This window comes from Mustela nigripes, chromosome 10 (assembly GCF_022355385.1).
Source record: "Mustela nigripes isolate SB6536 chromosome 10, MUSNIG.SB6536, whole genome shotgun sequence".
In the NCBI taxonomy this organism is placed as follows: domain Eukaryota; kingdom Metazoa; phylum Chordata; class Mammalia; order Carnivora; family Mustelidae; genus Mustela; species Mustela nigripes.
This window is the reverse complement of record NC_081566.1, coordinates 15,892,221-16,036,399: the sequence shown is the minus strand read 5'-3', so window position 1 is coordinate 16,036,399 and position 144,179 is coordinate 15,892,221. Positions and strand designations below refer to the sequence as shown.

The 144,179-nt window shown below is 38.8% G+C and overlaps 4 protein-coding genes across 8 annotated transcripts in view; 2 read left to right on the top strand and 2 right to left on the bottom strand.

The window, feature by feature from the left end:
* Nucleotides 1–6,680, bottom strand: part of CEP350 (centrosomal protein 350) — a 132,430-nt gene extending 125,750 nt beyond the window's left edge. Inside the window, 5 exon segments of the mRNA XM_059412706.1 lie at nucleotides 2,092–2,251; nucleotides 3,492–3,603; nucleotides 5,409–5,455; nucleotides 6,609–6,635; nucleotides 6,638–6,680. Coding sequence (XP_059268689.1) covers nucleotides 2,092–2,251; nucleotides 3,492–3,603; nucleotides 5,409–5,455; nucleotides 6,609–6,635; nucleotides 6,638–6,680 — 389 coding nt within the window.
* Nucleotides 6,681–51,723: 45,043 nt separating this feature from the next.
* Nucleotides 51,724–93,636, bottom strand: TOR1AIP1 (torsin 1A interacting protein 1). Of its 2 annotated transcripts, XM_059412698.1 has the most exons (12): nucleotides 93,154–93,636; nucleotides 91,438–91,515; nucleotides 87,745–87,804; nucleotides 86,786–86,830; nucleotides 76,382–76,423; nucleotides 75,471–75,557; nucleotides 72,751–72,807; nucleotides 69,596–69,637; nucleotides 68,991–69,059; nucleotides 57,888–57,932; nucleotides 57,468–57,524; nucleotides 51,724–54,161 (listed from the first exon to the last, which is right to left on the bottom strand). In XM_059412698.1, the coding sequence occupies exons 1-12, from the start codon at nucleotides 93,626–93,628 to the stop codon at nucleotides 53,377–53,379; spliced, it is 1,842 nt and encodes a 613-aa protein (XP_059268681.1). In that variant the 5' UTR covers nucleotides 93,629–93,636; the 3' UTR covers nucleotides 51,724–53,376. The 2 variants fall into 2 exon arrangements, with proteins under 2 accessions (XP_059268681.1, XP_059268682.1); XM_059412699.1 differs by lacking the exon at nucleotides 57,888–57,932.
* Nucleotides 93,221–133,987, top strand: LOC132025429 (torsin-1A-interacting protein 2-like). Of its 4 annotated transcripts, none has more exons than XM_059412703.1 (5): nucleotides 93,221–93,310; nucleotides 121,934–122,112; nucleotides 124,383–124,862; nucleotides 127,397–127,498; nucleotides 130,226–133,987. In XM_059412703.1, the coding sequence occupies exons 2-5, from the start codon at nucleotides 122,079–122,081 to the stop codon at nucleotides 130,990–130,992; spliced, it is 1,383 nt and encodes a 460-aa protein (XP_059268686.1). In that variant the 5' UTR covers nucleotides 93,221–93,310; nucleotides 121,934–122,078; the 3' UTR covers nucleotides 130,993–133,987. The 4 variants fall into 4 exon arrangements, with proteins under 4 accessions (XP_059268686.1, XP_059268684.1, XP_059268685.1 ...); XM_059412701.1 differs by lacking the exon at nucleotides 93,221–93,310 and adding an exon at nucleotides 97,993–98,083; XM_059412702.1 differs by lacking the exon at nucleotides 93,221–93,310 and adding an exon at nucleotides 97,999–98,087.
* On the top strand, nucleotides 111,259–116,300 carry LOC132025430 (torsin-1A-interacting protein 2). The gene has a single exon (XM_059412704.1). The coding sequence runs from the start codon at nucleotides 111,760–111,762 to the stop codon at nucleotides 112,153–112,155; it is 396 nt and encodes a 131-aa protein (XP_059268687.1). The 5' UTR covers nucleotides 111,259–111,759; the 3' UTR covers nucleotides 112,156–116,300.
* Nucleotides 133,988–144,179: the final 10,192 nt, after the last annotated feature.

Below are 144,179 nucleotides of genomic sequence, written 5' to 3'. Positions count from 1 at the left end.
GTAAAAGCATAAAATTCTAAATACCACAATAATTCTTAAAGCCATAATTCTGTTATAGTTTAATATGATAATTATATCTATTGTGAATCTGTGAGTATGTGCATTTTTTAAGGAGAGAGTCTACAGTTTTCATCAAATTCTCATTGGAATCCATGACCCAAAAACCATTAGACCCTGATCTGAATGGTTGATTATTAAACAAGATAGGGGCTGAGAACTGACTCCTATAACTTCCACTAGAGATCAAGACTAAATTCAGTTATTTGCACTACCTTTACCAGACCATAATAATTCATAGTTAGAATGATTAAGGTATAAAATTAGCACATGTAAAGAAAAAAATAAAGCACAAAAAGGTAGTTTACATATCATGTCACAATCTTAAAAAGGGAAGGAGAATTGATCCTGAACCATCAAGAAAAAAGTAATTCCACAGTTTCTCATTAACTCATTCATTAAATATTTACTGAATCCATATAAGAGTGTTTATTACACAATTCTTTCAACTTTTCTCTAAGTCTGAAAATTTTCATAATAAGTATTAGGAAAAATAATTATGGAATACTTAATAAAAGACAGGCATTAAGCTAATGTTTTAAGATTAAGACAGATTTACAGCTTTACATAAGCTAATATAATGGAATCAAAATATAATGCAGCATGAAAATGCTTTAACAGAGGAAGTTATATAGTATTACAAGAGCATACAGGAAGGATTAAATAGGCTGTGGGAATGGAACAGGATAAAAACAAATCCAGCAATGCTTCATACAGGTGCTAACAATGAGTTTGAAGTAATAGAGTCAGCCAGATGAAGGATGTGCCCTTCACAGCTATCCTATAGGTATTTCTTTAAATCCTAAAAGATATATAGTTTACAAAATTTTAAATATCAAGTAGTATCCTTTACAAGAAGAATACCAGAATATGAACCAAGAGTAATTTATAGTTTCAATTCTGATGGTGATTATGTTTCTAGGCAAGTTGCTTAATATTTGTGTGGTTAAAGACTTCTAAACTCTGATTATTTTTCACATTTTTTTCTTTCTCCTTTTACTAAACTATAAACTTTTACCCAGATTAATTCCCTGGCCTTCTCTCTGTATCTTCACCATTTTTATCGCTTCAACACCAGTAAAAGTTTTCCAAAACTCCCAAATTCCCAGCCCTGACTTTTCCACACACATTCCTGCTCAAATTTTCAAATGCCTCCTGAATATTTTCACCTAAATATTTCAAAACTATATCATATCAAATACTGATATTATGAACTCGTGATTTACCTCCATCTCCCAAATTCTTTATCTCCAATTTAGAGTACAAATATATACCCAGTAGTATCTAGCACCATCATGATACTCGACTTACTTACTGACATTTTATAACACTAAAAATGTTAATAAATGAAGCAAAGAAATATAAGGTCCAGTGTTTATTACTTAATATTATTTGCTACACTGAGAGCATTACCACATATTTTATAACATTAGTAAAATGCTCCTCAAATATAAAGTTCTATCATTTTATCTACTGAAAATTCTAAATCATCAGCTAACAAAAATACACATCATTTGATAGTATCCATACTATCAAAATCCATACATCAATCCTGAACATCTGACAATAAGTTGCTGAGAGGAGCCACAAACAACAAAGTGAAACAATAAAACTCACATTCTCACTAGGAAAGAAATTTTAGGTAACTGATTAATGCTACCAAAACAAAAACAAAAAAAAAGAAGAAGAAAACTGAGCTATAAAAAGTCCATATGCACAACACCTAATCTGAGAAATTAAGAAAAAAAAAAAAATCTGTACTTCCAGAGACTGAATAATCTGTCTACAGGGAACATATATATTACAATGGTAGTAGCCTGAGCCACTACTTCTTCCCCCACAAATAGTCAATCTGTGAAAGAGTAGAAAGTTAGTATTTCAGAATATAAAACATTTTTGTTTTATCTTTTTGGAAAATGAAAAAGGTAGTAATGTTAGAGCCAGAGTGCTATGAAAAACTCAGAAAATAAACCATAATCCTTTTGTAAATATTACAGGCTAATCCTATTTAATAATTTGTTTTTAATCACTAACCTGTAAGAAACCAAAGGTTCACGAAACTCCACACGGTTATTTTTCTTTACGTTACTCTCCAAGGTGGTAACTCTGAGAGGACTCCGAGATTTCTCTTTTCGTGATTTAGAAGATTTAGAAGTTGGAGCATTAGCCCAAGAATCATCCAGGTATCTACCATCTGAAGAAAAAGAAAATGTGTAAGAACATACTACTGCCTCTGAATTTGACTAGTATTTGTGAAAATAACAGGTATCTATCATTTCTGGCATCTCTAGTTGGATATTCTGTAAGTAGATAGGAAACATTCAGGTTAAATTATTTACTCAATCTATAAAGAAAAAACTATTCTGAACAAACAATGAAAAACTCCACATACAAAATTATTTTTTGTTAAAGGCTGACACTCACTTAAAAAAAAGAATTATCAAGTAAAACCCACCAGATTCACAGGTTAAAAAAAAAATTAGTTTTACTTTAGTACTAACCTCTAGGTTTTAGACCACTAATTAAGGAACTACAAAATTACATACATGACAGGTAATCAAAGAAAGTATTTGCATTTTGTCAATTTATGACAGTATCTGTTAAATACTCCAATTATGATTTAAAACTCCCTAAAATATGTAAAATTCACGAAGTCAACAATCTCAAGGTTGACAGATCTGTGAATTTAAAGAAAGACATATATAATTTCAAACACTTAAAATCAAATTCTCATCACTAAAAACCAATGAAAAGTCACTGTCAAAGGTGTAGTAATGATAAAGTCCCTGTTGAAAATATGGTGAAGGGGCACCTGGTAGGCTCAGTCGTTGAGAGTGTGCCTTCAGCTCAGGTCATGACCCCACAGTCCTGGGACCGAGCCCCATATCGGGCTCCCTGCTCAGCGGGAAGCCTGCCTCTCCCTCTCTCACTGCCCCCCTTTGCCCCATTTGTGTTCCCTCTCTCACTGTCTCGCTCTTAGTCAAATAAATAAAATCTTAAAAAAAAAAAAAAAAAAGGAAGTAAGAAAGAAAGAAAAGATGGTGAAAACATGGGGCACTTGGGTGGTTCAGTCGGATAAGCATCCGAGTCTCGATTTCAGCTCAGGTCACGATCTCAGGGTTATGAGATCAAGGCCCATAATGGGCTCCATGCTTGAGATTCTCTCCCTCTGCCTCTGCCCCTCCCCCTGCTCATTCTCACGCTCTGAATAAACTTAAAAATCTTAAAAAAAGAAAGACGTGAAAACATCATCTACAGTCACTGAACATGAGGTTGCTTCATGACTACTCAGTACCAAAGACAAAAAAACTAAATGTTGATGAGATATCATCTCTGATTAAAGAGCTAGCAAATATGAGGGACTGTAAAAAGAAATTAAATTGAAACAAAATTAACATCTATATTTGTATCTTTGCAAGTAACTTTATACATACCTTTTCTACTTATTTTTCGGGTAGCACTTGCAGATTTCTTGGTATCCATGACAGAATCAAACACAGCTGTACTTGTAGGGGTTACTTCTAATTTGTTTTCAATGTGTCTCAGCTAAAGTTTAAACATCATCACAATAAAGAGGTTAATTCTGTAAATAAACCAGCTACCATTTATTTACATAGTTAATTTTTTATTTTTTACTTTTTTAAATGTAAACTCTATGCCCAATGTGGAGCTTGAACTCATGACCCTGAGATCAAGAGTTGCATGTTCTACTGACTGTGTCAGCCAGGCGCCCCAATTTACAGTTATTTAAATTCTATTGTCCAGTACTTTTCTCCAAAGTCAAAACAACTCAGGAATGCCTTTTTTCAATATTAATTTTTTTCATTACTTGCTACTTCACCTATAGTAAGAAGTGGTACAATACTGCCCAGATTTGGACAAGAAAATCAAAAAGATTCTGAAGAGTATTGAAAAGTTTCTATTTGTCTTTTTGACCTTTTTTTTTATTGCTGGGGTTTTTTTTTAAGCAAGCAGTACATTTTCTGACATTATAGGTCATATATCATTATGCTATATATCCTGTGCATTTTGCACACAAAAATTAGATAAGAATAATTCAGATGGATTAAAATTTACAACTGTTCGAACAGCTTATGTTATAGGCATAACAGTCTTATGCCTGTAAGTTTCACAATAAAGATAAAATTCGTAAGATAGAAAACTCAGGTTTCCATACACTTTATCATGTAAGTCAATTTAGGGTAAATCCACCAATGTTCTTACATTATTTAATAAAGCATTTTTCCCTAATTATATGCTTATAAAACTTGGAAAACAGAAAAGGCATAAAAAATAAAATTAAAATCATCAAAATCCCACCACATAGAGATAAACACTTTGTATAAAATTCTAATTTATCTTCTCTCAGATTTTTGTGGTACAATGTACTCAAAAAATGAAATAAATCTTCATAATCTGTATCAGGATTTTTCTCCCATTTATATTATAAGCCCCATTATCATCCTTAAAAATAATTTCTAAAAACACAATAGTTTTAGAAAATGAAAATTAACAATTCAGCTCCAAATTAGGTTAACTCTAAATTAAGCTGGGGATAAAAATTATTTCTACATTGTAGATACATAATGCTCATGTAGAAGAGAGAGAGAATATATATAATGTGCATTTGACCCTACATTATGACCAAATCTAGGTTATAGTACCTTTTCCAGATCCATTTTCATACCAGTTCAAAAGATTAGGAAGCAGAAAATACCATATTCATAACGTAAAGAAATAGTGACTCAAAGTCAGGTAGGAAAAAAAGAAAACAAGCAAGGAGATATTAGGAGAGTAATTTTTTTAGAGAGCAAATGAAAACGAAAAGAAAAAGGAAAGAATCTCCCCTCAAAGAGACTATGTATCACTTGCCAAATTTGGATTCCTAAACTCCAGACAAGACTGGACAGAACACAAATGACAACAGGTTGCCTATAGTCATTCTTCAGCTGTATTGAGAGAAAGCAGTCTGTCATTGCCACAAAAGAGGTCACTCCTAGTCCATTAAAGAAGCTGTTCCTTTCATTTCCTCTCTGACCCTGAGCTTTCTACACAGACATAACCCCACATTCCCAAATTCATTTTGTTTTAAATCTTCAATTCAATAAGCCAAATGAACAAATTTATTAAAGGAAAATAAATAGTACAAATCAAAAGTAGTGTCTTGATTATCCCTGTCCTATTTAATAGTCATCCTTAATGTTCATTTTGTAATAAACGGTACTTAACTTCTTACTAAATTCTTTATTTTCCTATGAAAAAGTACTATAGAAAAAAACTTAATCTATTCAATTTTAACAGGAAATCAATTTTAAACCAGAAAGAAATAAATGGAAACTCTAACTACTTACAGCAGCCTTAGTCTGAGAAAGTGCATCCCACGATGTGGTTATATCTGCTGGGAAACATTGATATTTACTGAATCAGAATCTCTAAAAGTAGTCCTCAAAATCTGCATTTCAGTAAGCTCCTAAATGCACTCAAAATTATGAGAACCATTTTATTAGGCAGAACTATTTCTCAGCAAATGCTTTATTATACTGAACCAAAACATGGTACTTGGGGCGCCTGGGTGGCTCAGTGGGTTGGGCCTCCGCCTTCGGCTCAGGTCATGATTTCAGGGTCCTAGGATCGAGCCCCGCATCGGGCTCTTTGCTCAGTGGGGAGCCTACTTCCCCTTTTCTCTCTGCCTGCCTCTCTGCCTACTTGTGATCTCTCTCTGTGTCAAATAAACAAATAATACCTTAAAAAAAATGGTACTTTTCCCATTCTATAAAGCCAAGCTTCCTAGTATATGGTTTAGAGTTGTATTAGACACTGATCCTATTAATTCTTAGGATGACATCCCCATTCACAGCCGCATCAGACAACTCCAACAACAGACAGTATCCTCAATTTACTCCAGTGACCTAAACACGAAATTTTGTATTGTAGTGTATTTCACAGTCATGATGTTTAAAAGATTAAAAACTACTCCAGACCTCAATCTACCAGTAGAAACAAAGGTAAAATCGAGTCTTTCAGATAAGAGCCCTTCAAATAGTACAAGGCCACCTAGTTCCCTTAAATCATCTTTCTCTAGGATAAACAATTTCATTCCCTCCAAATATTCCTCATGTGACATGATTTCCAGATCCCTCATAAACCCAATAATCTTCCTCCAGATATACTCTAGTTTGTCAATGCATCTCAAAATATATCATGTCCTAATTAAAGTAACCCTTGATGTATCATTAAAAAAAAAAAAAAACAGTTCAATTAGACTTTGCCTTTTCTTATCTGTGATTTTTCTTCTCTTATCTTTATAGTCTAAAACTGTATTAGAAGCTATATTACATTTGTTGACATTAATCAGAATTTCCAAGAAGCTGTGTAAAACTAATTCTATATATACTGATTCTTTTTAATGTCTCCCTTTATAAGTTTGCCACAGGACACCTCTGAAGATGAGGTACTTTGCATATTTAAAGCCAACTGAACCTAAAAAATTATCCACTTTATAAAGCAAAGGCAGGCATTAAGTTCTAAAGTTTAAAGAAAATAAATCATACCTTGAACAGTATCCTTGCTTTGAGAGTCCTTGGATTTGGTAAAGGCACCTCTTTTGATTTGCTGCTCCTCATCCTGCCAATTTACCTACAATCATATCATCAGCATTCATTAAACATCAATATTAGGATATTAGTAAAGAAAATACTCTCATTTATCTTAACTTTCATGAAAGTCAGAAAAAGATTTATCTAAATTATTGTCAACTCTACAAGTTATCTTTATGCCTTCCAGAGTTCCTTATAATCTACTAACTTTATTTTTCCTTGGAAAACTAAATCATTAAGAAGTCTATCATGACCTCACAAAACAAACTGAGGGTTGCTGGGGGGAGGGGGTTTGGGAGAAGGGGGTGGGATTATGGACATTGGGGAGGGTATGTGCTTTGGTGAGTGCTGTGAAGTGTGTAAACCTGGTGATTCACAGACCTGTACCCCTGGGGATAAAAATATATGTTTATAAAAAATAAAAAATTTAAAATAAATAAATAAATAAAAATTTTAAAAAAAAAAAAAAGAAGAAGAAGAAGTCTATCATGACCACCTCACACCAACTAGGATACCCAAAAACAAACAAAGAAACAAACAACAACAGAAAATAACAAATGTTGATGTGGAGAAACTGTAACTCTTGTGCACTGTTGGTGGGAAGGTAAAATGATACAGGTTCTATGGAAAACAGTATAGCAGTTCCTCAAAAAATTAAAAATAGAATTAACCACATGATTCAGCACAAAACAAATGAAAACAGGGTATCAGAGACATTTGTACATCCATGTTCACAGCAGCATTGTTCACAATAGTCAAAAAGTGAAAGTAACAAAACTGTCCATCAACAGATGAAAAGATACACATAAAATGTGGTACATACATACAATGGAACATTATTCAGCATTAAGTGGAAAATTCTGCCATATGCTATATATAATACAGGTGAACTTTGAGACATCAACCAACTGAGACAAGCCAGTTACAAAGCCGAATACTATATGATTCCACTTCTATAAGACACATAGAGTAGTCAAAATCATAGGGAAAAAAACAGTGGTTGCCAAGAGCTGGGGAAGGGGGGAAACAGGGAGCTACTGCTTAATGGGTATAGAATTCAGTTTTACAAGACAGAAAGTGATCCAAGACGGATGGTGATGATGGCTGCACAATGCTATAAATTTTTTTTATAATTTTTTATAAACATATAATGTATTCTTAGCCCCAGGGGTACAGGTCTGTGAATCACCAGGTTTACACACTTCACAGCACTCAGCATAGCACATACTCTCCCCAATGTCCATAACCCCACTACCCTCTCCCTACCCCCCTTCCCCCAGCCACCCTCAGTTTGTTTTGTAACATTAAGAGTCTATTATGGTTTGTCTCCCTCCCAATCCCATCTTGTTCCATTTATTCTTTTCCTACCCCTCAAACCCCACACATTGCATTTCCACTTCCTCCTATCAAGGAGATCATATGATAGTTGTCTTTCTCCAGCTGACTTATTTCGCTAAGCATAATACCCTCTAGTTCCATCCATGTCATTGCAAATGGCAAGATTTCATTTCTTTTGATGGCTCCATAGTATCCCACTGTGTATATATACCACATCTTCTTTATCTATTCATCTGTCGATGGACATCTAGGTTCTTTCCATACTTAGGCTATTGTGGACATTGCTGCTATAAACATTTGGGTGCCCTTCGGATCACTATGTTTGTATCTTTAGGGTAAATAACCAGTAGTGCAATTGCTGGGTCATAGGGTAGCTCTATTTTCAACTTTTTGAGGAACCTCCATACTGTTTTCCAGAGTGGTTGCACCAGCTTGTATTCCTACCAACAATGTAGGAGGGTTCCCCTTTCTCTGCATTCTTGCCAGCATCCGTCATTTCCTGACTGGTTAATTTTAGCCATTCTGACTGGTGTGAGGTGGTATCTCATTGTGGTTTTGAATGCTATAAATTATTTAATACCACTAAATTATACACTGAAAATGGTTAAGGTGGTACATTTTATGTTGTGTATTCTATCACAAAAAAATAAAAGAAAAAATTATATCATGACTCAAAGAGAAAGATCATCATCTGCTTAAGCTGACTAGACAGCTTGGTAATAGTCATTTTATCCTATGAATATAGAATTACTCTGTTATAAAACTCACAAAACACTGAAAGTTTGGAAAATACAGGCAAGGAAACTCATTCCTAGTCCCCAAATCTTAAAATGATCATTAAGCTATTTTGCATAGTCTCTTTTTCCTAATTTTCTTTTTTTTACTCTAATTTGAGTAAAGATTAAAAAAATTTTTATTTTTGTGTCCTACTGCTAGATGTTTGTGGTAGTTTTTAAATATATTCATAAATTCTATGATACTCCTTTATTGAAGTAGAGATTAATTTTTCTTCCATTAAATATAAGCTGGACTTAGGGATACACTTTTAACAAATCAAATGTCATAGAAGTGACAATATGTGACTTTTAAGTGTAGGTCACAAAAGGCATTGCTTGTTCTCTGGAGTTACACAGCAACAGATTACCAGTACAATATTCTGCCTTATTTTATCTATTACAAGTAACACTAAAATGAACATATTTGTATCTGTGAATTTTTGCTTATTTATCTAGAACAGGATCTACAAAGGGGATCTATAAAAAACAGGGGATCCTACAAACAGGATCTACAAAAAAACAAACTAAAGAATATGAAGAACATGCTGCTCTTGAGATCCAATGTTAAACTGTTTTCCAATTTATAATTTACAACTGTTCTTATTTACAATGAGCCTACTAGTTTTTCATTAACCTCTTTTAATATTGAGCATTATATCTATTCTATTTACTTTTACTCATTTAATAGGAAGAAAATGGTTGTTTTAATTTGAATTTAATAAATTGCTAGGATAGATCTGTTAGCCACAGATCTCTGCCATAGATCTCAATCTTAGTTCTTCATGTGTGAATTATCTTTTCATGTCTTTTGCCCACCTACCTACCAGGATCATCATGTTTTTCTTATCAATTTGATGAGTTCTTTACATTATGAATATATGATCTTTGTCACATTTGATAAAAATAATTTTCTTCAACCACGGTTTTCAAAGGCAGTTCAGTATGTTGTATATTAAAGAACCTAATTTAAATTTAAGGAAAAGATGGGATATCTGGGAGGCTCAGTCGATTAAGCCACTGACTCTTGCTTTTGGTGGGGCTCATGATCTCGGGGTCATGGAATCAAGCCCCATGTTAGGCTATGTGCTCAGCATGGAGTCTGCTTGAGACTCTCTCTTTCCCTCTCCCTCTGCTTCCCCTCATGCTTGTGCTCTCTCTCTCTCTAAGATAAAATCTTTTTTAAAGATTTAAAGAAAATTTAATTTAAAATTTAAAGAAAAATTTAAAGAAAATTTTAAAGAAATTTAAAGAAAAACCTACCTACTAAAGAAATTTAATTTAAATTTAATGAAATTTAAAGAAAAACCTACCTACTAAAATACAAGTTAAAAGAAAAAAAGTTATATATGTTTATAAAAAATAAAAAATTTTTTAAAAAAGAAAAAATTTAAAGAAATTTATTTTAAGGAAATTTTAAGAAAATTTAAAGAAATTTAAAGAAAAACCTACCTACTAAAATACAAACAAATAAAACTGAAGGCATAATTAATTTTTAGGGGAGTTAATTTCACCCACAGTAAATAATCATTTTAAAATTTCTTTTAGGGCACCTGGGGTGGCTCAGATGGTTAAGCAACTGCCTTCAGCTCAGGTCATGATCCTGGACTCCCGGATCAAGCCCTGAATTAAGTTCACTGCTTGCAGGGAGTCTCCACTCTCATGTTCTCTCTCTCTCATTCCCTCTCTCTCAAATAAATAAATAAAATCCTTAAAATAAAATAAAATTTCTTTTAAAAAAACTTTAAAAATGTTCTAAAAATAAAATATGTCATAAATTCTACAACATGTTTCTAAGAAATGTCAATCTAAGTTTTAGAAACAGATATGAATCATAGAAAAATTAAAATCACCATATATGCCAATAGTTTAAAATTTTTCCAACCATAAAAACTTCCATCAGTGATGCCCACATAGCTCAAAAAATTAACTCATTTTACTTTCCTTCTCATAAAGATAATTTTGGCCTAGTGAACTATCAAAATAACAAACATGAGTTATTCCATATTACTAAATAATTTGTCAACCATTTGGCAAAAGTTTTGAGCAAAACTCTCTTTGCTTTGAAACTAAAATAAATGCTAAAATATATAGTAATTCTCAATTTCCCAATGAAGAGAAACATACCAAAAATCACATATATGTCCATAATCTCTATATTCAGGGGCCAGTGCTGATAAGAAATGCATTTCTATCGATTTCAAAATAAAAACCTTCTTAATGGTTAATCATCATCAAATGCAAATGACTCAATTATCAGGAGTGTTTCATTTATGTAAAATTTCATCTTATAAATTATAGTATATTCACCATTTAATATGAGGATGAACGAATTAGAACTACATGCTACAAATATGTTAGATGAAGAATGCCAGAAACAAGTGTACATGCTGTATAATTCCATTTTATAAAGTATCAAACAGACAAAAGTAATCTATGGTGTTAGAATAGTGGTTACATACAGTTTGGGCAGGAGGGTGGTGACTAGAATTGGAGCAAGGAAGGGCCTTTGAGGTACTGATAATATTGTTTGTTGATATGGGTGCTGATTACATCAGTGTGTTCAGTTTAAGAGACTTCCATCAAGCTGTACATTTACATGCTTTTTCAATGTACATTATACATCAATTAAAAGTATTTTCCAATAACATGCCTGATTTAGGTTTATAATTATAATTCACTTCTGTAATGTGCCCAATCTCATGAATGTCGGTTTTACAATATCTTACCTTTCAAAATCCCAGGTTATCCTATACCTAAGAAGTATTATTAATAGAATCTATTAATCTAGGGTTCTTTAATATACAACATACTGAACTGCCTTTGTTAACAGTGATTGGAGAAAATTATTTTATCAAATGTGACAAAGGTCATATGTTCATAATGTAAAGAACTCGTCAAATTGGTAAGAAAAACATGATGATTGTGGTAGGTAGATGGGCAAAGGACACGAAAAGATAATTCAGACATGAGGAACAGAATAGAATAGAATTCTGTTATAAATAGAATCTATTTAAGTAGGACAGTTCTTTATGTTCTTTTTTAAAGATATTATTTATTTACTTGACAAACAAGAGATCACAAGTAGGCAGAGAGGCAGGCAGAGAGAGAGGAGAAAGCAGGCTCCCCCGCTGAGCAGAGAGCCCGATATGGGGCTCTATCTCAGGACCCTGAGATCATGACCTGAGCCAAAGGCAGAGGCTTTAACCCACTGAGCGACCCAAGTGCCCCCAGTTCTTTATATTTTTATCTTTATATAAGAATATATATGTAAAAATCACCATTTTCTCTAAAAATAGAAAAATTGAGGAAAAAGTACACCAAAAAAAATCTCCTCATTGAAAGAAGAATCTAATCTGTCAAAACTCTTACTATCTTTAAAGTATAAATCTCAATCTATAAAACGCCTTTTATAACCACTTTGAGATGACTAAATCAAACAGATTAAACTTATTCAAGATCGTTTACTGGGAAATAATGAAACTTACCTTCCCTGTTAAATGTTTTAAAAGGCAACATGACAACTTTATTCTATATCCATATGGGAATTTTGGATTTATTGGATATTTGTGCATTCTCTTTTGCCTAATCTCTCAAGAATTAAGAAAGGCAGACAAAAAACTACCATGACTACTTTTTGTCTCCTTCTCTTCATATTAAATTAATGTTTACATAGTTCAATAGGATTATTTAGTACATAAAGGTTCATGGTTATTATATTGTCATGTCGTTTTTATATTTCTTGAATAAAAAATGACAATCATTGTCTGTAGAGAACTATACTTTAGTATTCAATTCTATTTTGTATGCTATTAATAAAAAGCAAGTATTGCTTTATTCTATTATACCTGCAGTATCCGTTCATTCTAAGCTTTCTGGGATACTTTATTTTAGACATATCCTGTATACGGAAAATATAACTTTTTAATCCAGTGTAATAACCTTTGTTAAGACTAAGAATAGGGAGGGGCGCCTGGGTGGCTCAGTTGGTTAAGTGTCTGCCTTCAGCTCAGGTCATGATCCCACGGTCCAAGAATCAAATCCTGCATCCTAAATCAGGTTTCCTACTCAGCAGGGAGCCTGCTTCTCCCTCTGCCCCTCCCCCTGCTTGTGCTTGCTCACATGTGCTCTCTCTCTCTCTCAAATAAATAAATACTTAAGGGGAAAAAAAGACTAAGAATAGGGAGAATAAACTTGCATATCAATCACCTCATGCTAACATTTTTTTAAAAAGATGTATTTATTTATTTGACAGACAGAGATCACAAGTAGGCAGAGAGGCAGACAGAGAGAGGAGGAGGAAGCAGGCTCCCCGCTGAGAGGAGAGCCCAATGCAGGGCTCGATCCCAGGACCCTGAGATCATGACTGGAGCCAAAGGCAGAGGCTTTAACCCACTGAGCCACCCAGGCACCCCCATGCTAACATCTTTTGAGTACCTACTTGTGCAAAGTATCATGTATTATAGAAAAGAAGATGAAATGTCCCTGACTGACTCTCCAACCTCACAATCCAGTGTAAGCATTCTTAACCTAGGGATCCATGAGTGAAATTCAAGGAATTTACAAACTCTCTAAAATTACTGTATGTTATCACCTATGTACATTTTCCCAGAGAGAGATGTCATGGCCTTTACGACATTCTCAAAGAAGTCCAGTAATCAAGTAGGTGAGGTAAACATATACATAATATAACTGAGAAATACAATAATCTGGACAATACCATAAAACATGTACAATTATCACAAAAGGAAACATTGATTTATGGGGGAGATCTGTTAAAGCTTCTTGGGAGTATATCCTTAAAGACCCCATATTAATTAGGATACGTCTATTATATATTTGGTATGAAGAAAAAGAAGGGACAGAGACTATTTTGCATTAGGAGGCCTCAGCATACCATGTTCATAAAAGTTAAGTATTCTGTTATCTAGTAATAAGTCTGTGACAACCTTCCACTTCTACAATGGCAGAGAGCCATGGTTTTCTTATAAATGCTTCTGAGAGTTAGATCATCTCATTAAGGTGACATTTTAAAAGTTATTTTATTAACTGTATTAGAATAGCTAAAACCATACTGTCAATAACTATGACATTCACAAAAGGGTTAATAAACTTGCAATAGCATGTCAGATTGCTTTATTTTCTAAGACTTGTTATCTGTGAAAGTCCAAATTTAAACGATTGTCAATCATCCCCAAATTAGACTTTCTTCTTTACTGTGTTTTAAGATACTATAGTTAAGGCATACAAAAAAGGTGTAAGAAATAATAATATACATCTATGTACTCATCTCTTAGTTTAAGAAATAAACTACTAATAAATAAATAAATAAATAAATAAACTACTGAAATTTGGCTGAAGTCCCCTGTGTACCTCTACTCATCTCCATCTCCCCCCATCCAGAAGTAATAACCACTATCCCAAACTCAATGCTTATCATGTATATCCTCCTTGGACTCTGAACATTTTCCAAAACAAATGGCAATCCTTCCTATTCAGCACAAAACAAATTATCTCAAAGTATATCTTTAAAACACTATGTTGTATACCTGAAACTAATGTAACATTGTGTGGCAACTAAATATATACATATAATGTTCCCAAAAAGATTAAATGAAACTGTGTATGAATGTATTACAGATGTCAATCACTATGTCTGCCCAAATACAGCCCCCTCTCTGAAGAACAAGCACCCCCATTCCCATCCACAACTCTTCACTCCCCCTATCGCTGACTGAAGCACCGTGAAGAACTAACTCAAGAGTGGCCTATCCAGTCCCTGGCAAGAAGAGATCGAAGAATTCTAGAATGGAATGTTAAGCAACTGAGTCAATGAGCTGTGAGGAGTCAAGCTGAAAAACCATGATAAAAAGCAAGATGGAGATCAAAGAAAAACAAATGAGAGATCATGTAGATTCCCAAAAAAAGGGGAAAAGTAGCCTTGTTCTTAGCCATTTTGTAGTTCCCATAATACCACTACTTCATTTTCTGCTTCTGCATTCTTTGAGACCTCTCTGCAGTCTTACAACAAACTTCCTTTTATTTCTCTTTATTTAAGGGGAAAAGGGACAAAATCCTAAAAATAAAAAGAGGATTCCAAGAAGTCACTCATTTCAGCCTCTAACTCATATAGAGGAAATAAGTTAGGAGAAATACATGTGAAATATATTTCAAATATACTATAGAGGGGCACCTGGGTGGCTCAGTGGGTTAAAGCCTCTGCCTTCCGCTCAGGTCATGATCCCAGAGCCCTGGGATCGAGCCCCACACGGGGCTCTCTGCTCAGCGGGGAGCCTGCTTCCCCCTTCTCTCTGTCTGCCTCTCTGCCTACTTGTGATCTCTGTCTGTCAAATAAATAAATAAAATCTTAAAAAAAAAAAAAGACATAGCTAGAGTTCATTCCCTAAACATGGCAGAAATTTTCATTACCTCCCTATCTTCTTTTCCTAAATTTTCTTCTTTTCCTAAATTTTCTCCAGCAATAATAACCTTCAAGTCCAAATGTTAATGACATCTATCATAAATCTTTCCCCAACCGTTCCTTATCTGAATTACTACTTCATCTGTTTCCCCAATAGCATTAACTTTTTTTTTTAAAGATTTTATTTATTTGTTTGTCAGAGAGAAGAGCACAAGCAGAAGGCGCAGCAGGCAGAGGGAGAAGCAGGATCCCTACTGAGCAAGGAGCCGGATAGCCTGAGCCAAAGGCAGATGCTCAACCGACTGAGCCACCCAGAAGCCCTCCTTTTCCTTCCTTAGGGGTATTTTCCAGCCTGGCTTTTTAAACTATCTCTTCTGCTTCTGTGATTAAGTTTCTTGTTACTTCTGTTGATTTATCCCAGTCCCTCCCCTGTTTGTCCTTTCACTGGCAACCTTGCCTTTGATTCTTCTATTCTTTTCTGTTTAAGTTGAGATCATAACAGCTTTCAACATTGCCAATTGTTTTTCTGTTCATGGAAGGTCTGGGCTGATGGAAAGGTAAATAAGATGTAGTCCTTAAGGACCATACAAACTTGTGAAGAGACTGATACACATGTGATATTTGTAACTTTATAACTTTACCACATGGTCTACTATTTGTTTATGTGTGTCACAACATTGTGAGTGAGCATTAAGTGCTCAAGGAATGTTTATTGAATGAATGAATGAATGAATGAATGAATGCTGTGTGTGTGTGCGTGTGTGTGTGTATGTGTGTAATGATAAGGGCTCTAAAAAGGTAACAGAGTGTGCAACACCTGGGTGGCTTAGTTGGTTAGCCCCCTGCCTTCAGCTCAGGTCATGGGCCCTGGGATTGAGCCCAACATGGTGGGCGGTGGGGTAACCATGAACGCAGCTAATAGTTAATAATCATACCTACCATTTTCTGTGTTCCTTCTGTGTGGGCCAAGTACTGGTGTTTTCCACATCTTATTTTCAGTCTCCATCACAACCCACAATCCTCTCCCTTATTTGCCTTTTACTCCACCCCTTTACCTAAATCTCTGTTCAATGCAACTGGAAATCTTTATTCTTCTCTGTCCCCCTTCCCTTACATACTCTCGCCACAGGGTAGGAGAAAAGTGCAAAACGTACCACTACCCTACCATTTCCCCTATGCATTAAAACCCCTTATTTACCCTTTTCCCTCCTCCCATTTCTTCCCACTCCTTTTCTAGCAAAAAAAAAAAAAGCCTTTTGCTCTCTGTGACCCTAAGAACATACTGCACAGAGAAACTGCCCCCATCTGGACCTGGCTCCACTCTGGGGTTTCTCTTGTCCTCTTCTGCTCTTATCCTGGTGCTCTTTTTCTCAGTGGGGTGTGTGTAACAAAACAACCATGAGCTTTTGGGGACCTTTAACATTTCCTTTTTTGTTTATAAAAACACTAAACACTGAATTCCAGAGAACCAAAAATTCTCCCTCCCTACCAAGAGAGGGACATATCTTCTGCTCCATACCTTTTTCTGTTTTTCTTTTTCTTGCTAATGCTTTTAAAAACAAGTGAGTTTTTTTATATAAAGTTTTTAAAGTGTGAAAGAGAAGCATTTATATATCTATTTTACTGATGAAGAAACAGTATCAGAGAGACCATGGAAACAGTCCAAGGTCATTCAGCAACAAATCTGGAAATTAAATCTAGATCTCTCTCTCTCTCTCAAACCTCTGAAAGCCTCTAATAAGCATTCACATGATGCCTCTTTGAATATGTAAACTCAACCACTATTTCTAACATTATCCCCTGTCCTCTCACATAACTTCATTAGAAGGCACTTAGCTTTCTCACCTCAATTCTATCCTCTTCAGAACCTCTGTTCCATGGGGAGCCTGGGTGGCTCAGTGGGTTAAAGCCTCTGCCTTCGGCTCAGGTCAGATCCCAGGGTCCTGGGATTGAGCCCCACATCGGGCTCTCTGCTCAGCGGGGAGCCTGCTTCCCCCACTCTCTCTGCCTGCCTCTAGCTGCCTAATGTGATCTCTGTCTGTCAAATAAATAAAATCTTTAAAAAAAAAAAAAAAAAGAACCTCTGTTCCATTAACTTCAATGCACTTTAACTTCTTTAGAGAATGCTCATTTAAACTACATGTCTTGACTGTTATCAAACTCACAGAAAAGGACAGGGCTTCCTCACATTGGTCTACAGATGAAGCATTTTATTCCACCCTCCTTTCTAAACGGCAGGTAAGATGTTTCAGCAATCTCCTTGGTGTTGAACCAAACTGTTCTTCCACACTTATAAAAAACCTTTTCCTCAATCTGACCCATGCCATCCACTCATTTAACAAATATCTGCTGAGGGCCATGTATGCAGTAGGAATGAAAAGTACTAAGCAACTGGGATATAGCAGTGAAAAGGAACACGACCCCCATGCGAAAGAAATCTAAAGGGTTACTCAGAAGTAAATATTCCACAATAATATTGATATTCAACAAATATTACAAATGGGATGAAAATAATTAAGGGTAAAAAAGGAAAGTGCCCTGGAAGCATGTAACAGAAGGAAATTCATCTAATCTAGGAAATGGAGAGGAAGGTGTCATCAAATCTAAGACCTAAAGAATGAATACAGGTGGGCAAGAAAGAGCTTTCCAGGCAGTAGAAGCAGTATTTGGAATGGCCATGAGACAAAAAAGACACAACATGGCTTAAGAAACCAAAAGGCCCATGTGTCCGAAAGGAAAAATGTCAAGAGATAAAGCTGGAGAAGGAAAGGGACAAGATAATGTGGGATTTCCAACATGATTTGTTTTTAAAGGATTAATTATTGGGGCGCCTGGGTGGCTCAGTCGTTGGGTGTCTGCCTTCAGCTCAGGTCATGACCCCGGGGTCCTGGGATTGAGTCCTACATTGGGTGGGAAGCCTGCTTCTCTCCCTCCCACTTCCCCTGCTTGTGTTCCCTCTCTTGCTGTGTCTCTCTCTGTCAAATAAATAAAAATCTTTAAAAAAAGAAAAAAAAGATCAGATCAATTATTGCCTATACTCCTCTCTTATGACCATACTTACGATTAGTCAGTAAGAGAATCTATATCACTCCATTGCATTTTGTCTCCTTACTGTACTGCAAGCTTCTTAAATTTCAGAGAACTTAAGAATACATTTTGTTTTTTAAATTAGAGAGGGGGTGGAGGAGCAGGAGAGGGAGAAAGAGAATCCCAAGCAGGCTCATGCCCAGTGCAGATCTCAACACAAAGCTCTATCTCACAAAACCAAAACCATGACCTGAGTTGAAATCAAGAATCGGACACTTAACTGGCTGAATCACCCAGGCAGCCCAAAATTAAGAATACTTTTATTACTCGTTTAAGTGACTCAAGAGTTTCATTCTAGTGTCCATTTTACAGTGAGTTGAGTTTAACTGGCATCTTGTAGAGAAACAAGTTGTTTCATGCAAAAAAGCCAGAAGAATAAATGAACAATGCTGCTTTGTTCCGACTAAAGTCAAATCACAAGGACTAAAAAAAGAAACTATATTTGACATGGTTCTATTTACATTATATAAAGTATGAAACACTCAAAACAATAAAAAAAAAACTTCCTAAAGTTAGCTAAGGATGACTCTAACTCGTCAACAGAAAACAAATACAATTTCACTAAAGCTATAAAAATGATATAAAAAAATCTGGTTAGGATGAAACATAAAAAGCAGAAACACCTTATACCAAACAAGTATGCAACTTAAAAAAAAAAAACAAAAAACAAAAAAACTATTTATTTGCTAACAAACAAGGAGCCCAAACTTTGAAGTATCACCCAAATACCTCATAAGGGAAGCACAAAGGCTCAGGGAAAACTAACAGTCAAGAAATTTAAAAGAATTACATTTACCATTTAACTTCCCCACTTATCATGCAGGCTAAGAGTTTATAAAGGGGAAGAACTGGAAAAGAATACAAAAAGTAACTTTTAAAGGAAAGAAGCCATGCGAATACTTTATCTGTTTTAAGATCTCCCCATCTCCAAGTTCTTTCAAGAAATTTCAACAATCAGTTACATTTTCCCTTGGGTATATGTATGTCTAGCCTCTTCCTCTCACCAAGATTTTTCCTACCATCATGTATACTCAATCTTCTTTCTTAAAACTACACTAAAGTCCCACAACCCAGCACCCTCTCTTTTTCCTTTATAAACTTCTCAAAAAAGTTGACCGAATACACTCAGTCTCCATTTAGAAATATTTTTCACTCACTTTTCAAGCAATTCCAATGTTGCTGGCACCCCCATTTCTCCATAGCAGTTCTCAGTAAAGTCACCAAAGATCTCTTCATCTCTAAATCTAATGGGCATTTTCTTTTCTTTTCTTTACTTTTCTTTCAATGCAGGGCTTGAACTCATGACCATGAGATCAAGACTTGAGCGGAGATCGAAGGTCGGATGTTTAACCGACTGAGGCACCCAGGCACGCCTAAGCATTTTCAAATGAAAACTCATCTTGCTTGGCCTCTTGGCAGCATTCATCACAGTTAACGACTCCTGAAGCACTCATTTGTCTTAGCTTCCATACGCTATACTCTGCTTTTCCATCTTCTCTCTAGTTCTCTCTCTTAGTCACCTCTGCTAAAGCTAGTCCTTTTCTCTCAAATCTAGAGATTCAAACAGGATTGACCATGGGCCCTTTTCTAACACTATACTCTAGGTGACGTCACTATGCCCAAGGCTTCGAATACCATGTACATGCCAATGACTGCCAAACTCTAGCCGAGATCTTATCTCTGATATGCTAACTCACATATCAAACCTTATTCAGAAACCTCAAAAGCACATCTTACTCACCATCTCCAAAAGCCAACTTATGATTATTCCTAAAAAACAAGCTTGAGGTATTCTCTCAGTCCAGATGTAAAGCCAGAAATATCCATAAGAGGTGATTATAACTACATGAGCTCTAAGGTCCTTATTCTATAATCTATACCTTATTCTATAATTTATATTCTATAATCTATACCACCACTTCCAACCGTGGTCCAAGGATCTCTAAGGGTCCACCTTTCAAGGGAAGTCTATGAAACCAAAACTATTTCCATAATAATATTAAGACATTACTCCTCTTTTTCACTTTCATTCTGAGTATGTGTAGTGCAGGCTCCTGAAGGCTGCATGATATAAGTTATCAGAACAGATGGAATGCAGAAGGAGATAGGAGAACCCAGAGGTCTTCTATTAAGCTAGACATTAAAAAGATTTAGAAAATGTCCATCAATGTCACTCCTTTCACTAAATGTTTTTGTTTTGGAAAAATAGTTATTTTTCATTTTAAAAATGTTACCTGTTTATTTTAATATGGATTTATTTTAAATAAATTAATAAGTATATTTAAAACTTCCATATCATGCATCTTTTCCAACCACAACGCTAGGAAACTAGAAATCAAACACAAGAAAAAATCTGGAAAAAAAAATACAAATATATGGAGGTTAAATAACATGCTACTAAAAAAATTAATGGGTCAACCAAGAAATCAAAGAGGAAATCAAAAAAATACATAGAAACAAATGAAAATGAAAACAACCATCCAAAATCTCTGGGATGCAGCAAAAGATACTCTAAGAAGGAAGTTTATAGCAACACCAACCTACTGCAAGCAGCAGAAAATTTTCAAATAAACAACCTAAACTGACACAAAAAGAACAAGAAACAAATCAACAGAATGAAGGAAGGATAGAGCAGAAATAAATGAAATAGAAACTTAAAAAAAAAAAAAGTAAGATCAATAAAGCCAGGAGCAGGAGCTCTGGTTCTTTGAAAAGATCAACAAAACTAATAAACAGTTAGCCAGACTCATTAAGAAAAAAGAAGAGAGGACTCAAGTAAGAAATGAAATGAAATGAAACAGTAATGTCAACCAACCCTAGAATTATAAAGGATTATAAGAGAATATTATAAAAAATTATATGCCAACAGATCAGACAACCTGGAAGAAATGAATTCCTAGAATCTTATTAACTTCCTAAAACTGACCCAGGAAGAAACAAAAAATCTGAATAGATCGATTACCAGCAATAAAATTAAATCAGGAAAAAAAAAACACAAACAAAACAAAAACTAAACTGCCAACAAACAAAAGTCCAGGAACACATGGCTTCACAGGTGAATTCTAGCAAACATTTACAGAAGAGCTAACACCTATTCTTCTCAAACTATTCCAAAAAAATCGAAGAGAAAGGAAAGCCACCCTGATACCAAACCCAGATAAAGACACTACAAAAAAAGAGAACTACAGGAAAATATCTCTGAACACAGATGCAAAATCCTCAACAAAATATTGGCAAACTGAATCCAACAATACATTAAAAAAAATTTTTTTTTCACCACAAGCAGGATTTATTCCTGGGATGCAAGGGTGGTTCAATATTCACAAATAAAACCAATGAGATATTGCACATCAACAAGAGAAAGGATAAAAGCCATATGATTATTTCAAGAGACGCAGAAAAAGGATTTGACAAAAAATGGTGTTGGAGAAACTAGACAGCTACATGCAAAAGAATAAAGCTGAGCCATTCTCTTACACCACACACAAAAATAAAAACTCAAAATGGATTAAGGACCTAATCATGAGATGTGAAATCATGAAAATTCTAGAAGAGAGCACAAGCAGTAGCAACATTTTACTAGGTAGGTCTTCTGAGGCAAGAGAAACAAAAGCAAACACAAACTATTGGGACTACACCAAAATAAAAAGCTCCATGCAGCTAAGGAAACAACCATCAAAACTGAAAGATCCCTGAATGAGAGAAAATATATGCAAGTGACATATCCAAAAGAAAAGTTAGTATCCAAACTACAGAAAGAACTTATAAAACTCAACACATACACAAAAACAAATAACTGATTAAAAAATGGGCAGGACAAATAATATATTATATGTTAATTTCTTTTTAAATGGGCAGAAAAGGAGGGGTACCTGAGTGGCTTGGTCAGTTAAGCATCTGCCTGCAGCTCAGCTCATGATCCCAGGGTCCCAGCTGAGCAGGGAGCCTGCTTCTTCCACTCCTCCCCACTCATGCTCTATATTGCTTTCTCTGTATTTCTCCCTCTCTCTCAAATAAATAAATGAAATCTTTTAAAAAATAATAATAATAAATAAACTTTAAAAAATGGGGCAGAAGAGGGGACTCCTGGGTGACTCAGTCCATTGAGTGCCCAACTGTTATTTTCAGCTCAGCTCATGATCCCAGGGTTGTGAGATCGAGCCCCACATTGGGCTCATGCTGCATGTGGAGGCTGCTTAAGATTCTCGCTCTCCCTCTCCTTTTGCCCCCCAGCTTTGTCCCTCTCTAAAAGAAATTTATAATAAAACTAAAATAAAAAATGGGCAGAACACACAAACCAGACATTTCTACAAAGACAACACATAGATGGCCAAAGACACACATGAAAAGATGCTCAATATCTCTCACCATCAGGAGAATGCAAATCAAAACACAATGAGAGATCACCTCACACCTCTCAGAATGGTGAAAATCAACCATATGAGAAACAGATATAGAGGAAAAAGAACCCTCACTGTACTGTTGGCAGGAATGCAAACTGGTGCAGCCACTATGGAAAACAGTATAAAGAGTCCTCCAAAAATTAAAAATACAGCTACCGTATGATCCATCCAGTAATTCCACTATTGGGTATTTACCAAAGAATATAAAAAACAGTAATCTGAAAAGATACATGCACCCCTATGTTTATAGCAGCATTATTTACAATGACCAAAATATGGAAGCAGACCAAGTGTGTGTGTGTGTGTGTGTGTGTGTGAGAGAGAGAGAGAGAGATGGAATATTAGTCAGCCATGAAAAAAAAATCTCACTCTTTGCAACAACATGGATGTAATCTAAAGCATATAATGCTAAGTGAAATAAGTCAGAGAAAGGCAAAACCATACGCTATCACTCATATGTGGAATTTAAGAAACAAACGAACAGGGTAAAAAAGAGAAACAAAAAAACTGACTCTTAACAATGGCGAACAATGGGTGGGTGAAACAGGTGAAGGGGATGAAGAGTACACCGATCATGACGACCGTGACTCCCGGGCAGAACTGCTGACTCGCTGTATCGTACACTTGATGCTGATATAACACTGTATGTTAACTATACTGGAATTAAAATTTTTAAAAAACTAGTATGTTTAAAACTTCTAACATAGTAAATACCAATAGATATAACCCACGTAAACAAAACCCTTTGAAGCTTTCAATAAGTCAAGAGTATGAAATGGTCTGGACACCAGAAAGTTTGAGAAATGCTGATCTATACTTATGGTATACACACCAATAAGATCAAGATGACATTTTATGAAATAGCAAATTTTCAAATATCTTCTAGCAGCAAATTCTCTCTTTACATTTATTGACCAGGCTCTCATTCAGTTATATAGATTTGACTCTATTTATTGGGCTCCTACTATGTGTCTGGTCCTGGAGACAGAGATGAAAGAAATTACTTTGTTTTGGCTCTCCCAGAGAATGTTTACCATGCCTTTGCTACATTCAGTTCTCTCATCTCTATCAGATCCTATGTAACAACCACAGTTGCCTAAAAGAATGAGAAAAGACAACCCTGCAATAGTCATACTATCTCGTCTAAATACAAAATGGACAAATGTAGGGACCACGCTAGAAAAAAAGGAGAAAACATTCCAGCTCTAGGTCAGACCTATTACCTGTTCCAAGTAAATTCTCAGAATAACCAACACTCGCATAATATAGTATAATACACAAACACAAATGGCCTGAGAATTCCGCCTCACTTCTCCTTACATTTTAAATACAAAAACCAGGGGGACCTGGGTGGCTCAGTCATTAAGTGGCTGCCTTTGGCTTAGGTCATGATCCCGGGGTCCTGGGATCGAGCCCCCCATCGGCCTCCTTGCTCAGCAGGAAGCCTCCTTCTCCCTCTCCCACTCCCCCTGCTTGTGTTCCCTCTCACTTTCTGTCAAATAAATACAATCTTAAAAAAAAAAAATAAAATACAAAAACCCCCAACAACTACTTTTACAAATGCAAGGCTGAACTACTGTAATCAAAGAAATCCAGAAGAAAACTGTGTAACGTTTGGTCCCAGTTTGGCCTCTGGAACATAAGTGGCAGGTGAGGATCACAAAGAACATAATATTCCCTACTGACAGCCAATATATATACATTTTGGCTATATAGTCAGGTATAGCTCATTCTTCTATAGTGTCACCTATAGTCAGGTATAGCTCGAGCTATACCTGACAAGCTATACCTGACTATAGGTGACCCTAGTCTTTTACTTAAGTAACAACAATGAACAAGACCAGGAACAATGTTAAGGATGCGGGGGGAGTCCTAGAAATACCAGCCTATACTTTGCTTACCCACCATCTAGTTATCCTGAATGCTCACACTGCCAAATTAATTTCAAGGAATATATGTCTATAAAAGTGTCTCACAGTTCACAAGTCAGGATTACTTTTATGCCCTAAAGTGTAAAATTCATTTATAAAAAGATATATACATATATATCTATTATAACCCTATTAAAAAATATATTTCTTACTGTGAGGGTCCTAGTCAAAAGAGTTGGAGAGGTTCCCATGCCTTTTCAGTTCACAGAGCTCCCAGTGTCTCAATAAGTTTCTCATGGTGCCCCCAAGCACCAAAAAAATAGATAGCAGTTCCATTTATTAGATACATAACAATCAAATAAGGCTTTGTGTTCTAACAACTTAGCAACCGTTTGAAAAATACATATAAATTGAAAGGGATGTTTTATTACTATATAACCACAATGACTTATTAATGGGATGTGTACACCAGCTATACATTACACAGCTTCTCAAACCTTGAAATCACTTTGGACACTGCCACTTTCATTTACCATTCACACTGACTTTTGCACAGAACTTGCTTTTTATCACAGCAGCCCCCCAAGCGCAGCTTTTTGAAGACATCCTGTCATTCGAAGAAATGTAGCACAATCTCACAGTCAATGCCTCAAACTAATCGTTTGAGCAGTGTGTCCCACAGATGTCAAATATCACACAGATATCCCACAGCTGTCAAATATTACTGTGTTTCCCTCGAATATTTTTAAATATTCCACAGTACCTGTGTGAGTTCACTGCAGTGCTCCAAGGCACCTCATGGCATAGCTTGGGAATGCTGGGTTTAAGGAACACTGATCTAGCCTATGTACTTACTTTGCAAATGAAGAAATGACACTTTAGATCATAAAGCTAGTAGGAAATAAACACTTTTAAGTTTAACCTTCCGTCACCAAAAGATTTTGAAAGAGAATCTCACTGTGATATCATGTTGATGAAATCTACAGATCTCTGAAAACAAGTAAATTCGAAAATGTATTTATATGACTATATAATTGAAGAAACTGTTTCAATGTTTTCTTTTTTAGAAAAAGATGTTTCAAAAATTATAAAAGTGGGACTTTTAATAAACAATATAAAAGTGTCTAAAGTAAAAAAAGGAAAATCATCCACTCCTACAGGAATAACACAGCTAATTGTTAAACATCTATCCTTACAGACTCTTTCCTATGCACACAAAAAGTTGTAATAAAATCAAACTAAATTTCTTTGCCCATGTGTTTATTTCAAAATCATATTCCACAGTGTTATGCAATTATTTTTCTCACTCAATTTTTTTTTTTTTTTTTTAAAGAGAGACCTCTGTGTTTAAAGGGTTTTCCTGGGAAGCTGGTGATTTTTTTTTTTTTAAGATTTTATTTATTTATTTGACAGACAGAGATCACAAGTAGGCAGAGAGGCAGGCAGAGAGAGAGGAGGAAGCAGGCTCCCTGCTGAGCAGAGAGCCCGATGTGGGACTCAATCCCAGGACCCTGAGATCATGACCTGAGCCGAAGGCAGCGGCTTAACCCACTGAGACACCCAGGTGCCCCACTCACTCAATATTTTATCATGAATATTCTTCTATGTCAGTACCTAATAGTAATTGCAAACACTTAAACATGTATTGGTGCTTACTATGCTTACTTACACCTGAAATAGCAACTCATTTAATTCTCACAACAGCCTTGTCAGGTGAGAACTGTAATTATATCCACTTTATAGATGAGTTTAAGTAATTTGCTAATGGCTGTATCTAATAAGTGATACAACTGGGATCTGAACCCAGAAACTTAGTTGCACAGTCCCTGCACTCAATTAGAGGGTCAGCTGCTTCTCATGAAAAGAGCTACCCCTCAACCTGTTAATAAGTGCACAGTACTTCACAGCATAAATATACTATAATTTCAGCCATTCCCCTACCAGATGGGACATTTAGAAAACTTTTTATTTACAAATTCTACTGGCATTCACTTATAATAACATTAAAATGAACATTCTTATAGATTTGCTCTTGTTCTTTGTGTTTAAATTTCTGTAAGATAAATTCCAAAAAACGAAATGATGAAATGTGTGCCCTTTTAATTCTGATAAAGTAACTCCAAATTTCCTTCCACAATATTGTCCTAGTTGTACCAATTTATAGTCCCAGTAACAGAGGAGAGGGTTGAGGTCTCTCAATATTAATATAAATTAATATTTTTGATTCATGGAGAGGTCTACTTTGAGTTTTCACTCTGATGTAGAATGAATGGATTGCTCAGTTGGTCACAATCATGGTCTGATTTCATTATAACAATCTGACATTAAACAAGTGAAGACTTAGCAGTCTTCTACAGTGAATTCTTCAGTTATGAAACCACTTTGGGTGAGATATTTCCCCTATATAATACTGTTCACTTATGTGTAAAACATGGGAATTGGACTAGATGGCCTTTAAGACTTAAAACTCCCAATGCTGTAATTAAGAAGTGACTTCAAGTTATTAATAGCCTATAATTATAGTACTAATTAGGTCAGGGTCTTAAACCTTCTATTTTCTTTAAATTATAGTAACTATTGCCAGAACACCTAGACAAATCATTAAAATATCCAATAAAGTTTTCAGGGTCCACCTGTGGCTTTTTAATCACAGGCTTTCATTCCCTGCTACCTAGCCAACTGGAACATACCTCTGGAGTATATGCTTAATAAGAGTTGATGTGGTGCCTAGGAACATGACCTAGTGTTTCGTTTTGTTTTCTAAATACTATGCCAAGACCACTCTTTAGTCAATTTATTCAACTAATACTTACTGATTAGTTTGCTATATGCTAGCCACTGGGCACACAATGGTTAACAGAGGATCTCTGCCATCGTGGAACTTACAGATTAAATGAGGATGGCAAATAACCAACCAAAATAATCACTAGTAAATGTAAAGTTATACCTGTGATAATAATAAACAAAAATCTATTAGGGCAGAGAAAAAAATGCTATTCAATCTTTTGATTGTGTTTTGGACTATCTGTGACACTAGAAACTGTCTGAGATGGAAAGAAAATGTCAATAAAGAAAATTATTTCCCAACTTGTCCCCTGCTGCAAAAAAGAGCAATCACAAGTGTAGATGGCAAGTTAACTTTTTAAATCATCAGTTCTACAATAAAATCACCAAGATGCTACTACTCTTCAGTTATGCTACCATGTGGACCAAATACTGGTTTTTCATAACCAAGGGTATAAATGATTTTTATTTTAATTACCAAAAATGACAGAACTAAGAGTATCCAAACAAAATGAGAGACCACAGATCAACCACAATTTCTTAAGAACACCGTTCAAGCAAAAAGTACATATAGCCGTAAAGCCATCTACTATAATAATTCATGACTTGCTCATAATTAACAAAAAGTATTCAAAGTATTGTTTTTAAAGAACAACAATCATTAGCATAAAGGAGTTAGTGGCACGTCAAAAGGAGCAAAAATAGAATTTTTTTTTTAGATTTTAAAAATCCATGGTCCAGAAGTATCTCTATTAATATTCAATTTAAAAATAAAACTAATTTGGGGCGCCTAGGTGGCTCAGTGGGTTAAAGCCTCTGCTTTCGGCTCAGGTCATGATCCTGGGGTCCTGGGTCGAGCCCCACATCTGGCTCTCTGCTCAGCGGGGAGCCTGCTTCCTCCTCTCTCTCTGCCTACTTTTGATCTGTCTGTCAAATAAATAAATAAAATCTTTAGATAAATAAATAAATAAAACTAATTCTACAATGTTAACTAGAATTGTGTTGATCATTTCACAATACATATACACAGAACCATTACACTGTACACCTAAAAACTAATGTGTCAATTATACCTAAATAAAAATAAACAATTCTAGATCTGCAGAAATACATCATTCATGTAAATGAACTTCCTTGCATGTCAATTTCCACAACTGCAAAAGAAAATATTTGCCAAACCTACCTCGCACTGCTATAAAGACTAAATAAAATACCATATGTGGCGATACACCAAAAAATGTCAGTTAATTTAACCTGATGCTTCTTTTTTGCTGCCACTATAACACAGCAATTTAACAAATAAAATTGGTTAGGCAGGGATTCTACCTCCTTTCTTCTGTCCATGATATAAAAGAAGTGTTATAAAATGGGCAAAAGACTGGCAATCAAAAGCATTAAAAAAAATTCACAACTTCGTAATTCATAAACTGATTACCCCACAGGTTGACTGTTTAAGTAGTAACACTCTTACATAATAATCTGTCTCAGAGAATTAGAGAAATCATCTCCCATATGTATGAAATTGTTTAGTTATTAGACCTCACCATCATTACAAACACACATTACAAAACACACATTACCAAAACACATTACAAAGTCCTGCTACTATGAAAAAATGAGGTACATGTATTTATCCACACACACAAGGTACTTTAGCTTGATGTTTATCTTCTGATCAAGGCATCTTAAATTCAATGCAATGAGGCTTTAGTGCTTCACATCTACTTTATTACACTGTTCGCCAAATTTGCACACCACAACTAATTCATATTACACATCCATGGGTTTGAAGCAACTTCTACCATTGGTCTAACAACCAATCCCCCAACGTCACAATCTCATGTTATTAATAGCACAGCTTTATTTAAAAACAGTATTTTAAACTAAGAAATGTTTAAAGTGGAGAGCAGCTTTCAGGATCTTACCATTGCTTTTACAAATCGTTTCAAGCTGTTGCTAGGTTGGCCTAAGATAGCCTTTCCTTTAAAACCGTCAAATACAAGACAGGAGGAGGCATCGTTAACATGGCAACATAACCATTAACGACTTTTCCAAATTCAAAACAAGGATCACCATCAAAACAAAACAAAACAATCAAAACAATCAGGTGGAGTGCATGGATACTGACTACTACTCCTGACACCCTGTCCTTTATGAAGGATCTTTTCCTTTATGGAAGATTTGCTGCTACACTAAAACCACATTTAAAACCGTATGCCTATATGCAACTTCCTGAAAACTACAAATCCAGCGAAATTCCAAACCGTATTTGTGACATTAGCTAAATATTATTTACCATGTTGGTAAATACATTTTAAAAAGAAGGCGAGGAAAACACTGACAACTTTCAAAGCGTAAAGCTTTTTTAAATCCCCCACTAAATCATTTGTGAATAAATCGGTAGACTACATTGAGCAGCTGCTTGACTGGAGCACACCAAAGTTTGCCCTATACTTGAGAATGTTTATCCTCACCAAAAAGGAACAGAAACCAGTCATCCTTCCCACTGGAGCCACTTGCCCGGAATTTCCTAAAATATGCCTGATCCGCAAGTGAAGAAGGAGCACTTCTCCGGAGACCAAAGGCGAGAGGTACCTTAATCTTTCGCAGACGAGAGGAGGGGCGGGGAGCGGGGAGAGCCCGGGCTGGTTAAGGAAGGAAATCCATCTTCGGCAGACACCGGTGGGACCTGAAATCCAGGTCTCAGGACGGCCCTCCCCGCAAAGGCTCAGGACCTAGGGAGGTTCCCCGAGGGGGACGACAGGCTGGGCCAGGGCTCCCGGCGCCCCACCCTGCCTCTCTCGCCGCCACCGGGGACCCGGGACCGCGGACAGAGACAGCAGAGGCTAAGCGAGCGTCCGCGGTCCCAGCCACGTCCTCCCGCGGCTCACCTGAGAGAGTCGCCTCCGCCCTCGGCTCCCACGGTGCATCCCGCGGGGCCTGGCGGAGGGTGCAGTGATGCCGCGCCGACCGGCCCCAGGGCTGCCGGGCCTGGCCTCCCCGCTCCGGGGACGCACCGGGTGCCCGCCTCGCACCGGTTCCCGGGATCCGCCGGGCTGCAGAGAAGGAAGGAGAGGAGGAAAGGCTGCCTCCCCTCCCCCACAGCAAGCCTCCCCCTGAGCTGCGGCTCTCTGCAGTTCCCTCTGGCGCAGGTCCGGCCCCCGCTCCCCCGCCCGGGAGTCACTTCGGCAGCGGCGGCCCAGTCGCCATTACAGCCCAACAACTGACACGGAGGAGGAGCGGCGCCGGCGGCAGTGGCAGTGGCGGCCGCGCGAGGCAGGGCGGGAGCAGTCGGGGCGCCGGCAAACCTCGCGAGAACTGTCCCCAGACGATTCTACAGGAGTACAACCTTCGGTTAGGGCCATGTTGAGTGTGGCTAAAAGGCTGAGAGAGAGCTAAAACGAAGAAAGGTCACTCGGAAGCGCCATGTTTAGTGTGGCGCATGTGTGCCTTGCAGGACTCGGGAGGAGCCAGAGTAGATCCGCAGCAGAGACCTCCCCCCCACCCCCACCCCGCTGCTGCCCTCCTTCTTCCGACGCTAATTGGGCCTTCTGGCTTTGCAATTCGTACCCGGCCAGAAAAGAAAAAAAAAAAAAAAAAACAAGGTTGGGGTTGACCAGGGTGAACTCAGAAGTCGAAATTGCTGCTTCTCAGAGTTTACGATGTTTCACCAGTTGTCGTCCAAGGAAATCTTTACCCCAGTCAGTTTCAGAGTCCTCGCAGCTCTGCGGCTGCTGCAGTTACCCACGGCTGTCAACTGTGGCGGTTTCATTCGCGAGAGTTACAGTTCCGTTCAGCATGCAGTACCTAATGGCTAAAGATTCAGGAGCAAGTAAAACGGAGTTTCCTCCCGTTAGGTATAGGCATCGACAGAACGGTGCCTTGAGAGACGCTCTGTGATCAACATATCTTTATCCTCTTCCCCCAGTCTCCGCATGGTGAATTCTATCGTGTGTCGGGACTTAGCTTAAATGACCTGCCTTCTGCAAATATTGCCACCCTCCGCTAGGTGCTCACTTCTCACCGGCTCTCTGCCCATCACTTTCCTCCACCTCCTGAACAACTCCGATAGCTGTTTATCCAGAGGCAGTTTCTCATCTTAAAGTATCATGAAGACCCTTCCGTCTCTCTGTACTCCAGTAGGGCCTAAGTCAGTAACTAGGACACCTAGGTGCTCGATAACTGCCTGGTGAGTGGATCTCATCAGTAGAAGCAGGAGGCAGTCCTAGCTCTGCCTGAGTAGGACGTAAGTGGATGTGAAAAATCCTGCACATATGTAAAATGTGTACTGTGACTCTAGGTAGCTGTGCTGGAGGAAAGAACAGGAAATGTGGGTATCCCAAAGGTGCGGGTGCTAGCAAGAAAACAACATAAGGAAAGAGTTATTTTGTTGTTTTCCCATCCATTCTGTGTAAAGCGGTGGGATAGATGATTTTCATATGTTATTTCGCTGAATTTATACAACCACCCTATTAAGTATTATAAAACTTTTTTCAGAGGAGGAAGTGGATTGAGAAAAGCTAAGCAACTTGCCCGAAATTATACCATCGGTAAAGGGCAACTATGAGATTTGAGGTTTTCCTTACTCTGAAGCCTATTTATACTTCTCCACCCCCATGCTGCTTCCTGGGAAACAGAGAAAACACCAAAAGTTCCTGTCACTTTGCGGAGAGCAATGTTATCTTCCTATCAGCCTGTGCACAATTTCCACCTCTTGTCTCTTGTGCTGATCCCTGCCTCTCCTTTGCCTCCCAAACACCTCAAACACAGCCATATTTCTCCTTTGTGAGGTGCCATTACTTAATTGTGTATACCCTACACATTAGCTCTTGAAGCATTTAACCATATTTTACTGTAATGAATATTAAATTGCTATTTTTTTTAAAGATTTTATTTATTTATTTGACAGAGAGAGCACAGCAGGGGTGCAGCAGGCAGAGGGAGAGGGAGAAGGAGGCTAATAGAGCAAGGAGCCGGATATGCGGCTTGAAAACCGGGACTCCGGGATCATGACCTGAGCTGAACACAGATGCTAACCACTGAACAACCCAGGCACCCCCTACACAGCAGTTTTTGAGTGAGATCCTAAGACAAACTGAATAGCAGCAAGTAAATTATGAAACAGACATCCAAGTGGCAAGTTTGCAAAGAAGTACTATGTCACCAGTTATGCAATTCTTGGCCCCTCTCTCAAGACCCTTCAGCCTGGTCAGTGATATGAAAGGCTTGAGAGATTGTAGACTCACTCAATTTGAGGGGAGGATTTGGGGGAGAATAGGCAGAGGGGGTGCAGAGTTTCTTTACCTCAAACTAATGAGAAGGGCTTTGAGGAGACATGCAAAGCTTGATGTATGCACCAGAATCTGGAAGCCAGAGAAACCAGAGGTTGGATTCAGCTTGAAAAAGGTATAAGAACCTCAGCAGCCAAGTAGAGAATGGTACCCACCGAATTAATTATTCCTGCTCCAAAAGAGGAGGCAGATAACTGAACCTGAAGTCAGAACCCATGTAAATAGTGCCCTACTGTTTGAGTTAAGAAAAGGCAGAGAGATCTACACTATTTGCCTGTACATGTATAAGTTATCTCTACATAAATGGAGAGGACATTGCTAATATTGGCTGTGTGGAAGGAAACTGATGACGGTGAGTAAGAGAGAGATTTATCAGTTGTACTCTTTAATACTTTAAGAATTTTGAACAAGGTGAAAATACTAACCACTTAAAATTAGGAATTTAAGGGGCGCCTGGGTGGCTCAGAGGGTTGGGCCTCTGCCTTTGGCTCAGGTCATGGTCTCAGGGTCCTGGGATCAAGCCCCACATCAGGCTCTCTGCTCAGCGGGGAGCCTGTTTCCCCTTCTCTGTCTAGTTGTGATCTCTTTCTCGGTGTCAAATAAAATCTTAAAAAAAATTTTTTTTAAATAAAGATTAGGTATTTTCCTTAAAAAAAAAAAAAAGAAGAAGAAGAAGAAGTTAAAATTGAAGGAATCTTCCTAGAAGGGTGGCCTGCCAGGGTGAGTGGAACCCAGAGAAAGAAGAGTATTTGCCTGGGGACCCAAGATGAAGGGACATTGGGAGTGGCCAGCTGGAGGAGGGGCAATCACAGGAGCATCAATAACAACATTCCGCAGGCAAGCCTGGAAGGATCCGAAATGGGGAAAGGGAGAGAAGGAGGAGATTTAGAAAGCCCTAAGGAAACTGGTATAGCCACTGTGAAAGAGAGTAACGAATGAAAAATAGAATGATCATGTGATCTAGTAATTCTACTTCTGGGTATTTACTCAAAGAATACAAAAAAACTAATTTGAAAAGACATGTGCACCCCTACGTTTATTGCAGAATTACATACAGGAGCCAAAATATGGAAGCAGCCCCAGTGGGATCTGCCTATCCAATTCGTATCCACATCTTCTTATCCACTGATATATGGACAAGAAGATGTGATTTACGTACAGTGCAGTATTACTCAGCCATAAAAAAAGAATGAAATCTTGTCATTTGCAACAACATGGATGGATCTAGAGAGTTTAGTGCTAAGTGAAAAAAGGCAGAGAAAGACAAATACCATATGATTTCACTCATTGTGGAATTTAAAAAACAAAACAAACAAACAAAGAGGAAAAAAAGAGAGACAAACCCTCAGCTATAGAGAGCGAATAGATGGTTACCAGAGGGGAGGTGGGTAAGGGGAATGGGTGAAATAGGTGAAGGGAATTAAGAGTACATTTATCATGATGAGCACCGAGAAATGTATGGAATTTTTTTTTAATATTTTATTTATTTACTTGAGAGAGAGACAGTGAGAGAGAACATGAACGAGGAGAAGGTCAGAGAGAGAAGCAGACTCCCCATGGAGCTGGGAGTCCGATGCGGGACTCGATCCCGGGACTCCAGGATCATGACCTGAGCCGAAGGCAGTCGTCCAACCAACTGAGCCACCCAGGCGCCCCAAATGTATGGAATTTTTGAATCACTATATTGTACACCTGAAACTAATATGACACCATGTTAACTATACTGGGTTTGAAATAAAACAAAAATTTAAAAAAATATATAAAAATACTACCACCAAAAAAAATAATAATAACAATAATAATAATAAATAAAAAGCAGTAAGGCAACATGGTCCACCTGTGTAACATCGAATAAAAAAACTTAGCAAATGCACAAAATAATTGAAGATCAGTAGCAACAGTTCAGAAAAGTTCAGTGATTTAAAAAAAAAACAAACTATAACACCTGGCTGATTCAGTTAGTGGAGCAAGTGATTCTTGATCTCAGGGTTGTAAGTTCAAGCCCCATGTCAGGATAGAGATTTCTTAAAAATTAAATCTTTAAAAAAGAAAAACCTAAAAACCAATTTTTAAAAATGGCAACCATTTGCCACAACATGGATAAAACTTGGGGACCTTATGGTAAGTGAAGCAAATCAGACAGAGAAAGACAAAAATATACACATATATCAAATCTTTAAGCTGTACCCCTAAAACTAATACAATGTTTATATCAGTTATATCTCAATAAAAAATAATTCTTAAGAAATTTAAATGGTAAGATGTTCTAATCACTAGCAATCTGAGAGAGACAAAATATAACCACAATGAGCAACCATCTCCCACCAGATTGGCAAAATTAAAAGGTCTGATAATACCACATGTTGGCAGTGACATAAAGCAATGGGAATTTTTATGCACTTTTGAGAGCTGTGTAAATTGGTATAATGATTTGGGAAAACAGTTTGCAGTGAAGTTGAAGATGTGCCTATGACCCAACAATTTCACTGAAAGTGGTCCACATTCTCAAACTCATCGTTACTGGCCCACAATAAAATGAAGAGCTTGTCCAAGTATTTAAATCAAAAGTGTCATTAAGCACTCTTCAGGTGAGCTGACACTTTTTTTGAGATAAGGTTTTGTTGATGAAAAGAGTTGGTATACTGATTTATATTCTGACCCACACTTCTTATCCCAGCTCAGATTTGTATTAAGTAGGTAACTAACATAAATAAACAGGTGCACAAGGAGACGAATACAAGAATTTTTATGGAAGCATTGTTTATAATAGAAAAAATAAAAAATAATATGCCTGTCAATAAGAGAATGGGTAAGCAAGCAGAGGAAAATTAAACGCTGAAACAGCAAATACAATGAAAATAAGTTAAAGAATAAATCTCACAAATAGAGTTTTTAAAAAGGAAATTACAGGGCCACCTGTAATTAATACCTCAGTCGATTAAACACCTGCCTTTGGCTCAGGTCATGATCCCTTACTCGGGCTCCTTTCGGAGCGGGAAGTCTGCTTCTGCCTCTCCCCCTACTACCTCCTTCTCTCGCTTGCTCACTCTCTCAAATTAATAAATTAAAAACAAACATTAAAAAAATTAAAAATTAAAAGCAAATTACAAAAGGAGATACACAGTATGAAACCTCTTCCAGAAATATTAAAAACACGTGCAAGTATTGGTAAATGCTATTTAGGAATCCACAGAAATGTAGCAAAATATTTTTAAATGCCCAAGAATAAAAAAGAGTAAATTCAGAGGTATAATTATGTCTGAGGTAGCAGAAGGAGAATTAATATGTGGAATAGGTGAACATGAGACACTTAAACAGTATGGTAACGTTTTATTTCTCAGGCGAGGTGTGGATGTTTGTATTGTTATCCTTTTTAGCTTTTGTATAGCTAAAATATTAAATATTATATTTTAAACATAAAAATCGGGTGCCTGGATGGCTCAGTTCGTTAAGCGGCTGCCTTCAGCTCAGGTCATGATCCCAGGGTCCTGGGATCGAGCCCCACATCAGGCTCCCTGCTCAGCAGAGAGCCTGCTTCTCCCTCTCCCTCTGTTACGCTCCCTGCTTGTGCTCTCTGTCTCTGTCTCTCTCTGTCAAATAAATAAATAAAATCTTTAAAAATAATAATAATAATAAATAAATGAGAGTTTTCAAATGTAGGGAATAAGAACAGCCAAAATGGAAGAATAAAAGATATATATAAGACATAACTATATCATGTATTTTATATATTTTAATATATAACATAAATATAAATATATCATACATTATATATTTTATCATATACCATGAATGTACACTTTAAAATATTAATATTAATATTAAAAATATTAAAAAGTTAAACTTTAAAAATCTTAAAATTCTCATTCCAAATAACCTATGAATAAATTAACATTGTTTTTACATAAACCAGTTGCTGAGAATGAAAACCTTGGGATAAAACAGAAAAGAAACTTTCATATTTGAGTAGCAGAGCTTTGTTAATCCAACCTACATGTCTCTGTGTCTCTCTCTTTACACACACACACATGCACACACTGGTTATGTCATTCACTTTTATTTTCACATTTTTTTTATTTTTATTTTTTTTAAAGATTTATTTATTTATTTGACAAACAGAGATCACAAGTAGGCAGAGAGGCAGACAGAGAGAGAGGAGGAAGCAGGCTCCCTGCTGGGCAGAAAGCCCGATGTGGGGCTCGATCCCAGGACCCTGGGATCATGACCTGAGCTGAAAGCAGAGGCTTTAACCCACTGAGACACCCAGGCGCCCCTTCACATTTGTTTTAGGCAGGAGGGACACTACACTTTACAATGACCAATAACATCGGAAGCCAGTCAGAATGGACCAGGGTTAGAGACTTTCCTTTCTGGCCGGAATAAATGCCTTCGTTGTTAGATCTTGGAAGTGATTTTGTTGAGAAAGAGCAGCTATTTAGCAATTGCTGCAGAACTATTTTTTTTAAGTTTTTATTTAAATTCCAGTTAGTTAACCTACATTGTAATATTAGTTGCAGGTGTACAGTTTAGTGAGCAAAGGCTTATTATGTACAACAGCCGGTGCTTATCACAGGTGCCCTTCTTAATCCCCATCAGCTGTTTCACCCATCTCCCCATTCACCTCTTCCCCTGGTAACCATGGGTTTGTTCTCTATAGTTAAGACCCTATTTCTTGGCTTGCCTCTCTCTCTGTTTGCCCCTATGATCATTGGTTTTGTTTCTTCAATTCTACATATGTGTGAAATCATATGTTATTTGTCTTTCTCTGACTTTATTTCACTCAGCATAGTACTTTCTAGCTCCATCCATGTTGCAAATGGCAAGATTTCATTCTTTTGTTATGGCTGAGTAATATTTCATTATTTATCTATACCGCATCTTCTTTATCCATTCATCATTTGATGGACATGTGGGCTCTTTCCATAATTTGGCCATTGTAGATGCTGCTGCTATAAACTTCAGGTGCGTGTATCCCTTCGAATTGGTATATTTTGTATTCTTAAGGTAAATACCTAGTAGTGCAATTACTGGATCATAGGGTAGTCCTATTCCAACTTTTTGAGGAACCTCCACACTGTTTTCCACAATGGCTACTCCAGTTTGCATTCCCACCAACAATGCAGAAGGACTCCCCTTTCTCCACATCCTCGCCAACACCTGTTGTTTCTTGTGTGGTTGATTTTAGCCATTCTGACAGGTGGGGGCTGGTATCTCATCACACATTCGATTTGTATTTCCTTAATGATGAGTGATGATGAGTATCGTTTTATGTGTCTGTTGGCCATCTGGATGTCTTCTTTGGAAAAATGTCTATTCATGTCTTCTGACCATTTTTTAATTGGGTTAGTTGTTTTTTGAGTGTTGAGTTTTATAAGCTCTTTATATATTTTGGATACTAACCCTTTATCAGATATGTCGTTTAGTGCAGAACTATTTTAATATTTAAACAACCAAACCAGTGCAGACTAAATGTCACCTAAGAATTAGTTATGATATGATTACAAGATTTGCAGTGGGCTTTGACCCACTGGGTTAATCAGCCTTATAGCCCTAAATGAAAAACACAGCAAAAATTTGCTGGTGGTAAGAACACACCAGACCATCTTAGCAGAGTCTATATTTTACTGGACAAACCTGTAGGTATAAGTGTATGCTTAACAGCATATATTTCTCATGCTTGATACCGTTCAGTCTGTCCTGAGACCATGACTCAGCTCAGCAAAATTTTCCTGAGATTTTGAGATTCTGTGAGAGGGCACATGATGAAGCCTCATTGCTGCCAGAAATACGTAATGTGGAATGTACCTGAAAGTTCTTTGAGGATCCAATCTTTCGTAGTCATAGATAATATGACATAGATAGCAAATAGTGTTTGAAAAAGAGGAACTTGGGATTTGAGCTCATTTGTGACTCGGAATCTCATTCTTCAGTAAAAAGTTACCTGACCATTGCAAAATGCCACAGCTTGAAAGAAAAGAAATTCCAACAAAATGAGGTCTAGTAAAACTAAAACAGAGCCCTTTACTCCACACTTTACTTACAACCTCCTAAATAAATATCAAAACAGATTGGTTCTGCTTTACTTCTAGGTAAAAGGTTTACCCTTATCTGGGAAAGTCAAGACACCACTCTTAAGAAAGAGATTAGAGAGATTCTCAATGAATTTAGCAGCAAACAACCCTAAGTAAGCACAAACTAATATTTAGATGGTCTGGGAATTTGTTTTCTAACATTAAAAATTATCTTAAAACTCTACACCAGGGGTGACTGAGTGTGTCAGTTGGGTAAGCATCTATTCTTGATTTTGGCTCAGGTTATGATCTCAGGGTTCTGAGATCAAGCCTCACTTGGGCTCTGTTCTGAGTCTGGAGCCTGCTTAAGATTCTCTCTCCCCACAAAAAAAAAATTTTTTTAAATTAAAAAAAGAAGATTCCCTTTCTCTCTGCCTCTCCCTCCCATTCCTGTGAGCATCCATTCTTTCTCTCTCTCTCAAAAAAAAAAAAAAAAAACCCACTCGAAATAATCTATAAATACAACTAATATTGACTTTACACAAACTAGTTGTTGAGAATGAAATCTTTGTGGTAGAATACCGCAGGGCTTATAAGGGCTTGAATCTTTCATATTGAGTAGCAGGGCGTTGTTGATCCAACCTAGATCTGATTCCACATCCTCTATTCACACTGACTTGTCCTGTGATTCTAGAACAAGGAATTTAACCTGGATGGATCTAATAATGTAAGTAGGGATTCTGATTTTAGGGTACATATATTTCTCTTGAAGTATAGGACATGGCTTGCAGATGTACTGGGACTGTAGGACAGACAGTTAAATCCTCATGAGGAACTATACTTTCTCCCACCCTGTTTTTGAGTTATTCATTCATACTGGTTGGTAAAGGTCGCTAGAATTTGGGAAGTACATCCTGTATTGTGTCAAGTTAACATGGAAAAGATAAACATGTCCTTCACAAACGGCATGCCCCTTCTTCATGATCGCAAGTAAAACAAACTTGTTTTAAAAACCCAGACTGGGGTGCCTGGGTGGCTCAGTTGGTTAAGCATCCCAACTGTAACTTCAGCTGGGGTCATGATGTCGGGGTCCTGGGATAGAGCCTGCATTGGGTTCTGCGCTCACGGGGGAGTCTGCTTGAGATTCTCCCTCTGTCCCTCCCCCTGCTTGTGTGTGCTCTCTCCCTCTCTTTCTCTTTAAAATTAAAAACAAAACAAAACAAAAAAACCAAACTCTTACCTATAGAGAAGAAACTGGGGGTTACCAGAGGGAAGGTGGGCGGGGAATAAGTGAAATAGGTGAAAGGAATTAAGAGCACACTTACTTTGATGTGAGCATTGAATAACTATATTGGACATCAACTGTATACTGCTCAATAAGTATATTGTACACCTGAATCTAATTTAACAGCATGAAATTTTAAAAATAAAAAATAATATAAATAAATAAAGCCTGTTTAACAGAATGCTGTGCCTTTAGTTCTAACAGTTATTGAAAAACGGAACGGATAGACGGACAAATTCATTCTACCAAGCTGGTGCAACCACTCTGAAAAACAGCATGGAGGTTCCTCAAAAAGTTGAAAATAGAGCTACCTTACGACCCAGCAATTGCACTGCTGGGTATTTACCCTAAAGATACAAAGGTAGTGATCCGAAGGGGCATGTGCACCAGAATGTTTATAGCAGCAATGTCCACAATAGCCAAACTATGGAAAGAACCCAGATGTCCATCAACAGATGAATGGATAAAGAAGATGTGGTATATATACACAATGGAATACTATGCAGCCATCAAAAGAAATGAAATCTTGCCATTTGCGATGACGTGGATGGAACTAGAGGGTATTATCCTTAGCGAAATAAGTCAATCGGAGAAAGACAACTATCATATGATCTCCCTGATAGGAGGAAGTGGAGATGCAACGTGTGGGGTTTGAGGGGTAGGAAAAGAATAAATGGAACAAGATGGGCTCAGGAGGGAGAAAAACCATAAGAGACTTTTAATGTCACAAAATAAACTGAGGTGGGCTGGGGGTAAGGGGGTAGGGAGAGGGTGGTGGGTTTATGGACATTGGGAAGGGATGTGCTATGGTGAGTGCTGTGAAGTGTGTAAACCTGGTGATTCACAGACCTATACCCCTGGGGCTAATAATGCATTATAAGTTTATTAAAAAAAATTAAAAATTTAAAAATTAAAAAAAAATTCATTCTACCAATGAAGTAGACTAGGAGAACTAGGTAAAGATTTAAGAAAGAACAAAGCCTACTTCTTAAATATCTGGTTATTCAGTTCAGAGTAGCTTTTGGGGTATTGAATTATCTGGAAAATTTCTTCAAATCCACACTTCCCTTTTGATGGTTAATCTTTCCCTTACATTGAGCACTGAAATGCTGGGGGGAATAGAGCCAAGCAATGGGGTTAGTGAGTTTCTTCCTTTTTCCATTTCTGATAAGGTCAAAAGCAAAGTAGGATTTAGAACAAATCCGATGCTGATTTTTTTTATATACAGGCTTTAAATAATAGATTAATTTATTATAGTAATTGTGAGACATTGGAATCAGTGGTACATCCCAAAACACATTTTTTAATAAAAGTGTTGTTGACTGTAAAAATGCTACTTGCTTAAGTGATGTCTGCAGTCTAACTTTTTTTTTTAATTAACATATAATGTATTATTATCCCCAGGGGTACAGGTCTGTGAATCACCAGGTTTACACACTTCACAGCACTCACCATGCAGTCTAACTTTTATGTAAATAAAAATCAAAATAATTCTAGACATATTCTCTCATATTTACATACAAGTATATAATAGTACATAAAAATAATAGACTCTGGTGTTGGGGAGTAGGTCTGGATTAAGTGAGGCTGACTTTTTTTTTTTTTTTAAGGTTTTATTATTTGACAGACAGAGATCACAAGTAGGCAGAGAGGCAGGCAGAGAGAGAGGAAGGGAAGCAGGCTCCCTGCTGAGCAGAGTCTGATGCGGGGCTCCATCCCAGGACTCTGAGATCATGACCTGAGCTGAAGGCAGAGGCTTTAATCCACTGAGCCACCCATGTATCCCGTGAGGCTAACTTTTGATCATTATGTTACTATGATTTGCTTTCATCTTCTTAGGATTCCTCAATAAGATTTGTGAATGAGACAACCAATATGTCTAAATCTAAGTCCCAAGTCTTTCCTATTTCCCCCAAATTAAGTTTTATGGTTGTTAAGAACAAGAGTACTTCCGAAACGGGTGATTTTGAAAAATTTTAAGCTTTAAAAATTCTATTTTCCTATTTTTACCTCCATGCACCTTCAAAGACTAGTCTCATTTAATGTTGAGTGCCTAATACTAAAAAGATTTTAGTATTTTCCCTGTTGGCATTTTTTTTAAATAGCTTAGCTAAAAGGCATGGTAATCCCTTTACAGTACAAAGTCCCCCCCTTTTTCTCAAAACACTCTTAAAGAGAAGACTTTTTAGAGCATCTCTCCGTTTCGATGCTGTTTTATGGACCAATAATACAAATGAAACATGCAGTGGAACATTGCAGAGCAAGACAGCTGCAATTAAAAAAAAAAAAAGTGCTGAAGAATGTAAGTCAGACTAAGGTTACATGTAACCAACCCAGGTTATATTTTGCAAGGGATGAACCACCCTATTTACAGGCTGTGGAAAGTTTTAAACTCTTGACAGATTTTCTGTGGCCCTTCCAAAAATAGAAAAAGGCAGCTGGGTGCCCAGTGTGGAAGAAGACCCACAGGTTATAATGGGACTTATCAGCCAGTAAAAAACCCTTCTGGAATCCCAGGATTGGGTGCTCCCCACCTGTTGAAACAAGAAATAAAAGCATGTGAGCATTTGGTTACAAACCCTACTGCCCGAACAAAATGTTATAAGGGGGCAAAAGCAGCTGGAGCTGCCAGACAGAAAAATTGACAGGCAGGAGTGCGAGCGCTGGGGAAGAGAGAGCTGGTTTTGGAAATACAAGGGATCACGTAGATTAAGCATGAATGGAAAACTTTATGGAAACATATATGCTGTTCTAACACAGGCCGATAATTATTTTACACATATAAGTGGTTATAACTAAAACACATGCATTTTTAAAAAGATTTTAATTATCTATTTGACAGACAGAGATCACAAGCAGGCAGAGAGGCAGGCAGAGAGAGAGGAGGAAGCAGGCTCCCTGCTGAGCAGAGAGCCCTGATTCGGGGCTGGATCCCAGACCCTGGGATCATGACTTGAACCAAAGGCAGAGGCTTTAACCCACTGAGCTACCCAGGTGCCTCATATGCATTTTATATAACTAATTTTATACAGCATATATAAATATAAATATAAATATAAATATAAATATAAATATAAATAACTCCTGTACAACATTTGGTAACCTTAGTTATTCGCACACATTGTCTTGCTTAATTCTCACCAAAACCTGTGGAGTATCACCACAATCGCTCTCTCACAGATGGAGAACCTGAAGCCAGAAGCCATGATGTGGCTTACTTTTGGTCGCTGGCCGAAAAGTGGAGGAACTACATGTGAAACCTCCATCTTCTGAGTCCGGAAGGTGTCCCGTTCCAGTACACAGTGAGGCTACTTTAAGAATTTGGAACCTCTTTAGAAAAAAAGTACTGGAAGTGATCCCTGGGTGGCTCAGTTGGTTAAGTGTTTGCTTTTGGCTCAGGGCATGTTGGCAAGGTCCTGGGATCGAGTCCCACGTTGGGCTCTTGCTCAGCGGGGAGCCTGCTTCTTCTCCTGACTGTGCCCTGCCCCTCCATGATTTTTTCTGTTTGTCCAACTCTCTGGTAACCTTTTAACCATACCACACAGGTGGTAAAAGTAAGTATGTATATATCTGTGGATGTTTATATGCACCTCTCTGCCCTAAATTAGCCTGATCGCCCATCAGTAACCTTAATCTTGAGCTCAGGCCAAAATGAAGGAGAAATTGATGAATTCTCCATTTTGAAATGTATTCGAGTTCACACGCAGTTAATATTACCAAACTTTATTTTTGCCCTGTGATGAGTTTACTTTTAGCACAAGCATTTGATATTAGTATATATAAATATAACAATCTATATTAGTGAATTTATTAAAAAAGGGTTTTTTGGTTATTTGTTTATGTATTTTAGAGAGAGAGCACAAGCGGGAAGGGCAGAGGGCAGAAGAGCCTGACATGGGCCTTGATCTCACAACCCTAAGATCATGACTTGAGCCAAAACCAAGAGATAGTTGCCTAACCAACTGAAACACCAGGCACCCCTGTGTTTGTGATTTTTGTCAGAAGTAGTAATACCAACTCCAAAAAGTTTGTGTTCATGAAGCAGACTATAAAAAATCTAAAGAGTTTAGAGATTAGGACCAAAGTCAAAGTAACATTCTTGAAGGGATGACAAACAAGAACCATCCTCTCCCCTCATAATTTGTTCCCATAGAAATTTCCCACAGAATTTTCAGGAACAGCTCTGAGTTGAGTGGGAGTAAAAAGTGAGAATAATCCCTTAACTTTTCCTGTTCATGTCCACCTTACCAAAAATAATGTAAAACACACACACACACACACAGAATAACCATTAGGACATTGGACACTAACTGACATAATTTCATAATTTCACATAATTTCTATATGAGATACCTAACATAGGTTCTACTAAGTAACCTAAACTTAATGTGGATAATTTTTTGAATCTGGGATAATTTATTTTTGAATCACCTCTTAAATTTCTCCCATGAAAAGCAACCATGACTTCCAACAAAAGCATTTTCATTTAACTGTTTACAGAAGATAATATCAGTTTTAAAAGTACATTTAATACACATTTACACCAATAAATGTCTCTTGGATCTGGAAAGCTGACCTAGTGATATGAACAGAAAAGTAGATTAGATTCCTGAAATAAATTTCTGGTTCCATCACCAACTCATTGTACATACTTAAGTAAGTTATTTAATCTCTTGGTATCTTAGTTTCTCCACCTATAAAATGGGGGTAATAATATTTGCTATTAGATAATGTCAGCAAAGCACTTGGAAAACCTCAGATGAAAGGCACCACAAGTATTTCACTATCTTAAGCATGACCTCATACTGTCTGAAAAATGGACTTTACCAGGCTTGCTGATTATCCCAGCACTTTAATCCTAAACTTCTCCTATTCAGCTGCTTTCTGGCTTTACACATTTCTAATTATATTCTTCACGTATTTCGACTTCATTGTGCTGTTTGTATTTTTTTTTTAAGACTTTTTAAAAATTTTACTTATTTGACAGAGAGATCACAAGTAGGCAGAGCAGCAGGCAGACAGAGAGGGGGGAAGCAGGCTCCCTGCTGAGCAGAGAGCCAGACTTAGGACTGAATCCAGGACCCTGAGACCATGGCCTGAGCCCAAGTCAGAGGCTCAACCCACTGAGCCACCCAGGCACCCTGATGTTTGCATTGCTTTGAGGAGAGTTGATGCTTTGAAGAAACCATGAGACCATGCTTAATTTGGTTGATTTGGGATTTGTTTGTTTGTTTTAACTCCTATGATTATGTTTAAGATTTTTTTTTTAATTTTTTATTTTTTATAAACATATATTTTTATCCCCAGGGGTACAGGTCTGTGAATCACCAGGTTTACATGCTTCACAGCACTCACCAAAGCACATACCCTCCCCAATGTCCATAACCCCACCCCCTTCTCCCAACCCCCCTCCCCCCAGCAACCCTCAGTTTGTTTTGTGAGATTAAGAGTCACTTATGGTTTGTCTGATTATGTTTAAGATTTGAAACAAATATAGAGCATTGAACAACTTTCTAATTATGGGAGATAACTATAACTATGTGACTTACATTGACCTTATTCTACCATCCCACTTGTTTGTGTTATTTAAAGGTAATTTTTAGGACGTGCATATATATTTATATTCCTCCCTGAACACTTCTTGAAAGATTTAAGGCAGATGTGGAGACTGCTGTAAATTTTGATGTTTCTGCCACTTTCCTAGAGGAATGAGGTAACATAATATAAAGGCAAAAGTCTAGTTGCTTGAACTAAATCTGAGCTTAACCTATAGTCCAATCATCTAATATACATAGTTCTCCGGGAAAAATGGCAAAGGTCAATAGTTACTTCAAGAACAACCACATGACTCAAAATGTAGCGCTGCTGACTCAGTAACAATTAGTACTTAGAGGTGAAGTCAGAGATAGAAAGTTGGCTGCATTTCCTGAACAGAAAAACACTTGGTCTCCTCTGTGTCTGTCATCTTGCATGTCCAAGGCTAAGACAAATATTTCAAAAGAGCGAAACTTTGGTCTTTGGAACCTACCAGCGAGTGACAGAAGATCTAATTCTTTGGGACAATTTCCAATGAGAAAGATTTCATTTCAAACCTGCCCACGAAGATGTTTTATTTCAAAAAGCGAGTATTATGCTACACAACCACATTTGAATCATCTGTTTTACAATGGACAGAGAATGAACTGCCTGAGATAAAGACTGTTTCAGAGAAGCCATCAAACTAAATACTTTGGGCTTTACAGTGTTTTCAGATATTAGAACCTTTGCAAATTTGTAGCACTGGCATTGGGAAAGATCTTAAATATCTAGTTCCATGTACATTCAGGTTAGGAAATCAGAACCCTAGCCTGCTTTTGTTATTAGAAAGGTATTCTAACAGAGCTTCAAACCTGCCAGTTTTTCTCTCTCTAGAGAGGTGTAAATTTCACCAGTTAATGAAGTGAGTCTGTAAGTCAGGCAGTACATTTCCCTAACTTATATCCATTTTATGTTTATGGTTTGTAAGATATGGTTTAACATTTCACTTAAAAAGCAGAGATTATGGGGGTACCCGGCTGGCTCAGTCAGTAGAGCATGTGACTCTTGATCTCCGGGTTGCAGTTTTGAACCCTATGTTGGTTAATTTTTAAGATTACTTAAAAATAATTTTTAGGGGCGCCTGGGTGGCTCAGTGGGTTAAGCCGCTGCCTTCGGCTCAGGTCATGATCTCAGGGTCCTGGGATCGAGCCCCGCATCGGGCTCTCTGCTCAGCAGGGAGCCTGCTTCCCTCTCTCTCTCTCTCTGCCTGCCTCTCCATCTACTTGTGATTTCTCTCTGTAAAATAAATAAATAAAATATTTGAAAAAAAAATTTTAAAGTAGATATTATCATGGGATAGAATGTAGTTTGATGGTTAAGAATGCAGGTTCTGAAGTCAGATGGGCTGAGTTCAAATTCTGTCTACAATAGGTAGGCATGTCTTTGTGTCTGTTTTCTCATCTATAACAAGGAGATAGTATATACTTCAAAAGACTTTGAAAACTAAATGAGATACCATATATATGGTGCTGTCATGGTGCTTGGCACAAAATATTAGCTGTCATTCACTCCATCTATACACTAAGTTTAGAGTGTGGCACAGGTTGGGGTCTCTGAGAAGGAGACTCAGACAGAATTTAGTGTGCTGTATGTTTACTAGGGAATGCCCTTGGTATGAACACCTATGGAAAGGAGGCGAAGGAAGCAGGACCGGATTGAGGGGGGCGTCACACTATAATACAGGTCGCATAACCTCAGCTAACTCCATGGGAAAACTCTGGAGTGAAGATTACACTGTGTTGGGCTTAGAAGCTTGAGCCTTTATACTCACTTTTCAGCAATTCAAAGAGGTGCCATTTTGCATCAAGACGGTGAGGACAAAGACAGAGGCGGTGTGGTATGTAGGGACAGCTAACACCTAGGTTACATACAGCTATTTCAAAAAGGACCCACTGTGAGTCCACACTGCAGGCCTTGAGTTCCAGAAGCAGGATGCTGGCCTAAGCAAGTATGAGTCAAATTCTTCCTACGCAAAATTCTTTAGACTCCTAGTTTGAGCAATATTGGATTCCACAAAGCTGGACAAGGAGGAAATAAAGACAGGGGTTTAAAGGAGAGCCACAAATAAGAACCTTCAAAATGGAAAAATATTCCAATCTGTATAGAGCCTGAATAGATTGGGGAGAAATACCGTATTTGGGGGTTTTAGAGACTATGTGCACCGTGGTTGACAAGAGATGTTTTAAAGCCAGACTGCCTAAACTCAAGATTGTCTAAATTCACATTTCTGCTTCACCACTTTTTTCATGGGTATTCTTGAGTGTCATTTACTGTTCTGTGCTTCAGCTTCCTGTCTATTAAATTGGGGTAACTACAACCTCATGGAGCTATCATGAGACTTGAACCTGTTAATACATGTGAAACACTTGAAACAGTGTTTGCAGCTTTAATAAACACTTAGCAAGTAGTTGACAAAAAATAAGAAAGGGTAACAGACAACTTGATACATATTCAAATATGAAGACCTTTATGTAGATCTTTTCCATCTATCTGGTAGATGAAATGAGAGAAGTCCACTTAAACTATGAGAGATTGAAAGATTTTTTAAAAAAATTGTCCACCAAGAATACCTACTGAGTGAATGTTCTCTGTAAAGGGCTCTATAGCATGGAGAAGATTCTCAAGTTTAGCCCAAGAATGGTACTCTCTAAAATTGGGTTTGGCGGGGAGAAACTTAAAAAAATCAAATTTGAATCAGGTACACAGTCTCCCACCACACTTGCCCAAGACAGAGTCTGAAAATTAAAGAAAGCTCAGTGTTCTTATGAGGGACTTATAACAAATTAATAGTAGCCATTGCATATTAAGATAGCACCTGAAGTTTTGATAACTGTTCTTTTTTCTGCATTAAAAAAAAAAACAACACAGAAGCAATAGGAAGAAACCAGCACACTTTTGTAGCAGAGCCACATAAATAACTTGCTTAGGTCAAATTCATCTAGACAGAGCCACGATCAAGACACAGATTTTAAAATTTAATAGTGTTTCCATCACCTTTTATTTCATTTTTTAAAATCTTTTTTTTTTAAATTTTATTTATTTATTTGACAGACAGAGATCACAGGTAGGCAGAGAGGCAAGCAGAGGGGGAAGCAGGCTCCCTGCTGAGCAGAGAGCCCGATGTGGGGCTCAATCCCAGGACCCTGGGATCATGACCTGAGCCGAAGGCAGAAGCTTTAACCCACCGAGCCACCCAGGTGCCCTTTTATTTCATTTTTTAAAGTGAAAATGAAATGAAATAACCAGCATCATGTCATATAAAGGTCTTCATAGATTTGAAGATGTTTTTTATTGTGCCTTAACCCTATCTGCCCACTTGGTGGCCTGACTTCAGGAGATGCCATTCCCCATTCCCACCTCGTTCCCTGTTAAAGGAGTGAGCTAGGCAGCTATGTTTCATTATATATATATTTGGGGGATCATCCATACACTGGATTGAGTCAATCAAGTTCACCCTCTTGATGTAGTTAAATCACAAAGGCGAGGTTACTAAGGGAAAGCAAGCCGGAAGTAGAGAGGCAGAGGAAATGGCAGCTGAGCTGTCCGTCAACAGTCCCCTCATTACCAGTCTCTGAAGTCTTGGAGGCTGCAGTGCATTCTTACAACACCCTCCTCTTCTCTTCTGGTTAGACAGGGTATTTTACAATCAAACAATTCCTGACGAAATATGTGTCTATCTCTACTTCAAACTGCTACAAGTCAACAAAGACATGCAGAGGTAAGAGTTTAGTTTGCCACTGTGTGCTCAGTATTTGGGGGAAAGAAGATACAGGGGCGAAATTAATTGAAGAGGTATTTTTAGTAGTAGAGCACTTTGAAAAGTCCTCTATGAGGTATTTTCTCTAACATTCAATTAACCATACTTTGTCATTTCTACCTAAATATTTTTTCTTATCCTTCTTCACTCCACACCTATAGCCATCCCTTATTTGGACTGTACTTCCCTCTTAGGCAATATAAGATGTAACAAGAACTTGCTTTTTAAAGGAAACTCAAATTTTGAATCTCAGCATAAAGACCTCATGGCCTTCCAGTTTTGTCTCTTACCATTCACCTTCCCCTTGGAGACCCCTCACTAATAATCCTTGATTCCACCAGAAAAGAACCAGTATCCCATGGCATCGGTCCTCTTCCTTAAATTACTGATAGCACTACTGAAATGAGGCTGGAGTAGTTGTATAGCTTTACTTTTTTTTTTTTTTTTAAGATTTTATTTATTTGACACAGAGAGAGAAGAGGCAGAGAGCAAGCACAAGCAGGGGAAGCAGCAAGTAAGGAGAAGCAGGCTCCCCGCTGAGCAAGGAAGCCTGATGCCAGGCTCTATCCCAGGACCCTGGGATCATGACCTGAGCAGAAGGCAGACACTTAACCCACTGGGCCACCCAGGTGCCCCGTGAAATAGTTCTACAGCTTTAGAAAAAGGCTCAGGAATAACAGAAAAAGAGCAGGTGAAGTACTAAGATACGACTTAGCCTACTTCAGTTAATTAGGTAGGATGTGCAATTTTTATTCAACAAATATCTGAGCAGTCTGCCTAAAAAACTGAGCCCGAAGAACAAACAAATAAGAATTAGCAAAGCAGGGGCGCCTGGGTGGCTCAGTGGTTAAGTCTCTGCCTTCGGCTCAGGTCATGATCTCAGGGTCCTGGGATCAAGTCCCGCATCGGGCTCTCTGCTCAGCAGGGAGCCTGCTTCCTCCTCTCTCTCTCTGCCTGCCTCTCTGCCTACTTGTGATTTCTCTCTGTCAAATAAATAAATAAAAATCTTTAAAAAAAAAAAAAAAGAATTAGCAAAGCATAAAATTGGGGAAAGGGAGAAGGCAAGAGAGGAGGAAATATTCCAGATGTGTCTAGGAATGGGCAAAAGACAAGGGTACAATATGTAAATGGTGAAGGGTTTCTGCCTATATATGCTCAGGTGACAGGCTCTCTTCCCTACAATCCCCAAGAGGCTGCAAGAATGTCAGGACTTCTCTAAATCCAGGCCAAAGAGAGAAAGATATTCAAGGCAGGAGTTTCCTTTTAGTCGATGACAACCTTCTTGGCTTGTTTTCCAACTCAGGACTCACATCTTCTTCCCAGGTGGAAAATGCCAGTAGAATCCTCATATTGTAAGATTTTACTCTATGACCTTGATAGAGACAATGTACCAGTACTGTCCATTATCCAGTCACTAGAAATGCTTCCTTACATTGCCAACATAAAGGCCACTTTCCAAAGACCTAAGATCAAAGGGAAACTGGATTTTGTGTCTTTAGGTATTAACTAAGGGCATGAACTATGCAAAGAAGTTACAGTTCTCTTCATAGAATAAAAATCAAGTTTACTTCCTACCTTTGTTTTGAGAACTGGAGAGCTAGAAAAATTCCCTAAAGATAAGAAAGTCATTAAAGGAAGGGAAGCAAATTAATTTCTAGAAATCTCTAAGATTTCTGTGCTGTGGTTTTCCCTGGGCCAGTGTTGCCACCCAAAGTCACAATGTGCTTAATTGCTAGATACCCTAGCTCCTATTTTCAAGCTGATGACTTACTAAATTTTCCCTCCCAAAAGGGTGGTAACATAAACAGAAAACAGAACGTTTCAGGCAGCATCCAAAATACAGATGTTCTCGGGATGCCCCGGTGGCATCTGACTCTTGATCTCAGCTCAGATCTTGATCTCAGGGTTCTAAGTTCAAGCCTGACATTGGGCTCCATGCTGGGCGTGGAGTCTACGTAATGAATAGATAAATACACACACATACACACATAAATTAAATCAAATACAGGTGTTCTTGAGCTTACATTCTCAGCGGGGACAAATATTGGTTCTTGGAGGGCAAAAAATTTTATCTTCTTATGTATAAAGGACAAAAATAAATAGTCCATGAACAGGTACAGTGTATATGTGTGGTATATGTGTGGTTCTAGGGGGTAGACAATTAGAAAAAACAGTATCTTATTAAGGCTCTTTACCAAGGTAAGAAGAAAAATTTGAGCAACACTGCTGTAGATACTTTTGCCAAGCCAGGAAAACCTAAATTAATTCCAACATAGTGATACTTCAAATACCTGCATGAAACAGAAAACCATGGTGATTACATCTTTAAACCAATACACTTGTGAATAGCTCCAGTTCTTTGGCCTTTGTTCCTGTTAGCGGAAGTTACTAAAATTGTTCAAGTGTCAAGAAAGCTCTAGGATTAACTGACAAAAACCCCAAAAGTTTATGAATCATTAAGTTTACAAGACATAGAGTAAAAACCAAGAAAGTAAATTTATTTAAATTACTAAAATAGCTTCTAAAGTCATTTACAGATCAGCTGCTACAATTATTTTTCCTGAAAGATATAAGTAACGTTAATTTCTTTAAAATTATTTTGGTCAGCGAAACATTTAATAAAAACATTTGTTTCTCCATATAATATATGTGTATAAAATAAGCCTTTTCAAAAACTCTTGTTTTAGAATCCTCTATAAATCAGATGGCCTGACTTCTGACAGTCAGGAGCAAATTTCAATAAAGGGTATAAATTTAGGAATACTGGTTGTCCTGTAGCTGGGGGAAACCAGACCACACCCCACTACCAGGCATGGGATCTTCAACAGGTAAATGGTTAAGTCAATGACTGCCTCTAGTATTCTAAAAACAGTTATTTTCATTTTAAGTTTTGTAGACAATAAGAAACTAAACAAAACCATGGTGGATCCGGAATCTTAAGATTTTAAGAAAAGCACAGCGGTCGACAAATTTTGAGAAATCTCAGTTACAGAAGCTAAGTGACACCTGAAACACAACAGTAGCACAGGAATGCACAATAGTACATTTCAACATTCTTCACATATGGCCAAGTTTACTTTCATTTTGGCTTGAGGCACTCTTAATAAAATTTATCACGTGTACAGTAAATCTTTACATTTGTCATAAGAGTGTCATTAAAGGACTTAGGACTGCACGCAGAGAATCAAGTCCTTCTTCAGCAGTCTAGGAAAGCTGGTGGACCAATGGTTTACCAATTCCTGCAACTGCATTTCTGAGTTCAAAACAAAGGCTTCAGGATATTTCCAAAATAAACTGCTCTGAACTGACCACACCCTTCAGAGACAAATGAACAAATATGCTAAACCTTAGAATACACATGCTTCAAAATCCTTTGGAGGACCAAAAATTTCTTAAAGGAAGAAAAGGCTGTGTGAAAAATAAACCCGAACAGAATTCACCGAGAATGGAGTTCATATGGCTATGTCTGAGAGACCTAAGTCTCAGTGGCTTATTTTAAATTTCATCTTGAAGATTTTTCCCCCCTTTCCTTCTTCATTCGACAATTTCTCTTTTGCCTTGTCTCCTTCTCCCGCCCTCCAAAAACAAAGAAAAAAAAAATCCCAAAACACACTCTGGTGACCTTTCATTACTCTCGTTCCTACAAGGGGAAGCTAAGGAACTCACACCTAATAATGTAGAAGAGAACAAAATGGGAAAACCCACAGTTGCATTTAGAGAGCTGCCTTACTAATAGCAAACTCTGTGAAAAATCTAACTTAAAAAATTGAGAGGATTCATAGGAAGGACCCCAATCCCCCCCCAACCCAACCCCCGCAACCTGGTCTGGTCATACCATAGCAATAATGTTGCAACCCTGAACCTAAACAGATCCTCTATGGGATCCCATATGATTTATAGTCCTCAGAGATCATTAACACAGATCTCAAAGGAAACAGAGAAATGATTCTCTCAGATAACAGATAATTAGGCTGAATAAATGATTTAGATGTTCCATGTTTACATAAGAATTTGACTTCCTTTAAAAAGAAACCAGTTCCTTCAAAAAGAGCTCTGAATCCCGTCTCTAGCTAGAAAGTCTGAAAAATTCTCAGAACTTGAGACATGATTTGTCTTCTGTCAGACTTATAAGCAGATGCCACTTTTCAGGGCATTTTCAGGTTGGACAGGCAGGACCAAGTGAGAAATACGGCTCCAGAGCCCGCTCAGTTTGTCTGGATCCATATGTTTGTAGGAGTTGGGTGTGTCCGAGCTGGTGAACTTGACTTTGAGGAAATCTCTCACTTTTTCTTCAATTTCCTTTAGGCCTAGACTGGTTCCCAGTGTCTCTTCCTCCAACAAGACAGTCAGGACTAAGGCTACATCTTTGAAGGCTGCATTTTCATGGTCACAATATTTATAGAAGATCAAAGTGGAGCCTGCAGGCAGTGACTCAAAGCGGTGTACCACGGCAGCATTCTGGCCGTTCTGGAATCCATTGCTCAGTTCCCAATCTACCTCTTGTTTGACAACATCACTGTCCTGAGTAGCTTTGCCTGTCCCATCAATCCGGATGGCACGGACACTCCGGAAAGAAGAGTAGGCATCGGCAATTTGTTCACTCAGACATCTGAGCGCTTCTTCCGCATCCCGAGCAGCAGTGAGCAGCAAGATAGCAGGCTGAGGCCGGGGCTGGGAGCTGTTCAGATGTTTCTCCAGGAATGTGAGGCTCCTTTTCCACAGCTTCTCATCTTGACCTTGATACTTATTCATAAGTTGTTTCATCTGGTTCTGGAACTCTTGAACAGCAGTGGTTTCCGCCTCAGGACGATGAGGGAACAAGTAACTCCCAAGAGCCAAAGAAACTATCAGAACAAGTAGCCACCACCACATCTTGCTATAAGATGCACTTTTGGGTTGTCCAGTCACTTCTGCTCAGGACAGGAAAAAAGAAAAAAAAGAAAAGAAAGAAATGACAGATTCAAATACCATTTTCTTAGATTCAAGGACAAGTGACTTAAAATCAGTATTACTCTTCATAAACATTAGATAAAAGAGGAAGGAATTTAAAGAATGGAGCTAGTAATTTACTTTCTTTCTTTTTTTTTTTTTTTAAGATTTTATTTATTTGACGGAGAGATAGAGCTCACAAGTAGGTAGGCAGAGAGAGAGGGGGAAGCAGGCTCCCTGCTGAGCAGAGAGCCCAATGCGGGGCTTGATCCCAGGACCCTGAGATCATGACCCGAGTTGAAGGCAGAGGCCCAACCCCCTGAGCCACCCAGGTGCCCCAGAATTTACTTTCTTAAAGAAATGTTCCTCGGGTGCCTGGGTGGCTCAGTGGGTTGGGCAGAGGCCATCAGCTCAGGTCATGATGTCAGGGTCCTGGGATCGAGCCCTGTATCGGGCTCTCTGCTCACCAGGAAGCCTGCTTTCACCCCGCCTCTGCCTTCCTGTGATCTCTCTCTCTCTGTCAAATAAATAAATAAAATCTAAAAAAAAAAAAAAAGAAATGTTCCTCACATGTATTTAAGAAAATTTCACACCCATAGGTTTTAGGCATATAAGTATGCATGTGTCTCTTCAATGTCAAAATAATAAAAAGCCTTAAAAGGAAAAAGCAGAATTCAAAGATACGAAATGGCATAAGCAAGTCGGAAATAGTATTATTTTTTATTATTATTTTTTTAAAGATTTTATTTATTTATTTGACAGACAGAGATCACAAGTAGGCAGAGAGGCAGGCAGAGAGAAAGAGAGAGAAGAAAGCAGGCTCCCTGCTGAGCAGAGAGCCCGATGCGGGGCTCAATCCCAGGACCCTGGGATCATGACCTGAGCCGAAGGCAGAGGCTTTAACCCACTGAGCCACCCAGGCGCCCCGGAAATAGTATTATTTTAAGGCAGAACTATTATTATTACTACTGCTAATATTTGGGAGGCAAACAATAATAAAAGTTATTTGATAATATAGTTTTAAATTTAGACACCCCAAATTCATACAGCTTATTATCCAGACATGCAATGTTTCTGAAGTATATAAAGGGGTTAAAACAGGATGCACTGTAAGTGAAAGTCTTCCATATTTTATAGTAGCTAGCTGTCCTTTTAATTGCACCGATGCCCACCTTTTGTGGAATGCAAGTTAATACCAGTAAAACTGATTATGCAATTCATTCCTAATTATTACTGGCAATAATAATATCAATTTACATTTATCTAGCGCTTTTCAGTTTATACTTTCTCATATGCCACTTCATTTAAATAGAATAGGAACAATACTTTTACACCTCCTATTTTATTTGTACTATGAACCTTTTAGAGCAATGGTTGTCAAACTGTGATTGCTGGGTACCTCTAGATCCTTCCAAGAGGGTCCTTGAGGTTAAAAAGTTAGTCTCGTAACACTAAGATGTTCTCTGACTTTTCCCACCATGTTGACGTTTGCATTGATGGTGCAAAGCCATGGTGGGAAAAGCAAATGATACCTTAGCATAGATCACAGGGCAGTGCTAATGTAGTCTTTGTACTCACAGCCATGCATTTAGGGTTATCAGCGAAACTGCTTCATAGAGCAGTTAAAATTATTTATCATATTAAAATTCAACCCTTGAATGCAAATCTCAATAAAGTATGCAAAGAACTGGGAAATGTACATAAAGTGCTTCTGATACCTGGCACAGTACAGTAGTTTTCTCAGGGAAAATAATTTTGTGCAACTGAATTGAGCTGAACTAGTACTTTCAAAAACAAGGGAAAAACTATGGTTGGTCAGACTTGAGTATTTATTTGCCAGACATTTTCTTGAAAATGAACAAAGTGAGTCTGCTGTTTCTAGGAAAACAACTGACAATATTTGTTGCCAATTATAAAATTCACAGTTTAAAGTGAAAATCAGGATTGTGGAAATACTGTATCTGACACTATAAACTCGACAGCTCCTGAACCCTTAAAGACTTTTTCTCTCGAGATTGGTGGTGATATTAACAAATGCAATCTTTTTATACTGTCTTATAAATGTGTCAACATTCGCAAGATCGACATAATTTAGTGACCCAGTATTTTCCCAATGATCAGTGCATGATATTCTATTCCAAGTGCAAGAAAGGCCAATTTTTTTTTTAAAAGATTTTATTTATTTATTTGTCAGAGAGAGAGAGAGCGAGCGAGAGCGAGCACAGGCAGACAGAGTGAGAGGCAGAGGGAGAAGCGGGCTCCCTGCGGAGCAAGGAGCCCGATGTGGGACTCGATCCCAGGACGCTGGGATCATAACCTGAGCCGAAGGCAGCTGCTTAACCAACTGAGCCACCCAGGCGTCCCAAGAAAGGCCAATTTTAATGTAATAGAACACAAAAAAATCATTAATTTGGCTTCAGATCTTACATATTAAGTAACTTTTTGAGTTTTGGACAGTATCGAAAGAGAATATCCCAAACTATATTTAAACTATTAGAAAAATCTACATTATCTGTATAAAGCTGGATTTTTCTATATACCGCAACCAAAACAATATATTTAACAACTGAATACAGAAGCTGATATGAGAATCCAGCTCTATTTTATAAACCCAGACATTGAAGAGATTAGAAAATCTCCTCTATGTCTGTCATTATTCTTACTAAATATAAGCAATCTGTCATTATTCTTACTAAATTATTTAAAAATAAGTAGGTATTTTTAATTTTTCAATTTTAATTTCTAGGTAAATATGGATAGGTACAGCCCATATTACATAAGAAAAGTTCCTTAAAGGTACTAATCTTGCTAGTGGAAAGTAGTACTGAGACCAAAGTGAGAGTCACTGTTACTTTCTTAGTCTCTTCGGGATAATAAATACGCTTAGAGAATTAAAGAAACTTGCTGGAAGGCTGTGACAGAAGGTTAAGGGGTCCAATCTAATCCAAATACAGGTCTGTGAACTCTAAAACCCGTGGTAATCCTATTACATCATGCCATGTGCCATCTTTCTTTTGACACAGCAAGGTTCACCTGGCTATTGGTATTAGTAGTTTTGCTTTTTTACTTTGATCTTATGGCTAATTAAGTGAAAGGGAAAACCAGATGTTTCATATAGTTTGTCCTTAAAGAATTTCACTGCTAGTAAAATACACACTTTTTCCTCCTAAGTGCTTAAAATATAACTCTTCAAATAGCATTATTTTTTGCTGTCAAAAAAGTTTAAAACAATTATGTATGACCAATTTTAGAAACTCATTTAATAGAAACTGAATACACAAACTTACGTTGGCTAGAGGTTGAAGGAGACTGGTTTCCAAGCTCTGATTTCTGAATGCTGTCATCTAATGATAGGAATAATAAAGACTATCAATTTATGGTTCATAATTTAAGTATTTCCAACAGAGAAAGAAAATACAAATTTCACCAAGAGAATATAAGGCAGAAATCAGCCAGAAATAGAAGAAAATGTGGGAGGATCTAGATGCCTGTTAGACCGACAGCTCCTTGAGACTCAAGAGTTATTTCTTTCATAATTATTCACAGCATGCCATGGGGTCTAGTATAAAGCATAAAGTACATTTGTTTTGTTAGAAAGCCTTAAAGTATTTGACCCAAATTATTTAATGGAAGTAGTAGTGAAACTTATGGCACAAAGTTAAGAGAACAAAGAAAATAAGCACAACTAAAACAAAAACATGTTATACCATCTGAAAAATTGCCATATATTGAGCTCTTGTCTGGTGATGATGCTGTAAGAGGGAAAAAAGGACAAAATATGGATTATGGATTACTGAGCTAACTGGACAAGGCTAAGTTTTAGGTAAAATGCAATGTTAATTCTATTCTCTACCTCAGACTGATACAAATATTTGCTCTGGTGCCTCTGATCATTTCAAATATGAGAAATATTTTTAAAAATTATATTAAAAATCTTTCACCATTTCTATTGAGAGACAATTCAGTTTTATTTAGGTTTATGGTTAAACCAAAGATTTAAAAAATAATTTTATTATGACTCCACCAAATCTCTATTTCTATCATTAGTTTAGCAAACAAAAACTATCCTAACTCTTTACTTTCCCCCTCCATACTTCTTGGTATGACCACAGATTTTAACATAAAAGAAAGAAGAAATGGAAAGACAGGGTTCAGAAGGTGAAGAAGCTGAGTTACTAATTTGTATGACCTATATTTACCAATACTGTTACCCATCATTTGCCTGGAGTTTTATAACTTATGTATCTATAAACGACCTTCCAGGTGTTTGCCAAGAGCTTTCATTTGAGAAATAATGGACTAAACTAGAGGAATAAAATTAGCACTGCTAAGATACAGAAATAGTCTTATTTTTGGTCATATGACAAAAAAACCTTAAATGAAACAAAATGACATCAACCTGCATTCTAAAGGCATATTGTTCTATAATTACTGGTTTAGCCTTAGAAATTACATTATTCAGAAACTTCCAAGTTAGGTCACCATAGTTAAGAACTCTATTACTAAAACAAACAAATTCCATGAAATGATGTTTCTCTTGAATATCTTACTTTATGGTCGCAAAGATCAAATGAAACAATGTATGATATTATAATAATAAATAATTATAATAATATAAAACTATAATACTGTACTATACATTATTATATAAAAAGATCAAATGAGATATATTTTTATGTAATACCTAACTACCATATAATATATAACTATAATAATACTATACTTATAACATTAGTTATACAGTTATTATGTAACAAATATAATAGTTACACAACTCAGAATATTTTAAATTTTAAAATTAAAAAAACAAAGAAAATAATCCTATTTCAAAAAGAATAAAACACTTGGGAATAAACTTAAACAAGGTAGTGAAAGACTTGTACACTGAAAACTATAAAACACTAATAAAAAATTAAAGCAGACGGGGCGCGTGGGTGGCTCAGTTGGTTAAGTGACTGCCTTTGGCTCAGGTCATGATCCCAGAGCTCCATTTTGAGTCCCACATCAAATTCCCAGCTCAGCGGGGAGTCTGCTTCTCCCTTGACCCTTTCCCCTCTCCTGCTCTCTCTTCAAATAAGTAAATCTTAAAGTAAAAATTGAAGTAGACACAACTAAATCCACATGTTCGTGGATTGGAGAATTAATATTCTCATAATGTCTATACTACCCAAAGCAATATACAGATTCAGGATACTTCAATCAAAATTCCAATGACATCTTTTACAGAAATAAAAAACAATCCTAAAATCTGCATGGAAACACAAAAGATTCCAAATAGTTTAAAGAAATTTTGAGAAAGAACAACAAAGCTGGGGGTGTCACACTTCCTGACTTCAAAATACATTATAAAGCCAGAGTAATCAAAACAGTATGGCACTGGCATAAAAACAGAGAGACCAACAGCAGAGAGCAGAGTACAGAAATAAAACCATGCAGATATGATCAAGAGATCTTTAACAAGGGTACCAACAATAAATGATGGGGAAAGGACAGTCTCCTAAAATAAATGGTGCTGGGAAAACTGGATATCCACAAGCAAAAGAATGAACTGGACTTTTACACCATACACAAAAAATCAAAATGGATTCAAGACTTAAACATAAGAATCAAATAACTGAGCCTTGATGGCTCAGTTGAGGAGGATGTGACAACTGATCTTGGGTTCGTGAGTTTGAGCCCCATGTTGGGTGTGGAGATTGCTTAAAAAAAGAAAACTTAAGGAAAAAAAAAAAAAAAGACCCCCAAACCATAAAGCTCTCAGAAAAAAAAGACAGGGAAAAAGCTTCCTGACATTGGTCTTGGCAATGATTTCCTATATATGACACCAAAACACAGGAAACAAAAGCAAAAACAGACCATGGGATTATAGCACACTTAAAAAACAGGGTGAGCTGGGGCACCTGGGTGGCTCAGTGGGTTAAAGCCTCTGCTTTCAGCTCAGGTCATGATCCCAGGGTTCTGGGATCGAGCCCCGCATCAGGCTCTCTGCTCAGCAGGGAGCCTGTTTCCCCTTCTCTCTCTGCCTGTCTCTCTGCCTACTTGTGATCTCTGTCTGTCAAATAAATAAATAAAATCTTTAAAAAAAAAAAACAACAGGATGAGCTACGTGATCAAAATCACAGTAAGATTCACCTCACGCCTGTTAAGATGGCTATTATCCAAAAAACAAGAGCAAGGTATGTACAGAGGATGTAGAGAAAAGGGAACCCTTGTACACTGTAGGTAGGAATTTAAATTGCTATAGCCACTATGGAAAAGAATATAAAGGTGCCTCAGAAACTGAAGAATGAAATTCCCATATGATCCAGCAATCCCACTTTTGGTATACCCGAAAGAAATGAAATTAGGGTCTTGAAGAGATATCTGTGTGCCCAGGTGCACTGCAGTAATATTCACAATAGCCAAGCCATGGAAGCAACCTAAATGTCCACTGATGGATGAATAGATAAAAAATGTGGCATACATACTTAATTCTTGAACAATATAGGTTTGAACTGTGCAGGTCCACTTATATGTGAATTTTTTAAAAAGACTTTATTTATTTGAGAGAGAGAGAAAAAGAGCACAAATAGGAGGAAGGACAGAGGGAGAAGCAGGCTCCCTGCTGAACAGGGAGCTTGATACGGGGCTTGATCCCAGGACCCTGGGACCATGACCTGAGCTGAAGGAAGACGCTCAACCAACTGAGCCACCCAGGTGCCCCCATATGTTTATTTTTAAAAATAAATAGATTGGAAAATTTTTTAATGGCTTAGAACAATTTGAAAAAACTTACAGTAGAAATGGATAGCCTAGAAGTATTTTCAAATATTAAGAAAAAGATATTTTGTGAACACATAACATATGTAGATACTCTTCTATCATTTGCTATCATAAAATACACACAAATGACAAAAGTCAACATTTATCAGAATTTATGCACACAGACTGTACATGGTGCCATTTGCAGCTGAAAGAAATGTAAATGAACATAAAGATGCAGTATTAATAGTTGCATAAAATTGACAGTAGTATATTCTTTAATAATGCCATAGGTGTTACAGAAAAAGCCATCAAACCCAAAACAATAAATTCCTGCCAGAGAAAACTGTCCAGATGTGTATGACCTCAGAGGATTTACAATACAGCCAATCAAGGAAATCATGAAAGAAATCATGGATGTGGCAGAAAAGGTAAGGGGTGAAGGGTTTCAAGATATAGATCCTGTATTTCAAGCTATACTAAAAAGCTGTCGTAATCGAAACAGTATGGTATCGACACAAAAACAGATATAAAGGTCAGTGGAACAGAATAAAGAGCCCAGAAAAAAACTCATTATTACACAGTCAATCTTCGGCAAAGGAGGAAAGAATATGCAATGGTAAGAAGACAGTCTCTTCAATGAATAGTGTTGGAAAAACTGGACAGCTACATGCAAAAGAATAAAACTAGACCCCTCTCTTAAACCATCTACAAAAAGAAACTCAAAATGAATTAAGGACCTAAATAAATGTAAGAGCTGAAACCACAAAAATCCTAAAAAACAGCACAGGTGATAATGTCTCTGACATCGGCTGCTGCAACTTCTTTTCTAGATAGGCCTCCTGAGGCAAGGGAAACAAAAGCAAAAATAAATTACTGGGACTCCACCAAAATAAAAATTCTATACAGCAAAGGAAATCATGAACAAAACTAAAAGACAACCCACATAATAGGAGAAAATATTTGCAAATGACATATTTGATAAAGGATTAGTCCCCAAAATAGAGAAAGAACTATGACTCAACACACACAAAAACAAATAACCCAATTAAAAATGGACACAAGACATGAACTAGATATTTCTACAAAGAAGACACAGATGGCAACAGACACATGAAAAGATGCTCAATATCACGCATCATTAGGAAAATGCAAATCAAAACCACAATGAGATATCACCTCGCACCTGTTGGAATGGAGAAAATAAAAAACACAAGAAGCAAGTGTTGGCACAGATGAGGAGAAAAAATAATCCTCGTTGTATTAATGGTGGGAATCAAACTGGTGCAGCTGCTGTGCAAAACAGTATGGAGGTTTCTCCAAAAACTAAAAAGAGAACTACCCTATGATCCAGTAATTCCACTATGGGGTGTTTAACCGAAGAATATGAAAACACTAATTTGAAAAGATACACTCATCATTATGTTTACTGCAGCATTATTTACAATAGCCAAATTGTGGAAGCAACCCAAGTGTACACTGATAGATGAATGGATAAGGAAGATCTGGGGTGTGTGTGTGTGTGTGTGTGTGTGTGTGTGTGTGTATAAAAAGTGAAATCTTGCGATGTGCACAACATGGACGAATCTAGAGGATATAATGCTAAGTGAAATAAACCAGTCAGAGAAAGACAACTACCATAGGACTTCACTCATATGTGGAACTTAACAAAGAGAAAGCAAACAAAGAAAAAAGAAACAAAAGAAAAAACCAGACTCTTAAATATAGAGAACAAACTGATGGTTACCAGAGGGGAGGTAGGAGGGAGGAGGGGAAACAGGTGCAGGGGATTAAGAGTACACTTTCTGTGAGAAGCTCTGAGTAACTGCTGAGTCACTATACTGTATATATGAAACTAATATCACACTGTATGTTAATTACACTGGAATTAAAAACAAAGATATGCATCTTGGAGACACTCATGAGCAAACCGCACATCAGAGGAATTAAAAGATGACCTGATGGAGATGAGTGGGCCTGCACTGAGGAAGAAGGCAGAAGACCAAGAACTGTCAGGAAACAAACTGACGTTAGATAATCTGGCAGAAGGCTTCCACTTATTCAAGACTGCCTTTGACTTCTTTTATAACATGCACTCTTTTTTATGATAGAGGCACTGAAACTAAAGAAAATGGTGGAAGAAAGTTGGTGCCATATAGACACATTTCTTGAGATATGAGAAGGCAAAAAAAAAAAAATCAGACAGAAATTAAGTATTTCGGTATGTGCCTGCTTTTCTGCCTCCCCTTCTACATTGTCCACCTTTTCAGCCTCTGCCCCCTGAAGACAGCAACATCAACCCTTCCTTTTCTGCCTCAGCCTACGTGATACAAAGACAAGGTTGAAGACCTTTATAGTGATGCACTTCCACCTAATGAACAATAAATAACCAACACGCTGCACAGTCAATGCGCTTATCTGTTTTATGTGTATGAATGTCTTGGTGTGAAAATCTAATTAACTGTATGACAAGAACTGTGGGAGATGTTTCTGTGTCATTGTCTTCTCCTAAGTAGTCACTGTAGAACATGTGCTCAAGACTTGTATGAAAGAGGATAGCCTATCCTTTTATAGGCATAAAAGGAGTGATACTTCATATAAAATTCATAATGTCAGTTTTCTTACTGTTTCATAACTTTGTTTTCAAAAAAATAGGATACCGTATACCTCTCTCTAGTAACTGGAGAAACTGTCTATTGGCCTATCATCAAAGGTAAATGTTTTTTAAAAAGCAATGTTTCCAATACTGTATTATGAATATGACTGTAATACTGTATGCTATAAAAATGTTATAACGATCCCTTTATTAGTATATAGGTTAGGCTACTAGGAAGGAATCAGTTACACCAGGCTACCATAAAACAATCATACTGCTGCTTCTTCATTATCAATGTATGAATCTTTTTTTTTTTTTTTTAATTTTTATTTTACTTATTTATTTGACAGAGAGAGATCACAAGTAGGCAGAGAGACAGGCAGAGAGAGAAGGAAGCAGGCTCCCTGCTAAGCAGAGAGCCTGATGCGGGGCTCGATCCCAGGACCCTGGGATCATGACCTGAGCTGAAGGCAGAGGATAAACCCACCGAGCCACCCAGGTGTCCCTGAATCTTTTTTTTTTTTTTAAGATTTTATTTATTTATTTGACAGAGACCACAAGTAGGCAGAGAGGCAGGGAGAGAGAGAGGAGGAAGCAGGCTCCCCGCCAGGCAGAGAGCCCGATGTGGGGCTTGATCCCAGGACCCTGGGATTATGACCTGAGCCAAAGGCAGAGGCTTTAACCCACTGAGCCACTCAGGTGCCCTGGTATGAATCATTATACCTGTAAGTAAATACAAATATCTTTTTCACATTATCCTCTATTTTTTTTTAAAGATTTTATTTATTTATTTGACAGAGAGAGAGAACACAAGCAGGGGGAGAGGCAGAGGGAGAGGAAGAAGCAGGCTCCCCGCAAAGCAGGAGAAGCACGAATATGGGACTCGATCCCAGGACTTCGGGACCATGACCTTAACCAACTGAGCCACCCAGGTGTCCCATATCCTCTAATTTTTAATAGTGTTAATAATACATATTAAATCTACAATGTTTTGCATCATATAAAACAACAGAGTGGTAGGTTCTGACAATTCATTTTATGAGGAATCTAAAATAGTCAAATACACAGAAGCAGAGAGTAGAACGGTGGTTTCTGGGGGAAGGAGAAAATGAGGAGGTATTAAAGGGTACAAAGCTTCAGTTATACAAGATGAGTAAGTCCTAAAACTCTACTATAAAGCAGAGCACCTATAGTTAACAATACTGTACTGTATATTTAAAATTTGCCAAGAGGGTAGATCTTATGTTAAGTGCTCTTATCACACACACACATAATAATAAATAAAGAGGGTGTGAGGAAACTTTTGGAGATGATATACTATGGCATAGTTTCCCAGATGGTCACGGTTTCCCAGATGTATATTTATCTCCAAGCTCACTGAGTTGTATACATTAAATGTATACAATCATACTTTATGCATGCATACTTTATGTACTTATGTACTTTATGTATGCAATCATATTTTAGTAAAATGACTAAAAACGTTATGAGGATGGCAGTAGAGGAAACTGCAGGGAAAGGACATGTGAAACACAATACAATTGTTGTAGAAAAAAAAAGCCATCAAGAAAATGTTTATCTTGGGGTGTCTGGGTGGCTCAGTGGATTAAAGCCTCTGCCTTCGGATCAGGTCATGATCTCAGGGTCCTGGGATCGAGCCCCACATCGGGCTCTCTGCCTGGCGGGGAGCTTGCCTCCTTCTCTCTCTCTGCCTGCCTCTCTGCCTACTTGTGATCTTTGTCTGTCAAATAAATAAATAAAATCTTAAGAAAAAAATGTTTATTTTGATTATCTTATTCCATGGTTGCAAAGTTCAAATGAGATAATGTATGAAAATTGTTGTCCTCTATAATGATTTTAATGATGGACAGCTAAAGAACAGTTATTATATAACATGCAATATAAACTTCACAGAACAGGGACAAACTTAATAAGGTACCTACTGCTCAGGCAGAGCATCACTATCCCTCTTATTAAAAAATATTATTAGAGGGGCGCCTGGGTGGCTCAGTGGGTTGAGCCACTGCCTTCGGCTCGGGTTGTGATCTCAGAGTCCTGGGATCAAGCCCCGCCATCAAGCTCTACTTGGCGGGGAGCCTGCTTCCTCCTCTCTCTCTGCCTGCCTCTCTGCCTGCTTGTGATCTCTGTCTATCAAATAAATAAATAAAATCTTAAAAAAAAAATTTATTAGAAACAGTGACAGAGGGGCGCCTGGGTGGCTCAGGTGGGTAGGCGACTGCCTTCGGCTCAGGTCATGATCCTGGAGTCCCGGGATGGAGTCCTGCATCGGGCTCCATGGGGAGTCTGCTTCTCCCTCTGACCTTCTCCTCGCTTGTGTTCTGTCTCTCTCTCAAATAAATAAATGAAATATTAAAAAAAAAAAAACAGTGACAGAAATTCCTTAAAAACACACAAAGGATAAAGCTCAAGATTTTCCAGTTTGAAGAGTATAGTAACAATCAGTCACTCTATAAATGTCAAGAGCAGAGGGCATGACTCTTTAACAATAACACTAGTAATTATTCATTTATTATTTAGACTTAAAAATTGTGTTCACATACATCTTAAGCTAATTAGAATAACCTAATTATAGGCACTATTATCTCTAAAGGAAAGAAAATTGAGGTTCACGAAGGTTAAGGAGCTTTACCAAGATCTCTCTATTAGTAAGTAATAGAGTTGGGACTGGAGCTCTAACTCCAAACTCTCTTTCCTGTCTCTGCACTACTTTTCATCTTCCCCAAAAGGGTAGGACATAGGCAGAAATCCAAACTGGGACCCGTCTACCCAGGGAAGTAGTGCTAACATAGGATGACAATAAGGATTTAAAACCCCAGGGTGTCTGGGTGGCTGGGTGGGTTAAAGCCTCTGCCTTCAGCACAGGTCATGATCTCAGGATCCTGGGATGGAGCCCCGCATCGGGCTCTCTGCTCAGCAGGGAGCCTGCTTCCTCCTCTGTCTCTGCCTGCCTCTCTGCCTACTTGTGATCTCTGTCAAATAAATGAATGGGATCTTTAAAAAAAAAAAAGAAAAAAAAAAGAATTTAAAATCCTAGATTCCTGAACACCTAAATCTGAAAATTAATTTTTTTTAGCACTAAAGCAGGCAGAAATGTAAACTTAATGAAATATGAAATTCAGAATGCTAAGCAAACAATTTTTTAAAATGATTTTGGACTGAAAGGGTCTATAAGGCTGTATGACAATCACTGCAGTCTTCCACTTTCATCGAAAATATTTTCTTCGTGTTCACTGTTCTTATCTTAAAGTCCTCATGCGGTTAAATGTCTAAAAAACTCTGGTATCTGCATCCTACTTCTGGTACACAATTTCTATATAACTCTCAAAACTATATATGGTAGATGGCTATTGATCAGTATACAGTTACTTAAGCCATAATAAGTACACTAAGTTAAGATAAAGTAGGGAGGCAAACAGATAAAGTACCAAGACTTAGCTATCAATTTAGCAACTAAAAAGATCTATTTCTACATTCCAATCATATCTTCAACATCATTATTTTTCTTTCTGCACTGCATTTGCACAGTGTCTTATCAGAGGAAATAAAAATTATAGAAACATTTTTTGGTAACAATGTGTACTATACTTCACTTACTTGGAAGAAATGTATCTGCTATAAATTATACAGACTATACAGTTAAAGAACTAACACACCAGATCTCCCAGATTTATATAGTGTATATATTTAAACTCAACCATTTTTACTTTTTTTTTTTTTAAGATTTTATTTTATTTATATCACATACAGAGATCACAAGTTAGACAGAGATCACAAGTAGGCAGAGAGACAGGCAGAGAGAGAGAGGGGGAAGCAGGCTCCCCGCTGAGCAGAGCCGATGCGGGGCTTGATCCCAGGACCCTGGGATCATGACCTGAGCTGAAGGCAGAGGCTTTAACCCACTGAGACACCTAGGTGCCCCAACCATTTTTACTTCTAAGAATATATTTCTCAGATCTATAAAGTAAGTTTTAATTTTTTTTTTTTTTTAGAGAAGGCAGGGAAGGGAGGATCAGGAGAGAATCTAAAGCAGGCTCTGCACGCAACACAGAGCCTGACCTGGAGCTCAATCTCACAACTCTTGAGATCATGACCTGAGCTGAAGTCAAGAATCAGACACTTAACCAACTGAGCCACTCAGGCACCCCTAAGTTTTAATTTTTGATACTTGTTATGAACATAATCCTAGTAAGCTAAATAATTAATATTTATCTTTCTTATTATAATAGGTCATAAAGAGCAAACTGCAAGAAGAAATGTTTTTTGTTTTTAAGATTTTATTTGAGAAAGAGAGAGAAAGAGAGAGACAGCAAGAGCAGGAACACAAACAGGAGGAGTGGGAGAGGGAGAAGCAGGCTTCCCACTGAGCAGGGAGCCTGACGTGGGGCTCGATCCCAAGATCCTGGGATCATGACCTGGGTCAAAGGCAGACACTTTAAAACTGAACCATCCAGGCGCCCCAAGAAATGGTTTTCTGATAGCAAGGTACATACAATATGGAATGACAGCCAATAATAAAGCAAGAATAGAATGCTTTTTTAATTTTAGTCAGCTGAAGAACTCACATGTGGGATATAAATTCACTTGTGGGAAAAACTGAGCTGTGACTGTCACTACTTTGCTGATGATGGAAAAGCAAAGCCACAGAGGTTTGTTTACTACAAGGTAATCTTGTCCTATTACAGTCTGTCATTTCCTTTCATTTTTTTTTTTTAAGACTTTATTTTTAAGTAATTTCTACATCCAATGTAGGCCTTGAACTCACAACCCCAAGATCAAGAGTCACATCAACTGAGCCAGCCAGATGCCCCGCTACAGCTAGTCATTTCTTGAGCAAGAAATATGTGATGGGAATTTTCATATTATCTAAATAAAAAGTAAGGGAGTACCTGATGACCTTGAGATTTATTGTGGTTAGATGAATAAAGAAGGTATAAAAGGTTAAGGGGGACTTATTTTTTTTTTTTAACACAGTCAAGATTTAATCCAGACACAGCTATAGAAATTATGAAAGACACTGAACTCAAAGCATGATTATTTCATCATATCTATCTATGGTATTTCTCAAATTTTGTGACATTTAAACCTAAACATGAATTTACTATTTGTAGGTTTCAATCTTTATTACTTAATACAATGGGCAGGCAGAGTTGCTCTAAGTGGTTATTTATATAAAAGTAAACAAAGTCCGCTACAAATAAAAACCAGGTACTGTCAGGAGAGTAGACAGAACTGACAACTTGTGAAGTCTGGACCCATCATCCACCGGCTTTCCCACATCATCTTCTGCTCCTCCAAGCAGATGGAAATAACCAGTAATCATAGTTGTTCTTTATTAATGAAATCACAGTCTAAATCCCTATCTGAAGAACTAAGTATTTTTGTATGTTGAATAATGAAGATAACAAATAAACTTACAATTACTTCAGGGATAGGTAGAGATTTATCAACTTACTTTGTGTCCTAGCCCTTATTCTTGCAGCTTGTTCAAAACATTCCTGAGGTTTTTTTTGATATCCCGAGCCTGAAACAAATACATATATCAAGATTATCATTTCACATACTTTGAAAATATATACCATACAAATTTACAAGGTAAATTTATCACCGAGGCAAAACAAATTTGGGGAGGAAAATAACAAAATCAATAGGTTCAGAAGTAAAAGATAACGTTAAAAGATCATACCATGAAGGATGAACCACTACTTAAAATAGGCAACAAATAAATATATAATCACCTAATAGACAAACCTATGTACAAGTCCTTTGTTCTGGTCTGAGAATGACTGAATTCAATAATAACTGAACTTGATTTCAGTATTACTTAAGAAGAAAAAGTTCACCATTTATTCTTGTAAATAAGTTACTTCAGGTAAAATAGTCCTAAACACATTTCTGCATCACAGAGTAATTACACATTTGGTACCAATGTGTGGTGGGATTAAAAGGCAAAGAAGATAAAATTACTTAAAATGCTATTCAAATCTAAATCTAAAATGCTATTCAAATGCTACTCAAAATTACTTGACTGATAAAAGGACAGACAAACCAACCACATACTTAGCACAGAAGGATGCTTATCAACAGTTATGAAGTCTCGACCTGAAACAGAACAGAAAGAGAAGGTCATACAACATATGGAAATAAGAACTGCACAGACATTTTAGTTATATAATATGGATACCATAAACCAAAAAAATCCCCCCAAAATCAAACCTTTCTTTCATCAGTCCCAAACATGCGATATATCCATTTTCCCCCTTTTCTAAACTTGAAAGTATTCAAGAATTAAATATTAGTGAGTCAACTTTTGGATCAATACCATCGAAATAATGGCTGTATGCAGTGAATGTTTACCAGGTATGAAGCATAATTTTACTTATTTTCACATTTTATGTGGTTGATCCCATTATTCCTAATTACAAATCAGGACACTGAAACTAAACTAAACTAAACTAAACTTGGACAAACTAATCATTTGTCCAAGATTACGTATCTAGAGGGAGCAGAGCTGAGATATAAACCCAGGCAGTCCATATATGTTAATATATACTATATAAGCAATGTTGTGGGCATTGCAAAGCAGTTATGGAGAGAAAGATGCTATTTTTTTGTTTTGGGATGGTACCTAAAAACAACTGTAAAATGATACAATGGGACAACTAGAAATGGTATTTCAAACAACTATAACAAAATAAATATCCAAATCTGCCCTTAAGAAATGAGTTATTTCTACAATTGATACAAATGTCACAGTAAATATGTCAATTTTTTTCAGCAATATACACTAGCTGTAAAAGAAAAACATTTTAGAAATGTAGAACTTAAAAATTCATAAATATTTATTAAGTACATACTATGGGCAGGAATACCATAGTGAGTAAGATGTATGAACATTCTTTCAGATTTATTTTGTCTATACCAACAAAATGCTTTTTAAAAAAAGCAGACACATGCTTTTTAAAACGTCTTTTAAGGACTTATTTATTTGAGAGAGCCTATGTGCATGTGAGGGAACAGAGAGGGAGCAGCGTGGGAAGTGGGAGGGCAGAAGCGGAGGGAGAGGGAGAGAATCTCAAATAAACTCTGCACTGAGTGCAGAGCCCAACACGGTGCTCATTCCCACAACCAGAATGACCTGAACCGAAACCAAGATCAGACTCTTAACCGACTGAGCCACCCAGGCACCCCAAGAAGTACTTTTTAAAAAAAAGTCTCTAACTTAGATCTGTATCTGTTTTTTTTTTTAAGATTTTATTTATTTGACAGACAGAGATCACAAGCAGGCAGAGAGGCAGGCGGGGGGGAGGGGGAAGCAGGCCCCCTGCCGAGCAAGGAGCCTGATGCAGGACTCGATCCCAGGACCCTGGGATCATGACCTGAGTTGAAGGCAGACGTTTAAATGACTGAGCCACCCAGGTATCCCTAGATCTGTATCTTATAATCAAGGATATGTCACAGTTTAACTGGTGACACATAAAATAATGGCATCTTAGATTTGAGGATATATATCTCAATCACCTATTCATTAGTATACTAGGTATTCATTTTTCATAACTAAAAAGTATTCCACTGCATGCATGTAGCATAATTTATATACAGACATACTTTTTATTTTAAAGACTTTATTTATTTACTTGACACAGAGAGGGAGAGAGCGAGAGATCACAAGTAGGCACAGAGACAGGAGAGAGCGGGAAAGCAGGCTCCCCGCTGAGCAGAGAGCCCAATGTGGGACTTGATTCCAGGAACCTGAGACCATGACCTGAGCCGAAGGCAGAGGCTTAAACCACTGAGCCACCCAGGGACCCTATATGGAGATACTTTTAAGAGCGTCCAAAGATCAAAGATATAGAATAACAAAGGGCAAAGATACCAGATGATTCAGCAAGTAATTTTACACAAATGATTTATTTTCCTGTCTCAGTGGCTTGTTTTATTGCAGTTTTAAGTTCAAACCCAAAACCTTCCAAAAACTAAATATATAAAAAGTGAAATAAAATGGAATTCTATGAACACAGTAATTACAAAAGAGATTTCTAAAGACTTTTTCTTTAAAAACAGTCTCATGGGACACCTGGGTGGCTCAGTCAGTTAAGTGTCTCTGCCTTTGGCTCAGGTCATGATCCCAGGGTCCTGGGATCAAGTCCCATATCTAGCTCCTTGCTCAGCAGGAAGCCTGCTTCTCTTTCTGCAACAAATAAATAAATAAAAATCTTTATTTGTTTATTTAGTAAGTAAATAAATAAGACAGTCTCGTATTTAAAAAAAGGTGATGTAGAGGGGCGCCTGGGTGGCTCAGTGGATTATAGCCTCTGCCTTTGGCTTGGGTCATGATCCCAGGGTCCTGGGATTGAGCCCCACATTAGGCTCTCTGCTCAGCAGGGAGCCTGCTTCACCCCCACCTCTGCCTGCCTCTCTGCCTACTTGTGATTTCTGTCAAATAAATAAATAAAATCTTAAAAAAAAAAGGTGATGTGGAAAGGAAAAAAAAGTCCTTGAAAATTTTATATACAAGGATATTGTAGGTTGATTAATAATTAAAGTCTGGGACTTGATTTATAAATGGAAGGGAATAAACTATCATTTCTGCTTAATCTAAGAAATACATATCCATGGTATATAATCTGCAAAATACAGAAGGAAAAGAAAAATGTCACCAATTACTCTACCATCCTGAACAAATCACTATTATTAGCATTTTACTGTATTACTTTCTAATCTTTTCTTTTGTTAAATTTTCTCAATACATTGTGAAAATTTTTAAGACTGTGAGGCTAAAAGATTTTTATATACCTACCACCTAGTTTATCATTAACTTTTTATTATACCTTGGTTTATTACTTATTCAATCTTCTAAACTTTTGCAACAGAGCTCAAATCATACTACATATAAAATTTTATATCCTTATTACAATATGTACACCTAAGGAGACTCAAACTACATTAGTTAAATTAAACTGAAAATAGTCAAGAAATTTATATGGGAAGCAAGGACATTCAACAAGTCACGGAATCTAGATGCTTGTTTTTTAAATTCAAGCTTAAGTACATAACTGAAGCAAATTCAAGATGCTGAATGAGTTTTTTAGCATTCACTAGATCTCTTTTTGAACACTGCATGTTAAACTGCAAAAGAGGATCTTTAAAAAAGAACAGCATTTGACCACACACTGAGATAGACTTTTAAGAACTGAAGACACGGTTTTACTTACTTTGGGATGGCTGCCAAAATGATTCTGGATATTGAGTTGATGATCTGGTGGTCTGATCTAAAAAAACAGCAACAAAAATAAATACAGTATACTATAAAGTATAGTATACTTTTTAAGTGCTTATTTTATAGGATAAAAATGAGTAATAGGAGAACAATGAGTAATAAAGAAGCAAAGATATTCAATAAAACCCCAGGGAATTCAACACTTGGGCACACAATTTATTTTTAAAAAGTTTCTAAAGAGTCATGTTGGATCTAAAAAATTAACTTTCCCTAACCACTTCCTAAAGAGAAAAATGTAAGATATGGAACATGGCATGAGGTAAGTGAGATAATAAAAGCTTTAAGTTGGGAACATTTAGTTTATCATGGATCTTCTTGAAATCATTACTACACATTTTGCCTCAAATTTTTCTTGTAAGTGGCCAATACATTATATATTTTAGTCTATTCTTCTTGTTTTCATATAAAGAGGGGAATCATAACTAAACCTGTTCAAAAGCAATCAGATTGTTATCTTGGAAGCAGGAGCATTTGAGGAAGCAGGAGCATATTCAAGGTGGTGGCTAAATATTTTTCTTACCATGTTCTTTTTTTTTTTTAAAGATTTTATTTATTTATTTGACAGAGAGAGATGACAGGCAGGCAGAGAGGCAGGCAAAGAGAGAGGAGGAAGCAGGTTCCCTGCTGAGCGGAGAGCCCCATGCGGCGCTTGATCCCAGGACCTTGAGATCATGACCTGAGCCGAAGGCAGTGGCTTAACCCACTGAGCCACCCAGGCACCCCTTTCTTACCATATTCTATTACTAAAAAATTCCAAGCATCAATCTCTAAAACATATTACTAAAATAATATATTAACTAATGTGTTGCATTTATTATAAAATAAAAAGACATTTTAAATGGATGAAATATAAATATACATGAAATTCTAGTATTTTCTTCCTGTACTCCAATGGATCTGGTTTTGTTTTGTTTTTATTTAAATTCCAGTTAATTAACATATGGTATACTACTAGTTTCAGACGTAGGATTAAGTTACTTAATGCTTCCATATACTCCCTGGTGCTCAGCACAGCACAGGCACTCCTTAATCCCATCACCGGCTTTAACCATTCCCCACCTACCCTCCCCTACTGGTCAGGTTGTCCTCTATAGTTAAGAGTCTGTTTCTTTGCCTCTCTCTCTCTTTTTCCCCCTTGGCTCATTTGTTTCTTCTTGTACCTCTTCTGTGATAATTAGCCCAAGAAATAATCTAGGAAAATATGTGTTCTTCTTAATATGCTCCCCTTTTTGTTCTTTAGCTAGAGTTTTCTTCCACATGCGGGTATATGCTTCATTAAGAATTTACTAGAATTCTAAAGGGATCACAGAGCCTGTGGTTTACGTAGTTTAGAAGAGCTATATGCTAGTAGCAATGGCGTCAAATTATTGGCTATATGAATGGCTTAATCAGTCTCTAATTTTTAGAGCTTTGTGTATACTTATACCAAAACTAATAAGAACGATGAATTTCAGTGCTTACTATGTGACAGGTACTTTCTAGGTGCTTGCACATGTGACTTAATTTAACCTCTTAAAAACCCAGATGAGGAAACTGAGGAACACAGAAGTTAAACAATGGCCCGAGGGCACCAACCTAGTAGAGGAGGACTGGAACCCCGGGATTCAGGCTCCAGAGCCCATGTTCTTAACCACTATGCTAGAATGGTGCATATCTCCTTTGGGATTTCTGTATCAAGAAAGAATGGGGGAAAATGAGGAAGGGTGGAAAACAGAGAGAATACCAAATGCCCATATGCCGGCTGAGGAGCTTATTTTTAAAATGGAACGATGAAGTAAAACAGGAATTACAGAAATTCTCAAAAGGTGGTGAGGGGAAAGTAAGAACTGACTCTTTCATAGGACTAAAATATAAATTCATTATCTGCAGAGTTTACAAATTGGTTCCGCAGCCTCTTAAAACTCAATTGGTATTTTTTCTCTTCAGTCACTTCTTTCCTTTACTACACAAATTCACGTGAACAATCATAAACTGTTATTATTGACCTGGCGTAAATTTGAACAATCCAGAGATAAAAGCAATTACCTAGGTATATTAAAACTTCCTAAAAGCTAACTAACATTCCTGTTGGTGTAATGAGTACCAATGCCAATGAGATCAGTTTCTCTATAAGATGTAAAAAAATTTTTTTAAAGATTTCTTTGAGAGGGAGAGAGAGAATGTGTGCATACACACACACACACACACACACACACACACGAGTATGCAAGAGGAGGGAGGGCCAGAGGTGGAGGGACAAGCAGACTCCCTGCTAAGAGGGAAACCTGACATGGGGCTCAATTCCAGGACCCTGAGATCACGACCAGAGCTGAAGGCAGATGCTTAACCCACTAAGCCATCCCGGGCATTCCCCTCTATAATATGTTTTTAAAAAACTACAAATAACTCTACTTTTGAGCACAAAAAGTATCTTCTATTCCATTAATATCAAAGTAGGCTAAAAAGTGACTTATTTATTTAGTTGTTACATGGCATTACAGTACTAATTAGATGCACACATGAAATCAGTAATTTTAATAAATAGTAAAAAAGTTCACAACTTTTAATAAAACACTTTGAAGTATTTTTTAAAAAAGCAAATTCACAAATACCTTTATATTTTAACTAAAAAGACAGCTCCTAAGATAAAGTCATACGTATATAAAGCAATGTTACCTCCAGAATCAAGAGAATCCCCGGATCTGACCTTAACAGTAGTAATATCACTGTCAGAGCTGTCTTGATCATCCTGTTCAGTTTCTCCTAAAAAGAAGTAAATCATACACTAGTAGAGTCTTTACTCAATACTTTAATGATCTAGATTAAAAAACAAGTAATTCAACATTAAAATGAGACCTCTCGAATTATCAGATATAGAATTGTTATTTATTATGCTTACTATTCTGGATCGCAAATTTTCCTACAAGCTAAAATTGGGCTCATTAATGTTCTCTGAGGCACATAATTCTCTCTCAAACAAATATTCAGAGTAATATCTATAAGATTATATTCTGAGGCTTTACTATAGAGTCAAAGAGTGAACAATTGAGCATTAAGTAGTGGAAAAGTTCTACATTATGGGGGGAACTATATATAGTGTGTAAATATAGATAAGATTTATATAGGCACACACGTGTATACATATGTCCCTCTGTGTTTCTGAAAGGGGGATGTACACATATATCTATATACAAAATCTAGTAAGCAGGTAACCTTAGATTATGTGGGTTCTAAAATAGGACTAAATTTATTGTACTATTTACAGGCTGATTTTGGAAAAATGATTATTTTAATACCATAGTCAGAGGCCAACATATGCCAGAATCTTTGTTTATTAACTTTGCTTAAAATTAACAACTCAGATAAAAGATGCTTAAAATGCATATAAAGACTATCATCCCTCACTCTTATCCTATTTTACCTGCCCAATTATGAGTTCAGATAAGCATGGATTTTTTTTTCTTTTCCCGAAGAAAAACACTATTTTCTACTCTTTCTAAAGTACTATCAAAACTGCACCTCATGTTAATGGGCCAAAAAAATAAATAAATAAATAAAAAGATTTAGAATATTTTAGAAGAAAATACCTCCTTCAGAAAAATTGACTTTCTGTTGGATACTGGTGGCTTCTAGAAAAGAAAAGCAGACATGTCACATGTAATACCAAAAGCTAAAGCTCAGAAATAAGTAAGAGCATGTAATTTAGGAAAGGGAACACAAAGACAGACCAACCAACTTTTTTTCTATTAAATCTTAAAAATATATGTATCATTTACCTCTAGGTTATCTGAGAAATAAGTCTGACAGAAACTAGAATCAGAAAGTTTATTTTTCCTTTAGCCGCCAGGTCCATCTGAACTCTAAAATGTAACCTGTTGCAGGAAACATTAAATTCTCTGTGGACAAATATTCCAGTCCCTATATAGGTTAACTGTATTCTCATTCTCCTATTTGCCAGAGTCCCTACACACTCTTAAGACACCCACCATCCTGGCAGAACTGACAAACCAGTTCTTTATTGCACTGATATAGCCAAAAACAAAGAAAGAGGGAAAGAAACTGTGTAGCTCCACCAAGTTCATGAACACCACTATTTCTCAGAGGCAGATAATCTGGACAAAGACAAATGACACAATGTATCAAACAAATTTTAAATGTAGTATTTTTATATGGGGTATTCTGAAAGGTTTTTAATTGAAGGGAGATAAATCCAAATGTGGCCTTGCATTAATTGGGCTAAAATACTGCATTTGACAATTTGAGAAGTAGCATGAATCAGATTGCTCACAAAGCCGAAATCTGTTTCTTTTCCCTCTAATTATCTTAACCTGTATTTGCTTTCCAAAAGGGAAAACTACTGTGAAAGACAAGTGTCAACAAATTTTATGGTGAATTTAGGAATCTTCTGTTCAGGTCAGTTTAATTATATTAATATAACACTGGTCAAATTATTCCTACTGTAAGAGTGGCAAATGTACATCAATATGTGAAATATATTTGTAAAATTTTTGGTATAACTAACTGTAACTGCACATAGTAACTGTTACTCTTAAAAAGCTAGAATCTGGTATATTAGATTCCACTTTAATCTAGATCTTTAGGTAGACTATCTTTTCAATTTTCTTTTCCAAGACGAAAAATGGAAAGCCAAATATGCCTTAGTGCTATTCTCTTAAAATTTTTAATGAATATTTCCATTTGTATAAAAAGGTATCATTCCCTTTTGGAGGGAATTCCCATTTGGAGTTTTCTAGGCATGTATTACTCTACTTGTCTTTTATACAGCAGTTTACTTTCTTTATTCATATAACTTACCCCACAGCATGCAAACAGAGGTTTTCTTAAAAAAAATCAGTGGTTATGTCTTACATCATTATCTTCATAATAGTTAAGCCCTTGATATTTATTTTTTTTTAAAGATTTTATTTATTTATTTGACAGAGAGAAATTACAAGTACACTGAGAGGCAGGCAGAGAGAGAGAGAAGGAAGCAGGCTCCCTGCTGAGCAGAGAGCCCGATGCAGGACTCAATCCCAGGACCCTGAGATCATGACCTGAGCCAAAGGCAGCGGCTTAACCCACTGAGCCACCCAGGCGCCCGAAGCCCTTGATATTTAAATGCTGCTAGTTAATTTTCTAAAAACCTTCATGTCTGTGATCGGATTCTCACAAGGTCATAAGGGAATAATTTCCTAGGTAATGCTCATAGATATTAAATGTCTTTTCTAAGGGTGTCAGAATAGATGAAAAAAAGACTTGAACACAGGGCTCTTTTGATTTCTAGTCTACTGCCCATCTACCACTGCATCAGTCTAGTTTATAATGGCATACGGTCAGCAATGGTCATTACTTTTTAAATTAATTCTTTTATTTTAAAGAGCAGTTTAAGATTCACAGTAAAACTGAGGGGAAGGTAGTTAGATTTCCTATATGGTCCAGACCCAACATGCATAGCCTCCTTCCTCCATTATCAACATCTCCCCTTAGAGTAGTCTATTTGTTGAGAAGTGGTGCCACTGATGGATCTATATTATACACCATAATCCCCCAAAGGCCCTAATTTACATTACAGTGCACTCCTGGGTGTTGCACATTCTGTGGGTTTAGACAAATGTATAATGACATGTATCCGTCATTACGGCATCATACAGAGTATTTTCATGCCCTAAAAAAATCCTGGGCTCCATTCTATTCATCCTTCCCCTACTACCACCACCACCGCCGCCACCACCACCAAATCCTTGATGACCACAAATCTTTTTACTGTCTCAATAGTGTTGCCTTTTCCAGAAAGTCATAATTGGTTCTTGCATGTCTTTTCATGGCTTGATAACTCATTTCTTTTTAGCACTGAATGACACTCCATTGTCTGGACGTGCCAGTTCATTTATCCATTCACCTACTGAAAGACAAATTGGTTAATTCCAAGTTTTGGCAATTATGAATAAAGATGCTATATATGTGTGCAGGTTTTTGTGTAAACATTAAGTTTTCAACTCCTCTGGGTAAATACCAAGGAATGTAATTGCTGGATTATATAGTAAGAATGTGGTTTTGTAAGAAACCATCCAACTGTCTTCAAAGTGTATGTACATTTCATATCCCCACTAACAATGAATGTGTTTTTCTTGCTCCACATTCTTGTTAGCATTTGGCACTGCCAGTTTTTTGGATGTTGGCTATTGTAAGAGATATGTAGCGGTATATTGTTTTAAACTGCATTTCCCTGATGACATATAATGTAGAGCATCTTTTCATACGCTTACTTGCCATCTGTGTATCTGCCATTGAGGTGTCTGTTAAGTCTTTGGCTCATTTTTCAATCAGGTTAGGTTTTTATTGTTGAGTGCTAACAGTTCTTTGTGTATTTTGGATAGTTGTCCTTTATTAGATGTGTCATTTGCAAGTATTTGCGCTCAGTCTGTGCCTTTTGTTCTTATTGTCTTCTTATCGTCTTTTGCAGAGCAGAGGTTTGTAACTTCAGATAAGTTGTTGAGATTTTCATTGCAAATACACTGAATCTATAGATTAAGTAGAAAAGAAGCCATATCTTGACAGCACTGAGTCTTCCCATTCGTGAATGTGGAATATTTCCATTTAAAAAAAAAAATTCTGTGATTTTATTAATTCAGTTTTATAGTTTTTCTCATATAAATCTTGTACAAATCTTGGGATTTATAGCTAAGTATGTCATTTGGGGAGGGCATGCTATTGTAAATTGTAGTGTTTTCAATTTCAAATTTCTCTCGTTCTTTGCTGGTATGTAGAAGTGATTAGCTTTGGTATATTAACCTTGCATCCTTCAACCTTGCTATATAATTACTTACTAGTTCCTATTTTTGTCCATTCTTTTATATTTTCTACATTGATGATTCTATTACCATTGAACAAAGACAGTTTTCTTTCTTTCTTCCCAACCTGTATACCTTTTGTTTCCTTTTGTCTTACATTTGCCAGAACTTCCAGCACAATGTTGATAAGGAATGGTGAACAGGACCATCTCTGCTTAAGTATGCATTTAGGTTCCTTTATGGCTTTTCATGGCTTGACAGCTTATTTCTTTTTAGCACTTGTAATAATACAAAAGCTTCCGGTTTCTCACCATTTTGATGTTAGCTGTTTAGATTTTTTGTAGTACTGTGAAACTGAGAAAGATCCCCGCTATTCCTGTTTATCATGAATGAGTGTTGGATTCTGTCACATGCTTTTTCTATATATATCAACAGGATCACGTCATTTTTCTTTTTTAGTTTGTTTATGTGATAGACTTTCAAATGTGGAACCAGCCTGGGACAAATTCTACTTTGTTGTAGTGTATCTCTACACCCAATGTGGAGCTTAAATTCACAACCCCCAGATCCAGTCACAAGCTTTACTGACTTGAACCAGTCACATGCCCAATTCTTTTTGGTTTGGACTCATTGTGCTAATATTTTGTGGAAGACTATTGCTTCTATGTTCATGAGATATTGATCTGTAGTTTTGTTTTCTTGTATCTGTCTAGGCTTGGTATTAGGGGAATACTGGCCTCACAGGATGAGCTGGGAAGCAATTCCTCTGCTTCTATATATAGTAATTTGTGACATTTCTTTCTTAGTTTTATCTCTTCTTTTTTCTTTTTTCCTTGGTTAGCCTGGCTAAAGGCTTTACCTTTGATGGTAATTTTGCAAGGTACTAGGCTTGGTCTTTTACTCTCTACACTTGAAATCATTCACTCTACTCCTTCCTTGCTTGTATGGTTTCTGAAGAAAATTTGAATGTCATTCTTCTATTTTTTCCTTTATAGGTCAGTTCTTCTAGCTTCTTTAAGGTTTTGTCTTTGATTTTCTGTAGTTTGAAAATGATAAACACCTAGGTGTATTTCTCTCTCTCTCTTTCTCTTTTTTTTTTTTTTTTGGCATTTATTCTGCTTGGTGTTCTCTTAGCTTCCTGAATCTGTGATTTGGCATCTGACATTAACTTGAAGAAATTCTTAATCATTATTGTCTCAAGTATTTCTTGTGTCCTTTTTTCTTCTTTTGCCACTCCCATTATGTGTGTTGAACATTTTATAGCTATATAGTCCTTGGGTGGTGTTTTTTTCAGTCCTTGATACTTCTTTTTGGTTGAGAATTCTGGTTTTTAAAATTAAGATGTAACTGACACATAAACATTGTGTAAGTCTGTCTACAACACACTGACTTAATACATTTATATATTGCATTACCACGATCACAGCATAGTTAACACCTCTATCGTATCACATTATCATTTATTTGAGTAGTCTATCGATATGCCCTCTAGCACAGAACTTTCTTTTCCTCAGCCATATCCAATCTACGATGTCCGTCAAAGGCAGTCTTCATTTCTATTAGAGTGTTTATCTCCAGCGATTCTTTCTGATTCTTAGGATTTGTTTCTGTTTACACTGTCCGTTTGTGCATGCTGTCTACTCTACTCGTTAGACTCTCTAGCAAAATCAATCATAGTTGTTTTAGATTTCTGGTCTTAAAACTCTTAACATTCCTATCGTATCTGGTTCTGATGTTGGTGGGTTCTTCAAATTATTTTTTGCCCTTTGATAGGTCTTTTCCCTTTTTTTTCTTTGAGAGAGAGAGAACAAATGCACGCACATGAATGTGGGAGGGGCAGAGGAAGAGGGAGAGGGAGAGAGAATCTTGAAGCAGGTTCCATAATCAGTTCAGAGCCTGATGCAGGGCTTGATCTCACCACCCCGAGATTACGACCTGAGCCGAAATCAGGCACCCATCTTTGTGTATGTCTTGACACCAAATCTTAATCTTCTGTCCTGACATCTGAACATGGTGGACTGGGTAAAAGGAACTGCTGTAAACAAGCCTTCAGAAATGCAGTGATGAGGTCTGGGGGGAGGGAAAGGGCTCCCGAGTCCTGTGATTCTTAGTCTTTCAGTGAGTTTATGCCTCTGAACTGTGAACTTCACAAGTGGTTCTCATTGTTTTTCTTTCTTCCTTAGGTTAGACAGGTTGTCTAGAGTGGCCTGCCGTATGTTATTTTCCTTCCCCCCAGCTGCATGCTGATAATACTCCAGTAGGTCAGGCTCTGGTTAACTCGACTGCCTTGAAGGCAGGCCTTGTTAATCGGACATATTTCCAAATGATTCCTTCCCCCCCTCTCCCTGCCAAAGCATGAGAGAATTTTTCTCTGGTACTTACTATGGGGATTTGGTTGAGCTCCTGGAGGTAAACCTCACAGTACAGTGGGGGCACCATGCTGACTGGGTCCCCTTGGCATTTTTCACTCTCAGACTTCACATGGAGCCTCCTACAATTGATCAGTTATAGCTCAGGTTTTTCTACCCCAGAACTGGTTCCTGCAGAGGTCTCCACTTTTCAGTCTTTGCTCTTGGGAAGCCAAGATATCCTATATTTGTCTCTCTACTCTGGGAGGCAAGGATTTGCCCTGCGTTCTCTCCTTTCTCACAGATCCAAAAAGAGCTTTTGATTTTTCAGTTGTGTTTATTTATTGTTAGGTTGGCATGGTGACTTCCAAGCTTCTTACATGTGGACAAGGAGGGAAACCAGAAGTATCTCAATTTTTAAAATAAATTAATGATAAAGAAAAGACAGAGTGCTGAACTCTTCTCAGGTTCCAAGAACTTCTCTAAGTGTAACTCATTTACAAAGCAGTTTTGCTGAAGTCACATTTATATTAGGGCATTATGTTTTATATAATTAAAAAGTTATTTGGTATAGCAAAATTTAAGGCTGAATTGATTTTAGAATCTGTATATTCCTTCACTGAGCTACCAGTGTGTGTGTGTGAGGGGAATGTATAGTGCAGTTATCCTTCCCTTTTCGATCCTAATTTATTTCCATGTACTTTTTAAAGTCCAGGTCAATTTCTTTAGAGCCAATTCACCTAATAATCAATCCCTCATATACAGGTTGCTGAAAATTCAATTTCCTTTGTTTTGTTTATGTATGTATTATCTAATCAGTCTGTGGGATAATTTAAGAAATTTTTTAACCAATTTATATAAGGGAGCTCCCATTTTTTCTATCATTATATTTGAAGTATTCAATATATCATGGATTTTATCGATTTTTGAACACTTTTAAATCTTTGATTCTAGTCTTTAAAAGCCCTTTCTATAGAATTTTATGTTTCTAACAATATTTATCAATAGTATTCAAGACATGAACAGTAACTTGCTAAACACGGATATCTTGATAATATCACTAATATCCTTGTGCCTTATGCATAATCCAAAGATATGTCATGAATTAGATGTTCTAAATAATAATAAAACCTATACATTTATTTGATTTGATAATAATCATCACTATGTCAGTCTACCCATTGTCTTGACTATATTTACGATTTTTTTAAAACTAAGTTTCCCTAACTTTATATTTTTAAGATTCTATTCATTCATTTGACACAGAGAGAGAGACAGTGAGAGAGGGAATGTAAGCAGAGGGAGTGGGAGGAGGAGAAGCAGGCTTCCTATTGAGCAGGGAGCCTGATGCAGAGCACGGTCCCAGGACCCCGGGACCAGGATCCAAACCAAAGGCAGATGCTTAACATGGTTTTCATTTTAGTAAATGAAGGTCAAGAATTCCAAGTCTACTGTTAGACTGTCATCCTAGAAGTTATTTAACATATCTCAGAGTCACAGCTAATCTGAGACTATTGTCTCTAATGCAAAAGGGTTTAATTTCTCATACTGCACAGACTCTGAAGATAAACAGAGATGTCTATTACAAGACATTAACAAGTACCTGCAAATCTCTTTCCCCACTCTGCTTGCTACTGACCCTTCAAAATTCAGGTCAAATGCTATTTCCTTCATGAAACCTGCCCAACCTCTCCTCCATGCTATCACATACACATAGCACCATTTTAACACTTAGAAAATTACAATAATTTTCCCAACAGGTTTTTCTTTTCCATTAGATCATGAGTATAAGAGCTAGAGAAAAAAAATCCCATGGCTCGTTATGGTTCTAGCATTTATTAGGCCAGTCACTGATATAGAGAAGGTTATTAAAAATAAAATATTTAATAAATGAATAGATTTTTATATCACAGAATAAATTTTTAAGTTAAGGCTTTCGTTAATATTTCTCACACCATGGGGCACCTGGGTGCCTCAGTGGGTTTAAAAGCATCTGCCTTTGGCTCGGGTCATGATCCCAGGGTCCTGGGATCAAGCCCCACCATCGGGCGCTCTGCTCAGCGGGGAGTCTGCTTCCTCCTCTCTCTCTGCCTGCCTCTCTGCCTACTTGTGATCTCTGTCAAATAACTAAATAAAATCTTAAAAAATATATATATTTCTCACACCATGACAACATTACTTAACAACTCAAGAAAATACTGTGAAATTAGTGCTTAATGATTAGGTTTCATGCAAGGTTTTAAACATTCCGTTTTCATCTTTTTAATCTAAGCTGCAAAGAATATATAAATATTTAAATACAACTGATGATGAATCAGCAGCATCTAGGACTATACAAAAGTTTTAATTTCATTTCCCTCTTTTGTATTCATCTTCCTCTTTTTTAAACTCCTTGGCTTCTACATGTAGAAGGTTAAAAACATTTATTTTTTTTAAAGGTATTATTCTTCACTATGCTTACACAGAATCTTTGAGAAATTAAACTCTTATTTGGAGCAGTAATACCCTTAATTTTAAAAAATATAGCTAAAATATTATAAAGTTGTGGCAAAACAGAGAGAATAGGCTAGGTCTCAGTACAACCGCCCATAGGTGGGGACATCCTGGCTGAGGGGAGTAGAGCTTGGGCCTGGGGCTGGCAACTTCACCCCCCAGGATCTCCAGAACTCACCATTCCCTACCACCGGTGTCCCTCAGATCCACTGTGAGAACATGGTACAGGTCTTAGCCTAGACATTCTGGCCATTGACATTACCTACTACCTGGTCTGCAAAGGGATGCCATTCCATCAGGACCACAAGATCTCCAAGAAGGCGTGTTCATGGCCAAGACCAAAGGGGTTGCCCTCAACCAGTTATCACCGAAGGAGCTATGGGCCCTTAGCCCAATGGGTCATTGTTCGTGGGCCACATGGGCTGCCTGTGGTACTACAGACACAGCATGGAGCAGTATACTGCCTTGAGTGGCACAGTGGGCTCTAGGGTCAATAGGCACATCAGCCCAGTGTGAACACTGCTGCAGGCCCAGCAGGCCTAGAGCCTTCCCCACCCCCAATTCCAAATAAAGTGGGCCCAAGAGGGAAAAAAATCGTAAAAGCTGTGCCATTTAGTAGACAAATGGCAATAATTAAAGGAGCTGTTAAGGAGGTACTACTTTTCCAATAATCTCAACCAATTAGGGAAAGGTACTTTCAGAAGTCCTAGGAACTTGCTTGTTATAAGAATAGATCACTTACAACCATCTCTTCTGGTGGAAACCAACTACTAACTGTATCACCTTCTTTTGCTTGGCTACAGTTTTTAAGGAAAATACAAAGTTCCAGGTATATTTGTACTACAGACTTTCTATTCCTAGAGACTTATCGAATGTGTTGGTGTGAGAAGTGAAGGATATGCAAGGAAATAAAACTTTTATTTTGTGTTTTGTCTGAGGACAAAGATAGATTTCATAAATCAAACTCTCATGCTTTCCCAAAGAGAAGATGAGCTAGAATACAGGAGCCGTTGTATCTCCTGTCTTTTTGTGGTGTCCACAGAGGCTAATAATGGGGTGCTACAATAAATCTACGTCCAGGCAAGTATGTAACTGTCTGAATTTACTCTTAAACAAATGTCACTTTGGCTGATTTGTGGTCTCTATTCCTGCCACTGATATAAGCCAGAAAGTGGTAAACTTTTTCCATAAAGGGCCAAATAGTAAATATTTGAGACTCTGCCAGCCACACAAAGTCTCTTTTCTTAGCTCACAGACTCTACAAAAACAGAATTGCAGGTAAGATTTTACTCAGAAGCTGACTCCCCATACAGATACCTTTAAGAGAGGTACCTCTAAGATTATTCAATGTCAACCATGCTTTTGAAGAAAGGGTCAGGATGGGGCAGCAAGCAGGAGAGTATAAAAAACAGTTTGGGGATATCAATAATATTGAAGCTCCATGAATAGCCACTTTTAATACTCTAAGAATATTACCATAAAAAAGAATCAGAAGACGCCATTCTCTGGCAATCCTGTAGAAATATTTCTTTAAACCGGAAAGCAGTTTTTAAAAAGTTAGTTCTTATTATAAAGTATTTATAAAAATAATTTTAAAATCTACAATAGAAAGTAAAAGTGCTGAATTATTTCAGCTCCAACTTCTCTTCCAATTAAGAGATTATAACTTAAAAAAATTTTGGGGGGGGGTTAAATAAAGCATTTGAGAAACTCTGGTGGGTAAGTTGCATAATGTAAAGAATGTTTTCAGTAGCCAGACACTAAATCCTGAAATCTTTAAGAAATCAGCCTGAGCCTAAGTGAAAGATGAATTTCAAAGAAGTTGCAACTAGTTCAAAAAAAAAAAAAAAAAGGGAGACTTCCTTCCTTTTTGACTCATCTCTAAATTTAAAACTAAGTCCAACCACAATCAATGTAGGTTCACTCTTGGTATCTCATGTCCTACACCAAAGCAAACACTGAAAAGCATTTAAACCAGTTCAGCAAACATCGGAAAGGATGCTGAACTTACTGCAAAAGACATCTTGAATTTACTTTCTAAAATCAAGAAAAAATGTGAACGCCAAAGTTGATATCCCTTTTCTCCCAGGAGTCTGAGTTTAACAAAGTCTAATAAAAATTAAAATGTATGTTATTACATCTTCATTTATGAATTTAAATAATATGACAAATGATGTAATTTCAGAGACTAAAAACCAGGGCAATTAAGAAAGATCAAGGCCATAGGGACAGTGTCCCACAAGCTAAGATAATGAACAAAATAATATTCTCAAGTCTGTGACTAAATGTGTATATTCCTGTATTCTGATAACCAAAACCCTCAAAAAAAAAAACCTATAAAAATTAGAGGTAAACAAACCTAATTCACTCATTTTAGTATTTCCATTTGTTTTGTATGCCGAATCTGCAAGAGAGATAGCAAGAAAATGATTAGAGCTTAAAAGGAAATGCATCATATGGTACTTTACCACAGGTTCATCATCAAAACCTTAACAGATCTTTATCATTATAATACTTAAAATAACAGTTATCCATCCATCAAAAAAAAAACCCCAAAAAACCAAACAAAAAAAAATGCAAACCATCCTAACTTTTTCTTAAAGAAAAGGACTGAGAAGTAAAAACCCAATGGGAAGATAAATAAGGTTGTGTTTTAGTTCCCATGATAAAGCACCCTTATTGACTAATAAACTCTGAAAATGAAGCAGAAGTAAACTGCCTGGAATAACTTTACTAGTTTTCTTTCATAGTCATGAAATCAACTTAAGGGCAACATTTTTAGAGGTCTTAGTCAAAAAGAAATAAAAATGAGGCAGAAAAATTTTATAGCCCTGAGCTATAAAGCCTCAGTCTTGATTTTTTTAGTAGCACTATGCTGGGAAGAATAAAAAGTTCCCAATCCTAGTTTAAAATCATCATGCTAGCAAAAAGAATCATAGCAACATATAAGAACCAACTCTTAAAAAGAATGAGGAAGCCCTTTATATATGGAAAGTAAGTAAAAATAAACACAGACAATAGGAAGGTGCATAAGAGTGTTCACTGGGCTAACATTTGCGTTAAGAAGGGAGGAAAATATCATTAATATATGAATTTCTTTGTATCTTCATAAAATATCTCTAAAAAAGACCCAAGAAACTGAAGACATTGGTTGTCTCTGATGAGGAGACTTAGTAGTAAAGGGCAGAGAAGGTAGGGAGACTTTTCATCGTGTATTTTAATAACTTTAAAATTTTGAACCATATGAATACAAGTACTAACCTATTTAAAAATAAGACTATATTTATAAAACAGTTAACAGACAAAACAATCTCTTACCAGATCTTGGACTTCTTAGAGGGGGTCTACGCAGGCTGATTATAGGATCTTCACTCACCACTAATATAGAAGAAAACGTATTTAAAAAAATACGAAATGTCAAACATACAAATTTATTATACAATCATCTATTTATTTCACAAAGGTTTTTCTGAGCCTTCCATTAAGTATGGGAATATAATAGTGAACTACAGACAAGTTTCCTGCCATAAAAAGTTTATGAACATGATGGAAAAATAAGCAGTTTTTCTGAACAGACCACAGTTATATAAAAAGAAAAGAATACCAAATAAAATTCTTCTAATAGTTCCAATTAAGAACCAAAATTTGCACTGCAACAGCAACTCAATTATTTATTCCATTTGGGGCTTATCCTCATTAGGGATTATTCCTGGCATATTTTAATTTTGGGGTTAACATCCTTAGAGTTAATATAGTCCGTCGAAATTTTAACCTTAGGTATACTCAAGAAATTCAAGCTCTAATTTTAAATGAAATGTTAATCCAGCCAGGATTTGTTTCAGACTAAGGTTCAACTGCATAGGGTTAATGGAAAAGCCAATCCCGTTAGATAAAATGTTAACCTAGCAAACCAAGGTGTGTTTTATCAGAGAGCCCTAAACAACGTAAACTAAAGTCCAATATATATCTAAATTCGGATTATAATATGTTTGTTTCATCTCTCTCTGTAAAAGGCATTCTGTTTGTCTCGGTATAATTGTGAAAACCATTCTGAACTGGATATCACTGGTTCCCTCCGTTACACTAACTGCCTGTATTTGTTTTGACAAAACTGACTTAACCCAATTTCCCCTTTAAAGTATCTAGAAGAGATATTCTGAAGGGTCAGCTGCTCATATGTTCAAAAAATACTTACTGAGCATGTTTCTATGCATCTTAAAGACAGAGATGTAGAGAAGTGATTACACTCATTTTACATAGCTCAAAAAAGGCAGAACTAAGATCAATAAGAGGAAGTTACAACGAAGTAGATTTTAGTTCATTACTTAAACAAATAAATTATTGCTGTTGGCTCCAAAACAGAACAGATAGTGAGGCAATGATTTCCACTTCAGTGGAAATGATCAGGGACTATATGTACGGATGCTGACAGCCTGCACTGATAGAAACTTTGAGTAGATGACTTCCCTCAATCTTCCAGCTTTAAGATTTTATGAACTATCTACCTTAGTTGCTAGCGTTTCACACATCAGGTATTGGAACTTAAAGAAATAACTTTAAAAATAAATCCTGTACACGTTCATAATCCCATCATTACAACTTTCCTCTTTTCCTCTTCTGTATTCCCACTCTTTTCAGGTTTAAAACCTAAAGCTCAATTTAATCTACAGACATCAATTACTATTTCAGATCCATCTTTTAAGAAGCAATTTCCCTATGCTCTATGATATACATAGCCTTATATAAGTTACTTAAAGGAGAAAGAGTGCCAAAGAGAGGAATTGGAGAATAAAATAGCAAGTATCCTTCTTTTGTAGCAATCTTCGTCCCTTGATGGCTTTTGCTCACCACTGCATCCGCAGCACCTAGCATGGGGATTGGCATAAAGTAGATGCTCAACAAATATCTGAAGAATGAAAGAATGTTCCAAAGAATCAAATGTTCAGCACCCAAAGAATCAAATGTTTGTGACAAAATAGTAGGCATTAAGAAAAATTTATCTATGATTGTTTAGCTAGAAACCCCAACTGTTAGAACAAAAGTATCTATTTAACTGTAAGAAAAAATGAAATTCTAATATAATTTCACATTGTAATACCAGCTTCATGATTTCCAGAAAAGAATGATCTGATTACAGAACAGTTATATAAGTATACATGGACTAACCTGAATGAACAACCCAATGGCTATTTTAATGTGAAAATAAATCAAATCTGGAACTTAGAACAATAAGAAGAGTTCAAACTCTATACCTGTTCTAAATTAATATAATTGATGTTTACCATAACTTACAAAAACAGGATGTCAAATGATGTAGTTGTCTTTATTAGGCTGCTTTAGAAGGTGGCCCCTTGGTTTGGGTCTTTAGTCTTTTTTTTTTTTTTTTTTTTAAAGACTTATTTATTTATTTGAGAGAGGAGGAGGGAGAGAGCATGCATGTGTGCAAATGAGGGAAGAGAAAGAGGGAGCGAATCTTTAAGCAGACTCCCTGCTGAGCCGGGAGCCCTATACGGGGCTTGATCTCACCACCCAAGAGATCATGACCCAAGCTAAAACCAAGATTGGATGCTTAACTGACTGAGCCACCCAGGTGCCCTCAAAGCATTTTCCCAAGAGAGTTTATAATCTTAACATAGTAACATAGGCATTAAATATAAAGGGTATGTTTATTTGGAACTAAACTTGAACCTTATTCTAAAGAGAATAAATTATAAAGCATAATTTTTTTTTAAAGATTTATTTATTTATTTATTTGAGAGAGAGAAAGTATGTGCATGCATAGGAGGGGGAGCAGAGGAAGAGGGAGAGACTCTGAAACAGACTCCACGCTGAGTGCAGAGGCTGATGTGGGGCTCAATCCCAAGACCCTGAGATCATGACCTGAGCTAAAATCAAGAGTGTGACACGCTCTACTGACCGAGCCACCCAGATAATGCCCCCAAAGCATTATCTTATCAGAGCAATGGATAAGGAAACAAGTCAAGATATGAGTTAAAAAAAAAAGTCAGGGATGGTCAATTTCATAGTTACCATTATTTATGGTTGTGGGACTTTCCTGATATCAAAAAAAGCAAACTGAAAATAAATGGAACTAAAAACCAAAGGATACTAAACATTAATAACTGAACTAAATCCTTTCCCCCGCTTTTTAAAATAGTTTAAACAGTTTTTTAAAACTCAAGTAGACTACCAATGTAGCCCACTTCTATGTTACATTGATTAATTGACACAAATATTCTTACACTTTAACATCTCTGAAATTGGGAGGCATCATATCATCTATGACATATTAGGAGTTTAACTGGCAGCATTTCTCCCTTCTAGGTGGTACATAAAACAATGCTGTGAATTTTACAACTGATGACATTTTAGATTTGATGAAATACTGACCATATCATGTCATGATTTTATCATCCAGACTATGTAATCCATTTTATTTTTTTATTAAGTAGGCACCATGCCCAGCATGGGGCTTAAATTCAAAACCCTGAGATCAAGAGTCCCATGCTTTACTGAGCCAGCCAGGCACCCCCCAGTTAGTCCATTTTAAATGGAAAGTAGTGCGACATATTCATGCAAGATACACTTAATGAACTTCACTGAGATGCTAATTGTTACAGAGAAGAGTGACAATGAGGTACTTGGGGGAAAATGAAAAGGCTTTGGAGAAGACAAATGTAAACATGAATTCTGGTTCATTATACATCATGTAATTGTAGGGAAGAGTCTTAGCTTCTCTGAGCTCCTGTTCCCTCACCTATAAAATGGGTACATCTACCCCGCAGAGTTATGTGAATGAATGACCATATGCAAAGTGGCTGGTAATCAGTATCCATCCCATCTTTTCTTGACATATGCCTGTATGGTTTAATCCAAGAAACAATCTATAGAGAAGATTCGCTGAACCTCTAAGTTTTAAGTTATGATTTCGGATCATGGATGAACCAGGCTATAATGTATACATACAAAGAAGCTGGCAGATAAGGCAACAAACAAAATCACTTTTCTTACCGGGAATTTCTGGTGTTCTCTGGATAGTTTTCTTTGGGACTGTCTGGCTTAAAATAGTTTGTGAAGGTGGTTCATCCTCTAAAAACAGACATGACATTTGTCAATATTCAGAACATATGACGTGTGTAGAGATTACCCAATATATAAGCAGAAATGCAAGTAATTCATTTCTTTAGAAATATGTAATTAGAAGTACCAGAACAAAGGAACTCAGGTATAACTACTCTTTAAGGCAGCATAAAAATCAACTATTCAGCTCTGATGCTTTACAAAAAAGGTGTATTAATTTAGAAATGTAAAAGATGGGCCAGAGTTTCAGAAATGATGTGGAAGAAAGCAGAAGTGTGAAGAATGTTTAGATCCTCAAAGACTAATATAGAAATAAATTCTTTACGTATTAAAAAAAAGTTAGCTTGTACAACTGCACTAGGCTCTGCGGCAGAGTCAATACAATGTAATCTATTGCGGGCCCAGTGCAAAGCGGGTCTTCAGATATTGAAGGAGATAAAATTAACTTCAAAGATGATGGGATCTTTGTCTTCGGGAAGTTTCTAATCTTGAAAGAGAAAACTAAGCGGGCTAAACTGTCTTGAGTAGCTCCACCCAACAACAGCTCACATCTCTTTAATGTCAAGTTTTCAAAATCAACGCATCTTCAAATGTGTCCGCACTTTATGCATCAGCAGGTACAGGCGTTCTCTAGGACTCCGCTCTGAGCTGACAATCCACCTCCTCTTCGTACCTGGCAATGGGCTACCACTAACTATGTAATTCCATTGTGATTCAATCCCCGGGCATTTTAGCTCATAGGTGCCTTACTGGGGGCCAACACCAACTTCACCTGTGACAGTGTTGGATGGGGAAGAGGTGGTGGGTGGAAGAAGACGGCTTAAGGGAGTTGCTTCCCCTGTGACTTACCTAAAACCACACACTCGCTTTGCCAACATCCTTTCTGCCCATTTAGAGGAAAACTAGTTAAGAATTTCGTTTTGTCGAGCTACTTAACCAATGAGATTACATCGAGGGCCCCCAACGCGGTGCATTTTTGCAGAGACCACCATACTTGAGAAAGAGTTCAAGTTTAGCAGGCATTAGGGATCTAGTTCCGTAGAATTGCCTTAACCCACCTCGGTGTAAATATTGGTCCATTCACCCACTACGCTATCCCTCGAAACGCCCACTGACCAAATTTCCCCCTCTCTCCCCCGACCCGGGGGGCGATGGGAAAGGACTGGAGGGTTACAGCAGCACCCTAACTCTCGGCTGGGGACTTGTGGCCTCTGAGAGTTAGAGGAAATGGAAGTGGTCTTGGTAGCAACATCCGCAGGACAGAGGGGACCGAAGTGAAACCGAGCCCGAAGTGCTCCGCTGTCCCGCCCGCTCCCCCACCCGCCGTGCGCCCGTGAAGGCCTGCGGGAAAGAGGCGATTCGGAGCCCCCAAGGTGATGCCCAGGGATGCGCGCAGCTGCCCGCTCAGGTCGCTCCGCCCGACCGCCTTTCCAAGCCTCCCGCCGTCGCCTCTTCCCCGCCTGCGGTCGAGGCAGACCCCGCGTGGGGGCGCCCGCCCATCCGCGCCGCGGAGCCACCGGAGCCCCGGCGGGGATCAGCTGCGCGGGGACGCCCGCCCGCCCGGCACGCGCACCCGCGCCGCTCGCACCCGCGCGCTGCGCGCGCTCCCCGGCTCGCGGCTGAGACTGTTCCCTCCCGCGGCCTCACCTTCGGAGGAATGAGAGTCCCGTAACCCTCTCCTGGTGGTAACCGGAGACGGCTGGAGCAGGGGCCGCTGTGACTGCTGCTGCTGGCGGACAGTCCTTCGCGTGTTCATCTCCTCGGCTCCCTGGCGGCGCGGCTGCCTCCGCTGCCGAGACCGAAGGTAGTAGGCGCTTTCTCTCACTTCCTCTTTTGCAGAATCAGGCCGGAACTCTTCTAGCGGGACTCGTCTTCTCGCCGGGGACTTTTCTTTGGCCGCCCGGGGCTCGAAGTCGCCGTACACTTCTGGCGGCTCCTCTGAGAACCTCACTTCCCGCCGGCCGTGGCGCGACGGCGAAGGAGTTCCGTACGCAGGCGCGTCACTGCCACCGCCATTTTGAGGGGCGAGCCGGCGTCTCCCCTCCCGTAGGGGGGCCCGGGGTGTGACGTAGATCCCCCACCCTTCCCTCCCCGGCTCCGCCCGCCGCCCGTCGCCCGCCATAGTTGTTGACGTAGCTTGAGTCGATCGCGAAGGTGGTTTGGGAGGTCCGTAGATCGTCCTGTCGTTGGTGGCGACGACTTCGCGTGGTGTTGGGCGGTGGTCGCGGTGGTCAGGGGGGCAGTTGAGAGTCGCCGGGGCCGCCGCCTGCGTCGTCGCTGCTGTGCCGCAAACCCGCCTCTGGGCCCATGGTGTGTCCTGAGGGCTGTGGGAGAGGCAGTGCCTGTGCCGGGTCAGCTGTTGCGGGTCACTCCCGCCTCCTGGCTGAAGGCACCAAAGAGGAGGAGAGGGAGGACGACGTCGCTGTCCTTGGCCTTGGGGGAGGGAGGGAGGGGACGACGAAGACGGGACAACTAGCCGGGCAGATCGCCTTTCCTGAACCCAGCTGCTCGGGGCGAGTGTTACCCGCACGCGGCAGACGCCGGTCCTGGCACCGGGTTCCGAGGGTCTGGGAAAGGCCGAGCGAAAGTCGGGGGCAGACGTTTCTGTCCTCGCCCCTCGGCTGTTGCGCAGTTTTCCTGGAACGTTTTTGAGCGACTGCTACCTGCGCCGTGCCTTTCCAGGTGTTTCTGGAGTAATGGTTTAAGGGTACGTCGGCAAGTGCCGTCTTTTCTTGGAAAAACTTTCAGTTTTGAGCTCCTTAAGAAGGCAGCGAGTTTTAAAGTTTAAGTCACCTGTTGAGAGCCCAAAATCGTATCTGCAGGCGCGCACACACTCGGGTGGATTTCCATTTGCAGAGTTTCCGCAGTCTTCGGGCTTTCCTGTGAAGGCTCTGTGCCGGTAGCACTGTTCAGAAACCCAGGTGGGGCCGCGTTATGGACATTGAGAAATAAATACTCGGATTCAGTAAGAGCAATATAATTTAAACTTGTGATCCGTTGTTGTTATGTTGATTCTGGGTATGATGTGATCTACTGAACTTGGCTTAGGGTTTCCTGTATTTAGTTTACCGAGTAAGAGAACCTGGTAAGAGTTAACGTGTTTCACCTCTCTGTACCATGTTTACAGACGCGGGTAATCTGCAGATATTTAGCCAAATTTAGACATAGAGAAGATCAGTATTTGGGAGAAGGAGTAAGGTTACTTCATACATATACACTTGTCTTCTTAGAGGGCTTTCCAGAATTGGTTTTAGTGAGTAAAGAAATTATGTAATTTCAGGGGCCCCTGCTTGGCGCAGTGGGGTAAGCCTCTGCCTTCGGCTCAGGTCATAATCCCAGGATCCTGAGATCGAGTCCCACATCTGGCTCTCTATTCAGCAGGGAGCCTGCTTCCTCTCTCTGCCTGTCCCTCAGCCACTTGTGATCTCTTAAGTAATAAGTAAATAAAATCTTTTTTTTAAAAATTGTAATTTCGGGCACCAGTTACAATGAATGATTCTGAAAACTGAAGATGTTTATTTCAAGTACTTTAAATCACCTTAGAATGCTTTTCAGCTGGGGCGCCTGGGTGGCTCAGTGGGTTAAGCTGCTGCCTTCGGCTCAGGTCATGATCCCAGAGTCCTGGGATCGAGTCCCGCGTTGAGAGGGAGCCTGCTTCCCTGTCTACTTGTGATTTCTCTCTGTCAAATAAATAAATAAATAAAATCTTAAAAAAAAAAAAAAAGAATGCTTTTCAGCGACTCAGTTGCAACTGGGCAAAAATTTCAATTTAATCTTCAGGTGTTATTATGTTTTCACCAATAGTTCATAAGTTTCGGCTTCAGACCTGGTTACATGCTTTAGAGTTACCTAGATTTTAGCCTGTCAGGAGCTTAGTTTAGTTTTGTTTACAATATACAACATAGCCAAAGAAATCGGAGGAAGAGTAACAAAGGAGGTGCTACTTATTTTTTAATCTTTTAAGGGAAAATTAAAAGTGTATTCTCCTTTGTCAGCTTGGATAAAATGATACAGTATTTAGAAAATTTGTGGGACTTAATTCTTTGATAAAATGCTGAAGAAATTGATACTTGGTAATACTTGGCTTTTATTTAAGTAATGATTTCTCTATAAGGTGCCTATTATATCGCTCATTATTAACATAATAAAAGTTTCATAATGTAATCAAATAATATAAAACTTTATAGTATTAATATACAAAATTCATATTATGAACATTAATGCATAGTAAGTACCTCTTTCAAACACTTACCAGTACAGTTTCTATGTAGGAACTCGGACACAGCCTTTTAAACTTAGGTTTGGGGACATACTAAGAAAAAGGATGAGAGATTCTATATGTTACTGAACAATCAAAGAAAATGATCTTCATATTATTGAATAATCAGTACTGTGTTACACTAGATGCTTGTAAAGGCTTAAGAAAGAAACTAATGGCTTTGGCTTTCCAAAGAAACAAATAGGGAATCATAAAGTCACAGGTATGGTAACTTTGATGATAACACATATATTTGCTTAGGATTTTCTCTCTTTTGTTTACGTAACATACATATTCCTAGCTCTGCCATACCTGTCTCCCACACCTAGCAACCTTACAAATACCAGCTTTCGTCACTGTGAGGTAGAGCTAAGCTCTTGTCAAACCAGATTTGCTGCTGTAGATATTTTCCAAACTACAAGGCTGGCCCATAAGAGGTGACATTAGAGGCAGTAGATTCATAGCCAATAGTGTAAGGGATTTGCTGGGTCACTGATCCCAAGATGGAACCTGAGCTCTGGAGGTTAGACAGTTACTTCAGTGAGATCACAGGAAAATATAGAGGAATATATTGAGATATATAGAGGAATTCAGTGGATCACAGGAAAAGACAGGTAAGAGAAGAAATGATTCTAACAAAGAATTTAATTTACATATTTATCAAACATCCATATTGTCACAGAATAGACGTTTGGTAAATGTATGGGTTAAATTAATGTGTATTCTCTATCCTTAGGGAATTTGCCATTTATTTGGAGAAAGACATACACAAAAAATTAAAATTCAGATTAAATGACTGGCATCTATTTATATACCTAGCTCTCATGCCTAGGTCTAGAAGTCTAGTGTTGTTGACACTGGATTTCTAAAGCAGCTGTTCTAAAAGAAACATTTTAAAATAATATAATTTTTGTACCAGAGTTTTTTGTTTAGGGTAAGCAGAAATCCAGTTATTTACTGAGAAAGCATCTATCAGTTCTTTGTGCATAATCACATTTCTGGTCAGTAGGGAAAGAACTTTGTATCTTAAAAAAGCAACATTGTTACAAGTTAAAGATTTAAAATATTCAGAAAGTAAAGTAAAGAAATAGTAGCTTACTCCATTCATTCCCCATTCTCACAAGTAAAAGGAAAAATATTTTAAAGACAATACAAATGAAAGTGTCTAGCTGGAAATGTTATACTGAAATTTAAAAAAGTTAAAGTAAGTGGGATATAATACTTATTCTTTGTTGAATTAGAAATTGCAGCATCTAGGAATGTTCCCAAATCACAGTGTTTCTGTGATTTCAGCAGAAAGAATGAGAGATGAAGGCACCCAAAATCACCACTACATGAAGAATCATTAACCAAATAAATACTTGAGCTTCTGCTCTGTACTAGACAAACCTAGCTCTAGGTTCTGGGGATAAAGCAGTGAAAGACTAGACTAAAATACAACCAACCCTGCGTTGGAATTTATATTCTATGGGAGTCAGATAAAAATCAAAGTAAGTAAAATAGTGTCTTGGTCAGAAATGTTACGAGGAAAAAATAAGGAAGATTTTTTTGCGTTGTTTTGAATTGGTGTTGATCAGGAACAGGAATTTTAGACTTCCTTGGCTGTCCCTGGCTGATCATGTGTTCTAGCGTAAATTCCTTGCTGTCTCTCAATCTTAACATTTATATAATTAATCAAGATAATAGCTATTTTTAAAAATTTACTACTGTCATTTAGCAAATACCGTTACGTTCGTTAATTAGCACGTTTGCTCACTATAACCTTATGAGGTATGTATGTAAGAGCCTTGCCCCCATTTGACACAAGCAAACTGAGGTTTGGATTAAGCTCTCGTTTGCGGACACACACCTAGCAGAGGTTCCAAGTCACGTCTGCCTGGTGCTTGCCATTACTGGGTAGTGCTCCTCACAGAGTTGGTGCCATGGGTTGTTCCAGCCTGTAAATTTATAAGGGCTAGAGTCTGTGCTCGTCTTGCAGAGATGGGTGCCTTCCTGTGGGATTGCAGGGGAGCTGGTCCCGGGCGGCTCTGTGGGGCGCACTCGCCACACCTCTAGCCCGGGCTTTGGCGGGTGGGAGGAGAATGGAGGAAGGGGGGCGCGTCCTGAGAAGGAGGAGGGGCGGGCCGACTACCAGTCCCAGCATTCCGCGGGCTCCTCCCCTCCCCACGGAGGTCGTGTCACGTGGACCGGGGCTGGGACGACGTTCTGATCGGCCGTGTCCGAGCAGGGGTGCAGCCCGGCGGCGTCGTGGAGCGGAAAGAACACCCGAAGGGCTCCCCTGACGTTGACAGTTCACAGTTTAAGACCCAGCTAGAATTTGTAAGTAAGTAAAATGTACATACAACTTTTCCGTGTGCTAATATTTGATCTGATATCTCCTTTGGAGAGATTTTTCTGAAATAATCCCTCCCCACCCCCACCCCGTACTGCAAAAAACCTTAAGCGGAGCAGTTTGGGGGCATATTTTTGTTTTGGAGTAAAGAGAAATCAGATCTTACGAACATTAAACAAATTAAGGTGGGGATAATTGTTTGGTTTGGACTTTGAGACGAGAAGTAGAATTCCTGTAAGTCTCAAAATATAAACGGGAAATCGGCCAGTGCAGATGGAGATTACACTCTTTACCTGCATGCCTAACAGGGTCTCATTATTCGTCGTCATCTTTATCCTATAAAACAGTACTCTCCCCCCACCACCACCTTTTTTAGCCTTAATGGTGCTAAAAAAAAAAAAAGGCTAAGTTTGAAGTTTTGGTAAGAACCTACATTTATTATTTTGTTTATATATTATTTATGTACATACATATTTTTTCTCAGTTGCATTTCATACCCATTGTGAAAGTTTACCCCTTTTTCTTCTTTCAGGAAACTGTATAGTGTTCTACCAGTCAGGCTTGTTAGACTTTCTACATGGAGTTTTCTTAATCTGATTCTACATACTGCTTTTGTTTCAGTTTTACTTGTCTCTGAGTTTTAAAACATTTTATTTTTGATCTGTATGAGAAACCCTTTACTTGTTCCTATTTTTTTTTTTTTTTAAGAATTGGGGCTGTTGGGGGGCAGGGAAAATATTTAGGGCCATGGAATCTACCCATATTTATTAGCTTTATTTTTTAAGTACATGATTAGCAATACATGGCTAGTGGAAAATCATTTAATGAAAAAAAGGAACTTCATTGTAGAAGAACTAAAAATGCCCTTGGAAGCACCTTTGTGGATTACAACGGTTTGAAAAACTGGTACTTGATACGGAAACTTTGAGATCCTCTCCTCAGTAATTTTTTTATTATGTTTAAGGCAGAGTCCACAACCTGATTACCAGTTTCACTGCTGGTTCATCACATAACCATGAGTGACTCACTTAAGTTCTATTTCACGTATCTTCCTTGCTACCATAGAGAAAATACTAGCCGGAGAGCTCCTGTAACTTATGAATAGAGTAACTTACAAATTTAGCTAATAATACTTGAGGATTTTGGAGTATTTTAGTAATGTCCTGTGTCTTGTATGTAATTCATTTTTGCCTGAGACATAATTTTAAACTGTATACCGTGGAACTCCACCTTTCTCTGAAGCTCCATTTGAATTTCCTGACGGGAAGTTTGCTTGTCTCATTTTGCATATAGAATTTGTGTTAAAATCTCATTAGTGTTTTACATCTTATGACTACTATTGTGTCCCACAAGACGTAAGTCCATACAGTGACTACACTTTTAAGTTTTGCACAGCAAATCAAGCTTTTTTTTTTTTTTTTAAAGATTTTATTTATTTACTTGACAGACAGAGATCACAAGTAGGCAGAGAGAGGGGGAAGCAGGCTTCCCGCTAAGCAGAGAGCCCGATGTGGGGCTAGATCCCAAGACCCTGGGATCATGACCTGAGCAGAAGGCAGAGGCTTTAACCCACTGAGCCACCCAGACGCCCCTCAAGCTTTTTGTGAATAAAGAATGATTGTCCCCATCATTGATCATGACTGAGTTTGGAGTCAGAGCTGAGTTTGAATTCCTGTTCTGTCACTGTGTGACTTGGGCAGGTTGCTGTATTGCTCTGAGCTCTTTTCCTCATCTCCAAAATTGAGATTCATAGAGTTATTTGGAGTATTAAATAGGATAGTTTAAGGACTCAATAGATGGGAACTGGTAATACTAATTGGGCTACTAACACTAAGGGAGTTGGTCCATGATTTTGATAACAAAACAGGAAGAAAATTCACCTATAATTCCACTACCTCAACAGATCAAATTGTTTTTGGTTTTTTTTTTTTTAATATATTCCTTTAGCCCTTCACCATAGGTATACGTAATGTAAATATAATAACCTTTTTACAAAAAGTCAAATTTGAAAGATCGGTTTGTTAACTTCTGAGAGTTTTATATGGATAGAGCTCTCTGGGTCTGCCTTTATTCTGATCTACTAGTGAAGAAACAGCAGAACTTTATTTTAGCCCAAGTTCAAAACAATAGTTTTGGCAAGTGTGGTACATTATCTTTTTAACCCTCAGTTCCTCTTCTTTCTAGGTAGTGTTACTCCTTTTTGTGGTTAAGAAAACAGAAAACATAGAGAGGAGTTCACCAACAACTGTGCAGGCCCAGGCAGTCTGACTTTAGAGTACAGTGCTGCAAGGGCTTTATCTTCGTACCTTCAGTGTATGGAAGTTAGGTCGTATATGTAAGCAGGAATTGATCCCGGAGGCGGACTTAAAACTTCTTTGTATAAAAGTATAACAGTATCTGTAATTACTGTAACCACTTTAAAAAACTTTTTATAGGAAAATAGTGAAGAGTAGGGAAGTGTAGACTGTCTGAACAAGTGAAGCATTCACCTATGGTTTTATTAGCTGTGTCAGTAAAAGTATGATTTATATACAAGGTGAGTTACTAAGAGTAAATTTTCCTTTGTTTATTAAACATAGGGTCTACACTAAAAGAAATCTTCTCCAAAGTAGTGTTTCTCAAACTTCAAACTTCATAGTGAAGCATTAGAATCTTTTGGCAAACCTCTTAAAACATAGCCTGCACCAGCCTCTCAAATATTCTGGTTAAAGTAGGTCTGGGGTCAGGTCCAAGAATTTGCATTTCTAATAGGCTCCAAGATGACGCTAATGATTCCCAGCTAATGAATTTAGTAAGGAAACAAATAGTGGTGGCTATCCAAATTGTTGATTTGACAGTGAAACTTTGGTTTAAGCACTATCTTTTGCTAAAAGGACGGAGGATTTTTTTTTTTGAAACACTGTTGATCCCAGGGCTGAAGCAGGGAGCCTGGAACATCTTGTGCTTGAAATTAAGGAAATGCTCAAAAAAAATGTAGATGCTTGTTGGAAGGACATGGGAACCAACTTGAAGGAGCTTCAAATTGGCCAAAGTTGGAACAATTTGAGCAACAAAATGAATAATGGTAGTATTGAATTTTAAGGCAGGGAACGAAGTTAAGTATCCATGTTGAATGGGTATAGTTGAGTAAACAAACAGGAAAAGGGACAACTCTTTCTTAACTGAAGAAGTCCAGTGAATAAAATGAATGAAAAGCAGGAAGTAGAAAATCATCAGGCATACAGCACTGGAGTAATTTTTTTTTTTTTAAGATTTATTTGACAGAGAGAGATCACAAGCAGGAAGAGAGGCAGGCAGAGAGAGAGTGGAGGAAGCAGGCTCCCCACTGAGCAGAGAGCCCAGTGTGGGCGCTCATCCCAGGATCCCGAGATCATTATCCAAGCCGAAGGCAGAGGCTTAACCCACTGAGCCACCCAGGTGCCCTTGTAGTAATTACTACAGACAGAATTCACTTTTAATGCGAGTGGATGGAAGTTTGAGGAAAATCAGGATATCTGAATGTTCTGAAAAACTCTCTCAAGATAATTACAGCTGGAAAGGAAAAGTAGTAACTTGGCATTGGAGATACCATATTAACCCAATGATAGAAGTTAACATCACCAGTAGCAGGACATGGACATCATGAACTCAGTGATATGATGCAGTTAGAAGGATACAACATCATTTCTTTGGTGATACTGCTGCCAAAAATGCATGAGAAATGTTATGAGAAAACATTATACAAACCCAAATTGAGGATCATTCTACAAAATAAGTGACAGTTACTTTTCAGAAGTATCAAGGTCCCAAAGACTAAGTAAGTTCACAAAAGACAAAAGAAACTGTAAAGACTAAGAGACTGTCACAGTTTAGAGATTCAGGAGAATTAACAACTAAATGTGATTTGAGATCCCAGATAGGATCTGGAACAGAGAAAGGACATCAGTGGAGAAACTGGTGAAATTTGAAAAGTCTGTAGTTTAGTTAACTGACTTGTATCAATGTTAGTTTCTTGGTTTTTTTATTTAAGATTTTAGTTTTTTTACGAGATAGAGAATAATACTGGCATATTATGACAATAAATATGGTCCAGAGGAGTGGGCAAGACTTAGAAATTTAGTTTTAAACACAGACACAAATAGCATACGTATAAGAATAGAAATACCCGAACTTGGCCCTAGGTCCCACTATTGGAAGTTGTGTATTAACCTTAAAGATTTTACTGTTGGTGTTTGAATTTGAACCATAACTTTTGGGCCATTACGGCAGGGTCAATTGAAATGTACGCATAAACGTCTAAAGCAGCTGTTCTGTTTTAGGGTATGCTTGCAGGCCACTTAAACCTGTTTTTGTCTGTCAGTTACTGGAGTGAGAGGCAGCTGTTTTCTAACTTAGGATCGTTTTTTTGTTTGTTTGTTTGGCTCATGTGTTCTTCATAACAGGGAACAGTGTATGTGGTAAGTTGTGCTGAAGATTGACATCCATAGGTCTTTTCTCACTGATTCCAGCTCTGCCAAATTAGAAACAGTTTCTCACAAAACAGTCTGAAGACTTTCTAAGGAGCATTTATTTTCATGATATATTTAACACAATTATTTTAGATTATGAGAATTTAAAAAGAATATTCCTGTTTATCCCCATACTCCTTAATCTCCTGCCTATAAATTCCAAATTACTTACAAAATAGGAAACTTGAATGGTTTGGATTTGTGTATGAAACTTATCAGAGAAATTGTCTCATATAAAAAAGAGGTATTTTTTTTAAATTGGTTAACCTTAGAATGTAATACTCCAAAAATGGGAACTCATGGTTTAATTTCTATTTTTATATTTTTTCTGTATATTTGTCTTCTGATTTTACATATTATATAAAGAGTTAGTGGAGGCTGAATTCTAAGGAATATGTTTGCCTGGAGAAGTCACCCCAATCCTGACTCAGTCTGAGACTTACATTATCCTACCATAAAAAGAACAAGAGAATTTTTGTCTGACAAAGGCAGATTTGAGCTTGCTTACTAACAGCCATTCAGGAAATAACAAAGAATGAAATAGAATATTTAGGGAAGATAAATATTTAATGTGTATTAAGGTGCCGTTATTAGTAGATACAGATTTCAGTGGGTTAGAATAGCATTTTCATTTTGCAGTTAAAGTGCTATTTTCTAAATTGTCTCCAAAGTTTCACGAAGAATCGATCTTAACTTTATTGTAGTCCTTACACACAGAAAAACCTGCTTTTTGTTTTCCTCTTGTATAGCATTTGTGTAGTAGAGAAACTCTTTAAACTTTGGTTTTTACCCACTGTTGCTGGTTAAAAGGTTTGAAAACCTTTCTGCTTCTGTGGGTCTTCCAGAATTTCCTATGAACTCTACGTACAGTCTTTTAATATCCATCTGAAGACTTTTAACCTTTACCCAAAGCATTGTTTCCAATCTGGATTCCCTGGACATCTGGAAGTCCTGTAAGAGTTTTCTTTATATATCCATAGTAGTTGGTGTTGAGCCAACTACATGGTTAGTTCCCTCGGTAACTTAAACAATTATGTTTAATCAGTAGAGAAATGGTGGTTGTCAAGGTATTTTCAGCATTTCTACAAGCCAAGTAGTAATCATATATTTACTTTAAATGAACTCCTTTTAACATAAGCTAATAACATGTTGAGGAAGGAAACAAACCCAGAATATGTAACTCTTTGCAACTTTATGATAGAGGCATTTTGAATATTTATCTGCAATTTAAAATACTGAAAATTTCTAAACTAGGGCTAGTAACAATAATTATCTTCTTTGAAGTTTTGATTGGCAGATTGACATTGGCAGACATCTGATTAATTAAAAAAATGAGAAAATGAAATTATTGGAAGAATGCTCATTGTTTAAACATCCTTCCAAAATGAGATCTGAGGAGGGATGTGCTGGAATACAAATTACATTTGGTAGTAAAATGATTAGGAACCATTAACAACCTAATGGTTTTGGGGAGTTTAAAAGTATCTGTTCTCTTTCCAGAAAAAAAGCACAAGTGTACATAAAAAATCCTGATGTAATTTCACGGGATTCAGGACTCCCTAAACCTATCCTAGATCTTTTTGTCTGGAAACGGAAAATTGTGGTAGGTGATTTTCTCCATCCGCACCATTGAAGAGTAGCAAACAGTTTGTGAAGGTTTTTTTTTTTTTTTTTTTTTAATTAAAATTTTATTTTTATTTTTTTTTAAAGATTTTATTTATTTATTTGACAGAGAGAAATCACAAGTAGATGGAGAGGCAGGCAGAGAGAGAGAGAGAGAGGGAAGCAGGCTCCCTGCTGAGCAGAGAGCCAGATGCGGGACTCGATCCCAGGACCCTGAGATCATGACCTGAGCCGAAGGCAGCGGCTTAACCCACTGAGCCACCCAGGCGCCCTATGAAGGGGTTTTTTAAAGCTTAACTGTTTCTGCTTCAAAAAGGTCATGGGGGGAAGGGAGGGAAAAAAATGAAAGAAGATGGGACCCGGGAGGGAGACAAACCTTAAGAGAATCTTAATCTCAGGAAACAAACTGAAGGTTGCGGGGGCGTTGGGGGCAGGGATAGGGTGGCTGGGTGATGGACACTGGGGAGGGTATGTGCTATGAATTGTGTAAGACTGATGATTCATAGACCTGTACCCCTGAAGCAAATAATACATTATATGTTAATTTTTAAAAAATCAAATAAACATCATTTATGTAATTAAAAAAAAAGGTACTATGTTTGGTATTTAAGATATACAGGCTCTGGAACCAGTCTGCGTGGATTCAGATACTGATTTCTCTGCAGTGACCTGTGACCTTTGCAAGTTGCTCAACCTCTGTTTCCTTAACTATAAAATTGATTATTGTAAGGATTACATGAGATAATATATGGAAAGTGCTTAGAATGGGTAGTGGTACTTGGTGTTAGTTATTGTTAGTCAGCCTTATTATCTCACTGACAAAGGATTACTGTGGAATACCGGGCTACGTGAGGTTCTCTGGGCTACAGCTTACTTGGAAGAAGAGTTCTTTTTTCTAATTTAGCACAAAGGCACCATGTGAAAATTCTTGCACACAGATGCATGCCTTTATGGGAATTTGCTTAGATGAGCTTTCTTTTCCACACCAGCACCAGGTAGGCTTCTTTTATTTCTATGAAGAGGTAGTTGCTTACAATTTTATGAGAAAAATGATGATCTGTATCCTTCCTATAAAAAAAAAAATTATTTGAGGGAGGGAGGGAACACAACCAGGAGGGGGTGGCAGAGGGAGGTAGAAGCAGGCTCCATCCCAGGACCTTGGGATCATGACCTGAGCTGAAGGCAGATGTTTAACAGACTAAGCCACCCAGGTGCCCACATCTGTATCCTTCTGTAGGCTTTTATCCTTTTTATCTTACCCTCTGGGCAAAGTAACTACTGCTGCTCTTCCTTGTCCACAATATGGAATTCTGGTTTTGCTAAATCTCTCTTTCTAGCCCATTGCTATTTCCACTCTACTAGTAGTTTTTTAAAATTATAACATACTGAATAGAGATTCTGTAAGCCATTACAACTTGTGATACAATGAACCTCGTACCTCCACTGAGTTAAAAAAAAAATTAATCTTTTTTAAAAATTTAAAAAAATTAAAAAATTCAGTTAACTAACATACAGTGTATTATGAGTTTCAGAGGTGGAGTTTACTGATTCATCAGTCTCATCTAACACCCAGTGCTCATTGTATCACGTGCCCTTCTTAATGTCCATCACCCAGTTACACCATCTGCCCATCCCCCGAAATTATTATCTTTGAAATGCTTTTAATATGCCCTCCCCAGCCCTATCCCCTTTCCTCTCCCATCAAAGGTAATGGTTGTCCTTTGCTTATCGTTCATTCTTTTATAGTTTTATTGAATATTCCTAGATAATACATTGAAATTTAATGTAAATGCGAGCTGTGTAAGCGTATGGGTGGGTGGGTGGGGTGTTCCGCTACTTTTAACTTTTTTAGCTTAATATTCTTGAGTTTCATCTGTGTCTGTATGTACAGTATTCCACTGTGTAGCCATAATGAGGGTTTTTTGTCCTCATCACTGCAGTAAAGCAAGTATCTCAGTAAAGGGAGTCAAGTCAAAGTACCTAAAAATTCTGTTTACGCTGTACTGTAGTACGTTAATTGTGCAGTAGCATTGTGTTTTCTAAAAATGTATATACCTTAATTTAAAAAATAATTTATTGCTAAAAAAATGCTGACCGTTACTTGAGCTTTTAATGAGTGGAGGGTCTTAGCTTAATGTTGATAGCTACTGACTGTCCAGGGTGATGGTTGCTGAAGGCTGGGGGGGCGGCTGTGGCAATTTCCTAAAATAAAACAACAGTGAAGTTTGGGGCATCAGTTGGGTCTTCCTTTTATGAATGATTTCCATATGGCGTGTGATTCTGTTTGACAGCACTTTCCCACAGTAGAACTTCTTTACCCACAGTAGAACTTCTTTAAAACTGGACTCAATCCTCTTAAATCTGGCCACTGCTTTATCAACGAAGTTATGTAATACTCTAACTTTTTTGTTGTCATTTCAACAGTCTTCACAGCATCTTCAAGAATAGATACCATCTCAGGAAACTGCTTTCTTTGCTCATCCATAAGAATCAACTTCACATCCATTGAAATGAAAGCAATTCACTCACCTCTTCAGTTTGACTCCTAATTCTAGTTCTCTTGCAATTTCCATCGTATCTGCAGTTACTTCCTCCGACTGACGTTTTGAACCCCTCAGTCATCTATAAGGATTGGAATCTGTTTCTACCAGCATCCTATTAATGTTGATTTTGGCCCTTTCCGGTGAATCAGGAATATTTTTAATGGCATCTAAAATGGTGAATCATTTCCTGAAAGTTTTCAGTTTACTTTGCCCAGATCCATGAAAGGAATCCTTCTCCAGTGGCAGCCATGGCCGTATTTCAGAAGTAGTAAGACTTGAAAGTCTAAGTTACTCCTTGATTCGTGGGCTGCAGAATGGACATTGTGTTAGAAGGCACAAAAGCAACATTAATCTCCTTGTACACCTCCCTCAGAGCCCTTGGGTGACCAGGTGCGTTGTTAAAGGAGCAGGAGTATTTTGAAAGAAATCTCTTTCTGAGCAGTAGACCTCAACAGTGGGTTTAAAATATTCAGTAAACTATGTTGTAAACAGATGTGCTGTCATTCAGGCTTTGTTTTCCATTTCTAGAGCACAGGCGGAGTAGATATAGCATCATTAGTAAGGGCCTTAGGATTTTTGGAATGAGCAGTGGCTGCTTCAACTTAAAAGTCGCCTTTGCATTAGCTTCTAACTAGAGTCGCCTGTCCTTTAAAGACAGGCATTGATTTCTTCGGTCTAGCTCTGAAGGTCCCAGATCGCATCTTATTCTAGTAGAAGGCTGCTTTAATCTACATTGCAAATCTGCTGTTAGTTTAACCACCTTCATTCAGTAAGTTAGCTAGATCTTCCAGACCATGTGCAGCTTCTCCTTCAGCACCTGCTGTGTTACCTTGCACTGTTGCTATGTTACGGAGACCGCTTCTTTTCTTTAAACCTCATGAACCAACCTCTGCTGGCTTCAGACTTCTGCTTTCTGCTATGCTTGCTCCCGTCTCTCAGACTGCGTAGGATTCAAGAGAGGATTTTGCTCTGGATTAGGTTTAGGCTTAGGGGAATGTTGTGGCTGGTGTGATCTTCAAACCAAACCATTTAAACTTTCCCTATATCAGCAAGAAGGCTGTTTCACTTTGTTATCATGTGTGTGTTCACTGGAGCAGCCCTTTTAATTTCCCTCAAGAATTTTCCCTTCACATTCACAGCTCAGCTGTTTGGGGCAATAGGCCTTATTTTTCAGCCTATCAGCTTTGGACATGCTTTTCACACTAAGTGTAATCATTTCTAGCTTTTGATTTAAAGTGAGAGGCATGCAGCTCTTTCTCTGACTTGAACATTTAGGGCCCATTGTAGTGTTATTAATTGGCCTAATTTCAGTACTGTTGTGTCTCTGAATAGGGAGGTCCGAGGAGAGGGGGAGAGATGGGGGAACAGTGAGTCAGGGGAGCAAGTTAGTGAGTTAAAACACAAGACGTTTATTAAGTTCACAGTCTTCTATGGGTATGGTCTCAGATACCCTAAAACAGTAACAGTCATAACATCAAAGATCACTGATCATAGATTACCGTAGCAAATATAATTAATAATGGCAAAGTTTGAAATACTGTGAGAATTTCCAAAATGTAACACAGAGATACAAAGCAAGCAAATACTGTTGGAGAAATGGTGCAGACAGACTTGGTGATGCAGGGTTGCCACAAACCTTCATGTTTTGAAAATACAGTATCTAGAAAGCACAGTAAAGGAAAGTGCAATGAAATGCCGTATGCCTGTGCCTCGATTTATTTATCCATTTTAGTGTTCATGGCCATTTTGCCTGTTTTGTTACTGCACGTAGTACTACCATGAATATTTTCATTCACATGTTTAAGCACAGATGTGCAAATTTTCTAGGGTATATACTTGAGTGGAATTACTGAGTTACAGGAAGCACGTATATGTTCAGTTGTACTAGATAATGCCAAATTAATTCCAGAAATGGTTGTACTAATTTATGCTTCTATGGTATAAGGATTCACATTCGATTTTTTGTTCTTTCTATGTTTATTGGTCATGTACAACAGTAAATAAAGGCAAAAAGCGCTATTCTCAAGGAGTGTATATTTTCGTAGAAACAAAGAGCTGAAATATTTAATATATCAAAATGGAAAACATAAGGCAAGGAAAAGGGGATGTTACCTTGGCTGCTCTTGGCCGTATATGGGGATTAGAGATTAAGGGGATGAGGTACAACCAGGAAGCCCTGGGCTTCGCTTAGTGGTCAGTATAAACAGAGATACGGTATGATGAGATCGGTCGTCGGCCATCAGGGGGAGTGAAGCTGTGAGCGGGCGTGGGGTGGGGTTTGAGGATGACGCGGGGACCATTTTCAAGAGGCCTCTTCACTCATCCGGTAGTGGTAAGGCTAAGAGTGAGCAAGGAGGCGGGCGGCAAGTAATCTTAATGTGAGCTTAGTGGTTTGGGGTCCCCTTTTGACACTTGCCCATCGTGGTTTTTAGGGGCTGTCTCGTCTGAAACGTAGGAACACTAGAATTCTCTTAATTGAGGAGTATTTGGAGCTCTAATGCTTTGTTGACTGTTGAAGTTGGAGAGATAAAAGTTGGGGGAAAGGTGGGTTTATTCTGAGTATTTGGAGCTTTAGGACTCCCTTCTGCCACTGCCAGTGGAGATGTGGAATCCTGAGGGTGGTTGTGCCTAGAGTATACACAGCCCCAGTTGTCAGCCTTGTTAATTTTTGCCAGTCTGGTGGATGTGAAATAGTATCTTGTTGTGATTTCAATTGCATATCCCCTTTTCACTCAAAAAACCCAAAATTCTTTATCTTTTCAACGTTAGACTTAGCCATATAACTTTACTACTAACTTTTATGTTGAACCCCAGGGTTGTGTGGGTTTTATTCATCATCTGTCTGTGCCAGGTACTAAACATGGAAGATTTCCCAATTCAGCAACTGAAACTTCTACTGTGGTGGCTCTTGTCAGTAGGCCCTCGGGAAATCTTTTATGCCCCGTATTGTCACTAACAAAGGTATGGAGTCAGGAACCCTGCCACACCTTCTGTTCACTTTGCCTGAGGAGCTGAGTTGGTGGCCCACACCCGTGCATTGTTATCTCACCTCAGAAAATACTTCCTGTACCTTCACTGACTGCCTCACCTCAGCCTGGGCTCTCATCAGAATAGGAGCTCTGTGTTGCAGCACTGTCAGAGGCTCTTTGGTTGCCTTTTAAACTTTTTCATTTTAAAATCTGACAGTCACAGCTACTATTGAAGGTCTGCAAGGAAAATGCTTTGACCACAACTAAGGCTGTCACAACTGCTGCTTTTCAGGCCAAATCTTTATACAGTTTTAGCACTTATGCCTTCCCCAGTGTCTCTGCATGCTTTCACAGGATCAAGCCTCAGAATTCACAAGAAAGAGCACTGGAGAAAAGCAAGGTTTATGTCATTTTCTGATCTATAGCATTCCCGAGGTGGCTATGTAGTTGTTCATGCATCTAGAACCCCACCTTTTTTTACTTGTTATATTAAGTGTCATGAAGGAGTATAAAAATGATGATAGCACCTCCAAATTCCAACTGATTTTCTAAATATTTTCCAAAAATTGCTCAGAACTACTGCTCAAGATTATACCTTACTTTCTTTCTTAAATATATAATGAAGATAGATAAGGGTAATGAGACATACCCCTCTTGGTTTCTTTTTTAGCCTTCAGAAAGATTTCCTCCCAACTTCCTACAGTTAGCTATTAAAAATATTTCCTGATGATTTTGTAAGCATTTTCCTGGATGGATTAAAGTACATTATAGAAAAGCTGTCACCATTGTTAATGTTAGTCCACACATTACAGGAATACCATATATGGTACCCATTTCACAAAAAAGATACACGAGAAATCTCAAAGTTTTACTAGATAAAATGTGATTATACAGACTTTTACGATTACTGGAGTGCAGAAGGACTTAGAAGAAATACAGTCCTAAAAATTTTAAGCTAGTACAGAAGTTTTTTAAAAGATTTTATTTATTTGACAGAGAGAGGCTTAGAGAGTGTGAGTGCTTACGTGAGCAGGGAGAGGGAGATGCAGGGAACCCCACCTGGGGCTCAATCCCAGGACTCTGAGATCATGACGTAAGCTGAAGTCAGATGCTTAACCGACTGACTGAGCCACCCAATCTAGTATGAATCCTAAGTGAACCAAAAAACCGTTCCTAGTGCCCAAAATAAGCATAAGATTAACTGCCAATGGATAAATTGTTGTGAACCCCTATGAAATTGTCATAAAAAGACCCACAAGACAATTTTCATCCACCTTGACTGGTCCAATTGATTTCCAAATGCATGTTTCTAATAATAATATGAGCAACTCAAAGCCCATATGAGTCGTCTGAAGTTTTATCATTTACAGGTATGTGAAGCATTCCCAGAGGCTTCAACCAACTCAGCATCAGCTACTTCTCTGTGACTGGGTCCTGATTAAGGTCTTCCCAAGAAAGACTCCATTGGATCCACATTCAAGAGGACTCTACCAGGTTTTCCTGACCCCCCTACATCGCTGTAAAGTGCCAAGGCCTTAAGACTTGGGTACGTGTATTACAACGGCAAGTGCCAGCGCCCACAAAAGACCCATTGGACCTGTCAGCTGCTCTGTTTCACCAAGCAGATATAATAACTTACCAGCAAAGCAGAGTAAGCCAAGTGCCTCTGCATGACACCACCAGCTGATAACACACAAGAAAAAATAACCAATTTAGACTAGAGCCCTGTCTTTTCTCGAGAAACTGGGATTTGAAGGAGCTATTCTGAATCTGTGCAGCTAGTAAGTGACTGATCACACTGTAGACGGATCGGCCCGTGAGTTCAGAGACTGAGTTGCAGTTGAGTGAAAAATAGACAACGAAATCTTGAAGAATTGCACGGAGGTGCAAGCCAAATTTAACTCTGGTCGCCAAGTATCGTTGGTTGGACTGAGAAATTGCTCAACCAGACCTGTACTAGGACTGGTTATTTGGGTATCTCTCTTTGTCATTGTTGCCTTTTACTGTTACGTTGGTTTCTGTGTTACCTCTCTAGGCCCAGATGTTCTCAGATAATTCACATTGCCCAGACTGTGGACAACAGTGGTTCCCTAGTTTAGAACTAGGCCACTGGTTGTACCAAACTGAACTTGTTGAAAATGAATGTTACCAGGTGTTCTTAGACCGCATTAACAGAGCTGATTATTGCCCTGAATGTTACCCTGATAATCCTGCTAATAGAAGCCTTGTTCTGCCTTGGTCTTTCCCACTTGAGTGGGCTCCCCAAAATCTTACCAGATGGACCTTTGAAAAAGCTTGCCACCCGTTTCTTCTGGGTCCTCCACTGGTTAGAAAAAGGATACATGACTCTAGAGTAGCTGGCTTTAACCCTGCATTGCAGTTAATCTTGACCAGAACGGACAAAACCTTGAACAAAAAACTTGGCCAAAACAAGTAACTTCTTAAGCAGTCAAAATCATGGAGACTCTAGAGTTTGTACTAGTAGCCCAAGGAAGAATGGGAAAAATGTCTCCTTTCTAAGTCTGATCTAAACTGTCACTACCTTGGGGAACTGCTTAAATTGTTGGATCTATTCTCATTGTCTACACATACTTTGTTCAGCATGAATTTAATCAGTATTCCAGTTGGGCTGTTCATCTAGAACCAGTCTAATCTATGTTCCCCATGTTTTGGAATTAGCTTCCCCATCCTAAAAAGCTCCACAGCCTTACTATGGATATATGACAGGATAGTCTTGGAGGAGAGGCCCTGTACTGTGTGTACCGTAATGATACTTTTAGTGGTAACTTTTGTGGGAAAGCAACTTTGAAGCTGGATTATAGAGGATTCCAATAAAACAGCTAGATACTTTGATTAGAAGCTGCATTGTTCTAAATTCCACCTCTTGTACATTAACCAGTGGTAATACCTACATAAGATACACAAAAACATGCAGAAATGCCACTGTCTTTACTTACTTGACACCACATAAGCAAAGGCTGTCCTGTTTTAGTGGTGAGTGTACTCCCCTGGAAATGGAAAAGTATTTGTGCTATGAGATAAGTGGCAAGGGGTTATCAAGCTTGACTCCACAGACAAGAGGAACAGTCTAAAGGAAGCGTTTTTCTGAGAACTAAGAATGTCTTGCTGGACATTGACCACATGCTGGCCTTCACTTGATGAGAATCATGGAACCTTGAGTACAGGAGAAAACTTAGAATTTCTGTTGAAAACATCTCAGAGGCCACTGAACAATTTTTAAATTCCGCCCAAGATCCTAGATAACCCGTTGCTTGTGTAGCAGCTCAACAATGTTCTAAGGTCCCAGGCTCGCTCTGTTCTTCGCCACTGGGATCCTTATCATGGTGGCTTTTTTGTCCTTATAGTTGTTTCCTGGGTGAGCCTAAGTGTGGCTGTTGCTATTCAGACATTTCATTCCCAAAGGCTGGAAGTAGGAAGCAAAAGCTTTTGCCTTTCAAGTCTGTGTCTTTTATTTGGGAAAAAAATCTTAAAAGTCCCTCACAGATTTCTTCTTATGTGTCATTAGAAAGTACTGGTTCATAAGCCGGGGGAACCTGGCAAAGGGGAATGGGGTTAGCAGTGCTTGGGTGGGTAGGGCACATAGTCTCCCCTAATAAAACCATGGCCCTTTAAGGAAGGGAGAAGGGAGGAATGAATGGCTGTTGGTATGCAACAAATCATGCCTGCCACATGTTGTGAAACCCAAAGTTATTTGTTCATCTGTATAAAGGATGTATCCCAGAGATCTACCCTGTATCTGCCTTATGTCTGTTGCAATGGACGTTCTCTCCTGTTACTGCGGAATAAACTGTGTGGACTGCTAAATTGAGTGAAGACGAGTTAGTTTATCATTAACCCTTGGTTAAGAACTCCTTTACGGTACTAAAGCTCTTTGTAAAAAGTGAAAATTTACTTAGAGGTAATGCTTTTGACCAATATTATTGGTCCCTACGTTTTTTTCAAACACATACTGACCAAAACACTCTACATGCGTGCAGTTTTAAGTATCAGCAAAATGTTTTTTTGTTTTTTTAAGATTTTTATTTATTTGACAGGTCACAAGTAGGCCGGGGGGGGGGGTGGGGAGGCAGGCTCCCCACTGAGCAGAGAGCCTGATGCGGGGCTCGATCCCAAGACCCTGAAATTATGACCTGAGCTAAAGGCAGAGGCTTAACCCATTGAGCCACCCAGGTGCCCCTCGGCAAAATGTTTTAACCAAAGATTGTTTTAACCAGTCTTTCCTTTAAATAGTTAAGAAAAAGTAGACGGATTTGTCCTGTTGATTTCCAAATCAGTACCTGGATGAGTTTGTCAAAACATGTAAATTTCTTGATCTTAGAGAAATTTTGATTCTTTAGGTTGCTCACAGGGTCCTGGAATCTTCATTTCTAAGTAGTGGTGCAGGAGATTCTTACCCAGGTGCTCTATGGCTACTTCGAGAAGTACAACAGTAGCACCTCCATGGTGTTTAGTTATCTGGCTTCAAAGGATGGGAACTGAGTACTCCTAATACCACAAGGTGTTGATAGTTCTTGTACTTTGCTGCTACCACATAAAGAGGTTTCCTGGAGGACTGCCGGTAGGTGACTGTGCTAGTTCAGATTATTAGTCACATGTTTCTCATTAAAATAATCAGGACTGCTGTAGTTCTTGTGGTGTCATTCTGAGCTTTGTGAGTATATGGACGGGAGAAAGGAGTCAAAAATATTAGAAATTACTTTAAGAATACCTTCAGACATGATTGTATCATCGCATAACCTGTTACACAGTCAGCTCTCAGAAATAACAATGTGGCAGAGTTCATAAAATGGAGCAAAGCAGAAAATCCAGGGGACTTTGTAGCTCTTCCGCTTTGGTCTTCTTAGTATGACTTTACTTGGCTTAAAATACTCCACAATGTTCCAATTCATGGTTCCAGATAGTGAATTATAAAGTATAAATACATTCCTAAAATTAAGTCTCAAAACAAATGTTGTAGAAGGTTATCTGCTATTTTAGATTATGTGAGCCATATTAATCATCTTCATACTGTGGCAGAATTGATACTATTACTTACATGTATTGGTGGCCATTTTTAAAATGACTGTTAAAACCACTTCCAGTTATTTTATGGCAGACCTGGGAGTGGAATATTCAGAGACATGTGCTGGGGTAACCTGGGAAGGAAGTAACCTTACTAAAGAGGAGGCTCTCCTGCATTGGGGGTAACTGAGTTAAGATTATCTCTTAAGTGATAGGAGGAGAAAGAAGCCCACGCAAGCAGGGAGGCATAAAAGAATTCCATGGAATCCAAAGAATGTGTGGCAAACAGCAGGTTACACTTATCTGTAAGAGTGAGATGAACCATACCCCTTCTGTTTTCTTCAGTCTTCCCCGATGGCCCTGGATTGTCTGCGAAGTCCTGAGAACACAGCTTGAAAACTGCTTATTATATAGGAAAAATAATGGTCTTGCAGCCATCTGACCTGTGTGTATTTTCAAATTCTAGTACTGTTAGATGACTTTGGGCATTTTAACCTCTCTCTCTCTCCAGTTACTTTATCTGCCACATAGGTAGTGCAGTAATACCTACCTCCTACTCTGGGGTTTGAAATGGGATAATGCATGCCAATCCTGGGGCGCGTAGTAAGTCTTTAGAACTAGAAAAGGTACAGGAGAATGAGGCAGAAAGAGGGATTAAAGCCAATTGTTAGAGTTTGATGCTGAATTACTGGAAACTTCTTAAGTCCCTTCCAATGAAGGACCGAAGGACCTGTACCTTTCAGGAAAGATAACTGAGGTGGAGTCTGTATCTGAGTCCAGCCGTATGTCTTAGGTGTAAAGACAAGTCTACAGGGATGGAGGACCCCAAGCAAATCCTTATCACATTTCTCAGGCTCGTTTACAGTCATTGTAGGAGGTGTAATTGCTGTGTGATTTACTACATCACCTGAGACTTTCCGCAGCACCAAAATAAGCAGTTTGAGAAAACTTTTAAGATTACGTGTAGGTGGGGCACCTGGGTGGCTCAGAGGGTTAAGCCGCTGCCTTCGGCTCAGGTCATGATCTCAGGGTCCTGGGATCGAGTCCCACATCGGGCTCTCTGCTCGGCAGGGAGCCTGCTTCCCTCTCTCTCTCTCTCTGCCTGCCTCTCCATCTACTTGTGATTTCTCTCTGTCAAATAAATAAACAAAATCTTAAAAAAAAAAAAAAAAAAAGATTACGTGTAGGTTGAGCCAGGTCATAGGATCCAGAGTCACAGTTCAGAACTAGACACCAGGCTCTTTATACTATGTTTACAATAGGCATTTTTTGTTTCGTTTTTTGTTTTTGTTTTTTGTTTTTTGTTTTTTTTTTTGTGGCATGGGTAAAAGCTTGGGTCACACAGTCAGATTGTGTTCCAATCCTGACTCTGCCTTTACTAGTTGTATTTTGGGGGAAGGTTCTTAAGCTCTGTGTTTGTCAGTTTCCTTGTCTGTAAAATAGTAAGAATATTAATGGTCCAGACCTCATAAGACTGTTGTGAAGATTAAATGAATTAATACATAAAGTGCTTTGGATGCTGTTGGCATAAACAAGGCACTCAATAAATGTTACCAATTATTTTTGTTGTGTATGTTTTTTATGTTGTCTCTACAGCAGAATTATAAATCGTTTGAGGGCCAGGGTACCTGCTTGTTATCCCTAGAGCCTAAAATGACACCAAAAGCAGGTGGGCCTGGGTGGCTCAGTCTATTAAGTATCTGCCTTCGGCCCAGGTCATGATCCCAGAGTCCTGGGATGGAGCCCCACACAGGACTCCCTTCTCTCGGCAGGAAGTCTGCTTCTCCCTCTCCCACACCCCCTGCTTGTGCTTCTGCTCTTGCTGTCTTGTTCTCTCTTTCAAATAAATAAAATCTTAAAAAAAAAAAAAGTGTTTAAAAATAGAAGAAAGATAATATGTATTTATTGGGCCCTGACTGCCATATGTTAGTCATGATGGCATTTATATCTAAATTACTGTCTTGAATTGACTGATTCTCTTTTGTCCTTAGCTGCTGAGCTTCTGATTCTCTCTCTCTTTTTTTAAATATACCACGTAGGAGCACCTGGGATGGCTCAGTTGGTTAAGCGTCTGACTCTTAGTTTTGGCTCAGGTCATGATTTTGGAGTCATGAGATTGATCCCCGCCTTGGGATTCTCTCTCTCCCTGTGCCCCTCCCCCACTCATGCTCACTCATGTTCCCTCTTGCTCTCCCTCTTTCTAAAATAAATAAAATCCTTAAAAAAATATATTGCTTAAGTGTTACAGATTCCAGTGCTTCCTGGTACCTACCCTTTATTCCCCAGGTCTCCTCTCGGTCTCTGTCCCCTCCCGCCCTCCCTCCTGCCTGGTCCCCATGGTGGGACCAGAGGTTTTCAGAATGAGTAGAAGTTGGGTGAAGTCCTGCTGCTCTCCCAGCCCTGATACTGTTCTCACAGGCAGCTTTTTCTTGTCCTTTCTCCTCCCAGCTGCTTGTGACAAAATGCATGGAAGGCTGTGGTTGAAGTGGCCTGTGAAGCATAAATTCATTGCTTGCGAGCTCAAAGGCAAAAGCATCATAGGCTCTGCCTTTTGATGCTTTTCCTTACAGAGGCTGATGCATTGTATTACTCATTTTAAAAAAGTATTAACTATATCAAACATATAGAAAAGTCCAGAAAATAACATTCACCAGGTAACCAGATCTAAAATACATTAATGTTTTGCTACATTTGCCTCAAGTTTCTTTTTTTTAAAGATACTTGACAAATAGAGTTGGAACCCGTTCTTGTCCTTATCCTGTTTCTGTCCTTCCATCAGCAGAAGCAAGCATCAAATGGAAGCTGATGTGTATCCTTCCTGTTCCTGTGTTTAATTTTTTATTTTATATGTATTTAAACAATGGTTCAGAGCAATAAAAGACAATCGACTGCTTTAAATATGTTACTACTCAGTAACACCAGTAACATTTGTGCATAAAGATGTAATGTGCACCAGTTTGTCAAGTTCCCCTTACGACACTTCATCATGTGTGTTGGAGTCCACTAAAAGATGCAAAGGTCAGGCAGTGTACTAGTCTGTGAACACTTACCAAGTTGTCAAAGCATTACCATTGTTACAATGGATGGAAGAGAAAGGATACATCTTAAAAGAGTCCAAGGCAATCACAGCAGCAGAGGAAAAGTAGGGAGGCAAATTTGTGTCCCTATTTAGAGAAGTCCCAGGATGTGGAAATGAAGGAAAGCATCCTTCAGGGTACCATCTATGGCGTTTTTCCTTAAGGGAGAATAAAACTTTATTGCTTTATCCTATTTAAAGCCCTCATGCAGAGACTGTTAAAGTAAAATGATACAACTTTTGCTGCAGGATTCAGGGTCGCAGGGAAGTGCAGATAGTCACCATTGGTGAGGCTGTGTTTTCCTTAAGTGGCAAAATGAATCATAACATCCATGTATGGGGCAGTGAAAATCAACATTTCACAAACTTGTAAGGGATTTGCTGAAAGTAAATATTGTGCCATATGAAGCACATGGGTTTTCATCAGTTCTTTTTGCAAACGATACCATCAGAGGAGTCTTTTTGTGGACATGATTATGGAAGGGTTTTTCCTGCCGCTGCAAAATGTCTCCAACATTGCCATTTTCCATCAGGATGAGGCTCTGCCTCACTTTCATTAATCAGTCCAGAGGTTCCATTTCCTCATATGGATCGGACACCGCTCGAAAGGTGACCTGCTTTGGGGATAGTGGCCTCAAGATCTCCCAGGTGCCCCACCATGTGACTTCTTGCAAGGATGTGTCGAGAACCTCCATGTTTATACCACTTCTTCCTTGTAGCCTTGAGGGGATACCATTTCAGCTATGAACAGTGATCTGTTACAAAGGGCCTGAATGAAATGGGCTGCAGGAATGTGTGCCTCGTGACAAGAAAGGTATATGCTGAGCATTTGTAAGATTATAGAAAGATCTGTGATGGTTCCTTCTACAGAATGTGTATTGGCTGCATTCTAGCTAGCAGGCAATGTATTTTTGAAAGCATTCAGTTGTTTGGAAATAATGTTCAGTTCTGGAAATAAAGTTTATTGAGGGTACATGCAATGTACAGATTTTAAGCTTGATGATAAACGTAACCACCACCTCAATAAAGATAGGAGATACTTTCTTAACCCCAGAAGGTTTCCTTATGCCTTTTCCCAGTCAGTTCTCTTCCCCAGGAGCCACTGATAGATCTTCTGTCACCATAGACCATGATTGGCCTGTTCTGGAAGTTCATATAAATGAAATCATTTGGCATAATACTCCTTTATGTGTGACTTTAACTTACACTTTTTAAATAACATCCGTGGTTGTGGTTTGTATCAGTGGTTCTTATTTATGCCATTTGTATACTTCTTTGAAACACGATGTAGTATAAATTTATTTTTTAAATTGTATGTAAAAATGATAATGCTGTACTTCCACAAATTTTTGAGATCTATAATTCATTGTTTTAATTGCCATATATGCTACTACATTGTAAGAATATACCACAGTTTTTTAAAATCCACTTCCTTATTAATGGACATTTAGGGGGTTTTCTCATTTTTGCTCATTTTAAGCGATGCTGCCACCAACCTCGAAAGTTTCTCTGAGGCATAAATCTAAAAGTGCAGTTGACAATTTGTAGAACATGCACATCTTAACTTTACCAGATATTGCCATATTGCTCTCCAAAGTTGTAACAGTTTGCCTTGTTGCCAGTAGCATTTAAGAACTCTGTATATCCAAATCCTTGCCAACACCTGGTATTGCCTGACTTGAAATTTTTGCCAGTCAATGGTTGTAAAAAGCTGTTGTATGTCATTAATTTGTTTTGCATTTCCTTGACCACTCTTCTTATTGATTCATTAGAATGGTAGGTTTCCTCTTCGTTTTAGCAATTTGTTAAAACTGTTAAACTCTTTTGTCCACTTTTTCATAGCATTATCTGTCTCTTAGGAGTCTTTATGTGTTCTGGATATTAATCCCCTGCTGATTATTATATGTGTTGCTGATATTTTTCTAGTCAGTGAATTTATGTTTTAACTTCGATTTTGATGATTTGTATAGAAATGAGCATTTAATATGTGATTACATCAGAATTCCCCTTTATGGTTTGTGTATTTTATATCTTGTTTTAAGAAAACCTTGAGATTATAAAGAAATTGAAAGTTTTTCTCTTTACGTGTAGGTCTCTAATCTGGAATTGATTTTTGTGTCGGGTGGCAGGGTGAAATCTATTTTTTTCCCATTTAAACTGTCACTTGTCCTCAAACTATTCATTAATCCATTCTTTCCCTCTTGTCGCTTATAGCCAGTTTCCTTTATCTATGTGTGCATATATTTCCTGGCTCTCTATTCTGTATGTTCTATTTGTTCCTTGTACCATTGCCCTATCATTTTTATTTACTGTAAGTTTTATAATAAGTCTTGATGTATGGGGCAAAGATAGCTCCCCTCCCTCAGAATTATCTTACCTCTTTTTAATCCTTTACTGCTCTGTGTGAATTTTAGGGTCAGCTGTCCATTCTCTAAGAAACATGCAACAATCCAAAAATTGTCTTACAATTTTGTTTCAATTTACAGTGAATATACAGATTAATTTGGAAAGAATTGGCATCAATGGTTTAGTCTTACTGTCTATGCACATGATGTATCTCTCTACTTAGGTCTTTTTTATGTCCTTCAATAAAGTTTTATGCTTTTCTTCCTAAAGTTCTTTTTTTTTTTTAAATACAGCTTTATTGAGGTGTAATTTACATACCATAAAATTCACCCCATTCTAAATTTCTTGCATAGCTGTTGTTAGATTTATTACCAGGTATCTTTTAGTTTTTAATATGAGATTCCTTATTGTTATTATGAATAGCATCTTTGCTTTCTAAAATTTTTGTCACTGGTGCATAAGAAAGTTTTACCCATCGTTTTCCTGGTTTGGGCTAACAGGAAAAAAGTGTTTTAACGAGAAAAAGACTGGGGACTTTTTATTTCTATTATGAACCTAGGATAGGAGAGAAACCCTCATTGCAACATATCATGCTGATGCAAAGTAGAGTTGAAAGCCTAGTCTTAGGAGATCGAAGAAGATAAAAGGGTGACCACGAACTCTCCAAATCTGAGACATGTTCTCTGGATGTCTACACCAGCAGAAAGAAGGCCTGTCTCTAACTCCTCCCTCCTTTCACGTTTATAATTGGCTCCACTCTGTACATTCATACATTTAGTTATCCATATTCTTTTAAATTAAAATAGGGAGTCTGCTTTACCCTAGGCATTATACCAGGCATTTGGGATTAAAGTATTCAACTCGTAAAATAAAATTTTACAGAGGAGTGCTGGTGAAAAAGACACGATGCTAGCTGGCTAGCCTCTCAACTAGGCCATCAAAAATGTAACCCTTTCCAACCTATTTCACATATACTTTTGTATTTAATCCTCATAGCAGTCCTTATCATTTTTACAGATGAGACAAGTTAAGTACTTTTGGTATTATTGTTCCTGACCAAAAAAGTGATTTTTATATATAATATTTATATATATGCTATATATATATAATATATATGATAATAGAAATATTTTATTGATTATGAATTGCCTCTGATTTTGATTCCTTTTGTATATAGCTCATAATTATACATCAGTCTTCTTTGAGCACCATATGGAAAGGCATTAAAGAGATCTAAAAAGAATACTGTGAGGGAATCTCTGCAAAGGCAGTGATACAACTCCTAATATGTATTTCCTAAGGCAGCTACCTTAGTTTGTAGGTGTACTCCCTGTGCATTGTTATTTAGTAATGATAAGTGAAAGCTGCTGATGGGCTGAGAGATTTGTATGGGACAGAAATTGAAGACATAAAGGAAATCTGTAGTGACAACTGAGCGGTGACTTAAATGTCTACTCTTAGAATTACTATTTATTCCATTTTCAAAGACATTGTCTTTAAGATTCTGGTCATTTAGCATTTTCCATCCTTTCAACTCAGTGGAATGTATTAGGAGATTATGGCATCTATGCAAAATTTAATAATCTGAAGCTTTTTTCTACTTGTCAAGGATTTGACTCCTCACCAAAGCCAGAAAACATTTCTTCTTCAGTAGAAAGGTTTCAAAGAGGAACTATTACTCAAACTAAACAGATTGAATAAATAAAGCTAAAATTGGCATTTATTCCATGTATGAATAAAAAGTCATTTAATTTTTTTCATTTTATTTTAGTCACTGTATAAATGCCTTGTTTCCTGGGTCCACGGGAAGCATGAGTCTGTTGGGACTTGGGACAAGAAGAAAACAAGACATCTTCACAAGAAAAACCAGACACTAACAAAAAGTATCCCAAAGTCTGAAGAGCTAGAACACAAACATGGCGGACAGAGGACTTAGGGATCCTGCAGAGGGTAAGACTAGTCTGTACAGCACTGGTTTGTCCAGATCTGTGCTGTAGGAATCTAGATCTTTTCTAAGGGAGGATCTCAGATGATGGAAACCTGAAGTTCGGAAGTAAAAAAGATTAGTTTGATAGTTTGGTATGATTATTCTTATTCTTTTGTATTTAGAAGTCTACCATAGTATCTGACCCGAATTATGAGGAAGATTAATGTTTTAGAGATTCCAGTAGTAGAAACCTAGGAAAAATACAGTAGGGACAGTAGACTAATTTTTGGAGTTATATTTTTAAAAATCAAGAAAACTGACGTTCCATCTACTTTAAGTTATAGGGAAAGATGAAATTTAAATTCTTTATCTTGCTTGTATGTATAGGTAGAAGATAAAAATAGGCAAAGTAAGTAGATATTTCAGAAGAGGGCATATTTACTTAAAACTTTTATTGAGGGTATTTTAAAATATATAAAAGTTAGTACTATAATGAATTCCCACATACTCAACATCTAATTCCTTTTTTTTTTTTTCCAAGTTTTTATTTTAATTCCAGTTAGTTGAAATACAGTGTAATACTAGTTTCAGGCAAACAATATGGTAATTTCAACATCTAAATTCCTTTCTTTCCTTTTTTTTTTTTTTAAAGATTTATTTATTTATTTGACAGACAGAGATTACAAGTAGACAGAGAGGCAGGCAGAGAGAGAGAGGAGGAAGCTGGCTCCCTGCCGAGCAGAGAGCCCAACACAGGGCTTGATCCCAGGACCCTGGGTTCATGACCTGAGATGAAGGCAGAGGTTTTAACCCACTGAGCCACCCAGGCGCCCCTCAACATCTAAATTTCAATTATAACCTACATAATGCTGATTAAAAACATTTTTTTAATTTATTTGTCAGAGGGAGCCTGTGTGTGCGCACAAGTAGGGGGAGAAGCTGCAGGCAGAGGGAGAAACAGGCTCCCTGCCAAGCAAGGAGCCAGATGCAGGACTCGATCTCAGGACCCCAGAATCATGACCTGAGCCGAAGGCAGATGACTAACTAGCTGAGCCACCCAGGCATTCCTATAATGCTGATCATGTTGCCTGCCTTGGAATATTTAAATGCAAATCCAAGGCATTATATCATTTTGTTTGTGCATACTTCAGTTTACGTCTCTTATAGATAATTTTTTTAAAAAGTAACCAAAATAGCATATGACACCTGAAAAAGATATTAATAGTTGTTCCTTAATATCATAAAACATTTAATCAGTATGTACATTTCCCCGCTTACCTCATACCTTTTTTTTTTCTCCCTAATCTTTTTTTTCTCCACAGTTGGGGTTTGGGATTTTTTTTTAGTGGACTACTCACTATATTTGATTGATATATCTTTTAGATTGCTTTCTTTTTAAGCTTTATTATAGAAAATGTGAGACATACATAAGCATGGAGACGGAGATGAGATGAATCCCACATACCCATCAAATGACTTCATCTGCTGTCAACACATTATTTCATCTGTAGTCTTGCTCCTTTCTCCCACATTCTTGAATTGAGGCAAATTCTAGACATCATGTAATTTTAGTCATAAATATGCAATTCTTTTTTTTTAAATATTTTATTTATTATTTATTTATTTATTTATTTATTATAAATTTATTTATTTATTTGAGTCTTATTTATATAAGTCTGAGGCATGATTTTTTAAAATATTTAATCAATAATCGATTTTATTATTATAGTAATTATTATGTTAATTTTTTGATGCATGATTTAATATGTTCCTCTATCCAAATATTTCATGGAAGCCAGTAATTAGCTCTAGAATCTTGATCAGATACCAGTTCATTTGGCAAGAATACTTCATAGGTGGTATAGTGCACTTCCCACTGCACTGACCTGGGAGGTTAATGATGTCTGTTTTTTCCCTCTTTCTGTGATGTTAAGGTTGATCAGTTGGTTCATTCATTATAAAATGTCTCATCAGCTTTTTGCATAGTGGTTTTAATTGTTCTTGACGATTATTGCCTATTTTCATTATTTTGTTAGGGAAGAGGATGTATTTAATAAACCAAAAATTGGTTCTGTCATTCAAAATAGTTCTACATTAGTGTTATTAGATTTATTAACACATAGTAAGTCTGTCTTAACCACCTGGAGTAGAAATCAAGAGAAGTAATGTTTAGGAAGAGTGCCTGTAAACCATCAAATCTATACACATATTCCTTATTAATCAGGGACCTTGTTAAACTACAAAAAAATAGGGAATTTTTTTCAATAAAAATTATAAATTTTTATCTCAATAGCCCCTCAAAAGGATTTGAAAAATGACGTATCAGTAAGTCCTCAGGCACAGGAGACCACAGTCCCCGAAAGTACTATTGAAGAAGCTCAGACCCCAGACTCTGCCTCTGGTCTCAATGACGTCGTCCACCAAGGGGTAGAAACCATAGGTACAGGAAGTGCAGACACAGATGATCAATCAGACAGTCCAGATGGGACAAATTATGGGAACTATCCAAAGGCTAAAACACAACATGAGAACAACCAGAGTTTTCAGGAAGAACAGAACCTACCAGAACCCACCAGATCTCCAAGTGACAGGGTAGAAAGAGAAGATGCAGTCTTACAGAGCGGCTCTGCAGCCCTGCCTGAAGAGGTGAGCAGCGAACCTGGAGTTTCACCGGAGCCACCCGCCGCGGACCCTCGGGGTGCCCCGAGCCCTGTGCATTCCCCTGTAGCGCCGGAGAGCCAGCCTTCCGTGAGGAGGCGACGGCTGGCACCAGGTGAGGAAGCCCATCGGACTTTTGTCTTGCTCTGTTGCTGGGGACACAGCATAGGTCAGGGGCCTTCTTTTTAGAGAACTTTTTAGAGAACTTCTCTTTATAGGATCAAGGCCACTTAAAGAGACACGACTGAGCTGAGATTATAGTGAGGTTTCTCATCTCGTTGACTAGCTCATTGCACTACTTAAGTAGCTTCCAACACATAAACTGCCTTTTTAAACTTTAAAAAAAAAATTTTTATTTGTTTCAGAGAGAGAGATTTAGAGCATGAAAGAGGGAAGGGTCAGAGGAAGAGGCAGACTCGCCGCTGAGCAGGGAGCCTGATGTGGGGCTCGATCCCAGGACCCTGGGATCATGACCTGAGCCCAAGGCAGGTGCTTAACTGACTGAGCCACCAGATGCCCTTAAACTATTTTTATTTACTTACTGTTTGTAGTAATGTAGTATGATTTTTAAAAAGAGATTGACTTTTTAAAACTTCACCTCTGGCTTTTATTTATTTTTTTATTTTAGGAACACAGTTTTACTTAACATTTTTTAATTTTTTTTTTTTGAAACTAAATGCTGCATAAATCAAGAGATGGGTATATTTAAAAACCAGCATCAATGGTCCAGTGCCCTTAACTCAGTCATATTTTATAGGACTTTGAGCAGGTCGGTTAATTTCTCTCTATATGATTTCCCCCACTTGTATATTAAGGAGAGTAAACATCCTATCTTCTATGAGGATAATAGTTGCAGCAGCTAAGTCCTTAACTGGAACACAAAAGACACATGAGTTTTAGTTGTGGCCCTACCACTTGCTAACCTGGGTGACCCTGGGCAGGTCTCTTAACTCCTTGGTACTTCAGTTTCCTATTTGTAGTATGAAAAGGTTGGATAAGAGCTATCCAAAAGCTGGTCTCTCCTAGCTCTCACTGTCCATAATTGCATGGACAGATTTGTATTTCATAAGTACACAGAAGAGCTAAGTCTAAAACGCCTATTTGCCAAGTGCAAAGGAATATAAAATGTAAGACATTCTGCCTCAGGGACTCGACTAAGGACTGGAAATTCATGTTTCACAATAAGTCAGTGACAGATCTCAAATAATATAATATGTTTCATTCACTAATCATTAGGATAGTTTGTAACTTCAGTGAAGGCAAGGACTATGTCTTTGTCATTCATTGTATTTCTGTGGCACTGGGCACAGAGAAGCAACTTTATGAATAGTTGTTACATAAATGAATGAATGTGACTTGTATGAACTATTAATCTTCCATCAGATTTTCACCAGTATGCAGGTTCACTGAGTAGAGGAAGAAAATATTGTTTTAAAAATGCAGGCTATGTATGGGAAGCAACTTAATATAATATAATATAATATATATAATATATATTATATTACATACATATATACATTCCATTATACATATATATATATATATATATATGTATAATGGAATGAGCTGACCTAGCAGATGAGAAGCCTTGTTCTAATCTCAGTTTAGCCACATCTCTTTATGTGACCTTGGGCAAAGCCCTTAACATTGCTAGACCTTTTGCCATGATGGGTAAGGTGGGGCTACAGGAGGGTATCAGTAAAGATCCTTTTATAGTCTGTGATATGATATTTTAAAGTCCATTTTTTGGGGTGGGCTTTGACTAAATACACGACCCTTTATAGGTGGAGATGATCTTATTTCTTCATGTTAATGGAGTACACCGTAAGCACACATCTCGGCTGTAGAGTGACCAAGAGGGCTACAAAATACTGCCCTCCTTTTCACATTTTAAGATTGCTCTCTCGCCTCACACCTACATTTTTATGTAATTCACCAATTTTCTTTACTTTGTATTCCTTGCTTTTTGTCCTTCCTTCACTAAGAAGTTCAAACTTGCTTTTGTAAGCTGTTTTGTAACTGTACAGTAATCTCTCCTATCTCTAAACTTAAAAGAGTCTCTGTTTTTGTGTACTTGGAGTCTTGCCACATGACTTGAACCCTGGAGTTAGAGTACCATTGCTCTGTGATAATGAGTCTTGTGTTCAGCTAACACTTAATTTTTTTAAGTGTTTTATTTATTTATTTATTTATTTGTGCTTTATTTATTTGAGTAAGCTCTACTATACCCAGTGTAGGGCTTGAACTCATGACCCTGAGATCAGTGCATGCTCTCCCAACTGAGCTAGCCAGGTGCCCGCAGCTAACACTTCTTAAATCCCTTTTTAATTTTGAACATTTTCTCGAGACACATTGTAGATAAGCTTGGCTGTAATACTAGGATGCTTGTTTCTTTGTCCTTGACATGAGGACCAGTGAGGAATAGTGACTGTAGCAACAGTAACCCTACATGAATTTACAGCACTTGATTTTATTCTTCTAAGTAGAGTGAAAGTAATAGCCTTAAGGAAAAGACAGAACAAAAGTTAGCTTTGTATAAGATAAAGTACAGAAATCCTCTCAATCTAATAATTTGGTTTGGTAAGAGTTTTAAAGTATATGATACCCCATTAGTATATTTTCTGCAAATAATATTCCTTTTCTCCCCAGAGGCTGAGAGTCATCAGCAAGAAACACAAGAGTTGGAAGAAAACAAAGAGAATGCACCGGATACCATAAAAAAGATGGATAAAAAGGATCTTTGGAGTTATGGTAGGAGAAAAAAAAATTGGTCTTGTTGTTGTGTTGATTCACATTCAGAAATCCTCAGAGAAAAGGAGAAAACTCGAACTAGAAAACTAACAGATTCCAACAGTTTTAACATTGTTTTATAGTGTGTTGTTCTGTTTTGTCTCAATTCCAGTACAGTTAACTTACAGTGTTCTGTTAGTCTCAGGTGTACAGGCTAGTGATTCCGCAACTCCATCCATCACTCGGTGCGCGACACGGCACGTGCCCTCCTTAATCCCCGTCACCTGTGTGCCCATCCCCCCCGCCTCTCGCCTCTCCCCTCTGATGACCATCAGTTTGTTCTCTCTGTAGAGTCTGTGATTTTGGTTTGTCTCTTCTTTTCTTCCTTGCTCATTTGTCTCGTTTCTTAAATTCCACATACGACTGAAATCACATGGTATTTGCCTTTTTCTGACTGACTCCGTTTAGCCTTATACTTTCTCCATCCATGTTGTTGCAAATGACGAGACTTCATTTTTTTTTTTTTTGGCTGAATATTATTCCAGTATGTGTGTGTACATATGCACGCACTCCACATCTATATCCACTCCTCTGCTGCTGGACACTCAGGCTGCTTCCATAATTTGGCTGTGGTAGGCAATGCTGCAATAAGCATAGGGGTGCGTGTATCTTTTTGAGTTAGTGTTTTTGTATTTTTTGTGTCAATACCCAGTAGCACAGTTGCTGAGTAGTAGGGTAGCTCTGTTTTTAACTTTTGAGGATGCTGCACCACTGGAGAGGACAGTCCCAGCAACAGTGTAAGACTCTTCCCCTTTCTCCGCCTCTTCGCCATCTTTTCCTGTTGTTTCTTATGTTGTTGACCTTTGCCATTCTAACAGGTGTAAGGTGATACCTATTTGTACTTTTGATTTGCATTTCTCTGATGAGGAATGATGTTGAACATCTTTTCATGGGTGTGTTGGCCATCTGGATGTCTTCTTTGGAGAAATGTCTCTTCATTTCTTCTGCCCACTGTTTAATTTGATTATTTGTTTATTGGGTGTTGATTGGTGTAAGCCCTTTATAAATTTCTGATACTAATCCTTTATCGGACATGTCATTGGCAGATACCTTCTCCCATTAGGTAGGTTGCCTTTTAGTTTTGTTGATTGTTTCCTTTGCCATGCAAAGCCTTTTTATTTTGTTGTAGTCCCAATAGTTTATTTTTGCTTTTATATCCTTTGCATCAGGAGACATACCTAGAAAAGTGTGGCTATGGTTGATATCAGAGGTCTTACTTTCCCGTGTTCTTTTCTAGGATTTTATGATTTTATGGTTTCAGGTCTCCTATTTAGGTCTTTAATCCATTTTGAATTTGATTTTGTGTATGGTGTAAGAAAGCGATTTAGTTTCATTCTTTTGCATGTAGCTGTCCAGTTTTCCCATCACCATTTGTTGGAGAAATCATCTTTTTCCCCCATTGGATTTTCTTTCCTCTTTGTCGAAGACTAATTGACCATATAAGCATGGGTTTATATCTGGGTTTTTGGTTCTGCTCCATTGATCTGCGTGGCTGTTTTCATGCCAGTACCGTCCTATTTGATCACTACCACTTCATAACATACCTGCAAGTCTGGAATGGTAATACCTCCAGCTTTGCTTTTCTTTTTCAAAATTGCTTTGGCTCTTTGGGACCTTTTGTGGTTCCATACATATTTTAGGATTATTTGTTCTAGTTCTGTGAAAAATACTGTTGATGTTATGATAGGGATTGCATTAAATCTGTAGATTGTTGTGGGCAGTTGGCCATTTTAATAATATTTGTTCTTCCAGTCCATGAGCATGAAATGTCTTTCCATTTCTTGGTGCCATCTTCAATTTCTTTCATCAGTGTTCCTTAGTTTTCAGAGTACAGGTCTTTCACCTCCTTGGTTAGGTTTATTCCAATGTATCTTATTATTTTTGGTGTGCAAGTGGGATTGTTTTCTTGATTTCTCTTTCTGCGGCCTCATTATTAGTGTATACAAATGCACCAGATTTCTGCACATTGATTTTGTATCCAGCAACTTTACTGAATTCAGTTATGAGTTCTAGTAGTTTTCTGGTGGTTTCTTTAGGGTTTTCTATATAGAATATTGTGTCATCTGCAAATAGTGAAAGTTTTACATCTTCCTTACCAATTTAGAAGCCTCTTATTTCTTTTTGGTATCTAATTACTGTGGCTTGTTTTAATATGTTTTTAAAAAGTGTTTGATAATAACTAATAGTGAAATAGAGCAATAGAGTTTTAAGGATTTTTCCTTTAGGGGCCCTGGCAGATATTTCACCATCCTTAACAAAATGGGAATTCCCATTTTCAAAAATAAGAAACTAAAACTGCTTTTTATTACAGAGTATTTTTTAACTTCTCAAGTGGCATTTCCACATTTTGACCCATAAAGAACGAATTAGCTTATTGTGGGTAATGGTACTTCGAGAAGGTGGAAGACTGTCCCAATAGTTCCAAGTCACATCATTAGTTATAGCAACAAATACATAAACTTCACTTTCACCTTTTAACAAAAATATTTTACCTTCAAATAATTTAAGAAATTAGAGAGTAAGTATTTTTGGTAGACCTTAATATCTCAAACTTTAGAGGATATAGGCAAAAGAAACTCTCCACAATTAGTAAAATCTGACAGTATCTCTAATGCATTTCAGTTTACCACATGTTTTGTTTCTGGTCGATGTTCTAATTTTGTATTTTATTATCCTATTTTCTGACAGGCTCCATCTTTCTTTGCTTCATGGTTATGACTATTGTTTTGGTAAGTTTTGTTAATAGCTACTGTTCCTCTCCAGCCCAGCAAGTGCCCAAAAATCCAGCTTTAGAGGCCTTTTTGGCTCAGTTTAGCCAATTGAAGGATAAATTCCCAGGCCAGAGCTCCTTCTTGTGGCAGAGAGGACGTAAATTTCTCCAGAAGCACCTCAATGCTTCGAACCCCACCGAGCCGGCCACCGTCATATTTACAGCAGCTCAAGAGGGAAGAGAGACCCTGAAGTGCCTGAGTTACCTCGTCGCAGACGCCTACACCTCCTTCCAAAAAGTCTCTGCCATTCAGATCGACGGGGCTGGAAGAACCTTGGAGGACAGTGACACGGTCAAGCAATTGGTTGACATGGAGCTGAGCTCGGGATTCGAGAATGGCCAGAAGGCTGCTGTGGTACACCACTTCGAATCCTTTCCCGCGGGCTCTACCCTGATCTTCTACAAGTATTGTGACCATGAGAATGCCGCCTTCAAAGATGTGGCCCTGGTGCTGACTGTTCTCCTGGAGGAGGAAACATTAGAAGCAAGTGTTGGCCCAAGGGAAACTGAGGAAAAAGTGAGAGATTTACTCTGGGCCAGGTTTACCAACTCCGACACTCCCCGCTCCTTCAACCACATGGACTCGGACAAGCTGAGTGGGCTCTGGAGCCGCATTTCACACCTGGTGCTGCCCGTCCAGCCTGTGAGGAACATAGAAGAACAGGGGTGTTTTTTTATAAGCTAAGCACCGAGTTGGGTTTCGGAAGGCACGGATTTATTAAAAAGTCAGTTTAAAAACCTGTTTCTGTGGAAGGAGGTTGATGAAAAGCCTGGCAAGCACAAAGGAGCTTATTTTAGAAAAAAAAAATTTTCATTTTTAAACTTTTGTATTATCTTTCTAAGTTTAACAAAACGTGACCTCTTTTCCTGGCCTTTCAAGCCAATCATGTTTAAAATATGCATAGAAATATATAACTGAAGCTTTTTTTTTTTAATCCAAAAATATAGCCACAGAATCATTACATGAGAAGATAAAACCTGCTCAGAATGACTACAAAGTGATTTTTGTTTTCTTGATAACGAGCCTTTTGGCTAATGTTGGACTTGGACTAGAACAATTACAGTTATGAAGCAATGGTAATTAAAAACTTTTTCTATCACATCTTAAATAATTTTAAACTGATTTTAATAACCAGTCATGGGATTACATCTTATACTAATTTGCATTTTGGAATAGTGTGAAAAGAAATAAGAATTCAAATACTCAGCTATATGTAAGACTCTATGCTTTTTATCCCATTAACGGGCTGAGGTAAAAGTAGCTGTCCTTAAGAAATGTTTTTAAAAAGTGGAAACAAGGGGGAGATTGTTTATAATCATGGAAATGAAGAAGTTCCAGTGGACAATATCTTTTCTTCAGCTTCTGGAATGTTTTAGAGCAGTGGTTTCTAAGCTGTGTCTACTGACAGCCCTCCCCTACTGATCAGAGCAGTTCTGCTTTTGACCACTTTATATAGTGGGAGTCTCCCTCCATAGGACTTCCTTGGAACAAAGAGTTCCACTGATAACGAAATTTGAAAATTGCTGATTAAGTGAAAAAAAAAAAAAACTTAGAAGATAGGAAAATAATGAATGTATTAAATCTTATATGTTGGAAGAAGATGAAATATAGGTTTATTGTACAGACATGCTATTTATGAAAGATAAAGACGTACAGATGAAAAGAAGAATGTATAAGTTAGTATTTGGTAAGCATATTTCTGATGCTGTTGTTAATTTCTCTTGATCATCATTTCTGTCTCCCCTGAATGGAATTTTATAATTGTCTAGGATGAGAGTTTGAGTGCCATTTAAGCAGAACAGATTTTTAGGAACTAATTGAACAGTAGGTTTTATATGGGTACAGTAACTAACTGCACCATGCTGTTTACTTGTTGCACAGTGATGGAACATTATATAATGCGGCTCATTTCTCGACTAGATGGTTAGAAATACCATTAGGCTAACATCTAAAGAAATGCAAGAGGTGTTATACTTTGTAAAAGGAAGCATACATGGTAAAATAGATTCCAAGAGGTTTTAGTGACCAATATTAGTTGTTGAACCGTGTTCTGTGATAGTAAGAAAGATTGAGAACAGTGTTCATGGAGATAGTAGTTGATTGGCATTGCAGCTCTGAAGGCAGAACTCTAATAAAATTATCTTGACCTAAGGAAAGGTCTGTTCCATGACACAGCATACCTGGGGACTATTACCATGATCTTGGAATATTGCAACTAGGTTTTGGCCTCTGCTGTTGTGAGAGCAGAATATGTATGTATATATAATATATATGTGTGTGTATGTATATAGGTCTTCCTAGTATTTCCAGAATGCTTCCATCCTTTAATCATGTGACTTCCTTCATGCTTTAAGCATTTTGATGCTCCAAGCTTTGTGGTAAGGCTCAGCATTTTGATGCTTAAAGCATGAAGGAAGTCACATGATTAAGACATGGAAGGAGTTTTTGAAACACTAGGAAGATACAGGGATCTTTATTGATCCCGAAAAGCAGATTACGGAGACATGGGAGAGGAACCTATTGGAAAATATCTGTCATAGGAAAAACATATAAATCTGTTCTAACCAGGGCCTTAAGGTGGCGTTCAGTTGAGTGTAGGGACATACCTGAAAGAACTATTTACATTTGCAACTTTGTGAAGGAATCTCTCAAGTAGATTTGAGGAAAGACCTGCCTGAACAAAAAGACAAAGTAAATATCATATCAGTATCAATCCAATATAAAATCAGAGAAAATTGAAGAAAAATTTATATACCACGTTTGAATTTTTTCTGTATTTCTAGATCTCAGGTGCCAGCTAGTGTTCTGTCACACAAAACCAATGGTGCCTTGTAGAATTGTTCTGTTGGCCTGCTGACCTGTGCTACCTCAGATCTATGACGAACCAGTATGAAATGTGTATAACTATTTCCTCTATCAGTGATTCGAATCACCAATGAAACAAAAATTTTTGTTTCTTCATTCAGTTGAATATGGTTTTTCATCACTTCCTTTCAATATAATTTAGCAAAAGCTTTTAAAATGGAACTTTTTTTTTTAATGTTCAGGCTTTGTTAAAAAAACACTTTTCCTTCCTTGTATAAGTGCAATCAACTAAAACTATTGTCAGTTTTCTATACTATTTCAAAACTTACTTTTTAAAAAGAAGCAGTATATTACTTTTGGCTCTGTTCATGAATAAAATGATTATTTTTAAAACAAAACTTTATATTTTTTAAATGTGAAATAATTAAAATTTATTATCTAATGTCCTCTTAAGTTAATTTTTATTCAGTTGTTTTGTTTTTCAAGTTTCCATATTTTCTTTTGTGTATCTGGTAGTTAATCTTTTATTACTTTTGGAGTCTGTTTTTTTGACTTAGAACAGGGACTTGTGGGCATCTGATACCATACATGATACCATATATCACTGTTTAATTATTATCACAGAAAAACTCTAATTACATTCTGCATTAAGACGAATTACTTCTTGAGTGATACCAGACTTCTAGAAGAAACTGGTGTAGAACTAGACACTGTCTCGGAACTTTGGAGGTTTTTCACCTTTGTGGTAAATTTAAATTTCCCAGTTCGTTTTCAAAGATTGGCAGAGAAGTTCCAGGGACTTCCTATCCCTAAAGTAATAACGCTATTGTTTCTATTTGTATTTTTAAAAAATTAATAAAATAGTTTAAATATATTTCCTTTGAAAGCCTCCAAGCTTTGTGGTAAGGCTCAGCAAGCCTGGGACCAATCCCCCTCCAGCTCATGACCCTGTTGAACCTGCAGAGCTGGCCTGGGTATGTTCTGATTACAGACACCTAAGGGGCTTGATTTCTGGAGAAGCCTGGACCACATCAGGGAGCCCACCACAACGGGGAATGACTGTTGCCAGGTTGGTTTATTTATTTATTTATTTATTTATTTATTTGATTTATTTGAAAGACGGAGATCACAGGTAAGCAGAGAGGCAGGCAGAGAGAGAGAGGAGGAAGCAGGCTCCCCGCTGAGCAGAGAGCCTGACGCAGGGCTCGATCCCAGGACTCTGGGATCATGACCTGAGCCGAAGGCAGAGGCTTTAACCCACTGAGCCACCCAGGTGCCCCTGACTGTTGCCAGTTTTAAGTGGCAGCCTCAACGATTTTTGTAGGTGGGCTCCCACTGGCCATGGGGCATTTGCATCCACAGCATTTGCCTTATTTCAAGACCTAACCTCGACAGATACACATATTCCCCTGAAGGCAAAACTGGAGGAATCTGAACCATCTTGCCAGGGCAGGGCCGGGCAATCTAGCGGGGAGATCCTCCAAGAGACTTCTGGGAGCTTAGATTCCCGATAAGCCCTGGATTCCATCAAGCAGTCAAAACAAGGACTTGATGTTACATCAAGTTAGGCTGGTGGTGGGGGATGGGCCTGAACGCCACAGGCCCGGGAGCTCTAGTTGCCCAAGACTGGCCAGCAGCTTGTGCTGTGCATGTATGGGCGGTGCAGGTCAAGGAAACCACGGAACTTGCCACTCACGAGTGTTGGGAGAGGCCGGGTCTAAAATGCAGGCTCTTGGGGCACTATGGCATCTGCCTGATTCTAAGTCCCTAAGCTACACAATTGCAATTCAGTAGTTACCCTGAAGATAAGACTGGAGGACTCAGTCCTGCCTTGCCAAGGAGGGCTGTTGGTAGGGTTAGCCTTCGCGAAGAGACACCTGGGAGCTTTGCTGGAGAAACTGGACACCACATCAGGCAGCTAGCAAATGGGGACTTTCTCCAGTATGAACCAAACGGCTAAGAAAGATTTTAGGGAGCAGGCTTCCTCCACCATGGAGCCCATACAGATGGTTAAAGAACAGTAGGCATTCTGCAGAGCTGAAGGGTCTCCACTGCCCCAGGCAGGCTGCAGGGGTGTGAACGGACTTCACGAGGGCTCCTCGCAGTGCTGGGTGATGGCTGCTCCCAGAGTGGGCTGTTGAGAGCACAAAGCCTCTGCCTAATTCTGAGCCTTTATCTACGCTCACACACATACTGCCCTGTGGGCACAGCTGAAGGACCCTGGACAGCCTTGCCAAGGTGGGGTGGGCACACTGGCTGGGATGGCTTTCACTGAGAGACACCCAGGATACCAGTAGGCATCCAGTCCACATGGGGACTATCACCAGTTTAAAGCTGTCACCTCTGAAAGATTCCGAGGGGCCACTCTCCTCTGCCCCGGGGGCTGTGCAGGTGGTTGGGAAGGACTGCTGATAGGGTCTGTGCTCATTAGGGCAGCCAGGGTCACTGGAACTGGGCAGTGTCAGAAGAGCAAGATCTCAATGAGGGTCTCTTGGGGATCGGTGGCATCTAATGTGAATATTTCCCCCGAAAGCAAAGCTGGAGGAGTGTAGATTGCCTTGCCTAGGCTGGATTTCAAGGCCTGGTTTGGGTATCTTCCAGTAAGAGACAACTGGGAGCCTTGATCACAGCAGAGGCCCAGGACCCGACAGCCAGCCAGTCCACATGGGGACTGCCACACATTTTAGCTGATGGCTCAGAGTGATTTTCAGGTGGGCTCCCTCCACACATCAGGCCATGCGGATGACTAGGGATGAACCTGAGCTCCACAGTTCTGGAGAGTTCTGGCTGCCCAAGTTTGGATGGCAGGGCACATACTGTGCACGCACAGTTCACAGCAGTTAAGGTCACCGGGCACTTGCACAGGGTAAGTGTAAGGATAGTCCAGGTGCGGCAGCGGGCCACCATGGGTCTAAGTCATCTGCCTGATTCTAAGCCCTAACCTACACAGATGTATATATTCTCTGCAAAGGCCACACTGAGGATTCTGGGCTGCTTTGTCAGGGCTGTGGAGGGTAGGGAGTGGAAAATGCGGTTGGCCCACATATCCTCCAGTAAGAGACACCTGGAGCCTGATTGCTGCAGAAGGCTGGGGCCCCAGCCGGCAGGAAGTCCGAAAGGGACAGGCTCACCCATTTCAGCAGCTGCCTCAGAGCACAGAATGGAGGGCGGCCTCACTCCACACCTGACACTACATGATGGTGGCTGGCCTGGGCCATGGCTCCTGGAGGCCCGTGATGCGAATGGGGGGCTGATGGGCTGGACACCGCACACACGCAGATCATACAGATCAGCAAAACCAGGGGCTGGGACTAGGCAAGATCAGGGGAATCAAGGGGCCAGAGCTGGCTCTTGGGAGTCCGTGGTCTCTTCCTACTTCCAAGCTCTAACATACACACATGGGCGTACTTCCCTTGAAGATGAAACTATAGGAATCTGGACTGCCCTTCCAGGATTGGTCCTGGCCCACCCACTGGGGGTCTCCTTCACTGAGAGCCACGTGGAGCCTTGATAACTGGAAAATCCAGAGACTCCATTCTGCAGCCAGCATGAATGAGGACAGAATGTTGCCAGGATAAAGCTGCTGCCTCACGAGGATTTTCAAAGGGTGGTCTCCCTACACCCAGGACGTTATATACATGGTTGGGGACCAGTCTGACCCCTGAAGGCGGAGCTCGACGAATCTGGACGGTTTTACCAGGGTGTGGCAGGGGCGGGGGATGGCTTGGTATCCTTCACTAAGGGACACCTGTGAACCTTGACAATGGGTCCACACAGGACCCAAAAGGCATAATAAATTGCACATAGGGGCTTACTGTGGCCAGTGTGGTGCCCCAAGTCAGAAAGATTTTGGAGGGCGGGCTCCTGACGCCCAAGATGCGATGCAATTAGTGGGGGCCCAGCCTAAGCTCCCAGGCCTGGAGCACCAAGGCTGCCCAAGACCCCTGACAGTGTAAGTGTGCACGTGTGTGGATCACAGTGGTCGGTGTAGCCAGTGAACTGGCAGGGCGAGGAGAATTCAGGTATTCAGAGCTCTTGGGGTTACAAAGCAACTGCCTGACTCCACAGCCTAACAGATGCAGATGTCCCTATTCCCTATTCCCTGGCATCATCTGTAATGCCTTGTCGGGTTGGAACCACCAAACGGGCCGAGTAGCCTCCACTAAGAGCCACCTGGGAGCCCCAGCTGCTGCAGAAGCCCGGGAGCCAGCAGACAGGAAGTCCATGTGGGCGTCACAGGAAGTCCATGTGGGCCCTGACTGTCGCTCATTTCAGTAGCCACCACAGAGCAATGTCCTGAGGGGGGCGGTGGGCCCCTTCCATCCTTGAGGCTGAGCAAGTAGTTGGGGACGGGTTGTAGCTCCACAGGTGTGGGGGCCCCTGACCGCCCAAGGGTGGCTGATGGGATATGAAATGTGCATCTCCAGGATGAGTAGAATATTGTTGTGAGGGACCTGGGACAGGGCACCTGTCAGGAGAGGCCGGGTCACAAGAGAGGGCTCTTAGGGGTCGGAACTTCGGCCTTAGGGCAAGGCTTACCTACCACTGTGGAGTATGGCCCCCTGCCCCGCCCCAAGTCACGGCTGGAGGCTGTTGACTCCCTTGCGAGGAAGAGGCAGGACAGGGTATCGGTCCATTAGGAGTCACCTGTGAAGCCGGGGACCCCGTCAGGCAGCAAGACCGCACGGGGACCGACTGTTACCCATTTTCTTGCCGCAGCCACCCCAGAGCGATGGTGAGTGAGGCCGGGCGGGGGTGCACAGGCTCACAGGGCGGGGCTGCCGGGCATCTTACAGGTGCACACGGCAGTATGCGGATGGTGCAGATCAGGGTAGCTAAGGCTCTGAACAGGGCAAGAGACCTGGGGTGGGCTCCTGGGGTGACAGGGCAACTGCCCGGTGCTCAGCCCTAACCTACACAAACGTGCATGTTCCTACTGAAGACCTAACCGGGGTCACCCGAGCTGTCTGGCCGGAGTGGGTTGTACAAGCCGGGGTCGCCTCCAAAGAGGAACAGCTGGGAGCCCGGCCTGCTGCTGAAGCCAGGGCCCCGCGCGGACGGTCAGGCTACATGACATTGATTTTCACCCATCTCAGCGGCTGCCTCGGTGAGGCCTGGGGGGTGGGTTCTCAACATCCTTGTGGCTATGCACGCGGTTGGAGATGGGCCCTACTCTACCGGCGTGTAGACCCCTGTTTTCCGGAGAGTGGCTGACAGATTTGGACGGCGCATGCACGGGACACACAGCGCAGGCTGGCCCAGGGCCTGGAGCAGGGCGAGTGTTGGGAGAGGCTTGGTCACAGGACCAGGTTATTGGTGGTACCTGGCCTCCGCCTAATTCCAAGTCCCACTACACAAATGTGTCTGTTCCCTCCGGAGGCCGAGCTGGAGGGATGTGTGCTGCGGGCCCAGGCGGCAGGGCAGGAGGGCTGGGATACCTTCCAGTCAGAGCCGCCTGGGGGCCCTACTTGCTGTGGGAGCCTCACCTCCACAGCCAGCCAGTCTAGACGGGTACTGACTGCAGCTGGTGTAAAGCTGGTGCCTCTCGAAGATTTTCGGGTGGTGGGCTTTCTGCACCCTGAGGCCAAGCCGGTGGTTGAGGTCGGGGTGGAACTCCGCAGGCCTGGAGCGGCCCTGTAGGCCAAGGCCGGCTGAAAGACGTTAGACTGCATGTGAGTAAACCTTGAAGGTCAGATAGCCAGTCTTGAAACAGTGCAATGATGGGACAGGCCTGGACGTTATGGCGGATAACTGGCATCTTCCTGACCCTGATCCCTAAGCTACACAAACAGGTATAGTCCCCTGAAAGCAGAGCTGGGCTCATCTGGGCTGCCTTGCCAGGGCTGGATCTGGTGGGCTGACTGGGGCATCTGCCAATAAGAGACATCTGGGAGCTTGGTGGCCACTGTAGCCTGGGGCCCCATCGGCAGCCGGTCCTCCAGGGGCCTGACGGTAGCCCATTTCAGTCCCCTCCATTTTCATGGGGGGTGGTCTACCTCCACCCTGAGGCAATGCAGGTGATTGGGCCTGGGTCCTAGCTCCGCAGGCCTGGGGGGCCCTGGCTACCCAGTGGTGGCTGAGGGGACGTACAGGTGAGGCTTGCCTGGAACCTGGAACAGAGCAGGCATCAGGAGAGGCCGAGGTCCAGGAGAGGGCTGATAGGGGCCCACAATGTTGGCCTAATCACGTGGCTTACCTACCAAAGGCCGATATGGAGGTTTTACAGCTGCCTCGTGAAGGAGGGGCTGGGTAGGCAGGACAGAGAAGCTCTTGACGGGGAGACAGCCGGGAGGCCTGTTTCCTTGTGAAGCCTGTGACCTCATCAGGCGGCAAGTGCATGTTGAGATTCACTGTCTCTCATTTGTAGCTGTTTGCTTGAAACAATTTCCCCCTAGGTTGAGGCCTTGTGGTAGTTTCATAAGCTCTCAGGACCAGGTCAGCCCGAGGCCAACTTCCCGGATGTATGCTGTGTGTGTATGGAAGTCAGTGGGGCCGGTGATCTGAGGCAGGGCAGGGCTGGGTGAGGCCAGGTCAGAGGAGGAGGCTGTGGGGGGTAGAAGGCAGAGGCCTGACCCACAAGGCCTATCCTCCCATGCTGGAATATTTCCCTCGAAAGCAGAGCTGGAGGTTTCTCAGCGGGGCCAGGCAGGGCCCAGGCTGGCAGGAAAGTCTATTTTCCATTTGGGGACACCTGAGAACCCTGGGTTGTAGAGAAGCTTGGAACCGCATCGGGCAGCAGGTCCACATACGCACTGGCACCATTTGCAGCTGTGGGCTCAGAGTGGTTGCTGAAGGTGGCTTCCTCCACTGTAAAGTCTGTTCGGATGGTGGGCATCCTGCCTGAGCTCTAGGGGCCAGAGGGCCTCGGCAGCCAGAGAAATGCTGACAGAGTGCAGACTGCACATGAGCGGGCCTTGCAGGCCTGGAGAGCCGGTGACCTGGGAGAGGGCCATGTCAGGTGAGGCCAGGTCACAAGAGGGGGTATTGGGAGAACACAGCATCCGATTAATCCTAAGGCTTGGGATCCCCTCAAGCAGCCAGTTCATATGGGGACCAACTGTCACCAGTTTAAAGCTGCCGTCTCAGAAAGACGACAGAAAGGCTCCCTCTACCATGAGGCCAAACAGATGGTTGGGGTCCAGGTGTAGCCCACCAGGCAGGTAGAGCCCCCTGCAGCCCAAGGCCCAATGACACAGGGTGGGCTGTGCACGCACAGTTTTCACAGGTCAGGACAGCCGGGGATTTAGAATAGGGTGGGAGGCAGAGCTGGGAGAATCTGGCCTGCCTGGCCAGAACTGCATTCCGAGAGCACCTCAGAGACTCCTAGCAACTTGATTGCAACAGAAACCTGGGACCCTCATTTGGCAGTCAGGCCACGTGGGGCCTGAGCGCTGGCCCTTTAAAGCTGTTGCTTTAGGGGCTCTTGGGCAGCTCAGTCAGTTGAGCATCTGCCTTTAGCTCAGGTCATGATCCCAGGGTCCTGGGATCGAATCCCACATCCCTCTGCCCCTGATGGTACCCTCGCTCACTCTTGCATGTGTGCTCTCTCTCTGCTGCTTTAGGAAGACATTCAGTGAGTGGGCTACTCTGCCACGGAGCCTCTACAGAGGGCCAGGACTGCCTGAGTTCTGCAGGCTGAGGGCCTTGGCTGCCCAGATCCGGTTAACGGGATGTGTGTCGCTCATAGGCAGGCTATGCGGGACAGGGCCGGCAGGATTTTGGAACTGGGGAAGTGTATGGAGAATCTAGGACTCCGAGTGGGTTCTCAGTTGTCCATGCCACCTGCCTGATTCTCAGCCCTGATCTACACAGATGTTCCATCTTTCTCAGAAGACTCTGCTGGAAGAATCTGGACCACCTGGCCAGGGTGGAGCCTCGTGGGCTGCTCTGGGGGTCCTTCACCAAAAGACACCTGAGAGTCTAGGGGCACCTGTGAGACTCAGAGTGTCTCACTCTTGATTCTGGCTTGGGTCGTGGTCTCAGGGTCGTGGGGTCGAGCTCCAAGCTCAGCGAGGAGTCTGCTTCAGAGTCTCTCTCTCCTTGCCCCTCCCCCATTCTCTCTCAAATAAATAAATACATAAAATCTTAAAAAAAAAAAAAAAGACACTTGGGCATCTTGATTATTGGTAAGTCTGGGACCCCACCAGGCGGCCAGTCCAAGATGGGACTGTCACCAGTTTAAAGGTGCCACCACAGCAAGATGCCTGGGGACGGTCCAGGCTCCGCAGGCATGGAGGGTCTGATTGCCCTTGGCCAGCCCAAGGAGCATGCCCGGTACATGAATGGGCCTCCCAGTTCACACCAGCCAGAAAACAATTTACAGAGAAAGTGTTGAGTGAGGGCAGGCCACTGATACAGCTGATGGCACAGGGCATCCGAGTAATCCTGGGCCCTAAACACAAATGCACATTTTCCTGCTGAAGATTATTTTCTTTGGGGAGGCAAATTAATGTACACCACACACTGTATTTGTGCATTTCACAAGCCCATTGGATGTCTTCTCATAAACCATGAAGACCTAATCCAAACCAATGATCAATTAATCACAGTCCTGTAAAGGGAAATGAAAGGAATGAAGTTCAGCTTTAGCTGAGATGCGCCTTTACATGAGTTGGCATTGGGGGAGCAGGTGTGGCCCGTGCAGAAGTAAATGTCCCTTGTGACCAAGCTCGGCGCACGTTGCTAGAGAACAAGGGGGATGGTGTTGATGGGCGAGAGAATCTGCCGGGAGCCGCAGCATGGCTTTGGCCACTGCTCGTGAAAGAGCTGCCCTTACTCCCCAGGACCCGTGGTTTTCAGGTCGCGATTTCAGATGAGCAAATGGTAGGCTTGCCCAGACCCAACACTGCCGGTTGGTCCTCACAAACTCCGTGTTTGCCGTCTACATGCCCCCTTGCCGTAGTTACTTCTTCTTCCTCTTTGGACAAACCCCGGCAGGCCCCTCAGCAGCTGTTCTGAGATCTCATCCATGGGGACAGAGGAGATGAGGACATCCTGACACCATTTACTTCGCGTTTGTATTGCCAGTGCCAAGAGAACAACCCTTCTAGAATGCCTTAAAAAAAAAAAAAAAAAAAAGAAGAAGAAGAAGAGAGTTTTGTTGGAGCCCAAGCCCAGCCAAGCTGCTGCTCAGCCTATCTTCACAAAGATCCAGGAAAGGAAGATTTGGGGGTAGGGTTATCCACATTTTTTACATAAAAAGTTACAAACTATTAGACAAAGGACATTTCATAAAGTTGCAGACCTTAAGTTTCTAGTATACGTCGGGGCTGAATGACTTCAGTTGTGGGGAAACCAGAGAACTTTCTTCCTTTTTCTTTTGTGTTCAGAATGTTGCTTTTTGGTTACTTTCTTTAACGTGGTAGATGAACACTGTGTGCTCAGGGGAGACATGAGAGCCCATGCTTTGAGGTTTTGCCAAGTCACTGTGATCTTGTTAAATGTGGAAGTAAAGCTTCCCTGGGAGTCTAGGAACTCAGCCTGCAAATATTAAAAGTTGAAGATGTCAGGGTGCCTGGGTGGTGTAGTCTGTTACGTGTCCAACACTTGGTTTCAGCTCAGATCACCTTCTCAGGGTCATGGGATCAAGCCCTTCATCAGGCTCCCTGCTCAGTGGGGTGTCTGCTTCTCCCTGTGCCTGCCACTCCCCCTGCTTGTGTGCTCTCTCTCTGTCAAGTAAATAAATAAAAACTTAAAAATAAATAAAAATTTAAAAGTTGAAGTTTTCCTTAATCAATAGCAAAACAATTTGACTTCTAATGTATGATTTACCTTTATAAGATATTTTTAAAAACAAAATGTCTTTCTTTTTTCCTTCCTTCCTTCCTCCCTTCCTACCTTCCTTTCTTCCTTTCTCCCTTTCTTTCTTCTTTCCTTCGTTTCTTCCTTTTTCCTTTCTTCCTTAATGTCCATACCCAATGTGGGGCTCGAACTCATGACCCTGAGATCAAGAGCCACCCCTATATTTATTAGCTTAATTTTAGGAGGTCTAATGTGAAATATTTCTCTGGTTATTTTAATAGTTCCTTTATCACCCATTGACCTCAAATATATTTTTTTCTTCTACTGATGCATTCATTACCTGTTCTATTTTTACACATCCTATCATGTTATGTTCCTTATTTTTTCCTGACCCCAATAGGCTAGCATGAGATTTGGCTTAGAGCCTCCTATCCTGGTCTAGTTTCTGTGTTATGTATTAACTGGTGGAGGAGGCACCAAGGCCATGATCACCAGTCCTTGTTTCATAGGTATGAATATCCAAAAGTCCAACAGTCATAAAGGTGTTTTGGTTCCATTGCAACAACATACCTTCAGGAATGTGTTTTCCTTCTCTCATAAGGGATCTTTCCGTAGCCTGTAGACTCCACCTTCCCTTTCGATACTGGGGAACTGCAAATGTGTGGGACCCAATGTCACGTTTCATCCTTCAGGTGTCAATATCTGATTTCACAGTTGCCCAAGGAATCAGAACCACTAGGGATATGTGGTGTCTACTCTGTTTCTCGTTGGGCTGTCTATGATCTCAGGTGACCAATACTGCCCTGAGATTATAGCTTTTTTTAAGATTTCATATGTCAACCAAGCTTAACCTTCATATTGACAATCCGCACTTGGAGAAATATAGTTTATGAACTTTTTGAAGTGTTTCATTATTTTTAGCATTTTCTCCAACTGCTTTATGTCAAATTTCCATTGCTCTATTTACTTCCATGTGGTATTCATTTCTGTTTTGTGATGTAGTGCTAATTTTATCCATCTGTGTACACAACGTTGACAAAGCTGCCATGCATATGTGTTCAACTGAGATTGTGTGGTTTCAAAATTTTAAAAATCAAATGTGATTTGATCAATTTGAAATAGAGAAAAAGTGGCTGTCATTGTTCCTCCAATTAAACCTCTTTAAAGTCCAGTAAGGAACTATAAGTGTTTCTTTCCTTTATGTTTATTTTTTAAAGATTTTATTTATTCATTTGAGAGAGAGAAGAACACAAGCAAGGGGAGAGGCAGGGAGAGAGGGAGAAGCAGGCTCCCTGCTGAGTGGGGAGTCCGATGCAGGACTCGAT

Bases quoted from the DNA above. Each gene is read 5' to 3' on its own strand.
- TOR1AIP1 (XM_059412698.1), bottom strand. From the start codon at position 93,628: ATGGCGGGCGACGGGCGGCGGGCGGAGCCGGGGAGGGAAGGGTGGGGG. The intron at 72,808-75,470 runs GTAACATTGCTT...CTGTTTTTTTAG, and splicing joins GGATTCTCTTGATTCTGGAG to ATCAGACCACCAGATCATCA. The intron at 54,162-57,467 runs GTAAGTTTGTGT...TGTCCTGAGCAG, and splicing joins TCCTTCAACCTCTAGCCAAC to AAGTGACTGGACAACCCAAA.
- LOC132025430 (XM_059412704.1), top strand. From the start codon at position 111,760: ATGTTCTCAGATAATTCACATTGCCCAGACTGTGGACAACAGTGGTTC.
- LOC132025429 (XM_059412703.1), top strand. From the start codon at position 122,079: ATGGCGGACAGAGGACTTAGGGATCCTGCAGAGG. The intron at 122,113-124,382 runs GTAAGACTAGTC...TTATCTCAATAG, and splicing joins ACTTAGGGATCCTGCAGAGG to CCCCTCAAAAGGATTTGAAA. The intron at 127,499-130,225 runs GTAGGAGAAAAA...ATTTTCTGACAG, and splicing joins AAAGGATCTTTGGAGTTATG to GCTCCATCTTTCTTTGCTTC.